The sequence below is a fragment of the Neovison vison genome, chromosome 2 (genome assembly GCF_020171115.1).
Source record: "Neovison vison isolate M4711 chromosome 2, ASM_NN_V1, whole genome shotgun sequence".
Taxonomy (NCBI): domain Eukaryota; kingdom Metazoa; phylum Chordata; class Mammalia; order Carnivora; family Mustelidae; genus Neogale; species Neogale vison.
The window spans coordinates 45,166,848-45,311,026 of NC_058092.1; positions in this window are offsets into that span (position 1 = coordinate 45,166,848).

The window sequence follows — 144,179 nt, forward strand, 5'->3', positions numbered from 1 at the left end:
ATTAAAATATAATTGCCTTTATCAAGAGAAAGAACAGACACGCATTAATACAAGGTTTTGCAAAGTCAAGGACAGCTAACACGTGAAATCTTGTAAGAACAAGGCTTAGAACTTCTTTTACTGGCATTTTCACATTTTCTTCTCTTCTGGGCATCTGAAGATAATATCCAACCCACTACCAAATTTTCTCTAGGATGCTGGCCAGATTTCTTGATGAAAAGCAGTTTCAGCTGTTGATAGAATGAAGATTGTTCTCCTCACAGGGCTCTAACCAGTATCCCAATCACCCCTATGAGCTTTAGATCCATGTACCTAAATACCTGCTAGATTGCTCCACTTTGGAGGTCAGTCCACAAGGTCTAAGCTCAGTTTGGTGCAAACAAAATCCTCAACACCTCTTCATCCCTAGAGCCCACCTCTCTGAAGAGGGGTTTGATGTTGTTACCCCTATGCATCCATATAAACCAGTTAGAAGTTCCTCTATCATTCTTGACTCTAACCTTCCCATGACATTCCAGACCAATTACTGTCTGTTCCTCTTTGACTTTCCAAAGATTTTGAGCCTAGTACACTCCACTGCCTGGATAGAAATGGATGTTGCTGAATCATTAGGTGACTCTTTAACCACTTTCCTGATTAACCACTCGCAGTAATACCCCTTCTCCAATTATTCATATTGCTATGGAGACGTACATGGAATGATGCTACTCATGATAAGTCTTTGAATTTGACACTCTAGGCAATACAAAACAATACAAAATACAAACACTGTAGAAGAGCATTTCAGAACCTCCAGTTATAAACCTTATCTAGTTTTTAAGTATGAGTGAGTAAAAGGATAGCAACCTTTTGTGAATGCCACAGAAAAGCCAAAGTTCCGAGAATTCTGCTCTTCTCATGTCACACGTTTAGCTCATGCTCAAATAACTAAAGCAGACACAGAAACTGAAGTCCCTTCTTTGACTTTTAGATTTTTAGCACTCCTTATTTTCTGCCCCAAGAAGAGCCAATTGTTGGACTACTACATGCTGGTAAGGGGTCCAGTTAGGGAAAGCTAGATTAGATCACTCTTTTTGGAGGTGACGGGATAGAGAAAATAGACACAGGAGTGTTCTTCCTAAAGGGAATAGAAACTTCTATTTCTCAATACCACTGTTGTCTGTGTGGTCTTAAGGCAGCCTGCAGGATGCCTACAGCACCTTGCCCAAGTAGATCTTTCTTACAGACTTTTCAGCAGGCTAAAGTGAGGGACATATGCACGTATCCTTGCTCTCAATCTCCCTTTCAGGATCCTGGGAACAACTGCTCGGACAAGACCTGCCATGCCTGCCTATGATTGTTGTTTCTCACATTTTTTTTCCCTCCTAAGAACAGGTCTGAACAACGCAGTTCTCCACCCAACACTTGATTTTTGTGGATACCGGCTGTGTGGAACTCTTTCTCTGCCTTTTCTCCTACGCTTTCCTAAACACCTTGTCTCCTCTGTGGAAACCCCACAAGCTCCAGTTCAAGGTCACCACCGCTGATCCCCACCCACACCCCCGCCCCTGACGCTGGAATTAATTTCTGCCTCCTTTGGCTTACGCTGCAATTGACATAATGCTCTAAGTTAGCCCTTTGTTTTTGTTTGTTTGGAGCACAGGGATCAGGGGTGTACAGGGAGAGAGAGAGGATCTTAAGCAGGCTTTACGCCCAGTGTGGAGCCCAACATGAGGCTTGACCTCGCCACCCTGAGATCATGACCTGAGCTGAAATCAAGAGTTGGAGGCTTGAAGGGAGGAGTCAAGATGGCGGAGAAGTAGCAGGCTGAGACTACCTCAGCTAGCAGGAGATCAGCTAGAGAGCTTATCTAAAGATTGCAAACACCTGCAAATCCATCGGCAGATGGAAGAGAAGAAGAACAGCAATTCTAGAAACAGAAAAACAACCACTTTCTGAAAGGTAGGACTGGCGGAGAAGTGAATCCAAAGCGACGGGAAGAGAGACCCCGGGGGGGAGGGGCCGGCTCCCGGCAAGCGGCGGAGCAACGGAGCACAAAATCAGGACTTTTAAAAGTCTGTTCCGCTGAGGGACATCGCTCCGGAGGCTAAACCGGGGCGAAGCCCACACGGGGTCGGCGTGACCTCAGGTCCCGCAGGGTCACAGAAGGATCGGGGGTGTCTGAGTGTCGCAGAGCTTGCGGTTATTGGAACGGGAAAGCCGGCTGCAGAGACAGAGCCAACAGTAAGCTCCCAGCTCGGAGTTGCCTTGAACCGGTCGCAAGCTTGGTGAGCTCGGACCGCGGCCGGAGGTTAGGCAGACGCGAGTTACCAGGAGCAGTTCGCTGAGGGCGCACAGGGGAGCGGGGCCCTGGGCTCTCGGCTCCTCCGGGCCGGAGACCAGGAGGCCGCCATTTGTATTCCCGTCCTCCGGAACTCAGGGAACAAAAGCTCCTGAAAGCAAAGCCGAGCAGATCACTCAGCCCCGGCCCCTGGTAAGGGCGGTGTAATTCCGCCTGGGGCAAAGACACTTGAGAATCACTACACCAGGCCCCTCCCCCAGAAGATCAACAAGAAATCCAGGCAAGACCAAGTTCACCTACCAAGGAGTGCAGTTTCAATACCAAGGAGAGAGCAGCAGAATTCCAGAGGAGGAGAAAACAAACCACGGAACTCATGGCTTTCTGCCGGTGATTTTTTAGTCTTGCAGTTAATTTATTTTTTTTTCTTTTTCATTTTTTTTCTCTTCTTCTGCTAAAATTTTTTATAATTTTACCCTTTTCTTTTTTAACGTTTTTTAACTAGATTATCTAATATATATATATTTTGCTTTTTTATAATTTTCTTTATTCATTTTCTTTTTTTTTAATTCTTTTTTTTTCTTTTTTTTTTCTTTCTTTTTGAACCTCTTTTTATCCCCAAATCAGAAGAGATCCTAATCTCTTCAATCTTTTTTCTTCTTAACTCTTTTTTAAATTCTTGATTGAATTTTTAATTCAATCTCTTTTTTTTAATTCTTTTTTTCTTTTTTTCTTTCTTTCTTTTTGAACCTCTTTTTATCCCCAAATCAGAAGAGATCCCAAACAGAAGAGATTGGGAGATCCCAATCAGAAGAGATTGGGAGATCCCAATCAAAGGAGATCCCAATCAGAGGAGATCCCTCACCCAATCGTGAGGGGCGAGAAATCCCCCCACATGATTTGGGATCTCTTCTGATTTGGTTAAAGCATATTTTCCTGGGATTGTTGCCACCCTTTTAGTATTTTACTTGCTCCCTCATATACTCTTAGCTGGACAAAATGACAAGGCGGAAAAATTCACAACAAAAAAAAGAACAAGAGGCAGTACCGAAGGCTAGGGACCTAATCAATACAGACATTGGTAATATGTCAGATCTAGAGTTCAAAATGACAATTCTCAAGGTTATAGCCGGGCTTGAAAAAGGCATGGAAGATATTAGAGAAACCCTCTCCAGAGATATAAAAGCCCTTTCTGGAGAAATAAAAGAACTAAAATCTAACCAAGTTGAAATCAAAAAGGCTATTAATGAACTTCAATCAAAAATGGAGGCTCTCACTGCTAGGATAAATGAGGCAGAAGAAAGAATTAGCGATATAGAAGACCAAATGACAGAGAATAAAGAAGCTGAGCAAAAGAGGGACAAACAGCTACTGGACCATGAGGGGAGAATTCGAGAGATAAGTGACACCATAAGACGAAACAACATTAGAATAATTGGGATTCCAGAAGAAGGAGAAAGAGAGAGGGGAGCAGAAGGTATACTGGAGAGAATTATTGGGGAGAATTTCCCCAATATGGCAAAGGGAACGAGCATCAAAATTCAGGAGGTTCAGAGAACGCCCCTCAAAATCAATAAGAACAGGCCCACACCCCGTCACCTAATAGTAAAACTTACAAGCCTTAGTGACAAAGAGAAAATCTTGAAAGCAGCCCGGGAAAAGAAGTCTGTAACATACAATGGTAAAAGTATTAGATTGGCAGCTGACTTATCCACAGAGACCTGGCAGGCCAGAAAGAGCTGGCATGACATTTTCAGAGCACTAAACGAGAAAAACATGCAGCCAAGAATACTATATCCAGCTAGGCTCTCATTGAAAATAGAAGGAGAGATTAAAAGCTTCCAGGACAAACAAAAACTGAAAGAATTTGCAAACACCAAACCAGCTCTACAGGAAATACTGAAAGGGGTCCTCTAAGCAAAGAGAGAGCCTACAAGTGGTAGATCAGAAAGGAACAGAGACAATATACAGTAACAGTCCCCTTACAGGCAATACAATGGCACTAAAATCATATCTCTCAATAGTTACCCTGAATGTTAATGGGCTAAATGCCCCAATCAAAAGACACAGGGTATCAGAATGGATAAAAAAACAAAACCCATCTATATGTTGCCTCCAAGAAACTCATTTTAAACCCAAAGACACCTCCAGACTTAAAGTGAGGGGGTGGAAAATAATTTACCATGCTAATGGACATCAGAAAAAAGCAGGAGTGGCAATCCTTATATCAGATCAATTAGATTTTAAGCCAAAGACTATAATAAGAGATGAGGAAGGACACTATATCATACTCAAAGGGTCTGTCCAACAAGAAGATCTAACAATTTTAAATATCTATGCTCCCAACGTGGGCGCAGCCAACTATATAAGCCAATTAATAACAAAATCAAAGAAACACATCAACAATAATACAATAATAGTAGGGGACTTTAACACTCCCCTCACTGAAATGGACAGATCATCCAAGCAAAAGATCAACAGGGAAATAAAGGCCTTAAATGATACACTGGATGAGATGGACATCACAGATATATTCAGAACATTTCATCCCAAAGCAACAGAATACACATTCTTCTCTAGTGCACATGGAACATTCTCCAGAATAGATCACATCCTCGGTCCTAAATCAGGACTCAACCGGTATCAAAAGATTGGGATCATTCCCTGCATATTTTCAGACCACAATGCTCTGAAGCTAGAACTCAACCACAAGAGGAAGTTTGGAAAGAACACAAATACATGGAGACTAAACAGCATCCTTCTAAAGAATGAATGGGTCAACCGGGAAATTAAAGAAGAATTGAAAAAAATCATGGAAACAAATGATAATGAAAATACAACGGTTCAAAATCTGTGGGACACAACAAAGGCAGTCCTGAGAGGAAAATATATAGCGGTACAAGCTTTTCTCAAGAAACAAGAAAGGTCTCAGGTACACAACCTAACCCTACACCTAAAGGAGCTGGAGAAAGAACAAGAAAGAAACCCTAAACCCAGCAGTAGAAGAGAAATCATAAAGATCAGAGCAGAAATCAATGAAATAGAAACCAAAAAAACAATAGAACAAATCAACCAAACTAGGAGCTGGTTCTTTGAAAGAATTAATAAAATTGATAAACCCCTGGCCAGACTTATCAAAAAGAAAAGAGAAAGGACCCAAATAAATAAAATCATGAATGAAAGAGGAGAGATCACAACTAACACCAAAGAAATACAAACTATTATAAGAACATACTATGAGCAACTCTACGCCAACAAATTTGACAATCTGGAAGAAATGGATGCATTCCTAGAAACATATAAACTACCAAAATTGAACCAGGAAGAAATAGAAAGCCTGAACAGACCCATAACCAGTAAGGAGATTGAAACAGTCATTAAAAATCTCCAAACAAACAAAAGCCCAGGGCCAGATGGCTTCCCGGGGGAATTCTACCAAACATTTAAAGAAGAACTAATTCCTATTCTCCTGAAACTGTTCCAAAAAATAGAAATGGAAGGAAAACTCCCAAACTCATTTTATGAGGCCAGCATCACCTTGATCCCCAAACCAGACAAGGATCCCATCAAAAAAGAGAGCTATAGACCAATATCCTTGATGAACACAGATGCGAAAATTCTCACCAAAATACTAGCCAATAGGATTCAACAGTACATTAAAAGGATTATTCACCACGACCAAGTGGGATTTATCCCAGGGCTGCAAGGTTGGTTCAACATCCGCAAATCAGTCAATGTGATACAACACATCAATAAAAGAAAGAACAAGAACCATATGATACTCTCAATAGATGCTGAAAAAGCATTTGACAAAGTACAGCATCCCTTCCTGATCAAAACCCTTCAAAGTGTAGGGATAGAGGGCACATACCTCAATATCATCAAAGCCATCTATGAAAAACCCACTGCAAATATCATTCTCAATGGAGAAAAACTGAAAGCTTTTCCACTAAGGTCAGGAACACGGCAGGGATGTCCATTATCACCACTGCTATTCAACATAGTACTAGAAGTCCTAGCCCCAGCAATCAGACAACAAAAGGAAATTAAAGGCATCCAAATCGGCAAAGAAGAAGTCAAATTATCACTCTTCGCGGATGATATGATACTCTATGTGGAAAACCCAAAAGACTCCACTCCAAAACTGCTAGAACTTATACAGGAATTCAGTAAAGTGTCAGGATATAAGATCAATGCACAGAAATCAGTTGCATTTCTCTACACCAACAACAAGACAGAAGAAAGAGAAATTAAGGAGTCAATCCCATTTACAATTGTACCCCAAACCATAAGATACCTAGGAATAAACCTAACCAAAGAGGCTAAGAATCTATACTCAGAAAACTATAAAGTACTCATGAAAGAAATTGAGGAAGACACAAAGAAATGGAAAAATGTTCCATGCTCCTGGATTGGAAGAATAAATATTGTGAAAATGTCTATGTTACCTAGAGCAATCTACACATTTAATGCAATTCCTATCAAAGTACCATCCATCTTCTTCAAAGAAATGGAACAAATAATTTTAAAATTTATATGGAACCAGAAAAGACCTCGAATAGCCAAAGGGATATTGAAAAACAAAGCCAAAGTTGGTGGCATCACAATTCCGGACTTCAAGCTTTATTACAAAGCTGTCATCATCAAGACAGCATGGTACTGGCACAAAAACAGACACATAGACCAATGGAATAGAATAGAGAGCCCAGAAATAGACCCTCAACTCTATGGTCAACTAATCTTCGACAAAGCAGGAAAGAATGTCCAATGGAAAAAAGACAGCCTCTTCAATAAATGGTGTTGGGAAAATTGGACAGCCACGTGCAGAAAAATGAAATTGGACCATTTCCTTACACCACACACAAAAATAGATTCAAAATGGATTAAGGACCTCAATGTGAGAAAGGAATCCATCAAAATCCTTGAGGAGAACACGGGCAGCAACCTCTTCGACCTCAGCCGCAGCAACATCTTCCTAGGAACATCGCCAAAGGCAAGGGAAGCAAGGGCAAAAATGAACTTTTGGGATTTCATCAAAATCAAAAGCTTTTGCACAGCAAAGGAAACAGTTAACAAAACCAAAAGACAACTGACAGAATGGGAGAAGATATTTGCAAACGACATATCAGATAAAGGACTAGTGTCCAAAATCTATAAAGAACTTAACAAACTCAACACCCAAAGAACAAATAATCCAATCAAGAAATGGGCAGAGGACATGAACAGACGTTTCTGCAAAGAAGACATCCAGATGGCCAACAGACACATGAAAAAGTGCTCCATATCACTCGGCATCAGGGAAATACAAATCAAAACCACAATGAGATATCACCTCACACCTGTCAGAATGGCTAAAATCAACAAGTCAGGAAATGACAGATGCTGGCGAGGATGCGGAGAAAGGGGAACCCTCCTACACTGTTGGTGGGAATGCAAGCTGGTGCAACCACTCTGGAAAACAGCATGGAGGTTCCTCAAAATGTTGAAAATAGAACTGCCCTATGACCCAGCAATTGCACTACTGGGAATTTACCCTAAAGATACAAACGTAGTGATCCAAAGCGGCACGTGCACCCGAATGTTTATAGCAGCAATGTCCACAATAGCCAAATTATGGAAAGAACCTAGATGTCCATCAACAGATGAATGGATCAAGAAGATGTGGTATATATACACAATGGAATACTATGCAGCCATCAAAAGAAACGAAATCTTGCCATTTGCGACAACATGGATGGAACTAGAGCGTATCATGCTTAGCGAAATAAGTCAAGCGGAGAAAGACAACTATCATATGATCTCCCTGATATGAGGGAGTGGTGATGCAACATGGGTTCTTAAGTGGGTAGGAGAAGAATTCATGAAACAAGATGGGATAGGGAGGGAGAGAAACCATAAGTGACTCTTAATCTCACGAAACAAACTGTGGGTTGCTGGGGGGAGGGGGGTTGGGAGAAGGGGGGTAGGGTTATGGACATTGGGGAGGGTATGTGCTTTTGGGTAAATTGGAAGGGGAGATGAACCATGAGAGACTATGGACTCTGAAAAACAATCTGAGGGGTTTGAAGTGGCGGGGGTGTGGGAGGTTGGGGTACCAGGTGGTGGGTATTATAGAGGGCACAGCTTGCATGGAGCACTGGGTGTGGTGAAAAAATAATGAATACTGTTTTTCTGAAAATAAATAAATTGGAAAACAAAAACAAAAAAAAACAAACAAACAAACAAAAAAAGAGTTGGAGGCTTAACTGACTGAGCCACTGAGGCACCCCAAGATTTATAATGGTAATTTTGGGGTATATTAAAATGCAGTCCAAGTATTTTTATGGGTACTATCATTTGCCCCCACTTTAAAAATATTTGATATATTTTTAGAAGATAAAATTCACCACATAGGTGGTCAATGATTAATTGTACCAAATTTAGATGTTTCAGGAGTGTAGATATTCTCAGTTATTTGGTTCCAGTACAGAATACATATTCATGCAATTAGAAATAGGAGCTTCAAATGATTTCTATTTGCAATAGCACATGGATAGAAAACTGACATTATTTAGCTAAATTTATAAATTTTTTCTTCTGCCTATGATTAGATGAGGTCATAAAAGTGGGGCTCCCATGATAAGAACAGTGAAACTAGAGGTCTCTCTCCCACCATACCCTCATATTCCCATTTGAGGACACATCAGGAAGGCAACATCTGTAAGCCAGAAAGCAGGTTCTTGAGAGGAACCAAATCTGCTAGCACCTTGCTCTTAGACTTCCCAGCCTCCAGAATTAGGAGAAATAAACACCTGTCATTTGTCACTCAGTCTGTAGTATTTGTTATAGCACCCGGAGCAGACTAAGACAGTGGCTATTCTAAGCCAGATGAGGAAACTGAGGGACCTATCACCCTAGAGTCAGAGCCAAAAACTGAGGCTACTTGACCTTCAATCCTCAGGTCCAGCATGCCAGGCTCCACCTTTCACTCAGCGGTACATTTGAAAGGCAGTTCTATCACCAGATTGTCTGGGACGAGGCAAACCTTATCTATGTGTAGCCATTTTCTGCTTCCACAATGTGGAAAATTTAAAACCCTTTCGGCAGACAGCCTGCCTGCACGCTCTCGGGAGACACAAAGATCCTGGCAAGTTCTGAGCTCCAAAATCACCCTTCTCTGATTACACTCCCCCAGGTTCCTCAGCGAGCAGGCCCCAGCATCTCCTCTTCTCTGAGCCAGTTCTGGGGTTGGGGCCTAATGCATCACAGGTGGGTCCTGGCTCCAAACGCATTCCAGATGGCCTCATACTGTAAGCTTCCCAGCAGCCCATTATATTTTGGCTATCCTGGGATCCTTAATGATGCTGAAGGACCATGAGTTCCAAGGATGGCAGAGACATATGCTCTGAAATCAGGACCTTTGAGAGACCTTCTAAATTGCAGCATCCCATAATAAATGCATTCACAGGGAGCAAGCATGTGTTGACCTTGGTTCTCAGAGGTCACTGTAAGGGGCCCCTGAACTTGATATTGTGAATGGTCGGTCTGCTTGGCTCACAGGACAAGCATAAAGGAATCATCTGTGCTCTTGCAGAAAATAACTATTGCCCCTGGGCTCTAGAGAGAGTAAGGATAGATCCTTCAACCCTAGTAATTGCTGCACTAGTTTTTCCTGGGGGGAAGGGGGGACATGCCAGGGCAATTGCAAGAGTGTAACATTCTGTTAATTGCATCTTTCTGTTACTAAACAGCCTTGCTCTATACAAAAGAATTTCAACTCCCTTTCTAGCTGGAAAGCTTCCCAAGGCAGATACTGGAAGTTGAGCAAATCAACTAGTCAAGGGGCTTTTAAACGTAAGATATGTTCTTACAAAGAAAAAAACAAAAAACAAAAAACACAAAACACGTTTAGAATCCACATTTTAGGGTCTTAAGATCTCAGCCAAAAAAATCTTCAGAGTCAAGGGCATGACATTTAAAGTCAGTCATTCTTGGGTTTAAATCTTAATCCCACCCCATCACTTTCCAGTTTAAAGCATCTGTTAGGGAAAACTTTCACTTGTCTTAGGGTCAATATCTGTGAAGTTATGATGATCCCAACATAAAAAGGTATTTGTTGGCTTTGTTTACTTCCTTGTTCATGTAGTTCACCCTCATTCATGCATTTGCTTATTCCCTGAGTACTTGGCTTTGTGCCAGGCACAGTGCTGGTCGATAACAAAAACCTAGTTCAGGAGACAAAATGGGCATTTAATTCAATGTGTACTTATTGAGCCCTCACTACTTGCCAGTGGCCTTGTTAGGCGAAGGGCAGAGAGGTGCATACCACCAGGTCGGTCCTCATGGGAGTCCAGGCTTAGGAGATCTTAAGCCATTCATACTACACTGTGGTTATTCTGTGTGTTCTTACATAGGGGAATAGGATTGGGTGGGCATAAACTAGCCCATTACCACTCTGTAAGGAGAGGACAGTCACCCTGGATGGCAGGATGAAGTTTACGCAGTGGCCATTCTAGGGGAAATCCACAGCCCTGAATGCATAAGTTTATTCCATAGACAAGTTCAAGTTTTCAAAAAAATATTATTTTTACTCAGATGCCAGTCACATGCTTATTACCAGAAATAGGAACTTTGAGTCCACCATGTTATACTCCTGAAAGATCACCAAATACTAAGTGTTGTTGAAAGGATCTTTGACCTCATCCACCAGGGGTAGAAACTGCTAGCTGCTTATCCCATTTTCCCTTCCGCCTGCTGAGAACACAGATTTCGTTCCAGCTAAGAGACTGCATTTTTTTGGCCTCTTTTTGGTTGAGGCAGGTGGTTGGTGATGAAGTGGTTTTGTTTTTAAGCTGGAGATTTAACATAGGTTAAGAAACAGGTTGTTTTGGTCTTTTGTTTTTTTAATGCAGCAGGGAGTCAAAAGGTTATCACTGTATAACCTTGGCTACAGACCTAAATCAATGTAATGTGATTCTACCATGAGCCAGCATCTGCAAAGTGTATGTGGGTAACAACTCTTTACGTGTATTGAATTTTCACCTCCAACCAAGCTGCTTCTTGTTTCCACCATTTACCCATCCGGGGCCACACAGTTCATAAGTTAACAGGATGGTCATTCCAAGTGCAGCTCTTTCTGCTACACAGTGGGACGTGCAAGTGTAAGAACAGAGGGGCTTGAGATGATACGTGCAAGGCACCTAGAGTGGTCTGAAAACAGAGTCGGCACTGAATCAGTTTTTAGTGTACTGTCACAGAGCACGTGTCTGCATCTCACCACCTGGTCTGGAGACTGGACCCTTGGTTGGGACCTGGTTTCCATACCCTTGATGAAATCTAGTCTGGCCTGGGAGCCAAGCGTATATTTTTTTCCCTGTTCAACTTTGCAGCTTCTACAACACATCCTCAGGATGTCTGGGCTGCTGGACAATGTAAAAATCATGATCAAACAGAGGTCCGAGGGTCAGCTACTTAGGCAAGACTCCAACAAGCCACAAATGTGTACGGTTCTCATACATACATACACGTCCGCACTAGAAAATTGTTCCCAACAGCAGCTAAAGGAAAGGCTACCAGTAGCTGGAGAAATTGGGGGTCAGTGTTGTGAGAACACATTGTTTGGCAGCTGCTAGATGCAGATTCTGCCTGACCACACGTCTGTGCATCATCCGCCTCCCAGTTTCCAAGCACTCAGTGTCATTTTTCGTACTGTTCCCCCAACCTGGCATGGCTGCCACCCAACTCCTCCACCTTCCAAGACTTGGGTAAGGCCAGAGAAGCTCTCCGAAAACTCCCATCTCTGAAAAATCGTAGACTCCTGGATAGAAGAGAGTCTATGCTTCAGTACTGTAATCCCCCACACACTCAAGTGAACTGTGTGTTTAGGGATTTTATTTTAATGGAATGAGAGGCTGGTATTAACATTATTTTGTAAGAAGGGCCACAATATGAAATTTCAGAACAAGTGAGCCTGAACACCTTTCAACCCCAGTACCCTACTGGTCTCTGTGCAATGTCCAATGATAAGTGATTGTTTTGAGTTATATTCAACTTGTTCCAAAAATGTGACTTGTTTATTAGTTTCTTATATCTGCATTACACATTACTCTAATACCTAGTGGCATAAAATAAATATTAATCATTTCTCACAGTTTGATGATCAGAAATTCGGAAATGGTCTGGCCAGGCAGTTTTGTCTCAGGGTTTCTCAGGAGGGTCAAGAAGAGGTCAGTGAAGGCTGCAGGATCTACTCTCAAGAAGACTCACACACAGGGTAAAAGCAACCATTCTGCTTTGCATGGGATGGACCGGTTTCCAAGGATGTAGACCTTCCAGGGCTACATTCAGGAAAGCCTCAGGAAAATGGGAAGAACTGGTTATTCTATTCATTCCCATGGCCATGGCCAGCAAGTTGGTGCTGGCTATCCATGGAAGGCTTCTGTTCCTTTACACCTGAGTGTCCACCATTCTGCTTGGGTAACCAAACAACATGGCAAACACTTTGTACCAAAATGTAGGTAATTCAAGAGACCCAGGTAGAAGCTTCAATGTCCTTATCATCTAGCATGGAAGTCACACACTGCCACTACCATCATAGTCTCCCAGTAATACAAGCTGGCTTCAGCTCTGGCATACTGTGAATGGAGACCATACAAAAGTATTGATATCGGGATGCAAAAATCATTAGGGGTCATTTTGGAGACTGCCTACTACAACTTGTTCAGAGGAGGGTCAGAGTGGAACAAGGACACTGGTAGAAGACTCTCGAAATAGACAAATCTGTAAGCATTAGTCCATCTCAGACTATAGCACTGGCAGAAATAACAAAGAAAAGTAAAGATATGTGATAGAGTAGTTGGGTGTATGATTAACAGGACCTTTTTATATGCTGAAGAATACATAGCCATCCCTTTGTAATCTTAGATCCAGGTGTTGAAATGGTTGATCACTGGGTTTTTGGAATAAACTACCCATTTAAGTTCACTAGTAAGCACCTATGGTGTGCCTAGTTATGGACTGGAAACTTGAACACATTAAGTCTCATTTGAGCTTATATTTCAGATTGTTTAGCAGTTATGGAAGTTGCCTAAAATCAATAGCTAGTGAGTATTGGAACTGGACCCAAACTCAGGGTTTTATTATTAGCAAGTCCATAATATTTATAAATTTTCCTAAACAACCAAATATCCTTTGGCATTTTTCAAGATATGGGCTTTTATTAGTTACCTAACCAGAAAAAATGAGGCTATTTTCATATCTAAATAAAGTATAATTCTTGCACCAGAATGTTAAAAATATAATTCTTTTCACACATTAAAAATGTTTTTTCTAACCTTATTTAAAAATTTAATACCACAAAGGTTGATCCATAGGCTTAATATATATGGTCTATGGTTTTATACCACAAACATATATGCTTTTACAGATGAGAAGCTGAGGCTCCAAGAGGCTGTATGAGCTCAGAGATACTTGAAAAAGCTCAGCCTGAGAACACTTTCTATTACGGAAACTGCCCTCCTCAGAATCAAGAGGGTTTCTGGGTCAGGGGGACAAAGGGCAGGAGGGAAAAGAGACAATTCGTTCTCCCAGCACAGGTAGGGGACAGAACTGAAGACCATGCTCTTCAGAATAGGTAGACTCCAGTTAAATAGCCTACTCTACCATTTACCAGCCCTGTGTTCTTGGAAAAATTATTTTAGCTCTTGGAGCCTCTGTTTCATCTTCAGTAAAATGGAGAATCCTCAAGTTGTGTAATGTTTAGATGAGTTAAGATGTTTAGAAAAATAGACTCCATGTCTACTCTAAGAATTCAAGTTCTTCCATTTGTCCCCTTGACCACCCCAAAACTATTTCCCCTTTGAGACAGTTTTGCCTCATTTCAGTGTTTCAGACACTCAATGTAAGACAGCTTTCCTCTTGGTCTGTGAGCCAGACCTCTGATTAAAATACCTGAGGGGGATTTATAGATGTACACTTTTCTAGAGCTCACTAGCCAGAGGTACTAGGTAGATCTCTCGAGCTTGGTGGTAAACATATGGCCCTTGGTCAGGAGCCCAGCTATATCAGAATCTTCACATGTTTTTGGATCACGAAATACATTTTTGGATACCATAATACACTTATTTCAAGTGTTGGATGTTATTGTGTTTTCCCTTATAAGTTAAAAAACTTGGAATGGATAACTATACATCCTAAAACTATGAAATCTTATACTAAATTACTTTTGTAGCATTTTTCAATTGACAAGGACTTTTCACATATGCTCTCTTGTTTTATCTTGAAAAACTGTGGGAAATAGGAAGAAGATGAGTTAGTTCCTTCTTACAGATGGGCTTGGGCCCAGAAAGGAAGGACTAGGTCTTGAAGAGTCAGAGGTAGGTGAGGAGGTACAGTGGGGATTCGGGATAACAGAGGAAATGTCACAGGTAGAGATTTATAAGATTATTTTGGAAAAGTTTGACAGAATAAAGGAATATTGGGCATAACTGCTGGTTGGGTGTGGGGCTGTGGGAAAATGTAGATAAGCTAACTGGAGAACAAATTTTATGATGATTTGTGGTGTGCTGTGAATGGGATCCTCACTCAGCAGTGCTTAGGAGACTACACTGAAGACTGAAATTAGCTTTTAAATTCTTCTTGGATATTAATCTGACTTTTTCTGATAATGGTATTATACTGAAGGGGATCACAAAATTTTTGCAACTATGTTCATCAGGGATATCGGCCTATAATTTTCTTCTAACATTTGGTATCAGGGAAATGTTGGCCATGTAAAGTAAGTTTGGAAGCGTACCATACCATATTTTTTTTTTTTTTGGAAGAGTTAGAGAAAGACTGATATTAATTGCCCTCTAAATGTTTGATGGAATTTACCAGGAAAGCAATCTGATCCTGGACTTTCCTTGGTTGGGAGATTCTTTTTTGTTACTGATTCAATCTCCTTACTGGTCTGTCCAGATTTTCTATTTCATCATGATTCAGGTCTTGGTAAATTATGTTTCAAGAAATTTACCCATCTCTGGTAGGTTACCTAACTTATTGGCATGTAACTGCTCATAGTTGTTTTTTTTTTTTAATGATCCTGAGTATTTGTGTTATTAATTCAAATGTTCCTTCTTCCATTTTTTATTCCAAGTCCATTAGTCCAGCTGAAGTTTTGTTAATTCTGTTTGTCTTTTCAAAAAACCAGCTCTAGTTTCATTCTACTGCTTTTTCCTGCCCATTTATTTTTGCTTTTATCTGTTATTTCCTTCAACTTCACTAACCATTTGGGAAATGTAATCAAACCCCTAAGAATATACCATCTCACACCTGATAGGATGGCTGGTATCAAAAAAGAAAAAAAAATAGACAAGTGTTGACAAGGATGTGAAAAAAATCTGAACCCTCATGCACTATTTGTGGGAATGTCAATATTGGAGCCATTATGGGAAACAGTATGGTGATTCCTCAACAATTAAGAATAATTGCCATTCAATCCAGCAATTCCACTTCTGGGTATAAATCCAAAAGAACAGCAATCAGTGTTTTGAATATGTATTTGTACACCCATGCTCACGAGAGCATTACTCTAAATAGCCCAAAAGTGAGAACAATGTCTATGAACAGACTGTGGTATATATATACAATGGAACATTACTCAGCCTTGAAAAGGAAAGAAATTCTGACACTGGTTACAACATGGATGAAATCTTGGCCATGCTGTGCTAATAAGTCAGTCACCCAGGAGTAACTACTATATGATTCCACTTATAGGAGATTCCTAGAGAAGTCAGCTTCAGATACAGAGGGTAGAATGGTGAAAGACCAGGTGTTGGAGAGAGAAAGGAATGGAGAATGGTATAACAGCTACAAAGTTCCAGCTTTGCAAGATGAAAAGAGTGAGTGATGGGAATGTATGTCTCTAATGCCACTGAACTATACACTTAAGAATGGGTAACACCACAAATTTTATGTGTATTTCACTATGATTTAAAATTTAAAGCTACTGGAAAGGAGGTTCAGGATATTTATTGGAGGAAAAAAATGTTTTGTATGTGGATGTATTCATCTTGCCCCAGTACATACAAGGCAGGAATTAGGGAGAATTTAATGAAAGGACTCTTCTAGAAGGAATCTGCAGGATTAAAAGGAACCACTGGCAATCATCCAGGTACTCTTCTTTTTTTTTTTTTAAGATTTTATTTATTTATTTGACAGAGAGAGATCACAAGTAGACAGAGAGGCAGGCAGAGAGAGAGAGAGAGAGGAGGAAGCAGGCTCCCTGCTGAGCAGAGAGCCCGATGTGGGACTCGATCCTGGGACCCCGAGATCATGACCTGAGCCGAAGACAGCGGCTTAACCCACTGAGCCACCCAGGTGCCCATCCAGGTACTCTTCTAAATCCATTTTCTACCCTGCATTCCAGGTTGACTGGGGTGAACCACATCTATGATCTCCTTTTTCCTTTGATTAATGCAAAATATCTGTGATCTTTTCACATTTTTGTGTTACCTTCCTGGCCTTTGTCATATTAACTTGTAAGAGTTCTTTATAAAAATAAGTAACCCAAAGAAATATGTTTCTAAGTGCAGAATTTCAGATAGGATAGACCAAAGCTGCTGTGGGAGGAGGTGAGTAGTTTTCTTACAAGAGCAGTGAAGGTACTCTCTACTGGGACACCCGAATGAGCCTCTCCATTCTCTATACCTTCCAATCCAGACTGATCTACTTGGAACAACACACACACATCTAACCTGTGAACATTCCAGTGACACTCATACTTGGAGACAACATGGAAGACAGTGGAAAGAGTACTTTTTCTCTTTAGCATCAGGATATTCTGGTTTCATTAGACATCTTCTAACTGGGCCACCTATGGCCAGTTCTTGTACTCCCCAGGAAGGTGGCTGACGATGCCTATACCTTGTGTAAGATGTGTACAACCATCTAGCAGAGCACCTTGTACATAGAAGAGATACAACAGAAGCTTGCTAAAGGTGGAAGAAGGGTGAGAGAGGTTATCTGAAGCATACTCATCCCTTGAGAACAACAAGAAAATAAATTATCTCACTTCCTCCAAAAGACTTAGCCAGAGGCTCTTGGACTTAGATGTAGGGGAAATAATTCAAAGCTGGCTCTCAATTTGGTTGAACATAATCTTTTTTTTTTTCCAATTTATTTATTTTCAGAAAAACAGTATTCATTATTTTTTCTCCACACCCAGTGCTCCATGCAAGCTGTGCCCTCTATAATACCCATCACCTGGTACCCCAACCTCCCACCCCCCCGCCACTTCTGTTTGAACATAATCTTACCAACTGCTACTCTTAGTAGGACCATACTAATTGTATTCTTCTGTGGATAGCATTTCTCAGTGCCTTTACTTTTAGACTTAATAGCTCATATGAACCTTGCATCTGCCTTCTCCCCTCTTCCCATGGCCACTGTACTCATTCAGGACCTTGTCTTCCTCCAGTCGACTACATTTGTAAGCTTCCTTATTTCCTTCTTGCCTCTAGCCCAGGTTGGCTGGATTTCCAATTCCTCCACAGCTTCCAGGAGGAATGGTGCCCTCCTGGTATGGGAGTCCCCAGTTTGCTACAAAAATCCACATCTGCTCAAACCCTGTATCCACCATCATCTGTTGGAGAATAGGATTTTGCCTCATTTCTAGCATCTAAATCTCTCAGAATACTGGTGGCAAGAGAGTTTGGGAAATGTAGTTACCAGACTTCCAGGCCCTGCGATAAAGGAGAAGGCAAAGCAGCAGGTATAAAACAAGATAAAACATAAACCAAAACCCCATACTTTTCAGTACATACTTCCCTTCTTAATGTTTGAGCCCCACTTCCTTTCAGCCTCTACCTGACTTGTCCCAATCTCACTGCATACCTGGTTCTTTCCTAGGATGCATCCAAGCTCATGCTCATACCCCCTAAAAGATCCTTTCTTCCTGCAGCTGGCCTAGCGAGCTCACCCTCACTCTTTCTTTAGGCGTTAGCGGACATTTCTCTTTTTGTGCAGAGACTGTCCTGAATGCCCATCCTGGCTGGGTGCTTCCTGCCCATGCATCCCCATCACCACACACTCATGTCCTATTTTATACTCATCTGTTTACTTGTCTGTACTCCGCAGAGGGGGAGCTGTATTTCAATTTGTGTCTGTAGCCCTTTTTTTTTTTCTGTGTTTAAAATGAACTTTTTTTTTAAATTTTATTGTGTTATGTTAGTCACCATACAATATATCATTACTTTTTGATGTAGTGTTCCAAGCTTCATTGTTCCAACCCATTTTATATAGTGCTCAGTTGTCTCTAGGAAAGACAACCTTTCAGCAAAAATTTACTGGGCACTTGCCACAAGCCAAGCATAATGGGACTTATTCAAAGAGCAAGTGGAAAAGATGCAAGACACCATGCTGCTAAGTCCTTTTTTATTAAAAAAATATACTCATGATCATTTGTATCACTGGTTATCTCTCCTTTTGCAATGAAAGAGTAGAACAGTCAACTCTGGGACCAGGTTTCTAGTTTCTACCCCACCCTGCTTCAGCATAACCTTCCCCCTTCTACTACCACCACCAACAAGATGGTTACCAGAGACATATGCATTCGTATAAGGTTTCTGTCCCCAGCCTCAGCAAGGCCAGTAAAGCACAGGACAGAGCTCCCCTAGGATGGCCAAGCTCTCAAGGATATTCCTGCCTCCCTGAGCCCAAGAGCATTGGGGTTTGTAACCCTGTCAGTGGTAATCAGCGCTGCTGGGACAAATGAAGTCTGCAGTCCATCACATATGCAGACAGATGCAGTCAGTGCAAATGGGACCATGGCTTAGAAACCAGGGAAGTCTCATTATGGAGACTTCCCCCACCCCCGTCATCAAATCCGTCAATAGCCCTGTGATTTCTCATTAGGAGAAAAATGTGAACATGCATAACATCTGATCTTTTCAGGTATAGATTGTATGTTTATACCTGATGTTTAAAACCCCAAGGCTTTGGTCTCAATACCCTGGACGAGAGCAAGAGACATTTATTCAGGTCTTCTCTACACATCAGTCTATTCCAGCTCATTTCCTTGCTCTGAAAAGTAAAAACGCTAACCTTTGGTCACACATTCCTTGGAAACCTGATAAAAGCTGGATGCTCAGAAAGTCTGTAAATGTCACTCATGTCTTAACGACATTAAAACTTTGACTTTTGGGTTCTCACTGTCCTTGTACAGTGAAATGAGTGGGGGCATTTTTTTCCTTCAACCTAGATGCAAACTCCAATAAGTTCATGGAGTTTCTGTTCACTCTTAAGATTCTTCCTATGGTGACATAGTTCTGCCTGTTTATTTCAGAAGCCAGAACACTTACACCAAGAAATTAACCCTAACTCCAAACTTGACTGAGAGTGAATTTTTCCATTTTCAGCTTTGGGCTGGTTTGGGTGGCAGTTCCTGTCCTGAGGGTTGGGGCCAAGAGAGGACGATGCAGGGATCATAAAGTTCTTACTAGAACTGGCCTTGCTCTCCTATTGGGGCAGATGTTTGGAGTGGACTTTTCTTGGGGCTCCTCCACAGGACCCTGGAGCTAAGTGGTGGGCATCATCTTTTTTTTTTCCAATTTATTTATTTTCAGAAAAACAGTATTCATTATTTTTTCACCACACCCAGTGCTCCATGCAAGCCGTGCCCTCTATAATACCCACCACCTGGTACCCCAACCTCCCACCCCCCCGCCACTTCAAACCCCTCAGACTGTTTTTCAGAGTCCATAGTCTCTCATGGTTCACCTCCCCTTCCAATTTACCCAAATTCCCTACTCCTCTCTAACGCCCCTTGTCCTCCATGCTATTGGTTATGCTCCACAAATAAGTGAAACCATATGATAATTGACTCTCTCTGCTTGACTTATTTCACTCAGCATAATCTCTTCCAGTCCCGTCCATGTTGCTACAAAAGTTGGGTATTCATCCTTTCTGATGGAGGCATAATACTCCATAGTGTATATGGACCACATCATCTTTGACTATACTTCTTATGGGGTGGACCAGGCACATTTTCTTAATGGCCAGCAGCTAAACCTCTCCCTCTGCTCTGGGTTTCAGATTCTTGCTCTTTAGTTCTCCAGACTTTGAACAGAAGCACTCTTGGGCATGTTTCAAAACACCTCCAGGCAGCTGTCTCTCTCACTTCTGGCCCCAGAAATACTCCTGTACTTCTAGTCCCAATAAATCTGGGGTGCAGACTGACCTTGAGGCACCCTTCCCTCCTGCTGCCAAGGCTGCTTTACTTTCTCAATTGTGCATCCTGCTTCAGTCTTGACCCCCACCTCCCCATACTCAGGAAATTCTTGTCAAATTATTCCAATGCTCCCAGGGAAGCCTCTTGATACTAGGCTGGAAGTAAAAAAATTAGCCTCCTCACCACCATCAATCCATTCTAGGATGGAGGTAGGTTCTCCAAGACAGTAAGAACTCTCCAAAAACCCTTCATTTACCTGTATCCTTGGGCTTTCTTGTGCCCATGGATCTAGCTAAGGATTCGGAAGTTCTAGAACTGGCTGTCTGAATTTCATTTCCTATCTGTTGAGAGTTTGAAATTACAAAGAATGTGAGACACAAACTATCATATTGATGATTCAATAAAAATAGAAGCAGCAAAATCCCCACATTCTAAATATGTACAAAACATTTTGCATATGGTTTTAGGGATTGGAGCCAATAAATGGAAGCCAAGGCTAACTTGAGTTGGATTCACTGATCCAATTTTTATTAAGCTCTGGCACAGGTTGGGCAACAACTAAAGTAGTAGGGATATAGGGATGGATACATACGGCCCTCTATCTTTTAAAATATGTAAGCCAGTTCTTAGAATGTTCTGTGAGAAATGCTAGAATGGTACAGTGTGGGTGAAGGGTCTGGTTAATGATGCAGGGGAGGTCTCCATAGAAACACTCAAAATGAGACCCAAGGTGGACCAAGTTGGGATGGAGATAATTGAGGGCATCTTAGGCAGAAGGAACATGTGCAAAGCTGAAGAATCAGGACAGCATGTAGAAAGTGGGGCTCGTTGAGGCACCTGGAAGATGTGATTAGGAGAGTTAGGTAGGTTTCTGGGGCCTTGACTGCCCTGCTCAGGGGATTCTTCACATTCTTCCAAGTTCTCCCATTTTGTGTGTTAGGGTAAATCTCATATCAGTGACATGAACAGGAAATCATCTGAGCCTCATGAGTAGTTTAGGCATGGGAGGACAACCTGGATGAAACTAGTGGTAGACAGAGAAAAGCTATACTTGGTAAAACTGAGGTGTAGCTCTGAAAGAAGATAGAAAATCTAATACAAATAATAGGACATACATAGCTAACATCTACTGCATCTAATAGTGAAAGGATGACACAGAAAAGGGAGCCAATGAAGGGAAGGCAGTAAACACTAAAGGATGAAGACTCGTCAGGCTTGGGGCATGTGGAGAGGTCTCTGGGACCAGTGCCTGTGGCTATAGACAAGGACATATGGGTTTGAGGGCTCCAGTCACTGACTGGCTGCAGCAAGTTGCTCTGGGCCAGTTTCCACCACAGCGCTCAATACCACAGAGGCCAGTTGTGAAACTCTTGTAAATCAGGGGTAAAAAGGCCCTCATTCCTCCAGTTCACCTTGATTCTAAGACAAGGGGCTGAAATTCACAATTCAGAAAGTGATTCCAATGTTAATTCTGTCTAATGATAGGTCAAAGTCATTGTCTAATGAACATTTCCAATGTCTTGATTCAATCCCAGGTTGGGATTGTCCAACTAGTTCCAAGGGTAGAAACTTCCTGCTTCTGGAGTAAGCCCTTTGCTCTATAGGTAGCTCTGACTACTATGCATTGTGCAATATTGGAAGTATCTGCTATTTATTTTTTACCACTCACAGCATAGTACTTGACTGAAGGAGCCCTGTCTATGCTTGTTTTTATGTACACAGAAATGAGGAACAGATAAACATCTGTAGCAGAGAATTTAAACAAAGTTTCAAGAGATATTTTTGATTACTCTTCACTTATTGGAGTTGTGGGAAGTGTTAAAATGCTTGGCTTTTTTCAGTATTTGAAGGAAGCCATGACCCAGTCACTCCATGAGGAAAACCAAGCAGTACAATACCTTCAGAATATAGAAAACAACCCAAGGTTGGGATCAGTTAAGAGGTGAGTGAACTTCAAGTATTATCTGGGAGGCAGAGGGAGTAGCTGAGGAGTTGAACCCAAAGCCAATTGCCAAGGGTCAGTGGTCTCAGATCATGTCCTAATCAGGAGGCATTAGGTCATAGTTCAAGGATGGAACTTACAACAGTTAGTGAGATTCTCATTGATATCTGTCACCTTGGCCTTTAGTGACCCTGAGTTCATAACGTGGATAGAAGGCAACTTAGGAATGTTAATTGTGAGGAATTTTAGAAAAGTTTTGCTGTGGACCACAAAACATATCTGACAAACTTCCTCAACCTCCAGAGTCACAGTACAACTACTGACTATCTTCCTTTGGTTTTCTCCAACCTGACTTGGCCCAAGCCATGGTCCTTGGCATGGACTGAGAGAAGGATACTGGTACATCAATGGTGGGTCTGAGCTGTCTATCCCTTAAACCTTGTTCTCCCTACACTGGCTCTTTATTGGACCATTTTCATTTTTGGATGGAGTTTTGCTGGGCCCATCTGATCTTAGGACCCAATTGGTCTTCCAGAGTCAGTTCACAACAGGCAGCTATAGGCACATGGTTACCTGATAACAGTATCCCCAATTCTACCAAGACCCAGTACATAAGAATTATTTTTAAAAATGATGCCCAAGTGGCATCTGGGTGCCTCAGTCAGTTAAGCAGATGCCTTTAGCTCAGGTCATGAACCTGGGGTCCTGGGATCAAGCCTCATGTCAGGCTCCCTGTTCAGTGGAGAGCCTGCCTTTCCTTCTCCTTCTATGTGCTGTTCTGCCTACTTATGATATATCACTGTCAAATAAATAAAATATTAAAAAAATAATGCCCAAGAGGTGAAGTTTCCAAGTTAGCTTATTTTCCAATAACCACTAAGAACTCTGATCAGCAAAAGATGAACAAGAAATAGTATGTCATATTTACCATTGGGTGAGGGTAAAGTACTTTGATGACAGAGTAAAGAAAAAAAAAAAAAGGCAGAAATACCAGACATCTATTCTATTTTCTCTACCAAAAAGAACAGTTTTAAAGTATTGGTTTTTTACCTAATTTTAGGTTATGCTATTATAAGATAAACTAAATATAAGTAAATCAATTTTTCTAGGTTCAGAAGAGCACAGCTTAAGAAAGATTTGATGTGGAAATGCTTTTAGTCACCATAGAGCAAAAGACCATAAGAAGCAGGAGATGAAAATATGCCCCAACTTTCCAGAATTCTTCCTTTTTTCTTCTTGAAACTATAAATCAAGAAGCTTATGAAATTAAGCCTCAAGAAATTCTAGAAGATATTACTAAAGGACCTGAGAAATAACGAAGACAGCGATAACTATGAGAAAGTATTATGTATAATATTTTACTATGTAAATTCCTTTTAAAAGAGATGTTCTGAGTTGGTATAATAAAGATGTATACCTATCTGATGAAGACACGTCCTTCCCTGGTTAAAAAAAAACAAAACAAAAAAAAACAAATAAAAAAACAAACAAAAAATAACAAGTTTGTGTTGTGATTTTCCTCGTGGGATCTGCCACAAATTCCACATGCATCTTTTTCCAGTACTGACATCTCCAACATCATAGGTCTCCCCTATGATAGGGCTGAGTGTAACACACTCAAATCTAGTCCTTTAAAAACAAACAAGCTCTGGGTGAGCGTGTTTGGAACTGAGAAGGTTAGCAAAGGTGACTTAGAATCCTTGTAGAAGTGAAGATGAGGAGAAAAGAAATCCTGTTCTTGTCCCAATCCTATAAAGAGAAACACCTATAAAGAGAAAATCCTCCCAGACTCATTTCTGCCTCACAGGGTATGGATTCATGAGGTCAAGCGTGTTTTGTGGTGAGTTATATGGTTGCTTCCCGAGGTGGTATGAAGCTGACCCACATGAAATCGCCAACACCCTACGCTCTTCTGCTCACAGTTTTTACTTTGATTCACCTTGCTACACAGCCTCTTGGTTACGGGTCCCCAGCCACACCAGCAGATCCAACACAGCGAAAGCTAAGAGACAGCCAAGGGAAGGATGATTTTTCTTGGCTATTGTTTAGGTCAGGAAATACGCTGGGTGCTTTTTACACTAAACAAACACCCAACTCCTACATACAACCGTCTCTCTCAATCGTTAAGCTTGGTGAAAGCTTTGAGCTCCCTTTTGTATAAACTGACTTTTAAGTGATTTGCTTCAAGTCACACACAGAGCCCCAAAGATGTATGGGTAGACTTTTGACCTGGTTCTTCTAGAAAAGAAGCTCGAGCCCAAAGTTTGTGTGAACATTTTGCTGAAGAGTAACATCCCAGGGAGACAGGAGACAGGGACTGTGAAAGCAATTGTGCAATCTGTGCTACCACAGCCTGAGAACATGCCCATTCCCTGCACTTCCGGCATTTTCAGAGTAGCTGCAGGAAGCTGCTGGGTCTCCAGATCCCGTCTTTCTGGAAGTAAGTATTTCTCCACCTCTCCCCATCTGCCACCAGTCAGGGATGGCCCCACAGAGCATCAGCTCTCTGCAGCTTTTAGGCAGATCAACTGCAGGTAATAGGAAGCTGATCCCATGTTTGCCCGGCACCGGGCAAAAGCCCTAGGGCAGAAGGTAACAGGATAGTGGCATGGGCTCCAGGCAGGCACTGCAGCAAGGCAAGCCCTCCAGGGACCGGAGGGTTGTGGAACAGCTGCTTCCCCTCCCAATGCTCTCTGCAAGGCCCTTTGGAGTAGCCGCAGAGGATTCAGAAACCAGAGCCCAAGATCACATGAGTCAAGTCAGTCTTCTCTGGGTCTACTCTTGTCGCAAGGCAAGATGAGGGGGCAGATCATGGCTAGGACACAGTTTCAAACCCCTCCAGTTCAGGTCCATGGACCTGCTTTCTCTCTTTACCTTTGAACTCTTCCTAAAATGCTTTAACTGAATAAGCACTGAAAGGAGGGGAAAATTGAAACACCAGAAACATTTTTTTTTTTTTTTTTTTTTTTAGGTTCTGAAGGTCAGGTGCCATTTCTTAACACCTACGTGTTTAGAGTACTTTGGAATTTTAAGAGCTGATTATTCTCATTGTAGAAACACTAGAGAAAGTCTGAGAACTATCTAGGTGTGTAAGGAAGACTAGAAGTCACTGATAACACCTAAAAGTAACCATCGGTATTATCGCATGTATGTAAGCACATAAGAAGTAAAGGTGGGCATTATCTAAATTCTAGATCAAAAAGGAACAAAATCTGCCTATAAGCAGTATTTTAGGTATATGTATTTTTCAGTAGCTTAGTGTGGCAAAGTATTTAAATCATAACATGCCACTTGAGCCATTTTTTTGTTTGTTTGTTTGTTTAAGAAGTATAATTCAGTGATGGTAATACTCCTCCCTCTTTCCTATGCCCACAGCTGTGGGACACACTGGTCGTGGCTCCTCGAGATGCCACGCCCATGGTGGGAGCACAAGGGCAACATCAGCAACCAGAGCCTGGGAAGAAGGAAGGGACCAAGGCTCAGAGATGCAGAAGGGCACCTGCTGAGGCGTGTAGAGAGGTTCAAGGATGTGCCAGTGATACAGAGAGCATCCGCTACCCTTCTGTGGGGTCCCCAAAGAATAAGGAAAGGATCTCTCCCACTTAAATCCCAGCCCATCATTAAGGCTCCGATTTAGAGCCCACCCTGGAAGGGTGGGTCTTCTAGGTCAAGATCCTCTTCCCCAGGGCTGAAACCTGCAGCGTTCAGAAGGGACAAGATCCCTTTGAGGCAGGCCTGCGTTCTTCAGTGAGGAGAGTCTGCATTATTCTACTAGGCAGCACCGGAGGCCTGTGGAAGTGCAGGCTGACCAGGGGAGGAAGCCAGAATGGGTAAGGGAGGGGAGAGAGGTTGGTCAGTTACAAGCTGGGGGCTACCTGTGCTCACTTGGCTGGGGCCTGTCCCACTCCCCCACCTGTCTGGACTCCAGCAGACGCTGTAGTGGGCCAAGCTAATGCAAGGAAACTGCACTGAGCAATCTTGCATCAGGGCAAAGGTGGCGACTGTGCAGGACTAGGTTCAAGGATGGGCTGTCTCAGGCACTTCTGGTGCTCTGGGCCCTGTCCTTCAGCCCTCCCATCCCCTTCCCCATCACTGCCACACCAGTCTCACACAGGCATAAGTTTTCAATACCTCCCGTCTCTCGCGTTTTGTCCCACATCTTCTCTGACCCCCCAGAATGTGAGGTCCATGGGAGCTCACTCAACACTTGTGCTCATGCCGCCCTTGATGTAGAGGAAGGCCACCGATTGGTAAGCCTTGGCCAACAAAGAATGGAGTTGGGAGGACATAGCCTCCCACCTCCTACCCATTCAGCGAAGGATTCTGAAGCACATTCCCTACAACTTTTCAGAGGGTCCTAGTGGGACAGATGTCCCACTTGCTTATAGGGTGAAAAGCTCCATAACATCTTGCACTGGCTTTCTCACCTTTCCTTCCTGTCTCACTCCTTCCATCCCTCTACTGCACTTTCCTGATATAAATTCCCCCAAGTTACACCCTTACAAACCCTTATCTTAGGCTATGCTTTCTAGGAGAACTCAAGGCTCAGATTGGCAGTTTATGTCTACCTCTATGTAAATATCATAAGCCTGTCTCCCTATCATTATCAAGTATATAAACATTTTAAAAGTTGTAAGGTAAGTCACTAGTGCCAACTCTCAGTTCCTGCTAGGGCTACACTGCACCTTAAGTGACCTTGGACAAGTTAAAAAAAATTTTTTTACGATTTTATTTATTTATCTGACAGGGAGAGATCACAAGTACGCAGAGAGGCAGGCAGAGAGAGAGGGAGAGCCAGATGTGGGGCTCGATCCCAGGACCCTGAGATCATGACCTGAGGCAAAGGCAGAGGCTTAACCCACTGAGCCACCCAGGTGCCCACAAGTTAAGTTTTTGTGTCGGTTTTCTATACATCAAACACTGAAAATAGCAATACCTTCATAGGGTTGATTCAAATTGTTTTGGACTTTGCCTGACTCAGAATAGCTAACACATTGTGTTATTTTTATCCTACTTGGCTAATTATAATTTTCCCACTGTTTCCACAGTTTTTCCACTGTTTTAACTCCCGGTGTGAATTATCAGCATGAACAAGGTGATGATAACAAGGCCCACTGTAAGAACAAGCTCTGTGAGCCATGCCTGCATCGCAGACCATTTCTTTAGGGAAGATTTCTAGAAGTAGGGTTTTGGGGTTCAAATAGCCACCACCTGTTGCTATGATAGAACTTACCGCACTGGCATCAATTGCCCCAAGATAGAAGTCCTTGAGTGGTAGGAGCCAAGGGTTTTTGATCCTTATTGAACTCCCAGCTCTTGACATTTGAGCCCACGTATGTGTCAGACCCAATGTTCAATAAACACAAACTATAGTATTGGTATACATTTCTGAAGTGTTTTCCAGAACAGGGGATACATCTTTAATTTTTGTTGTTGTTGTTGTTTAAGTTAGCTTATGGAGTATAAAGATCTAAAATTGATCAGGACATACAAGACAGACATGTGGTCAGAGTTGACAGAGCCGACGCTCAGAAAATATTACTATAATGTAAATGTACCCATCCACCCCCATGTTAAAAAAAAGTAAACATGTTTCATATTCCAACTGTGTCAATAACCAAGGGGTAGAAATGGATCCCTTAAGAAAATAAACATTTGGCCTTCATAATTAAAAGTCAATATTAGACAAAGACCCCAAATAAGCAAGGCAATTACCTGCCTCCTCTTAGCTCATGCCTTGATGGTTCCTCCCTGTAGACTACGGGAGGAACAGCTGCTTCGCCAAGGCTCACCTGGTTAGAATTTTTCATGGAGCGTGACTTCAAGAAAAAAAAAAAAAAAAAAAGCCCAGTCAAGCAAAACTGTGCAAATTAATTTGGGTTTACATTACCAAGTGCATATCCCAACTGGGTGTCTGCAAACTGGTTTAAGGGAAAATTGAAACATAAAATGCTATATAAACAGAAAAATAATTGACTACTTTGGAAGCAATAAAATTAGTACCTTCTGGAAAATTAAACTCAGTTACAAAGGAATACTAAGTGTAAGCACAACTGATGCAAATGACACAACATACACAGCTACTAATTTGGAGATGGTGGGATTTTAAAAATCTTGACCTATATGGATGTATAGGTCCGTATCTTTGTGCCTGTCGTGATATGTCCTAGAGGCATGGGGCTGAGGGTGTACACTTTTCCACCCAGATTATACAGTCACAGTTCAATGCAGGTTATAATGAAGTACAACATGAGCACAGATGCTGTGGCAATTTGCTTTGCTTGTCATCAGGGGGATGGTTAAGGAAACCTTTTCTTATATCTATTTCCAGGAATAATGAAGACACAGGAGGAGTCACCCTGCTCTTTAAGATATGAGAATAATTTCACTCGACCCCTGTCTCACAAGATAAAGTAACTCACTGCCCGATTAATCTCCTTGGAATTCTACGGTGGGAGTCTTCTGGGGAGGTTTGTGCTTCTCTTGGTTATAATGGCCATGACGAAGAGTTCCCAATTCTAATGAATTAGACCATTTTATCCATTACCTGGCCATCCGTATAGGGGGTTCCTTTTCTATGGGACATGGTCCTTTTACCCCCTGACCACCACTTATATACACTGTGCAGCACCAGACTTATTGAGTGGTTGGACGATAGAGGGGGTCTCACAGTAGAGCATCAACAACTCAAGTATTTAAATATTCTTATTCCTAAAGTGGCACAGCATAGGGAATATGGTCAGAGATGTTGTACTAGTATTGTATGGTGACAGAGGGAAGCTACCCTTGACAGAGTGTAACATCTAGAGAAGCTAAGTTCCTGCTGTATACCTAATGTAATCTTGTGTGTCAACTATACTCGGATTTGCAAAAAAAGTAAAGCCTTCATTTTTTAAAAAGAATTATTAGATGAAGTCATTTATTTACTTGGCCCCTAGGAGTGTGACTTATTTCTTACTCCCTTCGACTTGTGCTTCCCAATGCTGTTTATCTCAAACAAATCCTAAAAATAGGATTATTTTAATAACTAAGTTATACTATGTTAAATTTTTTTATTTCCCTTTAATGGATTTTGGGGGTCTATTATGGTAGTTTCTTAAAAAATGGGATGGGGTGCATAATTAGTGCTATAACAGGAAAAAAAAAACAACAGGGATGTTGGGGTCCAAAAGAACACTTGCCAAAACCTGGATCTTTTCTGAGTTGTGTAACAGGACAAATTAGCATCTGAGCCACTGTGTCCTCAAACTGAACAGGACCAACTCTCAGGTAGCTCACATGATATTGGAGGAGTTGGTGAAATGATTGATATATGGCGGACATCCATGGACAGACAGGATAAACCATGGAGAATTTAGGGAAAGATGGAAGGAATCTGGCAGGCTGTGGTCAATGAGTCTATAGACAAATGAGCTTTTGTATTTTTTGCTTCTTAGCATACCCATTCTTTTTCAGGCCAGGTTAGTTGTACCTTTTTTTTTTTTTTTTTTTTAAATAGGCTATTTCACATGAAAATCTGGTGATCAGCATTTAAAAGCTTGAAAAGTTTTAAAATATCTTGCCTCACTTGTGGAACATTAAGGAATAACACAGAGGACATTAGGAGAAGGAAAGGAAAAGTGAATTGGGGGAAATCAGAGGGGGAGACGAATCATGCGAGACTGTGGACTCAGAAACAAACGGAGTTTTGGAGGGGAGGGCAGTGGTGGGGTGGGGGAGCCTGGTGGTGGGTATTAAGGAGAGCACGGATTGCATGGAGCACTGGGTGTGGTGCATAAACAATGAATCTTGGAACACTGCAAAAAAAGAAGAAGGGAAAAAAAAAAAAATAGAATCAGGCCTGTCTTCTCCCAGGCCATGGCTGGTGGGAGCTATAATAATGGACTGCCCCATCATGGTGGGCTGGCATCATTTCTGCTAGCTGCTGGCCTCCATTGGCTTTGCCGTCTGCCATAGTCCTCTGACTTGTGATTCCAGGACCATGCTGCTGCAGACCAACACACAACAGCTGGTCTGACAAGGCTGCAGGCAGTCAATGAACATGTTAGGACAACAACAATGGAGACCGGGATCCTCCTGGAACATCTGCAACACTGTTTCTGGAATAACGGGACAATGGAGGACAAAAGGCAGCAAGAGGCAGGGATGGGATGGAGAAGAACACCCCAGGTTAGGGCCAAGCTCGGCAGTCCCACCACAGCTGTCCAGGCCCAGCTGACCTCCCCGTGTAGCTTTTACAGCAAGAGCTTCTGATTTCAGCTTCTAGGAGTCTGAGTTCCTTCTTGCCCTATTTCCTCTTATCTTATCAAAACACAATTTCAGCAGCTAGAGAATGCAGGTAGGTAGGGGCCCCTCTGCCTGCTGATTCCTTCCATATGTGGGTTATTTCATTTTCCAAGGGGCCCTGGGTTTGGGGAAAACTACTTATCCACTGTAATCACCTATGAGCTAGTATAAACTCAGGCTTTACTGCGATTTATTAGTCACTGACATGCCAAAAGGAAAAAAAAAAGTTTAAAGGAACCAAGAAAACAGCCATTTGAGATTTTAATCTGAAGTTCATTTGAGCATGTTTGGAGTTTTAAAAAAATTTAAAAAATAGCAGATCTATTTATATCAGCATCCATACAACATCCTACACAGACATTTTAAAGCCCACATGGCTTGTGTGAGCCCACATTTCCAAAACAGTTCCAGAATGGGTTTCTATGGCTCTCCCCTGGTCCCTGGGAATACTGGTGTTTGAAGTCCTCTCATAAGAAATCAAACCTCGCGTCTGTAGGAGTCTTGTTCTGTCAATTCCAGATTGTTCAAATGCTCTATTAGGGAGCAAGGTTAGTATGCCCTAGGGTGGGTGAAGGGCTTTTCCATCATCTGAAAAGCCATCCCCTTGGTGTTAAGTTTGTTCCTTTACAAGTCTCCAGACCCCTCCTTTTAAAGGTAGAGAATTTAGAGCCAGAGAAGAAATTCATCCAGCAAGCCACTGAGCCCTTATTCATCATGGCACAATGACTCATCAAGGGAGATCTCCTGTCCTCACAGAGCTTAAGGACTGGCAGAGGAGACAGATCTAGAACACAGAACTAGGACAAGGATAAGTACCGTAAAGAAGTGTAAGCATAGATGTGTTTCATCTGGGCCCCTGTGGTATTCCCAAGAGAAGTGCTAAGTAGAAGAGATCTCAAGGCTGAGTAGGCATTAACTAGGCAGACCGTGTCAAGTCAGGGGGTGGTGGATACACAGCCCAGAGCTCAAAGCCTTGGGAGATTCGGATTCTGGGCAGTGGAAGGAGTGCTCTGCACACTCTTAAGATCTTCATCTTCCACCCCAACGGAGCCCTCCAAACAAGCTTTAAGATGTTGCCACTCCTGCTCTTAATGGTTGTAAGCATTTTCGGACAGCACACCTCCTTGGCATCATAATTGCTCGATTACTTTCCTTCGCAAGCCCGGGGACCATTGCAGAATCTAGAGTTGCTGTGATTTCTGGTTTGTCTCCCTTATTTGCTTGCATGCTGATGGAAGTGTTAATAGACAGAAATCTTCCAAGCTACTTTCCCCATTTTCTAAACCTGTAAAAAGGAAAAAGGAGAAACTCCCTGACTAATTGGACTTTAAGTCAAAAATGTTTCCCTCTGAATTGGTTGTCAGGCGAAGTCAGTGACCAGTGAATGATGGGCAGATTGTTCCCACATTCAAGCCTCGCCTGCTCACGTTGCTGCATGGAATTAGAGTAAACGGAAAATGTCAACAGTCAGACCCGTGATGAGGGGCACCTGGATCTCTTGGCCCCATGCTGTGGTAATGACCATTGGATGGTTCATTAGTGAGAATGTTAACAAGATTAAGTAAATGTTTCTGCTGAATCAGCTCCAGTCAAAATTATATTGCTTTTGGCCACAGACATCACAAGACATGTAGAGCAAAGGGCAGTTATAATGTATTCTAATAATTATTGGAAACAGTCACATCAAAAAGTCATTCTAACCTTGTTTATATTAGATCCACAAAAAGAATTATTTCTTCATTGTATTCATGTGTGTAGTCACTTTAACTACAATGCTAAAGAAAAAGGACCTTAGCTGATTTTAGAAAAAAGTTAAAAAATGTGCATAAAAATGTACATGTCAGTGTTTTACAGTAGGTTTTCCTGAGATAGTGGATATTAGTTAAAATCACCTCAAGAACACTAGTCATGGTTTCAAATTCCCTGGATGGGATTAAAATGTGGTGCAAACCAAACAGAATTAAGAGGTCTAGTGGTCCAACTCTTTAATGCCACATTAAAAAAAGTGATTTTTCACATTTTTAGGCATAGCTCAAAAATGCAAAAGGGAAAGATCGTGTGACATATTGCCACATTTCTTAAGTTGTTCTTTTCCCATTTCTCTCACATGCAAAGCAGTTGTCCAGCAGTCTCCTTTCCCTTCCCAAACTTCCTGACTTCTAAACCTTCACTTGAGAGCCTGCCACTTTTGTAACTTACTACCTGGATATATCAATTTCTCTTCTGCTACAAAATGCCTGCCCTCTCCAATGTAAATTGTTATTTGGGTCAAGTATCTGCTCATAATTCTTTCCTTTACTAATTACCCTCATTCTGCAAAGTTAAGTGTCCAGGAGCCAAGGTGGTAAGACTGAATTTTTCTGGAAAGTGTACCTGTATGAGGGAGGAAGGGATGAATCTGTGACAGGGGAACAGTTGTACAAATATCCACAACCCCTCTGCTTTAGCCTTAGAGGTCCACTTCTTTCACTGTGTTGTAAATCCCTTTGGGGAAAGGAATAAACCTGAGGCCCATGGCCATTGGATTAAGCACTATACTAGGAGGTAGGTATACAAGCAAGGTTGTAGGAAAATGTTTTAAGATTTTATTGGTCAATGGAGTCTTTGCAAGTCATCAACTCCAATAATCATGGAGGCCCTAACACGTGGTTCTTGGAGATTCTGAGAGCAGAGAACCCATGCCCTTGTGCAGATTTCATTATGGCCCATTAAAACCTTACCTTTCTTCAGGGCAATGAATATTTAAGAGCCTCTGTTTAACCTCATGCAGAAGAGACAGGACTCCAAAGTCTGAACAGGGTTGTCTGAGACACACTGCTCTCCTACCTTATAAGGGCAGCTGAATTCCTACAGAACCATATACACAGTGCCTCCCTAGGAGGCCTCCCTTGGCTGGTGCTCTGAGCCTCCTGATCCTTCCCATCTCAGAACCTGTTAGATTCTCCCTGTATGTGAACCAGCTGCCCTAATGACATAAAACAATGCCAGCTCCTTATATGGCAAACTGGGTTTCCAAGAGTTCGCAAGAAGACTAACATATTCTATTCTTTTCACGCTTTCCCCACATTTATTCTATGAATATTTCTCGAGACCTGGGCTATGAAAATCATTGTGGCTGATGCCAGAAAAAACAGAAAATTATCAAACTTCTTGCAACTAGGGACAGCCTGATTGGGTGAGTGGGGTTAGTTAGAAGGTAGGAAATTTCACACTTTATTAGATATAAAAGGTGATAAACAGGAGTGCTGGGAGATACGGATGTCTAATGTTCTAGCATAGAGAGGGAGTCTGACTCAGTAGGCAGGGAAGAGGGTGGTCATTGTTGGAGGAGTCTTCATGAAGACACTCCAGAAATGATTTATGAAGGATTAACAGGAAATCCACCAAATCAAAAGTGAGCCAGTGTCCTCTAGAAAGCAGAGCCTGAGGAATGGATTAAAGTGTTGAGGATTTAAGGAATGCCACACCAAGGAAGGCAAGTGTGAGGAGAAAAGGAAGGGGGACAAGGAAAGATTGAAGAGAAGAGAAGTAATACATTATGTTGGCAGCTACTTTGTGATAAACTGAGGAGAGATAGCCTATACTGCTTGGCAAATGTGTTTATAACAGCATGGGGGACTTTTCCAGAGAGGCCCCAAGAAGAAATTGCACCAGAGAATACTTTATGGCAGAGATGATATTTTATCCCCCCAGCTATCTTCCATGTTCTGTTTCCCTTTAGTGAAAATCTGCCTTGCAAGAGTTGTATCTCCTTTTCAGTTGTTCCCTTTTCAGCTACTTGGGATAAAAGAGCCCATGCCCTGAGGTATGAGGTTTCATCCTTGAACAGAAGTGATTGAAGAGGCCCAGAACCCTAAGCATGCAACTGAGCAGCCTGGATTGGCAGACCTGATGGTCCCAGGACAAGTGACTGGTCAACATCCAGTGGGCCTCAGGGTTGTTGATCAAGACTTGGGAGAGTAACATGTAATAAGTCCAGGGGATTGGAGAAGGTTCATGTAATTTCAATCTGATACAACAGACCTGCTGTGACTTGACAGCAGAGAATGTCCTTAAGTACTTATAGATATTTTTTTCCATCCATTACCAAATGGGTCTTTTAAATACCTTCTCCCACCTCAGACTTTGTAATTAGGGCTTCCAGGCTTAGAGTAGCCCATGCACATGAAGCGCAGTCCCCTTGGCTTCAAGATCTGCCATATGCAGCCTAAAAGCAGGCCCGCAATTGGATTTTGGGGTGGAATGAATTGGGTATCAACACACAGGCTTACTGCAGAACTGCACTATGGGTTAGGGCCTCCCATGTCAGTACTTGATCTATTGACTATTTCCCCTCTCAGAGTCCATTTCAGAAGACTGGAGCAAAGTGAATCCACATAGACTTGGTATTTCAAGAGTTGCAAATAGCTCACTTTGACTAGCTCTAGAGTGATGGCCGCCAAGGGGACTGTGATTTTAATGAAGTGGCCCCAAATCGACTTTCTGAAGGAATGGTCCATATGTATGAGAAATGCTTCACCACATCTTTGGCACTGAGAGACAGCTAGGGATATCTGAGCACCATCCTGATGGGCCTAGTTCTAAGAAGAAATCGTAGGTCATAGCTGTGGACAGCCTGGGCGTGAAGGGATGTTTCCAGTGTGCTATTTCTAGCTTACTGTGACCCATCCAAGACATCGCAGATGATTGTCTTATGCTATCCTCCCTGACCAGCCAGGCCAGGAGGTGGAGGCTAAGAGGTGGTGAGACCCTGCAGGGAAGTACTGTGAGTCCCTGGGTATTAACCTACAGTCTGAGCAACCCAGAGGAAATGCTTCAGTACAAAGTAAAGAGGCCTTTAAAGTCTGATGCAGATTAAAGATCAGCTTTGCTTTCAACTAGGGGATCATAGGTAAACTTCCTCTCTCAAGATCTCCATTTCCTTACCTGGCAATCAATGTGTCAGATTCTTCTATATGCATAAAAGGAGAGCAGAGGATGAAACAATCTCTGCATTGTTTGAATTGAGGGGCCTTATCTTAACCTTAAGTTGGGTTTCCAAGGAGCAGATCTGGAGTGGCTTATGAAAATGAGGGCATGCTCAAGGGCAAAGCTGTATGGGAAGTGAGGGAAGGAGGACAGACGTTCAGAGATGTGATTTTTTTTTTCATTTCATTTTATTTCTTTTTAGTGTTCCAGAATTCATTGATTATGCATCACACCCAGTGCTCCATGCAATACGTGCCTTTCTTAATACCCACAACCAGGCTCACCCAATGCACCACCTCCTTCCCTCCAAAACCCTCAGTTTGTTTTCAGAGTCCACCATCTCTCATGGTTCGTCTAACCCTCCAATTTCCCCCAATTCATTTTTCCTCTCCTTCTCCCATTGTCCTCTGTGTTATTCCTTATGCTCCACAAGTAAGTGAAACCATATGATAATTGACTCTCTGCTTGACTTATTTCACTCAGCATAATCTCTTCCAGCCCATCCACACTGATACAAAAGTTGCGTATTCATCCTTTCTGATGGAGGCATAATACTCCATTGTATATATGGATCATATCTTCTTTGTCCATTCGCCCATTGAAGGGCATCTTGGTTCTTTCCACAGTTTGGAGACTGGCCATTGCTGCTATGAACATTGGGGTACAGATGGCCCTTCTTTCCACTACATCTGTATCTTTGGGGTAAATACCCAGTAGTGCAATTTCAGGGTCATAGGAAAGCTCTACTTTTAATTTCTTGAGGAATCTCCACACTGTTTACCAGAGTGGCTGTACCAACTTGCATTCCCACCAACAGTGTAAGAGGATTCCCCTTTCTCGACATCCTCTCTAACACTTGTTTATTTTCTTGTTGATTTTGGCCGTTCTAACTGGTGTAAGGTGGGATCTCAATGCAGAGATGTGATTTTTAACTGAAGTTGTAGCTCAGACTTCATTCTACAAGCAGCACAGGATTATGGATGTAGCAGAGTCATCCCATCTTGAGAAGCATCTCTACTTCCCCAATCTTGGTTCCTAGACCAACATGAAATATTTTACTAGTGAGTGTGGAGTCAAGGTAAATTCTGCATCCAGAAGGATAGTGCCCCCTGCTTGCAGGTGTCCTCTCCAGCCAGCACTTCAGCTATACCTTTGAGAGGTTGTTTAACTACTTTACAAGTCCAGCCCCTTCTTGACAAGGACATGTACACATGTCAATCTTGATCTTCATTCCTTGTGTGTCAAGGACTTAGTTCAGGTTTCCTAAGCACAGGGATTATTGTAGGGGTGACTGCTGAAGAAAGGTTTTCTGGAGAAAACTTGAGGTAAGCAGAGATGTGGATTCAGTTGAAGTCTATTTCAGCATGCCCCCTAAAGGGAGCTCTGGAAAATCAATGCACATAGAACTATCCAACCCTGAGGCAAGTGTATCCCAGCATCTGTCACTTGCTGGTCTTGGACCATCCCTGGGACAGCATTTTTTCAACTTTCTGGAGAAATGTCCATCTCTGTCAGCATCCCATATTCCCAACAGCTGTGAGTGATGTATGTGCTGACTTAGGAAAGAAGAGTTGAGTGAGACCCATGCAGTTGACTCCACTGTATCTTCTAACATTCCCACAAAGGACTGGAGGACCTTGAGAGGATCATCATAGTCACTAAGCATGAAGGCATCCCATCCCCCTTGTCCAATCTGGGAAATCTAGCCAGTTGTCCTGTTAGAACAGCTCTTCCAGGGCAACTTCAGTCCCTACTGTCGATGTATTTGTTAAATCCAGACTGTGGCAAAAACCATGCTATGCTTTGAGGATGTGGAAATAAGTCAGACAATCTTGCTGTGATGAACACCCTATTCCCAGCATTTTATGGACCACATTAACAAAGATTTTATATAGCAGTCGAAGTCCCAGAGTCTACTGTAGTCACAAAATCATTCATCAGGATGGCGTAGTAAATCTTCCAGCCACCAGATGTTTCCAGAGCCCTGCCTAGGATGTCTGCCTCTATCAGCTTCCCAATCTGAGTATTCTGGGTGATCTGACTTCTCTGTCAAGGCTGGTTCTATTGAAGTCAAAACAAGTAGTCATGATAGCTGCTTATATTTAGAGTCCCATAAAGCACGTTATAGACTTAAGATGATAAACAGTTTTCATCAACTGTGGAAACCATTATATAATGAAGTTTCTCAAAGTATGGTCCATGTCAAATACCTGAGGGTACTTTTTTAAAACAGACTTTTGGGACTTACTCTAGAATTATAGGGTCTATAGGGTCTTATATAGGGTCAAGAAATTGATTTTTGGCTCTCCTGAAGTTATGGGCACTGAAGTGTGAGACTCAAGTAATTCCTACCTCTCTTCATTGTGATGGATTAGGAGACAGCCTTTGGCTCCATAGAAACACTGTTAGTAGTAGGTACTAGGGTCAAAATCCACGCCCTTAACCTTTAGGGAAGGCTTTTCAACCTCACACCATTGACATTTTGGACCAGATAATTTTTTACTGAAGGCACTCCTCTGTTCATTGTGGGATATTTGGCATCAACTCACCAGATGCCAGTAATGTCCCTCCAAGTTGTGATGGCCAAAATTACCTCCAGCCATTGTCAATTGTTTTCTGGGGATCACAGTTGCCACCCCTACCATGGTTGAGAACCACTTCTTTTATTTCATAAGCAGTAATTATACCATGAGTTTTCCTATCAGATGGACTTGTGTTTGAATCCTGACTTCACTGCTTGACTTATTTCACTCAGCATAATCTCTTCCAGTCCCGTCCATGTTGCTACAAAAGTTGGGTATTCATCCTTTCTGATGGAGGCATAATACTCCATAGTGTATATGGACCACATCTTCCTTATCCATTCATCCGTTGAAGGGCATCTTGGTTCTTTCCATAGTTTGGCAACTGTGGCCATTGCTGCTATAAACATTGGGGTACAGATGGCCCTTCTTTTCACGACATCTGTGTCTTTGGGGTCCTGACTTCACAACTTATCAGTTATTGGATCTTAAGTGCCTTAAGTCAGAATCCTAACAAGCATATGAAATAGGTAGTTGGAACTGAAAGTCATAGTTTCAAGGGATAAGGTTGTACCTTCCATCATATTCAGATTCCTCCTCCCCACAGACCTTATCAAAGGAACATACCACCACTATGCTTCTTCAGGAAGACACTAGTGACTTGCCATACCAAAACTGCTTCAAGACAAGTCCTCTTAGTCCCACTCCCCACTTTAGGCTTTACTGTCCATAGGACCTTCAAATATTGGCATAGCATGGGAAGTAATAAAATTTCCTCTAAAATGGGAACAGAGTAAGGGACTGACCACCAAACAGAAGCAGTCCTCAACCAAGGATGGCTGAGAGAGTGGAAGTAAAAGCTTCAGTTGTGTTATCGCTCAGTGGGGAAATCCTGAGGGACGCATGCTACACCATTCTGAGATGAAGCTCCAGCCACTGTGGTAGCTAGCTTAATACATTCACTACGGACTGACTGCATTCCCTCTATCACTTCTCCATTCTTCTGCCTGGTACTCACTGCACCTCCCAAATAAACCACTTGTAGCACATCTTTGTCTTAGTCTGCATCTGGGGGTAACCAAGGCTCGAAAAAGTTAGCATTTATAAAGTATATGGTTCACCATCTTTCAGCTCACAGCAGTAGTCAAGTCAACCTCTCATGGGAGAAAAGTTATTGAACCAAGATGCTTTAAATCACTCTATTAACCTTGCTCCAAACTCAACCATAGGGCAAGAATCAGCAGCAGAGGGAAGAAACTATGTGCTTTGAACCCTTGGCATCACAAGTGCTCCTAACTATATATCAGTGTCTGTTCTTAGCGAGGAGGTAGTATATTAGGAAAGGCAGTTGAGCCTTGACAGTGTTGCTGTTTCTCCATCCCACAGAATTGGAGCATGCCCAGGAAGCTTCTGGAAGCTTTCCACCATCCACTGCCATTGCACAGCCTAGAAAGAACATGACAATCTCCCCCAAAATCAATATCCATGGGTTTTGTTAAATCTTCACCAACTGTTTTGTATTTTATCAGCCTAAACACAGAAAAGTCTTTTCAACAGATGGATTGCATCAGATTCTGTAAACATTGTAATTGTTTGGCAGGATTACTGCTTATGCTGAAAAATGTAATTTGCAAGGATACACACAGACAACACATATTCCCCCTGATACACACAGTAACACAGTTTGCTGTAAGTGAGACCCCATCATATTCCTTTTGTATGGTGCTAACACATCAAATCTAGAGTTAAACAGTGGTTATCTCCAACACCAGACTGCTGTTTCTGCCATTTTGATGTTTCATGGGAGCTTGAGCTGTGAAATAAAGCTCATCTTCCACGCTTTTCTTCCCAGCATGTTCAGAGACCCTGGAGGGCAGCCAAGTGATACAGCATTACAATGAAATCAGCCCTTTTCATTAGGTGTAGGCAGAGCAGGTCTCTTACTTTACAACAAGATAAGCATCCTGTAGTTGAGGCATTTAATTGTCATTGCTCCAGGACATTGACAAAGACGCAGGTCTTGTTTACAAAAGCGCTCTTCTCCTATGGTTGTTCTGGGAGGGAATCCGAGGGCTTGGGGAAGGAACCATCTTAACTTACATAATTTCACCAACCTCCTATTTTTATGGAGTATTTTATTGCTAAAAATCAAGGAGGGAAGAAATTGCAAGTAAACTGATCTCCGGCATGCCTCCAGGCACATAAACCCAGGTCCACGGAAAGTTCAAGGATGAAGAAAGAGCCGTACACACAAGACTTCATCAGGACAATTGTGGGTTTATCATGTTGACATCTGAAGGCTTCCTCTTGTGCCAGGCACTGGGGAAAGCAGATCACTCCTTAGGTGGAGACATGATATTTAAGTGAGAGAATTAAAGTTTGGGGCTTTCATAACTTGCTCAAGGTGATCACCTCATACCAGGATTCAAACTTGGTTTTGCCTAAGTTCCAGGCTCTGAACTTGTGCTGAGACTGGTTGTTCACACTTCTAAACCCAATTTTTTATAAGTCTCCTAGGAGATCCTTGCTGTTTTAAAAACTTATGGAGCCCAGTAGGAAGAAACTGGCTTTTTTTTTCTTTCCTGAATACTCAAAATTGAGCAAGCTCCTAAATGGTGGGGGATTGGGAGAAAAATAAAACAAAACAAAACAAACAAACAAAAACAGGTTGGTTAACAATGAAGTCATCTTAAAATATTTAAGTTCTCTCCTCTCCTAAATCTGAAATGGTTCACAGCCAAACTTTGTGGCAGAATTGGTTTTTTGGTTCATCCAAAGACAGAGGTGCAGGCATGACACACAATATTTCTTTGGTAGATTCTGATTACAGAAAAGCAGCCCAATTCTTATGTTCGAAGTCGGAAGAATACACTGAAAAGATAGAAAAGCACAAAGAAATTCAATCCAGAGTAATCACTGCTCACTTAAGACATTTTACTGAGTTGTAATGTACACAGAAAAGGACAGAAATTGTCATAGGTCATTTAAAACAACATAAAAAAAACTTTTTTTGTGGAACAGCATTGTAGGGGCCTACTTAGCCAGAGCAACTCCATCTCGGTTAAACAGCCATTTTGTTGTTTATGCAGTAAAACTTAAACTGACCCTGCCTCCCTGCCCCCAGAGGAACTTACTTAAAAGCAAGTCTGGGGGGGCGCCTGGGTGGCTCAGTGGGCGCCTGGGTGGCTGCCTTCGGCTCAGGTCATGGTCTCAGGATCCTGGGATCGTGTCCCGCATCGGGCTCTCTGCTCAGCAGGGAGCCTGCTTCCCTCTCTCTCTCTCTGCCTGCCATTCCATCTACTTGTGATTTCTCTCTGTCAAATAAATAAATAAAATCTTTAAAAAAAAAAAAAAAGCAAGTCTGGGAAACAAGTAAAATATGGTCGACCAGTCCCTGATAACAGAGCCCAACTACAGGGGTTAGGTCAGGTGGAGATAACAGAGCCCAAATACGAGGATGAGTCAGGCCAGGTGGAGACAATCTCATTGGCCAGGCTCAACCACATGGCCTTTGCTCTATAAAAGCTAGTCTGTGAAGCTGGGAGTTGTCGCTCTCTCCATAAGAGAGAGCCCTCTCCATAAGAGACCGCCCTGGCCGGTCGGTTTGATTTTAGGTGCTGGCGTGAAATAAAGCTTTGCTTGACCTTTGCTTTGTATCAGTCTCGCTCCTTTGATCATGGACCCCATCAAGCATCCTCCACCTAGTTCAAGAGATCTTATCAGCAGTCTAAAAGAGCTCCTCAGGTCCCCTTAGATCACTAGCCTCTATTCCCCACCTACTAACCAATGATCTTGATGTATAAACTGTTGTTGAGTCCTGACCAAGTTTAAATTTCGCATAGAGATATTTTTGTTCAACAGTTAATTCACGTTGACCAAGTGGCTAGGGTTCGGCAATTTTCACTGTCAGGTATTATTCCAGTAGGTTACCAGATTCAACAAACATTTAAAATACCTAGTTTGATCTGAATTTCAGATATACAACTTTTTGGTATGTCCCGTGTACTATTTGTGGTGGTTACACTTAGAAATATTGTTTACCTGAAAGCTTAAATGGGCATCCTGTATATTTTGTCTGGAAATCCTCATTTTAGGACATACAGAATTTATCTACTACTTTACTTCTGGATTGTTTCAGCTTTTGGCTATTGCATTTCTGCCACTGAGGGTACTCTTCACTAAGATTGTAAAGCAAACTATTTCTTCCTTTTTCAACATGTGACTACGTACTTGTGATAAAAATCAAATATAGTGATAGCATTCTGCGTGTTCTAAATATTAAATATTTTATAGGGTGTGAAGTGTCCCTTTGGGTGATTGCAATTAAGTTGTTGTAAAATTACAGTAACTTTGTTGTCTATTTAGATATCCAATTCATGGTTCTAGAGGACTGTGGTAGAGTTGAAGGAACACAAGGTAAGTAAACAAAAATGAAATTATAGTTGCAGAGAAAGCAAATAGAAGCATTTATTACTTGCCTCAGGCTTTTTTCTGGAGAGCATAAGCTAACACATCGTTGGAGGAATTATCCCAAGGAAGGAAGAATGGAAACAAAGAAGTGGAGGAAAAAGGAAGAAAAGCAGGTGGGGGATTACTGAGCTGGCATGGCTTCAAGAAAACTTTATAGCAGGTTGCTTAATCATGGGAGGGTCCTGAGGGAGGGATAGGGGTCCATGGAGTCTGAGAGAAGCACTGGAGAGAAATACAAATGATTTTTTTTTTTAGTGTTTCTTTTTTTCAGTCCAGTTAACATGTAGCATATTATTAGTTTCATGGGTAGAATTTAGTGATTCATTAGTTGCATATAACACCCAGTGTTCATCACAACAAATGCCCTCCTTAATGTCCATTACCCAGTTACCCCATCTCCCCTGCCATCTCCCCTCCAGCAACCGTGTTTCCTGTAGTTTAGGGTCGCTTATGGTTTGCCTCCCTGTTTTTATCTTATTTTGCTTTCCCTTCCCCATGTTCATTTTGTTTCTTAAATTCCACATGAGTGAAATCATATGGTATTTGTCTTTGACTTATTTCTCTTAGCATAATACACTCTAGTTCCATCCATAGCCTTATAAATGTCAAGATTCCATTTTTGATAGCTGAGTAATACTCCATTTTTTTTTCCTACACGACATCTTTAATTCATTCATCAGTCAATGAGTATCAAGTCTCTTTCCACATTTTGCCTATTGTGGACATTGCTGCTATAAACATTGGGGTGTGTGTGCTCCTCCAAATCACTTTGTATCCTTTAGATAAATACCTAATAGTGTGATTGCCATGTGATAGGCTAGTTTTATTTTTAACTTTGAGGAAACTCCATAGTGTTTTCTAGAATGGCTGCCCTAGTTTTCATTCCCATCAACTGTGTAGGAGGGGTCCCCTTTCCCTGCATCTTTGCCAACTTCTCTTTCCTTACTTGTTAATTTTGGTCATTCTAACCAGTGTGAGTGGGTAGATCATTGTAGAAGTGATTCATCTTTAAGTGTGCCTGTGGGGTGGTAACTCTCATACTTCCAAATCTTTTTTTTTTTTTTTTAAAGATTTTATTTATTTATTTGACAGACAGAGATCACAAGTAGGCAGAGAAGCAGGCAGATAGAGAGGAAGGGAAGCAGGCCCCCCGCTGAGCAGAGAGCCCGATGTGGGACTCGATCCCAGGACCCTGAGATCATGACCTGAGCCGAAGGCAGTGGCTTAACCCACTGAGCCACCCAGGCGCCCCATACTTCCAAATCTTGATATCTATCCTCCCTGTTATGACACTGGGGAAGGGACACTGGGTGGTTCAGTCAGTTAAGCAGCTGCCTTCAGCTCAGGTCATGATCCTGGGGTCTTGTCACCAGCCTGACATCAGGCCCCCTGCTCAGTGGAGATCCCACTTCTCCTCCCTTTGCTGCTCCCCTGTTTGTGCATGCCAATTCTGTAAAAAAAAAAAAAAAAAAAATCCTGAGAAAGTCACATGCTGTGTGGTCACCATCTAGTCAGACCTACAAGGTTGATAAAGACAAGCTGCCAGAAGGATACAGCAAACATGTGTCCACAACCTAAATTATACATTTTTGTCTATCTACCATTAATTCAAAACTTTTAATGCACTTCGACTTTTGGAACTCTACTTTGTCTCTGAGTACTTCATGTAAGTTATCAAAAGTTAGCTTCAGTTAAAATTTAGGTATAATGCAATACACTTGAAATACACAGGCCCTCAATTTTTCACCTGCATGTAACTCAGACTTCATTTGTATTTCCTTTGTGGCTAGTGATTTTGAGTCTTCATGTGCTCACTGATTCTTGCCATAGCTTTGTCAAGTTTCTATTACAATGTTTCGCTGAGTTTTTATTTGAGTCTTGAGTTTGAGAATTCTTTATTCTGGACATTTGTACTTTGTCAGGACTTTTTTTTTATGTCAGACATGCAATTTCTCCTAGCTTCTACCATACTTTGTTTTCTTAAAATTATCATTTTATCAAATATATCAAAATTAATTTTGATATATTGTGGGTTTTTTAAAAATAGTATTCCATTCTGTTGTCCTATTTAAAAGTAAACTACCCTCAAGTGCCTATATCCAAAAACAAAAACAGTATAGTCTTAAGTTCTAGGAGCTTTATAGTTGTAGTTAAGATTAGTTGTATAAATCCATCAGAACTTCTGCAAACTATGAGACAGGAGTGGAAGTTCATTTTTTCCTAAGTGGATGGCTAGCAATTCTAGCACCATTTGTCAAAGAGATTTTCTACTGTAGTGCCTTTGTCTAAAATCAAGTAATAATTAGGTGTGACTTTATTTCTGGAATCTTGATTCATTTTCATTGACTTCTTTGTTAATCCTTACTCCAGCATTACATTATCTTGATTACAGAACTTTGTAATAAGCATTGAACTCTGGGTCCTCCAAGTTTGTCCCTTTTCAAGATAGCATTGGATAGTTTAAGTCCTTCAAATCTTTATATAAATTTTAGAATAGTCTTAATATCTACAAGAAAACCCTTGTGGGATTGTGACTAGGATTTCACAGGATCTATAGGCTGGGGAAGAATTGAAAGCTTCAGAACACTGAGTCAGTTAATGAACTCAGTATAGATCTCATTTATGTCTTTCAAAATTTCTCAGGAGAGCACTTGCAGAACATCAGGACCTCTGAAAATCTACTCCTTTACAAAAGTAAGAATGCTAGCCAAAAAACCTCTCAAGAAATTGATTTTTTTACAAACTCTGACAATTAGTCAAAGGCTTACAACTATTTGTGGACATTATTAAAAAACAGAATTTGGTAACAGCAGCAAACCTAGTAATATTTTAACTTGTCTTATTCCAGTGCCCCTCTCCCCAGATCATGGTAGCCCTAAAAAGCAACAGCCTTACAATTATGATAGTTATGAAAAATAGAAGCCTAGCACTGGAGTGTCAAAAAGGGCTCGGTGCTGCCCTCAAAGCTCGAACTTCCAGAGAACAAGCTTTGTCTGGCCTGCCTCGCAATTCCCTGGAAGTCTTCAGAGACCTTGTCTTTATTTGACTGGACAGAATGCACTCTTTGCAAACTGCCTTTTCCCAGGGGGAGTTGGCCAAGTAATTATCCCCAGCAATCTTTCAAAATCACATGGACTGAGGTGGCAATAACGGTTGGTGTAAACAAAAAGCTGACCAACAAATATAAAAGGAAAAAAGCTAGGAAATGACAGATCCACCAGGGGATTGGAAAAGCTCCAGCATATTCCTGGGAATCTAGAAGGCCACACACATATAGAATGGTGCATGTTCCCAGAGTCAAGGCTTGCTCAGCAAGGATGTGAGAGGGTCGGAGAATCTCTTGCTCATTCAGCATCCCAAGGTTAGGCAAAGGGAAGTGTGAAAGCAATGGTGGAGCTATCAACTTCCTGCCAGAGCTTGAAGACAGGCCTCAAAGCACACACGCAGCCCCTCAGCACAGGATAGGGGGCCTGTCAATTTAGGGAATTTAAGGAAATCTGTTCCATCATTAGTTAACCACAAAGCTACTGACACAGACTTCAACAGCCACACATTTTAAAGTGATAGTTCTTCATGTATGCCAGAATTAAAAAAAAAAAAAAAAAAAGGTTGAACTTAAACTTGAATCTCGGACTGAACCCTCACATTCTCTCTCAGGCCATGTGGGATAGAGGCCAGGAATCTGTGTCATCTTGATGGACCAGGATTTTGACTACCTCCTCAATAGGACAAACTCTGCACCTCAGGAATACTGATAAGCTTATGAAAAGTATTTTTCCAAATAGAACCGTAAGTCTCCATTAGTGTTTCTTAACCTATGGAATGGGGCAGAAGAGCTGGGATAGAAGAGGGGCCTAATGAGAAGGAAGAGTCCGTTCCTATCTGCTATGAGTATATGGAGGGACCAGAAGATTCATGCTGAGATTAGTAGCAAAAAGGCAGAGGATAAAGAGGGGTCTTCAGCCCCAGATTTACATGGCAGTCTGGTAGGGGAAAATGTTAGAAATGGTAGGAATTACCAAAGAAGAACAAATACTTTCCTGCACTGAGCCACACTGTACACTTGCTCCTTACATGGCAATTAAAGGGGGTCCTGAGACAGTACTTCAGTGAGAACAAAGTGCCTCTTATAAGCATTGGTTTTCAGCATCAGGGACTTCTGTGCTCTAGCTGTTTTGCCCTCCATGTTTAACATCATTTCATACTATGTATTTCTGAAACAGTTGAAACATGGATGTTGTAAAAATGTTTTTAGCCTTTATTAGAAATGGCCATTTAAGGTTTATTTCTTAGTATGTGGCATAGCAAAAGTCATTGTTAATTAATCTTGAATTTTTAGTGCAGAAATTAATGTAGACACTTGAGATTAAGGGGTTTACTTTATCTTAGGACATAAAAAGGTGCACGTAAGAACACTGGGTGTGGTACATAAACAATGAATCTTGGAACACTGAAAAATGTTTTTTTTTTAAATTTATTTTATTTTATTTTATTTATTTTTTAAATTGTTATATATTCTTTTTTTATTAAATTGATTTATTTATTTTCAGAAAAAACTGTATTCATTATTTTTTCACCACACCCAGTGCTCCATGCAACCATGCTCTCTATAATACCCACCACCTGGTACCCCGACCTCCCACCCCCCCCACCACTTCAAAACCCTCAGATTGTTTTTCAGAGTCCATAGTCTCTCATGATTCACCTCCCCTTCCAATTTACCCCAACTCCCTTCTAACACCCCTTGTCCTCCATGATATTTGTTATGCTCCACAAATAAGTGAAGCCATATGATAATTGACTCTCTCTGCTTGACTTATTTCACTTAGCATAATCTCTTCCAGTCCCATCCATGTTGCTACAAAAGTTGGGTATTCATCCTTTCTGATGGAGGCATAATATTCCATAGTGTATATGGACCACATCTTCCTTATCCATTTGTCCGTTGCAGGGCATCTTGGTTCTTTCCATAGTTTGGCGACTGTGGCCATTGCTGCTATAAACATTGGGGTACAGATGGCCCTTCTTTTCACGACATCTGTATCTTTGGGGTAAATACCCAGGAGTGCAATGGCAGGGTCATAGGGAAGTTCTATTTTTAATTTCTTGAGGAATCTCCACACTGTTCTCCAAAGAGGCTGCACCAACCTGCATTCCCACCAACAGTGTAAGAGGGTTCCCCTTTCTCCACATCCTCTCCAACACATGTTGTTTCCTGTTTTGTTAATTTTGGCCAACCTAACTGGTGTAAGGTGATATCTCAATGTGGTTTTAATTTGAATCTCCCTGAGGGCTAGTGATGAAGAACATTTTTTCATGTGTCTGATAGACATTTGTATGTCTTGATTGGAGAAGTGTCTGTTCATATCTTCTGCCCATTTTTTGATATGTTTGCCTGTTTTGTGTGTGTTGAGTTTGAGGGGTTCATTATAGATCCTGGATATCAACCTTTTGTCTGTACTGTCATTTGCAAATATCTTCTCCCATTCCGTGGGTTGCCTCTTTGTTTTTTTGACTGTTTCCTTTGCTGTGCAGAAGCTTTTGATTTTGATGAAGTCCCAAAAGTTTATTTTCGCTTTAGTTTCCTTTGCCTTTGGAGACATATCTTGAAAGAAGTTGCTGTGGCTGATATCGAAGAGATTACTGCCTATGTTCTCCTCTAGGAGTCTGATGGATTCCTCTCTCACATTGAGGTCTTTTATCCATTTTGAGTTGATCTTTGTGTAGGGTGTAAGAGAATGGTCGAGTTTCATTCTTCTACATATAGCTGTCCAGTTTTCCCAGCACCATTTATTGAAGAGACTGTCTTTTTTCCACTGTATATTTTTTCCTGTTTTGTCAAAGATTAATTGACCATAGAGTTGAGGGTCCATATCTGGGATCTCTACTCTGTTCCACTGGTCTATGTGTCTGTTTTTATGCCAGTACCATGCTGTCTTGGTGATCACAGCTTTGAGTAAAGCTTGAAATCAGGTAACATGATGCCCCCAGCTTTATTTTTGTTTTTCAACATTTCCTTAGCGATTCGGGGTCTCTTCTGATTCCATACAAATATTTGGATTATTAGCTCCAGCTCTTTGAAGAATACCGGGGGAATTTTTATCAGAATGGCATTAAAAATATAGATTGCTCTAGGTGGTATAGACATTTTAACAATGTTTATTCTTCCAATCCAAGAGCATGGAATGGTCTTCCATCTTTTTGTGTCTTCTTCAATTTCTTTCATGAGTGTTCTGTACTTCCTCAAGTACAGATCCCTTACCTCTTTGGTTAGGTTTATTCCCAGGTATCTTATGGTTCTTGGTGCTATAGTAAATGGAATCGATTCTCTAATTTCCCTTTCTGTATTTTCATTGTTAGTGTATAAGAAAGCCACTGATTTCTGCACATTGACTTTGTATCCTGTATCCTGCCATGTTGCTGAATTGCTGTATGAGTTCTAGTAGTTTGGGGGTGAAAAAATGTTTTAAAGATTTACTTATTTGACAGAGAGAGATCACAGACAGAGAGGCAGGCAGAGATAGAGAGAGGGGAAGCAGACTCCCCACTGAGCAGAGAGCCTGATGCGGGGCTGATCCCAGGACCCTGGGATCATGACCTGAGCTGAAGGCAGAGGCTTAACCCACTGAGCCACCCAGGTGCCCCAAGAACACTGAAAAAAATAATTTTTTTAAAAATTTTTAAAAAGAACATAACACACCTATTGCAGATTAGTGTCTCAAGAAAACGGGCTGAGATGCACATTTACATGCAAAAAGGTTATTGGGGAGTGAGTGCTCTGTGGAGCAGTGCCCTTGGGGAGGGGAAGGAAGCAGGGCTGAGCCAAGGGGAAGTTGAGCTATGATATAGTCACAAGACCATTAGCCAATCCTACAGAGAACACTGGATTGGGGATGGCCTTTCAGAATCATCCTGAAGTGGAACAAAAGTCCTGGTACATTTGTCCCCATGCCAAAGAGTAACTGAACACAGGCCAGCTCTGGCACTAAGTGTGATCTTGGGCTGGCAGCTCTTCAGCCAGGGCAAGATGAAGGAAGATTCAGCTGAACACTATTAGCTGCCAGCATTTCCAAAAGCTGAGGGAATAAGGAGTGCTTAATCCTGAAGTGTGTGTAAGGACAAGGAGGGGGGCAGTGGGTCCCATTGCACTAGAGTCTTCTCTGGTGTTCAGTCCATGTACTACACTTGAGTGAACTTGCCTCCTGAGTTCTGGAAGAAGTTCTTACTGGGCTTCTTTCTCTAGGGGCAACAGAAGAGTTGGAATCAACTATAGTCCCTACAGCTACAGCCAGTCTCAAGGCCCTAAGCGGTATTTATTATTACCCTCCCATTAGAGGATTACTTGCCCTTGTCTAGCTCCTCTGCTGACCTTGTTATCTGCCCTCCTATATAGGGTAATAGTGCAGGCCAACACCCCGAAGGCAGAAATACATGACAGATGTCAGCCTCTGGTCACATGCCCTCCCCAGATCAGGGTTGCTTTATCTGTTTTACTATCAGTATAAGAAAATCCATAGGTGCCCAAGTGGCCAACTGAGTTCCATACATACTGTGCCTCCACTTTGTAACAGAGCAGTCCTACCACCTCCTAAATCATCAGGTCCAGGATGGTAACCTCTTGTCTGCTAATCTCTTTGCATGAGAGCATGGAAGTGACTAGGTGCTAGCCATAACTTGAACTCTCATGGGGCTCTTGCTGTATCCCTTAATGGAAACATTACCTTTCTAACAACCAGGCTTGGCAAAACTGAAGAGCTCAACGTTGCAAGAACTGGAATTACACATGACCAAATTTGGTCATCAGAAGTGATAAAGATGGGGCCATTTTGGCTTTTAGCTATTGGTTCCTGAGACCAGGTATTCTACCTGTTGGTGATAAAGCACCATGTAATGGTTGATTTTTGTCTGTACCATCGCAGAGCATATAATCCCTCCAGGATGATCTCTAAGCTGGGATCACAGCTCTACTTTTAGCAGGCTGTCCTATCACTTCACACCTGGTGCTCTTGATTGCAGTATAATATATGGCCAGTAGATCCCATGGTCCTGTGCTTATTGCTGTCCTACTTGGCTGAAAGTGGCTCTCCTGGTTCATGTGACATATAATATTCCCTACCACTGGATCAGTCACCTTCTTGGCCTTAGGGATAGTAGTACTGGCCAAGGCCTTTCAGGCAGAAAAGGCAAACCTATGCCAGTATTAGGTCTATTCTTGTCAAGATGAATTGCCAGATGACAGGCTGGTCTCCAGAAACAGTGCCACATTCTGAGATTTGAGATTTTTGTTGCTGGCATCTTATGTATTTGGCAGCAGGAATAACTAGTCCAGGTTTGGTGAATGGGAGTCAGTCCTTTGGGGACACATGGATAGTTTTCATCTCTGTAACCATGACTACTCCACTCATGCACTTACTGGGAAGCATGGAGATCACTATTAACAGAATGGTCCTGTCAGTTGACATAGACTGTTCTATAGCGTCTACTCCAGGGTAAAAGTTTCTGGTGGATCTTAACACAAAGGTTCTCCTGTGTTATGTCCATTCCCACGTGTACACCCACAGACCTCCTCACCCTCATCTTTCAACATTTTTGCTTCCAGCTTCCCCATTAGCTACCCAGGTCATTTGCCACAACTCATGATTCTATATTTAACTCTAAGTTACATCTTTCCCAAAGTGTGGATCTATGTATACCCCTCAAAGCTCTACTCACTTAGAAGGGTTTTTCTTCTCTCCAGTAGCTGAGTTTAGCAGTCCTTTGTAGCCACATATGGAATGACCCATATGGGATGACCCATCTGGGTCCAAATGCCATCTTTTTACTTCTGTTAGCTGATAACAAGAAATCCCCTATATGACTCTAGGCATGAGCTTAGGGAGAATTATCCCTGAAACATTTGTGAATGACATGATATGCTGGACCACAAAATTATAGCTTACTTGTGTTTGATCCTGGGTGTATAGCTTCCATTTTATGATGGGTTACTGCTGACCTGATTTAGGACTTCAGTTCAACAGCCCTCTGCTCTGAATAGACTGTTCTGGCCACACTGTCCTTTTGTGTCCCGGGATAAGGTGCTATTTGGTCTAATAGCATACTCTGCTCTTTTTCCAAAGCTATAAAGACAGAAGGCATGGCCTTGTTTTAACACCAGAGGTCTAGGTTGTGATTGTTAGAATGTGCTATTGGTTCTACATGTTTTTCTTCCATCACAGGTATCTTTAATACCTTAGGATATGCCAGGTCATATGGCTCAAGTAGCAGGGCCCTTCCCAACTCTGGGCACCACTCAAAGCTGGCAGCCTTCTGTGTAATCTGGCATATGAGTCAAAATGTCACTCCTAAGGGTAGCATATGCTGCCTCTAGAACCCGGCAAGGCGTTTCAGCCATGGATTGTGCTTCTTTCTTCATGGTAAGGGGTATCTTTTGAGGTCATGTTCTGGTGTGTCCCACTAGACTAAGAACTTCATTAAAATGACAGGCCCTTGAATCTTCATTGGTTAACTTTTACCCTCTGGTATGCCTCCAATGTATATACCAGTTCTTGTTTTCTGGGCAAATCAGTATGGTGTTCTGGAAGGTACTGGGTCCTTTAGATTTTGAGACAGAGAATGAATATAGCTTCAGGAAAACAAACATGTATAACCTTGTCCCAGGGCTGTGTACCTGAGACTGTATTATCCAGTTATAAAGCAAAATACTTCATCTACTGAATTGAATTTACAGTAATCTTTTCTCCAGGAACTTTATTCTGGAACTTGGCTTTTGAATGGTTCACACTGACGGTTTGAGGAAACCATGGTAAAATGATGCTAATTTTTCTTTCAATGTATGTTTAATTTTTAAAGTTGAATTTAGTTAACACATACTATATTATTAGTTTCTGGGGTAGAATTTAGTGACCCATCAGTTGCATCTAGTTCTCTATTATATCAAGGGCCCTCCTTCACCCAATTATCCCTTCCATCCACCCATCTCCCTTCCCGAAAGCCTCTATTTATTTCCTAGAATTAATCATCTCTTATGGTTTGCTTCCCTGTGTATTTTCATCTTATTTTTTGAAATGATGCTCTTATTTTTAGATGGTAGTACTTAAGTTTTCCATTTTTTTTCAAAGACATATTTAATACAGATCCTGACCAAAAGAAAATTTCTAAATCTTACCCTCTAATGGCCATAATCATAATGATAGTTCTTATTCTACCAGCTACGAAAACTGTGATGGGATTCAGCCAGTGACCAAGCATTTTCATTCCACTTATGCAGTCAGGTACTAGAAAATTGACCATTGAGTAGATCTGTGGATCCTGAGCTTGTGTCAGAACTGAATGACCTGGCCCAGTGTGTAACCTAACAGATGATTCTTCTTTGAATCTCCAGATAGCAATGTTGTCTTAGAATCTGTGCTTAGTAGTCACGAAAAGTTTGGGGAGAAATACCCAGTGTTGGTGATCCCAGTTATTACATTTAGGTTCCTTTGGTGAAATAAGAAATTACCACTAAGAATAATTGCCACGGTGTTCTAGGATCTTTCTTCCTGGGAAATTCAGTCTCTATTAGACCTCAGTTTCCAGGTCTAGAAACTTGGCAAAAGGTCAGAACTCTTATCACAGCTATTTTTATCATCATCATTCATGCCTGATTCCTTCTGTTTTCATAGATCAAGCTTTGCTATTATTGCCTGTCCAGGCATCTTGCCCCTAGGGACACCTTGATCTGGTAACCATTCTCCATTATGTCCTCCCTATTGATATGTCTCATTGTAATAATTGTCCCTACCTTTGTGTGATGGTTAAGCACTGCTGCTAGTTTCATGGTTTCTGGATTGTATCATCCACACTGCCTTTGAAAAGTCTAGATTTGTAATGTCATTTTGTTTTTACCCCTGGAGTACAGAGAACACCCACCAGTGAGTTTCTCAATTATGCTAGTTACTCCTCAATGGTACACTGCTTATTATTTGGTAAACAGAGTGACTACTGGGCCTTTCTGTGGGATAGTCATCTGGTGGGTTTTTCCATCCTGATAGTCCAACATCCCCCATTTTTTTAAAAATACTTTATGTCAGGACTAAGAACTTTAGGTACAGCAAGGAGTATTTTCTGTGATATGTTTAAAAATCAAAATCCTGGGATTGTGGGGATAGCAAGATCAAGAGGTGGCCTGGATTCAAGATCTTCAAGCTGATCTCACAAACTGTTGCCAGCTACTGAATTGAGATAATCACCAGTCAACTGCATTATTAAATTGGATAAGCTAACATCTATAGAATATTCTAGAAAAAATGGATGGTATTTTAATTCAGTTCCCTTGGACTTGTGAATTCTTAAAGTCTGACATCCATGGCTAGTCATAGAGGATGATCAACAGTGGCTAAGTGGCATTATGTCATGTCTTGATTCTAAGATCTGGTGCTTCTAGTCTTTGACTGGAATTAGTTACTGTGTTATTTCATTCCCTTAGTTTTGTTTCCTTTGCCTTTGGAGACATATCTTGAAAGAAGTTGCTGTGGCTGATATCGAAGATATTACTGCCTATGTTCTCCTCTAGGATTCTGATGGATTCCTGTCTCATGTTGAGGTCTTTCATCCATTTCGAGTTTATCTTTGTGTATGGTGTAAGAGAATGGTCGAGTTTCATTTTTCTACATATAGCTGTACAATTTCCCCAGCACCATTTATTGAAGAGACTGTCTTTTTTCCACTGTATATTTTTTCCTGCTTTGTCAAAGATTATTTGACCATAGAGTTGAGGGTCCATATCTGGGCTCTCTACTCTGTTCCACTGGTCTATATGTCTGTTTTTATGCCAGTACCATGCTGTCTTGGTGATCACAGCTTTGTAGTAAAGCTTGAAATCAGGTAACGTGATGCCCCCAGTTTTGTTTTTCTTTTTCAACATTTCCCTAGCAGTTTGGGGTCTCTTCTGATTCCATACAAATATTTGGATTATTAGCTCCAGCTCTTTGAAAAATACCGGTAGAAGGGGAGAAGTCAAGATGGCGGAGAAGTAGCAGGCTGAGACTACTTCAGCTAGCAGGAGATCAGCTAGAGAGCTTATCTAAAGATTGCAAACACCTGCAAATCCATCGGCAGATCGAAGAGAAGAACAGCAATTCTAGAAACAGAAAAACAACCACTTTCTGAAAGGTAGGACTGGCGGAGAAGAGAATCCAAAGCGATGGGAAGATAGACCCTGGGGGGAGGGGCTAGCTCCCAGCAAGCGGCGGAGCAATGGAGCACAAAATCAGGACTTTTTTTTTTTTCCAATTTATTTATTTTCAGAAAAACATTATTATTTTTTCACCACACCCAGTGCTCCATGCAAGCCGTGCCCTCTATAATACCCACCACCTGGTACCCCAACCTCCCACCCCCCCCGCCACTTCAAACCCCTCAGATTGTTTTTCAGAGTCCATAGTCTCTCATGGTTCACCTCCCCTTCCAATTTACCCAAATTCCCTTCTCCTCTCTAATGCCCCTTGTCCTCCATGCTATTTGTTATGCTCCACAAATAAGTGAAACCATATGATAATTGACTCTCTCTGCTTGACTTATTTCACTCAGCATAATCTCTTCCAGTCCCGTCCATGTTGCTACAAAAGTTGGGTATTCATCCTTTCTGATGGAGGCATAATACTCCATAGTGTATATGGACCACATCTTCCTTATCCATTCATCTGTTGAAGGGCATCTTGGTTCTTTCCATAGTTTCGCGACCATGGCCATTGCTGCTATAAACATTGGGGTACAGATGGCCCTTCTTTTCACAACATCTGTGTCTTTGGGGTAAATACCCAGGAGTGCAATGGCAGGGTCATAGGGAAGTTCTATTTTTAATTTCTTGAGGAATCTCCACACTGTTCTCCAAAGAGGCTGCACCAACCTGCATTCCCACCAACAGTGTAAGAGGGTTCCCCTTTCTCCACATCCTCTCCAACACATGTTGTTTCCTGTTTTGTTAATTTTGGCCAACCTAACTGGTGTAAGGTGATATCTCAATGTGGTTTTAATTTGAATCTCCCTGAGGGCTAATGATGATGAACATTTTTTCATGTGTCTGACAGCCAAAATCAGGACTTTTAAAAGTCTGTTCCGCTGAGAGACATCGCTCCAGAGGCTAAACTGGGGCAAAGCCCACGTGGGGTCGGCGTGGCCTCAGGTCTCGCGGGGTCACAGAGGGATCGGGGGTGTCTGAGTGTTGCAGAGCTTGCGGATATTGGAATGGAAAAGCCGGCTACAGAGACAGAGCCGACAGTAAGCTCACAGCTCGGTGTTGCCTTGAGCCAGTCGCAGGCTCGGTGAGCTCGGAGCGCGGCCGGAGGTTAGGCAGACGGGAGTTACTAGGAGCTGTTTGCTGAGGGCGCACTGGGGAGCAGGGCCCCGGGCTCTCGGCTCCTCCGGGCCGGAGACCAGGAGGCCGCCATTTGTATTCCCGTCCTTCGGAACTCTACGGAAAGTGCTCAGGGAACAAAAGCTCCTGAAAGCAAAGCCGAGTGGATCACTCATCCTGGCCCCTGGTAAGGGCGGTGCAATTCCGCCTGGGGCAAAGACACTTGAGAATCACTACAACAGGCCCCTCCCCCAGAAGATCAACAAGAAATCCAGGCAAGACCAAGTTCACCTACCAAGGAGTGCAGTTTCAATACCAAGGAGAGCAGCAGAATTCCAGAGGAGGAGAAAACAAACCACAGAACTCATGGCTTTCTCCCTGTGAATTTTTAGTCTTGCAGTTAATTTAATTTTTTTCTTTTTCATTTTTTTTCTCTTCTTCTGCTAAAATTTTTTTAACTTTTGCCCTTTTCTTTTTTAACGTTTTTAAACTAGTTTATCTATATCTATATCTATCTATATATATATATTCTTTTTTATACTTTTCTTTATTCGTTTTTTTTAATTCTTTTTTTTTCTTTCTTTATTTTTGAACCTCTTTTTATCCCCAAATCAGAAGAGATCCCAATCTCTTCAATCTCTTTTTTAAATTCTTGATTGAATTTTTAATTCAATCTCTTTTTTAAATTTTTTTTCTTTCTTTCTTTTAGAACAACTTTTTATCCCCAAATAAGAAGAGATCCCAATCAGAGGAGATCCCTCACCCAATCGTGAGGGGGGAGAAATCCCCCCTCATGATTTGGGATCTCTTCTGATTTGGTTAAAGCATATTTTCCTGGGATTGTTGCCACCCTTTTAGTATTTTACTTGCTCCTTCATATACTCTTAGCTGGACAAAATGACAAGGCGGAAAATTTCACAACAAAAAAAAGAACAAGAGGCAGTACCGAAGGCTAGGGACCTAATCAATACAGACATTGGTAATATGTCAGATCTAGAGTTCAAAATGACAATTCTCAAGGTTCTAGCCGGGCTTGAAAAAGGCATGGAAGATATTAGAGAAACCCTCTCCAGAGATATAAAAGCCCTTTCTGGAGAAATAAAAGAACTAAAATCTAACCAAGTTGAAATTTAAAAAGCTATTAATGAGGTGCAATAAAAAATGGAGGCTCTCACTGCTAGGATAAATGAGGCAGAAGAAAGAATTAGCGATATAGAAGACCAAATGACAGAGAATAAAGAAGCTGAGCAAAAGAGGGACAAACAGCTACTGGACCATGAGGGGAGAATTCGAGAGATAAGTGACACCATAAGATGAAACAACATTAGAATAATTGGGATTCCAGAAGAAGAAGAAGGAGAGAGGGGAGCAGAAGGTATACTGGAGAGAATTATTGGGTGAATTTCCCCAATATGGCAAAGGGAACGAGCATCAAAATTCAGGAGGTTCAGAGAATGCCCCTCAAAATCAATAAGAATAGGCCCACACCCCGTCACCTAATAGTAAAATTTACAAGCCTTAGTGACAAAGAGAAAATCCTGAAAGCAGCCTGGGAAAAGAAGTCTGTAACATACAATGGTAAAAGTATTAGATTGGCAGCTGACTTATCCACAGAGACCTGGCCAGAAAGAGCTGGCATGATATTTTCAGAGCACTAAACGAGAAAAACATGCAGCCGAGAATACTATATCCAGCTAGGCTATCATTGAAAATAGAAGGAGAGATTAAAAGCTTCCAGGACAAACAAAAACTGAAAGAATTTTCAAACACCAAACCAGCTCTACAGGAAATACTGAAAGGGGTCCTCTAAGCAAAGAGAGAGCCTACACGTGGTAGATCAGAAAGGAACAGAGACAATATACAGTAACAGTCACCTTACAGGCAATACAATGGCACTAAAATCATATCTCTCAATAGTTACCCTGAATGTTAATGGGCTAAATGCCCCAATCAAAAGACACAGGGTATCAGATGGATAAAAAAACAAAACCCATCTATATGTTGCCTCCAAGAAACTCATTTTAAACCCGAAGACACCTCTAGATTTAAAGTGAGGGGGTGGAAAATAATTTACCATGTTAATGGACATCAGAAAAAAGCAGGAGTGGCAATCCTTATATCAGATCAATTAGATTTTAAGCCAAAGACTATAATAAGAGATGAGGAAGGACACTATATCATACTCAAAGGGTCTGTCCAACAAGAATATCTAACAATTTTAAATATCTGTGCCCCCAACATGGGAGCAGCCAACTTTATAAACCAATTAATAACAAAATCAAAGAAACACATCAACAATAATACAATAATAGTAGGGGACTTTAACACTCCCCTCACTGAAATGGACAGATCATCCAAGCAAAAGATCAACAGGGAAATAAAGGCCTTAAATGATACACTGGATGAGATGGACATCACAGATATATTCAGAACATTTCATCCCAAAGCAACAGAATACACATTCTTCTCTAGTGCGCATGGAACATTCTCCAGAATAGATCACATCCTCGGTCCTAAATCAGGACTCAACCAGTATCAGAAGATTGGGATCATTCCCTGCATATTTTCAGACCACAATGCTCTGAAGCTAGAACTCAACCACAAGAGGAAGTTTGGAAAGAACCCAAATACATGGAGACTAAACAGCATCATTCTAAAGAATGAATGGGTCAACCGGGAAATTAAAGAAGAATTGAAAAAAATCATGGAAACAAAAGATAATGAAAATACAACAGTTCAAAATCTGTGGGACACAACAAAGGCAGTCCTGAGAGGAAAATATATAGCGGTACAAGCTTTTCTCAAGAAACAAGAAAGGTCTCAGGTATACAACCTAACCCTACACCTAAAGGAGCTGGAGAAAGAACAAGAAAGAAACCCTAAGCCCAGCAGGAGAAGAGAAATCATAAAGATCAGAGCAGAAATCAATGAAATAGAAACCAAAATACAATAGAACAAATCAACAAAACTAGGAGCTGGTTCTTTGAAAGAATTAATAAAATTGATAAACCCTTGGCCAGACTTATCAAAAAGAAAAGAGAAAGGACCCAAATAAATAAAATCATGAATGAAAGAGGAGAGATCACAACTAACACCAAAGAAATACAAACTATTATAAGAACATACTATGAGCAACTCTACGCCAACAAATTTGACAATCTGGAAGAAATGGATGCATTCCTAGAAACATATAAACTACCAAAATTGAACCAGGAAGAAATAGAAAGCCTGAACAGACCCATAACCAGTAAGGAGATTGAAACAGTCATTAAAAATATCCAAACAAACAAAAGCCCAGGGCCAGACGGCTTCCCGGGGGAATTCTACCAAACATTTAAAGAAGAACTAATTCCTATTCTCCTGAAACTGTTCCAAAAAATAGAAATGGAAGGAAAACTTCCAAACTCATTTTATGAGGCCAGCATCACCTTGATCCCAAAACCAGACAAGGATCTCATCAAAAAAGAGAGCTATAGACCAATATCCTTGATGAACACAGATGCAAAAATTCTCACCAAAATACTAGCCAATAGGATTCAACAGTACATTAAAAGGATTATTCACCACGACCAAGTGGGATTTATCCCAGGGCTGCAAGGTTGGTTCAACATCCACAAATCAGTCAATATGATACAACACATCAATAAAAGAAAGAACAAGAACCATATGATACTCTCAATAGATGCTGAAAAAGCATTTGACAAAGTACAGCATCCCTTCCTGATCAAAACTCTTCAAAGTGTAGGGATAGAGGGCACATACCTCAATATCATTAAAGCCATCTATGAAAAACCCACCGCAAATATCATTCTCAATGGAGAAAAACTGAAAGCTTTTCTGCTAAGGTCAGGAACACGGCAGGGATGTCCATTATCACCACTGCTATTCAACATAGTACTAGAAGTCCTAGCCTCAGCAATCAGACAACAAAAGGAAATCAAAGGCATCCAAATCAGCAAAGAAGAAGTCAAATTATCACTCTTTGCAGATGATATGATACTCTATGTGGAAAACCCAAAAGACTCCACTCCAAAACTGCTAGAACTTGTACAGGAATTCAGTAAAGTGTCAGGATATAAGATCAATGCACAGAAATCAGTTGCATTTCTCTACACCAACAACAAGACAGAAGAAAGAGAAATTAACGAGTCAATCCCATTTACAATTGCACCCCAAACCATAAGATACCTAGGAATAAACCTAACCAAAGAGGCTAAGAATCTATACTCAGGAAACTATAAAGTACTCATGAAAGAAATTGAGGAAGACACAAAGAAATGGAAAAACGTTCCATGCTCCTGGATTTTCAGACCACAATGCTCTGAAGCTAGAGCTTCAGAATAAATATTGTGAAAGATTGGAAGAATAAATATTGTGAAAATGTCTATGCTACCTAAAGCAATCTACAGATTTAATGCAATTCCTATCAAAGTACCATCCATCTTTTTCAAAGAAATGGAACAAATAATTTTAAAATTTATATGGAACCAGAAAAGACCTCGAATAGCCAAAGGGATATTGACAAAGAAAGCCAAAGTTGGTGGCATCACAATTCCATACTTCAAGCTCTATTACAAAGCTGTCATCATCAAGACAGCATGGTACTGGCACAAAAACAGACACATAGATCAATGGAACAGAATAGAGAGCCCAGAAATAGACCCTCAACTCTATGGTCAACTAATCTTTGACAAAGCAGGAAAGAATGTCCAATGGAAAAAAGACAGCCTCTTTAATAAATGGTGTTGGGAAAATTGGACAGCCACGTGCAGAAAAATGAAATTGGACCATTTCCTTACACCACACACAAAAATAGACTCAAAATGGATTAAGGACCTCAATGTGAGAAAGGAATCCATCAAAATCCTTGAGGAGAACACAGGCAGCAACCTCTTCGACCTCAGCTGCAGCAACATCTTCCTAGGAACATCGCCAAAGGCAAGGGAAGCAAAGGCAAAAATGAACTATTGGGATTTCATCAAGATCAAAAGCTTTTGCACAGCAAAGGAAACAGTTAACAAAACCAAAAGACAACTGACAGAATGGGAGAAGATATTTGCAAACGACATATCAGATAAAGGACTAGTGTCCAAAATCTATAAAGAACTTAACAAACTCAACACCCAAAGAACAAATAATCCAATCAAGAAATGGGCAGAGGACATGAACAGACATTTCTACAAAGAAGACATCCAGATGGCCAAAAGACACATGAAAAAGTGCTCCATATCACTCGGCATCAGGGAAATACAAATCAAAACCACAATGAGATATCACCTCACACCAGTCAGAATGGCTAAAATCAACAAGTCAGGAAATGACAGATGCTGGCGAGGATGCGGAGAAAGGGGAACCCTCCTACACTGTTGGTGGGAATGCAAGCTGGTGCAACCACTCTGGAAAACAGCATGGAGGTTCCTCAAAATGTTGAAAATAGAACTGCCCTATGACCCAGCAATTGCACTACTGGGAATTTACCCTAAAGATACAAACGTAGTGATCCAAAGGGGCACGTGCACCCGAATGTTTATAGCAGCAATGTCCACAATAGCCAAACTATGGAAAGAACCTAGATGTCCATCAACAGATGAATGGATCAAGAAGATGTGGTATATATACACAATGGAACACTATGCAGCCATCAAAAGAAATGAAATCTTGCCATTTGCGACAACATGGATGGAACTAGAGCGTATCATGCTTAGCAAAATAAGTCAAGTGGAGAAAGACAACTCTCATATGATATCCTTGATATGAGGAAGTGGTGATGCAACATGGGGGCTTAAGTGGGTAAGAGAAGAATCCATGAAACAAGATGGGATAGGGAGGGAGACAAACCATAAATGACTCTTAATCTCACGAAACAAACTGTGGGTTGCTGGGGGGAGGGGGTTTGGGAGAAGAGGGGTAGGGTTATGGACATTTGGGAGGGTATGTGCTTTTGGGTAAATTGGAAGGGGAGGTGAACCGTGGGAGACTATGGACTCTGAAAAACAATCTGCGGGGTTTGAAGTGGTGGGTGGGTGGGAAGTTGGGGTACCAGGTGGTGGGTATTATGGAGGGCACGGCTTGCATGGAGCACTGGGTGTGGTGAAAAAATAATGAATACGGTTTTTCTGAAAATAAATAAATTGGAAAAAAAAGAATATGAAAAAAAAAAGAGAAAAATACCGGTAGAATTTTGATCAGAATGGCATTAAAAGTATAGATTGCTCTAGGCAGTATAGACATTCCCTTAGTTTTGTGCTTTCTGAGAATTTTTAGAATAGATTATGCTCTGGAATAACATGGAGGACATTGAGAGAGAAATAGCTGGGATAAATCAGAGGGGCAGATGAACCATGAGACTGTTGACTGTGAGCAACAAACTGAGGGTTTTGAAGGGGAGGAGTGTGGGGGTTGGGTGAGCTTGGTGGTGGGTACTAAGGAGGGCGTATATTGCATGGAGCACTGGGTGTGGTGCATAAACAGTGAATCTTGGGACACTGAAAAAAATAAAAAATTACAAAAGAAAAGAATAGATTATGCTCTTAGTAAATGATATCTTCAGTTATGCAGTCATCAATACTATCTGATCACACTTTATCCATTTTTCATGGCTGAAGACCTAGGAATACTGGACTCTGTAGTAGCAGAAACATCAACAGAAGGTCCTATGAGGATGGTGATAACCTCCAACAGCCACATCTCCAAATTCCTTAGATTATACAAGGGATTATACTTTCCCTACCAGGTTGCTCACACTCAGTAATTAAGCATGACTGGCTACTAAACCTGGATCATTCTTGCTTAGTATGTGAATCCTTCTACAGCTTTTGCCCTGGAAATCCATGATGTCCTGGCTGAGACTTTCCTAGAGCTTCCTTTAATCCAATTCTCTTTCTACCCAGTCTTCCTCTCTCTTATGTATTACACCAGCATGAAACCTCATCAATTCCTGCTCATTCTTTTCATCCTCCTCAGGCATTGCTCTCAAACCTCTTAACCATTTGAGTCCATCTTGACATTCTTGTCAGAAGACCTGGACAGACAGTAATGGGAATAATCTAAGAGATTGGGAGATACGATGAGGTTTCAAGGTCTCCAATGGAGTGTGGGGTATGTAGAAAAATCTCAAGATCATAGTGGTTGCCCAGTTGCTGAGATTTTACTGCTTGTTATCTAGAGAAATCTCCTGCTAGGAGAGGTTGCTATTGGCATCTTGGTAATAAGATCACTGCCTGATGGGGGGCAATAAGAAATATCTAGGACAGCAAAGATGGCTAGCTGTTCCTAAGCTGAATATTCTATAGTTTGTTTGTTTGTTTGTTTTTTAAGTAACTGAAGGTTGTTACTAAGGGCCAGATTGTTACTAAATATAAGGGCATCTCTACTATCTTACAAAGATGCTCTTACCTTACAGTGGAAACACCTGAGTGGGTCCTTAATCATTCTAACCCTTCAAACCTCCCTGAGCCCAAAGGAACCAAGGAAGAATGTCTTTTCAAACATGTACCTCCCAAATTTGTTTCTCCACAGAAGTGTAGTAACTCCTGGTGTCATGTGGATGTACTGTTCAGATTTCCTTTCAAGAGAATCATGTGAAAACTAGATGGGGGGGGGCATCTTCTAGCTGCTGCCCCTCTAAACTGCAACAGAGTCCACACAGGCCACATTCTTGGGATGCTCAAAACTAGTGACCGAGCATGGCCTGGTTATAAGAATATGGACATTCCTGTCTGGTGCAAGACTGTTCTAGACAAACGATGAGAAAGTTTTGGCCAACCAATAGGATAACCCAGTCATAACTGTATTGTAGTCTAGGTCTTCTCCTACCCAATTCTTTTTCTCCTGCGATGCATATCTGACATCTGAAGCATTTCAAAGTCTCTTCCCACCATCCTTACATCCTTATTTCCCCCAAAGTAGTTCCACCTGGTGACTTTTATGGAGCACCTTAACTTATAATATCCTTCTAATCTTATGGATGCTAACTTAGACATAGGTCACCTAACAAAGTTAAAAAGTCATCTGGGGAGATATCGTTACTTGGTTTTCATGTAAAGCCCTGACTTTCTGACCCAGAAGCATTGTGGTCGATTCACATACTCACATTTCATTTCTCAGGGCTTCTGTGTCATTACATCTGAGCCTCACAGCAATGGAGGTGAAAAATAATTCAAAGGGCCCTACCAGCATGTCCTAAGCCATGGTTACTCTCAGAGAGGCTCAAAGACAAAGACATACTCAGGGGCACTTTTACCTACAAATGTTTTCACTCTGATTGAAGTCAGAAGAGCATAGGAAATAGGTCTGCCCACAAAGGGTGGACAAATTCAAGTGCTCCCAGTGTCATACTTCAAAGTTGATATGAATCCATAGATTATCAACCTTTTACCCTTGAGCAGCTTAATCTATCTAGAGTCTATGAAGATGAACCAATTCCTTTACTCAGGTCTGAGGACTTGGTAAGGAATTCGGAGAAAGATTAAAAATGTACTTTTAGAGCTACACAGTCATCTATAAATAGAAATGTGGGAAGCATGATTTCCTTACACAGGATTCCCTTGAATGCCACAAACCTATTTCAGAGATGAAATTGACCAATGGGTCCAGTAGTTGCTCTGAACTCCATCTCTACATCTGCACCAATAACATACATCCAAAGGGCTACTGCCCAGTGACAACGTGGCTGGGGCACTAAGGTCCAGTTTTTTGGGAGACAGGGGACCCTACCAAGACAGGATTATGGAATTGGATCCCTTGCCAAGTGCCTGGCAATGAAGTCCTCATTTTTGGTTCGTGGACAAAAGGTAGCCCACTCCCCACTGTTGAAATATTCATGGTTGCAAACAGAGGGTATATGAGAGGAGAGTACATTGACTGGTATTATATATCAGCCAAGAAATCTTGCAGAAATCTTATCTAGACTTCTAATCACTACCCAAAGTCCTGATGGCTTTTCTAGGGTTTGTCTCTCTAGCACACTACTTTGGTTCTGTTAAGATTCAATAATCAACCGTAGGACTCAGTGCTTCTAATCCATCTAGGATATACTACAGCTTTCCACAATCTCAATCCTCCTGTAGACTGAATTGGAATGGAGCTAGTACCTCTCCTTTCAGATTACAACTTTGCCACTAACAGGACAAGAAGATGGTTATTAAACTTGATTCCAGGACCAAGCCTCAGTCCAGTTTTTCCTTAAGGCCCTCTTTGGTAGTTCTATTTCTCAGAACCTTAGAGCTCCTGAGGTTTTAAAGTCATGAGGATAGGTCACCAAATAGGATAATCTATGGGTCTCTTTAGATCAAGCATTTATTATTAAATTATTCTAATTTCTAGGATTAAGATATGTATAGCATGTTATATGTAAGTTGTTTGGTACTTAGAGTATCAACATTTAAGCTTAAAGTACATGGTATTGTACTTTAGAGCTTTGGAAAGTTATTGAAAAAATACTGATGATTTCAGTTCTAATGAAACATTTTCAAAGTGGAACCTCAAGGCTAGGAATGTTCATTTCTCAGTAATTCTTTCTATAGACACAGAATTCAGAAGTTTGTGGATGTAAACTACTAAACTAGAAGAATCCTCTATGGATAATTTTTGCCCTATTAATGGCCTACCTGAGAATGTCTCAGAGCTATCTTGAAACTGAATCTCCTTTCTGCCCAAAACTTGCTTCCTCTCAGACCAGCATTGAACTCCATCTATTCCTGCTCACTCTTTTCATCCTTTACAGGAATTTCCCTCAATACATCCTCCATCTTAATGCTTGTACCTTAGAAGACTTAGATGGACACTGTAATGGGAGTGGTTCAAGAGAATAAGCAGTATGATGGGTTTGATAATCAATGAAAGGTAGTCAATGAAAATATCAGGCATACAGTGGCTGGTGCAATTACTAAATATTTCACTGCTGGGGACTTGAGAGAGTATCACCCTATGGGATAATGCTATTGGCAATGCAAGGATACAAGCATTAAACAGTACAGGTTAACATTATCTAGAGGGCTAGCAGAGATGGCTACTTGGTCCTAAATGGAGTCAATGTTCTGCAGAGGGATAGAGTACATGAGAATGGTTGACAAACAGGTAAAGGGTATATGGTGGAGGCATATCTGATAATTTACCAAAAAGGCCCTTATTTCCTTCATAAAAGCAGAAGACTGAGGTCAACTTAGAAATCGGTCTTGAAATATTGCATGCTCAGCTAAGGAGCTGGAATTGAGGTTAACATCAAGGCTCTGTCTGGAAAAACATGGGTTCCTGTAAAAACTGAAGATATCTGGGTGGGTCCTCAAGAAGTTTAGCAACTCATGCTTCCTTGAGCCCAAGAGACCAAAGAGGAATTACTTCTCAAGCATGTGCCTAACCTATTTATCCACCCAAGAGGTAATCCCTGGTGCCAGGGATTTGTGATGTTCAAATTTTCCTTCAAGAGAATCATCTGCAAGGAGGAGTTGGTAGAGACGTTCTCCAGTTGCTGCCTTTTCAAATCTGCTATAGCATTCACTGAGGCCACATTCTCCTAAGAATCCTCCCAGCCAATGACCGCACACTGGCTCAGAACTCCTTTAAGGCAATCATAGACAGCAGTGTGTACCTGAGAAAGTTTTTTTCAGCTAAGGGACATCCCCAAAGTTTGTTCATTAATTCTGCCTCTTCTTTCTGGTTTCTGGTGTCATACTTGCTATATACTCCAAAGTCTCTTCTGACCCATTCTCCCTTCTCCCCTTTATTCTTTACAGGTATGGCCAATACAGTCCCAGGTTAAGCATTCAAGAGTTGTCTTATTTCCTAGATAACATGTCCAGACTGTCTTTATTGCTATTAATACCTGAAGTGCTTCAACCATGGCTCTAAGGAGGCTCCAGGAAATCTCAGGAAATAAAGTCAGGCAAGGGTAGAACAAAGGTAGAAGTGCACTGTGTCAGGAGTTCAATAGTACACCCTTATGTTCTTGTTCTTTCCCCTCACACTACCTGTTCTTCCCTTACTTTATGCTATCTGCGTCTAAATCCCTGTCTCCTGTTCTACTTCTGAGAGAGAACCCAAAGTAAGGCATTCACAAATTGGAATACTTAATAGGATCATTGGTCCAGGTTGGGATTATATACATATAAGAGACTAGAAGTAGTCTATTTGGTCTAGTAAAATAGGAAGATTTACATTCTTCTACATGTATTTTCTGGCTGTAACAACAGAATCAGCCTGATATATTCCTGAAACATGAGAACCACTTTTCAAAGGCAGGTCTGAGCTATTGACAACAACTTTCAGACATTGTGCCCATCTGGGAAGTGTCATGGATGGGAACCTATAGCCTTTGAAGGCTTATCACATGGTGCGGAAACTTCACCCACCCGCCAATAGTTTAGATTTGAATGGAGCTGGAACACTTCTTCCTGTTATACAGATTACAACTTTACCACTAACAGGACAGAGCAAGGGACTATTGAACTTGAATCCAGGACCAATACAAGCCTCAGTCCAGGTCATTTTCCATAAAAACCACCCTCAATACTTCTCAGAACCATGAGAAGCTTCAGGCTTTAAAGACAAGGGACTAGGTCACCATGAGATAGAGTGACCTTTGTGTCCCTTTAGACCAAACACTTGATATTTCAGCAATTCCTAGGATTAAGATATATGTATCAGAATAGAGTATAATCTCTACCATAAGGTTTTTTTTTGTTGATAGCTTAGTCTGGTTAACTTTTTTAAATCTTAAAGTACATGGTATTTTCTAGTTTGTAAGCAGTATGGTTTAGAAATACTAGTTCTAGTTTTTATGGGATATTCAAAAAATGGGACCCTCAAGACAAAAAATTTTCTACTGTTCAACCACAAGGCTAAGAATGTTCAATAATCCTTCTACAGATGCCAAACACCTATTTTTCCTCTTGCACTTGAACATCTCTATTCGCTCACAGAAGGGTTTTTGTTTTATTTTTTTATAAACATATAATGTACTATTAGCCCCTGGGGTACAGGTCTGTGAATCGCCAGGTTTACACATTTCACAGCACTCACCATAGCACATACCCGCCCCAATGTCCATAACCCCCCCCCACCTTCTCCCTACCCGCCTCCTCCCCACCACCCTCAGTTTGTTTTGTGACATTAAGAGTCTCTTATGGTTTGTCTTCCTCCCAATCCCATCTTGTTTCATTTATTCCTTTCCTACCCCCCAAACACCCCACGTTGCCTCTCAACTTCCTCATATCAGGGAGATCATATGATAATTGTCTCTGACTTACTTCACTAAGCATAATACCCTCTAGTTCCATCCACAGTCACAAATGGCAAGATTTCATTTCTTTTGATGGCTGCATAGTATTCCATTGTGTATATATACCATATCTTCTTTATCCATTCACCTGTTAATGCACATCTAGGTTCTTTCCATAGTTTGGCTATTGTGGACATTGCTGCTATAAACATTCGGGTGCACATGCCCCTTCGGCTCACAGAAGGTTTTAAGTTCTAAGAGTGGGAATGTTAGGCTCTTCAAGATTTCTTACTGGGCCACAGATAATAAGAATGAAAAGAAGGTCTATAGAGGTGTGCAATTAGCTTATGTCTAGGTTGAACAAGGCTATGGCCCATTCACCCCTATGCTCTTTTGTCTTTTAGAATCATCAAAACAATGGGATATTTCTTCAACATTAGGGTTTATGTCTTGGATACCAGAATACAAACATGCTTGCACATTTTAGACAGGCCTTTCCCTATACTACGTGTGTTATTTTCCCAATATTCTGCCCAATAGTTTTCTTTTATAATTAAAGATAGAAATACTCCTATAAGTTAAAAATTGGCATAAATAGTGTATTCTGGAACACTAAGAAATTTAAAAAAAAAAAACTAAGAAATTGGCAAGTTAGTTATTAAACAGTCTTGTCAGTGTGGGTAATAGTTACCCTGATGGATACTACAATTTTTCACCAGTCACAATAGTAAAGGAAACTGACCTCATAACTATTATAACCACCATTCAGTCAGAAATGATTCATTCTGGTTTAGATGTAGACAAAATAGAAAAAAAAAAAAGATACAAGTATCGGAAGCCTGATGAGAAACTCCAACTGCATGGGAAGATTTCATATACCTCTCCCAGAATCTTAGCGCTCCCTGTCTCCTGTGACACACAGCTTCACAGTAGAAATAAGAACCCGGTTGCTTCCTGTGCCAACACGTGCATTCATAAGCTGTGCAGCAGGAGTCCCTGCTTTGGCCTGATTTGCATCACACTCTTCCAGGCAAGAACTGAAGTGGCTCTAACACTCAGGCCAGACCTAGAAGGCCCAGAGAAACAGGTCCTTCTATTTTGAGATGCCATGGAGCACTGTGTTGGGAGTTGTGAAGTCTGGCCACTTACTCTTACTCTTTCAGGTAGAAAGATTTCAAAATTTTTTCTGTGTTGCTGGCTGGTCATGTGGAAGAGGACAATTGAGCCCAATTGTATAGCATATTAACCAGTGAAATCAAGGAGAAAACATTTAAGGCTAGACAGCAATATGGAAACTTGAGATCTAGAAACTTCTGTCTCCCTAGGGAAACACCCTAGACTATAAGCAGAAAGAAGTCCACACTTTCCAAATGTGCTAGGCCTCAGGATAAGCTCATCTATACTGAGAACACCCTCCAGAAACCAAATCCTTGACATGGGTACAGATCTACATTGAACACAGCATAGGCTCCTTTAGTACTTTCTTCTGTCCAGAGTAGATGCAGATCTTCTACTTTTTTTTTTTAGTTTATTTTTTCGGTGTTCCAAGATTCATTGTTTATGTACCATACCCAGTGCTCCATCCAATATGTGCCCTGCTTAATTTTAGAGACATGAAAGAAACCCATTATTTGGTTTCTAAGCTTTGGCCATCATGGCAAGTTGCTCTAACAAGTTAAACAAAATTCGGAACCTGAGTGAGCCAATGGGAAAGGTACTAAGATACCAAATAAAGTCAAGGGGTAAGAGGCCAGGTAGTGTCTTGACCCTTCAGAAGCCTCTGAACAAATACATTACTGTAGAGTTGCAAAACGTTTGATGAAGGATGATGTATTTGCATCCTTTCCTCCGTGATTATACCTCAATAAGAAACTGGGAAAGTAGAAGAGCATTTGCTTAATAACCAGCTTTATAGGTAGAATCTGAAAAATAGCCTGAGGAGTCCATGGCTAATACAACCAATTAGTGGCTTGTTCCCTCTGGGAACCCACTTTAAGGTTGCTGGATTCCTCAAACAGAATTACAACAGACATTTGTTTTGTCCACTAAAGCACAAAATTAGATCGCTTGGGTCAGAAAGTGATTCCCAGTCATTTCAAACTTCCAAAAGTCTGGCTTTTTATTGGCTATATTGAAGACTGAACATCATGGGGACAAACCTCAGCCAATAGTACAGGAACTGATGGATAACTCCTCCCATCTCATCTTTTGAGAAGTTTAAGTGGCCTTGCTTGACACTCCGAACAGTGTCAGCAGACCCTGCTCAAGTCTCCCACTTTCAGCTAGCCACCTGCTCTCCCACATCTCCTTCATTGTGGGTCAGAGTCTTCAGTGAAGTCTTTCACTGGCAAGAAAGACTTCAGCCCTGACCAGCCCTTTAAAAGGTAGGCCTTTATACCCAGGCATGCCCGACTCTCCCTTTAGCCCATTCCATTTATAGTGTGACTAGTAACAGACTAGTGAACCAAGAAGGAGTTGCTTTTCAAAGATACACCTCACAAAATGTATTCTTTTTTTTAAAAATTTATTTTTTATTTATTTTCAGCATAACAGTATTTGTTATTTTTGCACCACACAGTGCTCCATTCAATCCATGCCCTCTATAATACCCACCACCTGGTACCCCAACATCCCACCACCCCCTGCCACTTCAAAATCCTCAGATTGTTTTTCAGAGTCCATAGTCTCTCATGGTTCCACCTCCCCTTCCAATTTTGCCCAACTCCCTTCTCCTCTCTAACTCCCCATGTCCTCCATACTATTTGTTATGCTCCACAAATAAGTTAAACCATATGATAATTGACTCTCTCAAAATGTATTCTTAGAATATTTGGTGCCATGGAGATGTGCCACTCAGATATCCCTTCAGTCATCTCATCTGCAAGGAGGGTAGTTGGTGGGGGAAGCCTCCAAGACCACCCCTTCAGATCTGCTGCCCTTTGGGAGGCCACACTCTTATCAGGCTATACCCAGCTAATAAGAGTAGGGCTTCCTTACAGGAGTTTGGCCCTTCCCGTCTTTTGTAGGACCCTTGTATAGCAGTTTTTATGCTGAGACTTCCCAATGGCTGGCCAGTACTTCAGAGTTACACTGCCATCTTAGTCTCCTCTTACCCAAACCCTTCTATTTTCATTGTTAGACCTGCATTGTATTCCAGCATCTCTTCCCACTCAATCCTGGTCTCCCTCGCCCCCACCATTATCCTTACAGGTATTTTCCCCCAAGAAGTTACATCTTGGTGCTTGCTTCTTAGGGGACCTTCACTGACATTAATCCCTCTAATCTTGTTATGTTAGCCTTGACGGAAGTTACCCACAAAGTTTAAAAGTCCTCTGGAAAGATAGGTTGTTACCTTGTTCTTTAGTCAATCCCAGACCACTTGACATGGAAACACTGTGGTCAAGTCACACTTTAACCACACTTCATTCTTTGGGGTTTCTGTGTATTGCCTTTAATCCTTACAGACACAGGAGCTGAAATTTGATTAAGGGCCATACCAGCATGTTCAAAGACTGTCGCTCTCAAATGGCCCCAAAGACAAGTTCAGAGGACTTTTTCCTACACATGCTTTCACTCAGTGCCAGAAGTGTTCTTTAAAAAGAAATATACACTGTTGGTGGGAATGCAGGTTGGTGCAGCCTCTTTGGAGAACAGTGTGGAGATTCCTCAAGAAATTAAAAATAGAACTTCCCTATGACCCTGCCATTGCACTCCTGGGTATTTACCCCAAAGACACAGATGTCGTGAAAAGAAGGGCCATCTGTACCCCAATGTTTATAGCAGCAATGGCCACGGTCGCCGAACTATGGAAAGAACCAAGATGCCCTTCAACGGATGAATGGATAAGTAAAATGTGGTCCATATACACTATGGAGTATTATGCCTCCATCAGAAAGGATGAATACCCAACTTTTGTAGCAACATGGACAGGACTGGAAGAGATTATGCTAAGTGAAATAAGTCAAGCAGAGAGAGTCAATTATCATATGGTTTCACTTATTTGTGGAGCATAACAAATAGCATGGAGGACATGGGGAGATAGAGAGAAGGGAGTTGGGGTAAATTGGAAGGGGAGGTGAATCATGAGAGACTATGGACTCTGAAAAACAATCTGAGGGTTTTGAAGTGGTGGGGGGGGTGGGAGGTTGGGGTAACAGGTGGTGGGTATTATAGAGGGCACGGATTGCATGGAGCACTGGGTGTGGTGGAAAAATAATGAATACTGTTATGCTGAAAATAAATAAATTTAATTAAAAAATAAAATAAAAAGAAAGATAGGAAATAGATCTTCCCATAGAAGGGAAAATAAATTCAAGGTGATCCCAGTGTGCTACTTAAGAGAAGCTGATACATAATCATAAATTAAGTTGTTCAAGGGTGAAAGGTCGGTGATTTGCACCTAGAGTCTACTATCCCTAACCAGCTCCCTTGCCTAGATCCAAGACTTTGGATAAATCAGGACTTGGTATTCACACAAAGGTCTTTACTATATATTTTCTTCTAATACTTAGAGTTGTGAGATCCATGGTCTGGGACTATAGGCTTTCAAGGAGGGAATGGTCTGAGGGTCCAACAGCTGCTCTTTGAAATCCTGTCCTACACTGTCACTGAGACCATACTCATAAGGGCTGATGCCCAGTAACAACATGGCCAAGGTTCTAAAGCAGATCTTTACCTGGGAGATAGGGGACCCTTTGGCAATTGAAGCACTTGCCAACAGCTGGGCTAAACCTTCTTTAAACTAGATGGCTGACCTGGATGCTTACAACCTTTCCTTAACTGGGGTCCTACATCACAAACTTATGGCTTGCTTATTCTTCCCAAGATTCCTCCATTTTTTACCTCCAGGCAAGCCTTTATTTAAAGTAATCTTTACATGCTCAATTGCATCTTGGCATCTGAATACTACAGAATCCAGTCTAACAATTTAATGTGAATAAAAACATATTCTGGTGTCCTATGGTTATATATTCAGTTTGTTGGGAAGACATGTTTCACTATTTCTAGTTCTTGAAGATTTTTAATTTTTTTTTAAAGATTTTATTTATTTATTTGACAGAGAGAAATCACAAGCAGACAGAGAGGCAGGCAGAGAGAGAGAGAGGGAAGCAGGCTCCCTGCTGAGCAGAGAGCCCGATGCGGGACTCGATCCCAGGACCCTGAGATCATGACCTGAGCCGAAGGCAGCGGCTTAACCCACTGAGCCACCCAGGCGCCCCTTGAAGATTTTTAATTTAAGCAAATGCCAGGTATTCCCCTCATACTTCTACATGCATTCCTATTACCTTTCAAAATCCTTTGGTCCTATTGTCAAGAGGTAGACTGTTTAGAGAAACATCTAAAATTAAGATATTTTAGGAGATGGAATTCCCAACTGTGGGCCACCAGACAGTGGTCTGTGTATCTTATGGAAATCAAGAGTGGATTTAGAGATCTGGGTTTACAGTCCCATGTTGTCTTGGTTGTGGGATAGAATCAGGAATACTTGGGATCAGAGTTTAAGTTCCTAGACATTACCTCTGTTCTCTTAAGAAAGACTTAAGGCAAATGTCCTTGTCACAATACTTGGTTCTGTACTGATTCAGGTTTACCAGCTGCTAATTTCCAATCAAAGTGATAGATATGGAACCTCCCAAACATTTTATATTTTAATGAAACCAGGAGCTTGTCAGCCCTTCTCATTTTAAAAAGAATGCAGAGTGACTTCAAAGCAAAGGCACACATTCAACGTTTTGAAATGTAATGATGATATTTACCAAATTCTAAGTACTCAAAATAGCTGTAGTTTAAGTTTGGTTGATTCTTTTAGTCAGTGTGTATGTATAAAGCAATAAGGACCTATGGTGTTTGAATCCATCAGAATACTAGAGGAGAACATAGGCAGTAACCTCTTCGATATCAGCCACAGCAACTTCTTTCAAGATATGTCTCCAAAGGCAAAGGAAACAAAAACAAAAATAAACTTTTGGGACTTCATCAAGATCAAAAGCTTCTGCACAGCAAAGGAAATAGTCAAGAAAACAAAGAGGTAACCCACGGATTGGGAGAAGATACTTTCAAATGACAGTACAGACAAAAGGTTGATATCCAGGATCTATAAAGAACTCCTCAAACTCAACACACACAAAACAGACAATCATATCAAAAAATGGGCAGAAGATATGAACAGACACTTCTCCAATGAAGACATACAAATGGCTATCAGACACATGAAAAACTGTTCATCATCACTAGCCATCAGGGAGATTAAAATTAAAACCACATTGAGATACCACCTTATACCAGTTAGAATGGCCAAAATTAACAAGACAGGAAACAACATGTGTTGGAGAGGATGTGGAGAAAGGGGAACCCTCTTACACAGTTGGTGGGAATGCAGGTTGGTGCAGCCACTTTGGAAAACAGTGTGGAGATTCCTCAAGAAATAAAAAATAGAGCTTCCCTATGATCCTGCAATTGCACTACTGGATATTTACCCCAAAGATACAGATGTAGTGAAAAGAAGGGCCATCTGTACCCCCAACATTCATAGCAGTAATGGCCATGGTCACCAAACTGTGGAAAGAACCAAGATGCCCTTCAATGGACAAATGGATAAGGAAGATGTGGCCATATACACTATGGATTATGCCTCCATCAGAAAGGACGAATACCCAACTTTTGTAGCAACATGGACGGGACTGGAAGAGATTATGCTGAGTGAAATAAGTCAAGCAGAGAGAGTCAATTATCATATGGTGTTTGAATTCATCTTGGAATTAGTGAGCATCTTCTGACAAGTAAATATAAAGGTCTTCTGTTAGACTAGTTTGTGAATTATTGAACAGTTCAAATGAAGGACATGTGAAATAAGATAGTGTTTGTGATCTTGTTTAGACAAGATTGCCCAGCTTGCTTTTGTGGTTTTGTCCAAGTTCCTTCAGCCAAAGCTCCACAGATGTTCCTGGATATCTCAGTATATAGACTCTAAAGATCAGGCAAGAGGAGAATAAAAGGAAAGGTGCATGGTTTTGGGAACTCAACATGTACCTCCACATAGGAGTGCCTTCCTTTCACAGTATCTACTTTTTCCCTTGCTTTGTACTACCAGCATTTAAATTCTGGTCTCTGGTTCTGCTCTGGGATAGAACCCAAAGTGAGGCAAATCAGAATATCAGCTGTGATCATTTGCTTTTATGGACTGGAATTATAAGCATAGGCTTGTAGTCTAGTCTGTGCCCAGTAGTATGAAATATATATATATACTTCCACTTGATTTTCTGCTTTCAGTAGCAGTATCAGGTTTGTCTATTCTGGAAACATGCAAACCACTGACACAAAGAACTCAGACCTGGCAAGAAGATCATCCTCAGCCATTGGGGCCATCTGGATTAAGCCATAGAATGAGAAGCTACAGGTTTTAAATGTTAGTACACAAGGAGACTACAAAGAAAACACAAAGCAAAAATCTACCCTGTGTTGTAGGTATATACTATATTCATTCAGGTTGGTATGAACTGCCAATTTCTTAATTGCCAGCTAAATTATAAAGACTCCTCTAATGCGATATTCCCATTTTAACCCCCTGCTTCTGCTTACTTGTAAATTTTTCTCCTCTCAACAAAGGTTTCACTATGCCCTGGTACAACCATTTCTTCCCTTGAAGGCCCTACTGTGTTACTGTGTGACACAGCGATCCTGTGCTGCAACATTCCTGTGCTGCAAAGGATCCCTTTGGGAAAGGGCTTTTGCTCCTGGGTGTGGTATAAACAGCCAGCCTCTTCATGAATCACTTCAGTTCCAGAGAACCACCTCATACCAAAGGTCATCTTTCTTCCCAGGTTGACCCACATCTGGTGATCAAGCCATGTAGGAAGATAAAATTCTGGTCATATAAGTCCAAGCAGGGCAGTCTGAGAGACCATGCCAACTCTACAACTTCCCTTGTTGGTGGTTAAGGCACTGCTGGAGTACATTGCACCCCAAGTTCTCCCTCTGTCTTCTGCTTCCCTTTACTCTTTTACAGATGGAGTCCAAGAGTATACACTAACTTCTTACATACTAAACATTTCAGTCTGCTTCCTATGGAATCCAAGGTGCTCTATGACTCAGAAGAAGGGTGGGGGAAGAAGTGGCTGACCATGAGGTCATCACTTCTGGCAGCTGAAAAACAAGTAGCTCCTGGCATTAGATGGTGTTCCAGTTGTTAACATTCACAACTGTAAGTTGGAGGATTGGAGAGTAAATTCACTGTTATTATGATTGCTTAGCTGATCCATAGGATCAGTATCCAAAGTCTCAATGGTTCCTCTACGGTTCTTGTCTCCCCAGCATAATATAACTTTGGTTTCAATTATCTTGCCCAGGACCTTGTGCTTCCAGTCCATCTAGGATATACTGCAGCCTGCCACAACCTCAATTTTCAAACATAATGGGTCTTAATGGACCCAGGGCATCTCCCATTATGCAGATTACAACTTCAATTGAAAGAATCAAGAAAAGGGACTAAGGAATTTCAGTCCAGATCCAAACACAACCTCAGTCCAGGTTTTATTCCTAAAGGGCCCCTTCAATGCTTCTATTTCTCAGAACTTTGGAGGCTTTAGGCTTCAAACCTATGGGGATAGATCACCAGATATCATCTTTGTGTTACTTTTTAGATAAATATTTTTAAAATTTTTAAAAAAGATTTTATTTATTTGACAGAGATCACAAGTAGGCAGAGAGGCAGATAGAGAGAGAGAGAGGAGGAAGCAGGTTCCCCGCTGAGCAGAGATCCCAATGCGGGGCTCGATCCCACGACCCTGGGATCATGACCTGAGCTGAAGGCAGAGGCTTTAACCCACTGAGCCACCCAGGTGCCCCTACATAAACCTTTATTAATAATTTTTAGTTTCTAGGATTAAAATATAGCCTGATTAACTTCTATGTAATAGACTATCTACAATGTTCTAGCTTAGAGTATGGTTAACCTTTTTAAAGCATAAAGTGAATGGTTTTGTTGATAACTATTTAGTACTTCTAAATGAAGTACTATGAAGTACCATGAAATATTCCAAAAATGGAACCTCAAGGGTAAGAAATTCTACTTGTGATAATTCTTTTAATAGTTGCCTTACATATATCCTTTCACTCTTACTTGCACTTAAATGTCAGCATATTCCTCACAGAATGTTTTAAGTTCTAAAGTAAGAATGACTAAGAAAATAGTGTTTAAAGTGTGCCAACAACCAAGCATTTTTTTCCCCATTTACGTAGTCAGGTACCATGGGAATGGCCATTGTGTTGGTCTGTGGACAGCAAGACTGGGTCAGGACTCTTATCTGGCCAAGCATATAACTTCTTTAAGAGAGACCATGATTACTCTATGGATCTCTTGATAATATTTTTGCAGAACCTGTGTCTCAGTCATGAAGTGTTTGGGGAAAGAAATACCAGCATTGGTGCCCCAAATTCATAGCATTGGGCCTTTTGAGAAAGAAATGGGAAATCAACCAACCATTTATACTTGCCATGGTGTTACAGGGGCCTCCTTCCAGAGGATTTTTTTTTTTTTAGTTCCTATTTCTAGGTCTGAAGAGAGGCTCACATCAGGCAACTTGGCAGATCATGACAGTCCTTTCTTCTGGTTGTATATTTTGAGCAATATCTATTAGCCTATCCATTCACCTATCTTGTCCTTAGGAATGCCTTGTTCTGGCTTTTTTCTTAACTGAGTCAGCCCTGCTGACCTTGTCTCAATTGTCCATCCTTTCTTGTGATGATTATGCAATGTCACCTAGTTCTTACTTTTCATGGTGATAATCTCACTTCTACTGCAAGGTATAGATTTGTAACGTCAGTCCTTAGGAGTCCGGGCATATAAAGAACAGCTGCCAAAGTTTCTCAAGGATTCTAGTTCCCTTTTGACAGTGAATTCCTTATTGCTTTGGCCAACTGTACACTGGGCATTTCTTGAATGGTCACCTAGGTTTTATAGCTCTGCACTCTAGCATCCCTATACCTGTTTTGTTCATTTTTCATTTTCCAAACAACCTAAAATTGGGTACTGAATGAAAGCTTTTCTGCTGATACTTTAGTCAGAAGTTTACCTCAGTATCTGTAAATTCCATTCTCCTGGAAGTATAAAGATGGAAAGATGTAATTTGGGTTCATGATATGTAAGCTGATGGTGGCTGACAGACCTGCTTCTGACATGTCTAGATAATATATTAAGACCAACTGCATTACTGCATTGGAAAACTACCTTTGCAAGAGTATTCCAGAAAGACAAGGATGCAAGATTCTTATTCCTTGAAGGTAGAGGTTATAGTTTCCTAGAGTAGAAAGTCTAATATCCATGCCTAGTTATGGAAGATGATCAGTAGTGGTTAACTGATACTGTGGTAGGTCTTGATTTTAGAATTCTAGTTCTTCTAGCCTGAGACTACTTGGTTGGACTGAGGTTCAATTCCCTTAAGGTACATGTTTTAGTGGTTTTTCTGAATGGAGTCTTCTTGGATTTGATCAGGCACTCAAGTGATTTAATTTATCCAATAACAAGTTGAGAATAGTGACTGTCTTAATTCATTTTTTGTGGCTGAAGTCCTAAGAATATATAACTGTAGTGGCAGAGTCTAAGATGGTATTCTAAGGATAGTTAAAGCCTTAGCAGCCACACCTCCAACTTTTCCAAGGCTTTAATACCAAGGCCATGCTCTCCCAGGCAGCTCACTGTCCATGATTAAGCAGGACTGGTTATTCAATATGGGCCTTTCATGCTTAGTACAAGAAACTTCTATGTGTAGTTCCCTAGAAATCTAGGATGTCCTGGCTGAGACTTTCACAGAGCTGTCTTGAAAATAGTCTCATGCTATACAGCCCTTCCCCCACTCTCAACACCCTTTTTCCACCCCTTTTCCCCAGGTGTCAGACCAGTATTGAACCCCATTCCTGTTCAGACTTCTTTTAATTCTTTGGAGGCATTTTTCCTCAAAGTATTTAAATGTCTAATTCCATCATGATGTTTGCTTTTTAGAATGAATAAACAGTAATGGAAGTGGTCCAAAAGATCAGGGAATATAATATTCAATGATTTTTAATGGAATATAGGTCAACACAGGAAGTCTCTGGCACACAGCAGTTGTCCAAGTTCTAAAGACTTCATGACATGTGGGGAAGTGTCCTTATAGAGAAGAATTCTAATAGCCATGTAAAGATTCTAGTATTAAAAATTATAGGGCAACAATATATGGACATTGGGGAGGGTATGTGCTTTTGGGTAAATTGGAAGGGGAGGTGAACCATGAGAGACTATGGACTCTGAAAAACAATCTGAGGGGTTTGAAGTGGCAGGGGGGTGGGAGGTTGGGGTACCAGGTGGTGGGTATTATAGAGGGCACGGCTTGCATGGAGCACTGGGTGTGGTGAAAAAATAATGAATAATGTTTTTCTGAAAATAAATAAATTGGAAAAAAAATTATAGGGCAACAATATCTAGGACTGTAGAGATCCCTAGCTGGTCCTAAGCACAGAAATAAGTTAATTTTTAAAAAATTCAGTATTATGGACACACAATCATGTAAAGGTTAAGTGTGAGTCAGATGGCATCTCTAGTAACTTATATAGATACCTCTATTTCCTACAAAAAAAGAGGGTGAGGAGCAAGCTTGGAATGGACATACTGTATATTCAACTAAAGCATGATCTATTACAGAAAGATCAGGGTTCTGTCTGGAAAACATGAGGCCCTGAAACACTGAATGGAGGAATTTGGGTGGGACCTCAGATTTATGCTCTTCATACTTCCCTAAAACCAAGGGAACCAGAGGGGAATTACCTCTCAAACATGCACCTCAGATTTTCTATGTTCAAGAAATAATCCCTGGTGCCATGGAGATATGCTGTTTCAAGAGAAACACATACAAAATCAGCTAGTGAGGACATCCTCCAGCTGCTGACTTTTCAAATCAGCTGCAGCATCCACTATGGCCACATTTCTTCCTGGAATGCTTCCAGCTAATGACAGCACAGCAGTTACAGGAACTTGAACACTTCTGTGTGATGCAAGATCCTTCTAGAACACTCTTTGGGTCTAGGCTCCCACAGATCACTGCAAGCTTCTCAGAAACAAACTAGTCTAAGTCCCCTCTTTCCCAATCCTTTGTTTCAGGTGTCAGACCTGTGTTCTACTCTAGACAGTCTCACTCTCCCCCTTTCTCATGTTTTAGCTATTTCTCCCCAACCCCAATCAGAAGATCTTGGTGCCTACTTTTTGGAAGACTTCAAACAATGCAGTCACTCTAATCTTAGGGATGATGACTTTCTAACTTTGTGGGTAACTTTGTGAAGGTTATCTGGGAGGATAAGCTTTTACTTGTTCTGTGGGTCAAGACCAAACAGCTGACCTCCATTCCTCAGAACTTCACATCAACACATCAGAACCTCATGAATATAGAAAGTGAAATTAAAGACTTATTCTCATGCCCAAAGACCCTGTGACTTTCAAACAGCCCCCTGAGATATTCAGGGGCTTTTTCTACAAATGCTTTAACTCAGTGATAGGAGTCAGAATAGTATGGAAATAGATCTGTCATGGAGATGACAAAGTGGGAAATTCCTGAAGTTGCCTTTGAATGGCCAAGCTAGAAGCTCCAGTATTGCTTCCTGAAAAGACTTGGCAAGAAGTCCTGAAAATTAGGGTTAACTTAAGATGAAAATGCAATCAATAGATGCCTACTTTGTGTGAGACACCGTAAGTCCTGGGTGACACGCAGTGAATGTAAAAAAAAAAAATCCCTGCCATCAGGTTAATTTAATGTAGACTAAACATAAGTATGCTCTCCAGCCCTTCAGAAAATTTCTCACACTATACTTAGAATAAAAGGGAGTCAGACATGCAGGTGTGCTAGTGTCTAACTTTAAATTGGGAGGTCAAATTTGAATTCTCTGAAGAGACTCTGTCCTGAGACTAAGAAGGAATAAGCAGGTAGTTCTTTAGAGGAGGTAGACATGAGTAGGGTTTTGCTGATGTCTTTCCAGCTAGAAAGCAGGACAACTCCAACTCTTCCCAGATAATGAGAGGTTGGAGTTGATCAATTTTTGTTCTGTGTGGAGCATGGTCACCATGGGTGTTTAGTCTTCTGTACAATATAGAAACTGTGGATATCCCAGGAGTTTGGAATAGTCCCTTTCTGAAACAAGTTTTCTAGTTTTCTGCTTTACTAGGCAAAATGAATGTTATCCATCCATCTGAACTATCCAGCTGTGCTGAGGCTGGTGCTAGAGGGAACAAGCTACCAGATGGTTCCACTGGCTTTTTACTCAATTAGATCTTTTCAGATTCCAGCTTGTAAGGCCAGCTAGCAAACACTTTTACTTCATCGTTTTATTAAGCATATTAAAAAACATGGGAAAGCACATTATTGACTCGAGTGTTTTTTCTTTTCTCTGGGTGACACTTCCGAGGACCTTTATCTGAGGCAGAACCTGGCCTTTCTTTTTCGCTTTAGCAGAGCTGATGTTCTTTGCAACATTTGTGAGGACACACTTCTATATGCAAGGTAGGGATTGTGAAACTAGACAATCCCATTCTTAATAATGTACAGGCTACTATCTGAGGGCCACAGTTTAGAGTTCTATGTCCTATAAATTAATTTTTGTTCATTTATCTGCACTTCAGTCTACCTGTTGAAAGGCCCAAGTTATCATGAACAGCTGCTGGGAAGGCATGTAAGAACCAATGGAAGAGAGGAATAACTGGTAATTATTTAAAGATTTAACAAGAGAAATGCTTTACCATGTCAACAAGCAATATATTACTGTAGAAAACTAGAACATCTTTTTCTTACCATTAACATTTTTTTTACATTTATTTTTTATTTTCAGCATAACAGTATTCATTATTTTTTCACCACACCCAGTGCTCCTTGCAATCTGTGCCCTTTATAATACCCACCACCTGGTACCCCGACCTCCCATCCACCCCCCACCCCCGCTCCTTCAAAACCCTCAGATTGTTTTTCAAAGTCCATAGTCTCTCATGGTTCACCTCCCCTTCCAATTTCCCCCAACTCCCTTATTAACATTTATTAAACTGGGTTCTGTTTGACTGAGATGTTGATATGGAATTCAACGTGCAAAGACTGTACTGGGGTAAATTCTTACATAAAGGAGGCGGGGGAGGAAAGCCAGGAAATGATGGGAGAGCCATCATTCTGTGATACCAATGTGACCCCAATACAGATGAATGGGAAGTTTGGAGGGGAACAACCAGATGACAGCACAACTTAAGATTTGATAAAGCTGTTTGAGTGCTTAAACAGCCAAAGGGTGGTGGAGGTCCCTTGTCTGAGGGAAACTTCTGCTTTAATACCCCAGCCATGTTGTCACTGGGGAGCTGTGTTGTCACTGGGGAGCTGTGTTTGGTAGGCGTGGCCTTGGTGCAAATATAGAGCTGAAATTAAAGATGTTTGGATTCAGTCCATTCTCTCCCTGAAGAAGATCTTTGTGGTCCAAGATCTTGGATCCTATAATTCCGTTACTGAAGATCAGAAGAAGGTTCACGAAACAAACCTTAAGATCTCTAAAAAGTCCTGATCATCAAAACATGGGACCTGGAAAATGAATTGGTTCATTGCTATAGACTCTAGATAAGGTATCTACTTTTTATCCTTGAACAGCTTAACCTATATATCTTTATCAGCCTCTCTCTTTTTAAATTTTTTTATTAACATGTAATGTATTATCAGCCCCAGGGGTATGGGTCTGTGAATAGCCAGGTTTACACACTTCACAGCACTCACCATAGCACATACCTTCCCCAAAGTCCATAACACAGCCACCCTCTCCCTCTTACCCTTCCCCCAACCCCCCTCAGTTTGTTTTGTGACATTAAGAGTCTCTTATGGTTTGTCTCCCTCCCGATCCCATCTTGTTTCATTTATTCTTTTCCTACCCCCCCAAACCCCTCATGTTGCCTCTCAACTTCCTCATATCAGGGAGATCACATGATAATTGTTTTTCTCTGATTGACTTATTTCGCTAAGCATTATCAGCCTCTTTTAAGTAGCATACTAACATCTGCCCTGTAGGCAGATCTATTTCCATACTATTCTGACTCCTATCACTGAGTTAAAGCATTTGTAGAAAAAGCGCCTGAATATCTCAGGGGGCTGTTTGAAAGTCACAGGGTCTTTGGGTTGTGCCAACTACCATTTTCATTCCAATTATGCAGTCTGGTAATTCCTACATTTTAGCTCCCCATCTCTGCTTTGATCTCTTTCATTTCACTGCCTAGAACCTTAACTGATGTCAGAAAGACACTTTTCTTTTGATGTCTTCAATTAGGAATAGATCAAGACCCATAAGTTTTCTTTTCCTGGGAAAGTAATGATACTAGACTAATAGTCTGGATTCATGATATACAAGAAACTCAGAAACTCTGCTGTCAGCCACCATGTCCAGATCAGTTATAAACAATTGAGCCATGTATTAAAAAAATGAATTCTGGAACACCAAAATATATATATATGTGTGTATACATGTGTATATATACGTATATATATACGTGTATATATACACATGTATACACACATGTATATACATGTATATACGTACATATACATGTATATATGTATATATACATGTATATACATATATATATAGTTTCTCAAGCAATGTTCCTGAGAGAAAAGAATGCAATGTTAACTCTATTCCTTGTGAATGGGCATTGTAAATTGCTAGAATAGGATGCCAGATATCCATGACTAGTTATTAGGGGATGATAAGCAGTGGTTAGGTAACATAGCAAGTTAGGATTTCAGAAGGATCCTTCTAGTATCTTTCACTGGGCCTACTTCATTACAGTGTGGCTTCATTCTCTTTGGATAAGAATGGTTTTCAGAATACAATTTCCCTATATCAGATCAGACACTCAGATGATGTTCTCTTGATTTATTCAATGACTAACAATTTGATCAGACTGCCCTGTTTTCATTTTCCACAACTAGTGGCAGATTTATCAGGAGACTATCCTAAGATTCTATGAGAATAGTGTCAACTTCCAGTTGCCGTGACTCCAGATTCCTTGAAGCACTTATACCAAGGCCACCCTCAAACCAGGTTATAGCCAATGATTAAGCAGGACTGGTTACTATTTCTGGTTTTTGCTGCTCTTAGAAGCCCATCTCTACATTTATACTGCATTTTTTTCCCCAGTGACAACATGGCTAGGTTACCAAGGTGGATCCTTTCCTGGTTGACAAGGGACCTTGTGGGTAGTTAAAGCACTCCAACCGCAAAGCCCAATGTTCCTTACACAGTGTGGCTATCTAAGTTGTTTCTACCCAAACTTTTTCCTTCACTGGTGTCTCACCTCCATCTGACTGATGGCTTTCACAGCCTTCATAGGCTTCCTTCTCATTTCCTTTCATGTAAGCATTTCCCTCAAAATCCTTAAACCTTTATTGCCATCTTGACACCTACTTGCAGAGCCTGGTGTAACTGATGTGGATATGAAGGTTAGATACTTGTTCTTACAGTATTTTCAGTTTGTTGTGAAGACTTGTGTTATCATGTCTAGTTCTTATATGTTGTTTTAAGCAGATCCCTGATATTTATCTCCTAAATTAAGCATTTTTACATGCTTTCCTCCACCATTGCAAGCTAATTTAGTCCTTGCAAAGGGTAAAATGAAGTATAAAGTTATCTTAAGAGGTGGAATTTCAAACTTCAGGCCCTAAGTCATAGTGGCTAGCACATTCTAGGACTTAAATCAAGGCTGAATACACAATCCCTACTGTGAGTACAGATGTTCTTTCAAGTGTTTGATCCAAATATTGTCAATTTCTATCCTAGTATAAATCCCTAGACATAACCTGTGATCTCTTTGCAAAGGAGCTTGAGTCAAGTGATGTGCTTGTCCTAATACCTGTTTCTTTTGTGACTCAGAGTTACTGCTGTTAATCCAAAGTCATTGATGGGTATTGAATCTTCTAGCCATCTTCTGTTTCACACAAAGTAGCTACAAGATTGCCAGCTCTACTCAAGAGAATGCAAAGTGATGTCAAAGCACACTTACCGTCTTGCATTCAAAATGTCTGCTTTTAAGTTTGGTTTATTCTCTCAGTTTTGCATAGACAAAAGTAATAGTAGGAACCCTGTGACTTGTCTAAAGATGCTCACTAATTCTAAGAGAATTCAAATGAGAGAATTTAAAGCCCATGTTTGAGACACTGGATTTGACACCCTCACTGATTTGAAAGTGGTTGAGAAGGATGAATAAACTGACCTGTGAAACAAGAAGATACTGATTGTGGTCTTATTTTCTAGGTAGGATTTCTTAGCATGGCTTTATAATTTTAAGTCTGAGGTATCTCAGCCCAAGGCTCCATGGAAGCTCTAGAAAATCTCAGGTAATGTGTTCTGAAATTCAGGCAAAGGGAGAACAGAAAGGTGATTGTGTCAGGACCTCAACATGTTTCTTTACAATAGGGTTCCTTTCCTACTAACCCAGCTCCTTTGCTTTAAACTATCAGCATATATACCCTTGTTCCCCTAGGAGAACTTAAATTAATGTATAACTTGGAATACTAGAATCATTTGTCATCGAGGAATAGGATTACAAGCAGGTTAGTAGATTCTATTCTGTCCAGTAACAATATGAAGATTGTCATTCTTTCACATGGGTTTTCAGAGGGCAAATGTGCAAACGATGGTATTCAATGACCCAGACCTGATCTTGAAAACAGTTCTCAGGCATTGGACTTCTCTGGGATGATCCTTGGGGCAGGAAGCTTTAGCTTCTAAACGGTTTATTAATTGCTCACATGGGCTCACCAGAAACACAAAGTGAAAGTCTCTCTATATTATATGTATATATGGTGTTGAGCCAGGTTAGAAGGATCTGCCAATTTTTAAATGCCAGCTAATTTATAAGAAGTCCCAAACATGGGATGCTACTTTTGACTGTTTTTATCTACTTTGTAGACCTCCCCCTTTGGACAGAGCTTTCACAACAACCTAATAGTGATGGCAAGAGGCCTTCAGTGGATGAAGACACACCTACTATGTGTTAAACACTGAAGCAGGATGTAGGATCCTTCCATGAAGGGTGTATTGCTCCCAGCTGTGGTAGAGACAATATTTATCCACCCCTTTAGCCTGCAGAGGGCCTAAGGTCATCTCTTCCCACACTGACCCCCCTCCAGTGACCAATTCATGTGGCAAAAGAGAAATCTGGTTCAATTAATCCACCCAGAACAAATCTGAAAGAGCATTCTAGCTCCAGAGCTTCCCTTGTGGGAGGCTGAGGCTGTTCTGGGGTCACATTGAGCCACAGATTCTCTATTCTTCCTAATTCCTTCTATTCTATTCCATAGGCATTGTTTCCCCAAAAGTATGCCTCCTTAATCAACATCTTGTATACAAAACCTCATCTCCAATCTGTATCTGGGGGGGGAATCCCAGGGTTCAAAACTGTTAGGATGAGTGGACAAGAAAGTCAAATGGGATTTTGGGAATGGATCACTTGCCAACTGGCTGAGATACTCATTAAAAGGTAGTTGAACAGGGCTCTTTGTACAAGATGGTGGTGTAGTTCCTACTATTATCCCAATTTACCAGTGAAATACATCAGGAAAACAGTGTACATTAACTGGTATTGCATATCAACCAAGCAGTCTTACAGGGGACTCTATTTAGATCTTCCCATCTCTATCTAAAGTTCTGATGGCTTTTCTTAATTTATTTTTTATTTTCAGCATAACAGTATCATTATTTTAAACATAATACTCTGGCTCCATTAATGGCCTTCCCTAGGATCCTGCACCTCAGTCAAGGATATACTGCAACCTGCCAGGATCTCAGACCTTCAACAGTCTGAATGTGAATGAAGTTAGTACACATCTGTTCATCCAGATTACTTTTCCAAGAGTATTTAGGACAAAGTAATGGGCTATGGAACTTAAGGCCAGGACTAATCGAGCCTTAATCCATGTCTTTTTCCTTAATCTAATTCTGATGCTTCTTTTTCTCAGAAAGTTAGAGAGTCTCAGTCAGAGAAATTCGGTTAGTTCCCCGAAGAGGATGATCTTCTTCTCCCTTTAGACAAGCAATTTATTGGAATCTTAATTGCCAGGATTAATAGGTCATATATTATTCTTTAGATCTCTAGAATATAGACAGTTGGATAGCTTAATATAGCCAACCTTATTCAGTCTTAAAGTACACGGTATTAAACGATTTTTAAAAGCTGTATAGAAGTACTAATTATGGTTTCTAGTGAAATATTCCCAATCAACCTCAAGGTCAAAAATATTCTATCTAAAAGAACTAGGGATAGAGCAATCCATCCAGTGACATTTTTCTTGTGCCATAAAGTATCACCAGGACCTACAATGGTTTTTAATCTATAGTTAAATACCCACAGATTGCATCCTCCTCTTGTACACAGGATTTGGAAATGAAGAAAAAGTACATTTAAAGAAAGTCCACAATGGGCTGAACATAAGAAATAGGGCCTCTTTCCTTATTCTATTGACTCATTCTTCTCAGAAGATAGAAGAGGTTCATGGGACTTCATGACCAACATGTGGTCTCTTTTGTTGTCACCATTCTCCCATTAGAATTATGGTTCAGTCCCAATCTCAAGTTTCTTTTGCAAAATACCAAGACTGTTTATAACCATACTTTATGGCCAAGGCTGATAAGGGGTCCTATCTAAGAGTCGTTAATTATTGTGGCGGGGGGGTGGGAGGTTGGGGTACCAGGTGGTGGGTATTATAGAGGGCATGGCTTGCATGGAGCACTGGGTGTGGTGAAAAAATAATGAATACTGTTTTTTTTGAAAATAAATAAATTGGGAAAAAAATTATTATTTTTTTATTATTTATTTATTAGACAGAGAGTGAGATCACAAGTAGGCAGAGAGTCAGAGAGAGAGGAGGAAGCAGGCTCCCTGTTGAGCAGAGAGCCCGATGTGGGGCTCGATCCCAGGACCCTGGGATCATGACTTGAGCCGAAGGCAGAGGCTTTAACCCACTGAGCCACCCAGGCGCCCCAGAGTCGTTAATTATTAACTAAGCTATGTTCTAGAAGAAAAGTTAGGTCAAATATATAATGGAGAGAAATTACAAGACAGCAGCTGGACAAAGTAGATTTGCTTAGAGTAAGACAGGAAAATAGCATTCACGGAAGTCAAATTCTTGCTGCTTATACCATGTAAGTTGACTACTAATGTCATTTCAGTGCAAGGGATTGGTGGTGGTCTGTACAAAGAGGCTGAAATCAACTCTTCCAATAGCTATACTTCAGAGATTAACTTTATTATCTATATGGTTATCTATATGGTTAAACATGCTCTCATACTCAGCATCCATGTCTTTATGTGAATTTGTAGGTGTATTAAGACTTCCTGTATCCTTTTTACCAAAACTAGAGGATGGATACCATGTCAATTTCAAATCAAACCTAACGTTCAGGCTTGGGACTGGTAGATTTTTGTGTGTGTGCCTCTTATGGCTAAAGTTACTTGGGCTCACATAACAGGCAATTCCTTGGGAATCTCTAACAAGCCCCCTGGGCACCACTTATCTCCTGGTATGCAGCTCAGTGACCATTCTCCTTTTATCACTGCACAAACTAAACCACTTGTACTGGTTAGTCACAATACCACAGGGCCAATTTTTGCTAATGTTGGTCAGCTGTGTGATGTAACAGAAGCCTCACTACCATGATGCATTAGCATGGGTTTTCTTTGGATGCCATTACTCTGGGGATGTAGGATTTGATCCATCTGTCCCACTGGAAGGATGCCAAGGGTGATTTTCCCCTGAACATCCTGAAGGACAGGAAATAACCTGGCCAATCTTCTCTATGGATGAGACCCTGATAGAGAGAGAGATGCACCACCCGGCTTCCCTCTCAAAAGACGACTTACTGCCCTACTCCATAGAGGAAGCTCAGACTGCCTTTAGCTCCCAGCTCCAAGGTATGACTCAGCTTCAGGGAGCTGTGCCCCCAGGTTCAACTCTTTGGAGAAGCAGCCTACAACCAATGACCGAGCAAGGACATAAATGCTTGACCCAGTGAGGGACAACTCAAGCAACTCACTATTCAGAGATCCCTCTCTCTGCCAGGTTGAGGGGGTCCTTGTTGGGACTAACTTTTACATTCAGCTTTGGAGGCCCTAGGGTTTATTCTAGTCTAGGCCAAGAAATCCTTCCGGGCTACTTTGCTTGATGTAACGTACTCAGCTCTAGACAAGCCAGCATTGGAATTCTCATGGAATCTTCCACTCTAGTTTATGGGGCAGTGATGGGAGATCTGAGTAGTCTATCTCTTTCTAGAAACAGAGGACACTCCCCACCCTGCAGGATCTGACCTTGTTCTGGCTGAAGCCATGCTATTCCCAGAAGCTTCTGTGCAATAATTGGGCAGTGTGGGAGAACCAGAGCATGGCCATTTCCCAAGATTCTTCTAGGAGCCATCTTTGTGCTGGAGCTCCTCATTGGGCTGGCTACAACTTCTCAGGAGGTGCACTGCAGTTTTGAGAAGTTCTTTTATTCAATTCTTCCCATTTTACTAACATTAAAGCCTATACAACAAAGTAAAAAGGTTCTCTCTGCTTAATTCTGCCTCTCTCTCCTTTATCTTCCTTAGGTATTAACCTCCCAAAACTTTTTGGACTTCCATTTTGAGTCTGACAACTTAAGTGAGCTTCAGATTCAGTTGACAGAAGTTTTCAAATCACTTCAAGTGTTTCTGTGAAGGTCCAGAGTGAGGATAATACCACTGAACTCTTAGACCTTAGTCGAGTCCTGAAAAATAGCTTAACACAACCATTATTTTCTTGGTTTTGAGGGGAAAAATTCATGAGGCAACACCAGATTTAAACTGATGTAAGTAAAAGGAAGTTCAAGGTGTGGCCCCAAGGAATCTATTAGGAGACAAGGTAAAGTAACCCAAGAACTACTAAAAGAATTCCCTCTGACAGAAGCTGCTATTTTATGAACATATCACCTTATTTTTGTCAGGATTTACTACAGTTATGTACAAGCTGAAAGTACTTGTTTCTTATATAGTCTAGATTGTTAGGGAAACTTACCAGTTACAGATTTTAACAGATCAAGGAGTCATGGAACTATAGGACCAAGTATGAGCTCTTAGTTGCTACTGGGCAACATTTAACTCCAAGTGCAACCCTCCCAGTGATCTATATGGTCCTAGAATAAGATACAAACACTACCGTTCTGAAAATGATGGCCTAGGGCTTTATTAGCTAATGGTGTCCTGTACTGAATAACAGGAGGGAAAAGAATCAAGACTTAAGTGCCCATACAAATAATCTAGGTTACAGATTACTCAAAAAAATGAACATTTAAGTTCGTACAGCAGAATTCAAATAGCAGCTTATATGTAACTAACACCAACTTTCATTAAGGTAACTGGTGCCAGAGGATTTTGTTTATTTTTTTTCAACTACAGATCTGCATCCAAAGACAGCCACCAACGTGATTTGAGTTCAAGATTCCCAACCAACCATTACTGCACATGCTCAACTGCATGGCTGGTATTAACATCAGTACTGCAGCAGAATTCCACCTTGAGTTCATTCTGCCTCGAACACATCTCCTTCCCTTGTTATTCCTCATTAGACAAGTTTGTTAAATGTGAGCCCATCAGGGAACTAGTAGACTTAAAATGGGAGCACTGAACTAAGTCACCCAACACATGGCACAAAGTCAACTTAATCAGTACCTTCCTAGAGGGCAGCTAAAGACCTCTGCTTGTTCCACTCTGGGTGGGGCTGTAGCTCGAGTCTTTTTGCTTCTCCTTTAAAATCCACTGCCTGGGGCACCTGGGTATCTCAGTTATTAAGCATCTGCCTTTGGCTCAGGTCATGATCCCAGGGTCCTGGGATTGAGTCCTGCATTGGGCTCCCGGCTCAGCAGGAAGACTGCTTCTTCGTCTCCTACTCCCCCTGCATGTGTTCCCGATCTCACTGTGTCTGTCAAATAAAATCTTAAAGAATAGGGATGCCTGGGTGGCTCAGTTGGTTAAGCAGCTGCCTTCGGCTCAGGTCATGATCCCAGTGTCCTGGGATCGAGTCCCACATCAGGCTCCTTGCTCAGCAGGGAGCCTGCTTCTCCCTCTGCCTCTGCCTGCCATTCTGTCTGCCTGTGCTCGCTCTCTCCCCACCTCTCTCTCTGATAAATAAATAAAATCTTAAAAAAAAAAAAGAATAAAATAAAATCCACTGTCTGCACCAGGAAATCAGGATGGTTTTTCAGGACATTACTCAAGAGCACCAGCAAATGGCAAAGATGGCAGGCTATAGTTACTTTGCTTGTCTTATCTTGTATCAGAACTTCTTGTCCTGTCCCGTGGGGAGAAGACTGGACCTGTGATAGCCTTGGCAAACTAGCCAGAATGGATGCCTGTTCATGGTTAATCAGCCCATACGAAGGAGAATTTGGGGACCATTCCTTGCAGCTGCTTTGGTTTCGGGGACTGTTTCCCCTACTGCAATGTAGGTTGCCGCAGTGCTCTTCATTGGAGCAAGGAACTGTCCCTCTTGGGGAGGAGACAGTGCATATAACCAGGAATTCCATTGCCCTTGCCATGTGGGCTATGTGCCATTTGTTCTTTCATCTAGACAGGTACCTCAAATTAACTTTTTACCCAGTCTGGCTTTGGTCTGTCAGGAGAGCAGCTCTTTTGTGGTTGTGTGATAATCATGGGAAATTCAGAGTGTAGTTCAGCTGACCACCCACTTGGGTACATTTTGAAGAAGTGTCTCAATTCCAGGTATTCCCCCCTAAGAAAATAGTTGTCTTTTATTGTAGCACAGCATGGCCTCCATATTCCTTGGAATCTGGTGAACAGTGGCCTTTAAAAGGCTCCCTTAATTATTGTGCAGTTAGAAAACCACTGCCGGAGACCTAGCAAAGAAGAGATCTCTTTTGTGAAACCATTTATCCTCCTCTACCAGATTAAAAAGGAGGTATCTAACCTGATGGTACATAGACCAGGAAAGGCTATTTCCATGGTACTACAAGGTGATGGGACAATTGAGAGTATACTGTAGGAGATTATAAACTCGGAGTCCTTTATATGCCTTCCACCCTGCCCATGCTCATGGATTTGCCAACTCTGCTGAAATGATTGAGCTTCTGGGAACTTCTAGTCTTCAGCATCTCAGTGGAAGCTCAAGGAAGCACCGAGGCCTGGAGCAGTCTCCCCTTGGAAGACCCAGCAAGGGACTCAGTTTGGCCAGGGAGCAATTCCAGCTGGAGCAAGGTCATTCCCATTGAGGCAGTTCCCCATCAGTCATATAAACCAGCATGAACAATTGGCCAGATATCTGAGGATTAGAGTCACTCTTCTACTTCTAATCTGTTCAAGTGGAGAAGCAATGACCCCTCCTACTAGGATGATCCTCTTAACTATGCTATTTACCTCCATATTTGCAACCCACTGACCTCAGGTATATAGTCAAGCCTTTAAACATATGCTTCTCACAGTTGATGAGAAATGGATTAGTTTTTAAAAAAGGCTGTGAAGAGTCATGAGGGCTCCATTTAGAGGATGCTGATGAAGTCCCAAGGCTGGTGTTGCCATTTCCTTTGTGGAACCAGACTGGGATCCTAATGACAGGAACAAGACTAGACTAGATTACTATGAAAGTACATTATGGTTGGTCTCAGAAAGGGGGTTCCTAAACAGCAGAGCCTTAATACAGGAATTCTAACAGAAACCTAATGAGGATCCCTCTGCATTCCTTCAGTATGTTTGAATAAGGGTAAGACAAGTATACAGACACTGACCCTGAGGCACTTGAGAATGTAATGATGGTTTATATGACCTTTATTGGATAGCATGTTCCTGACATTAAAATCATAAAAGTTAGGTGGAACATTAGGGATGAATGCATTGGAATTGGGGGATATAATATTCACGGAATACTATGGCAGAAAACACAGGAAAGATGCAAAGAGACTGTGGAAGACTTGGGCAGCTCTCACAAATCTGGGGTTCTTAGGAAAAACAATCAGGGAGGGCCCTTGGGTAAAAACCAATGTGCTTACCTCTAAGGAGGATACTGGAATAAATAGAAAGGCTGGTGGCGTGGGTCGGGGGTGGGGGCGAGAGGTGGGAGAAGAAAAAGCTTCAAGTAATGGAATAAGATACAGCCTCTGATAAGGAATAGAGGGGGCCCCAGGACTCCCATTGTTCCAGCTAAGCCAATAGTCCTTTCCTCTCAGGATCCCCAGGGAAAATGAACAGTGCGTAATCAATGGACCTCCTAGTCCACAGTGGAGCTACCTATTTAGTTAGTAAACCAAGTTCTAGTAGAAAAATCTTTGTAACAGGATTTATGGTGGGGGGGGGCGTAGGGAAGAACAACAAAAAGCCTTTCTGCAGCCAATGGAATGTAAATTGGGAGAACAAATTCTGACAGTTTTTATTCATGCCTGAGTATCCTACCCCTTGAGACTTGCTCTGTAAGTTGAACGCTCAAGTCACCCTTTCTGCAAAAAAAAGCAGTAGACACATTTAGTTGTAACTTGTCCATACATGCTTCTGACCATTATACCCAGGAGCTATGGCTGGTTGGCAATCTTGGGTTTGAAAAATCTTGTCTTCTGTCTTCTAGTAGAGAAGGCCCAACTGTTACTTGCTTTTGAATGCCAGGAACCAGAAGCTAAAACTGCCCACCAGTACTGTTGGACAGTTTAACCTCAGGGACGTAAGAATTCCCCTACTAGTTGGGGTGGGGGTGGAATTATTGTTCATAGACTTGAGGACCCTCCAGTTGATAGAGGGGGTCCTTTTGCAATATGCAGATGATCTATCGGTGCTTAGTTGTACTTATGCAAGCTGTTTTGAGAACACCATTCTCGTAGGAAGTCATTTGGCTGACTGGGTACAAAGTATGCTCCCACAAGGTACAGATTTGCTGAAGTAAATTACCTGGGCTGTTGCCCAACATTAGGTAAGCAAGCTTATTGAGCAAGACTTCCTGTGCTCAAAGCCCCTCGCCTCCCTCCCCAGATGCTAGTTGTGGGAGGTTCCTAAGCACAGCTGGATTCTGCCACGTTAGGATTCCATAAACTGATACTTTAGTCCTTGTATGAGGTATTAGAAGGATTAGATCCTGAGCCGCTGATTTGAACAAGAGTGCCAGAGAACCTCTCATACTATGAAAGTCCAATCAAATGCCACCATGGGGTTGTCTGATCTAAGGAAATTCCTCCATATGTGCATGAAAGACAGGGTTTGGGATTGGGAGTATTAAACTAAATGCTGGGGATTTTCCCCAAACTGTTGCCTTTTTTTCCCTCCCAAGACAGAGGGACTGACCCCCCACCCCCTGACCTCTGAAATCATAAAAGTTTGAACATACCATGTAACACTTAAGTCAAATATTGAGTAGTATACATGACTTTGTTTCCAAATGAGCATCACTCCATTTTTCATTTGAGACAAAACCTTCTTCATTTAACTATTACTGTAAAACAGTGAAAAGCCTGGATAACAAATGATGCTTGAGGTAGCTATAGCTTAGTCTCCATTAGGAATGGTACTAAAATTCTTATTTCTGAGAATACCCATAAAGGACCTCCTTCTGCAATTCACCTCATAACAAACAGAACACTGGACTAGTTCAAAGATCCTCACCCCCACTGCCACATGACTAGAGATCTTCCCAGGGGAATACCAGTTGGAAGTTTCTTTGGTTATGCCCTACTTAATGGGGATGACATCCCACCATGCAACATGTACTCCCAAACTTATCCTGTGCTATTAATTACCACTAATGAAACTCTGGCCAGTATACAAAACTCTCCACATCCTTTAACAATAGTATTAATGATATAATAGCCTTGGATTGAATAGTGGCAGAACAAGGTAACATTTGTGTGGTTGCTAATTCTTCATGCTGCTCAATATATTAATACCTCTGCCCAAGATGAAACAAGTATCAGTAGAATGAGGGAACAATTCCCTTGTCTTCACCAGACCCTAGAACATCACAGTTCCATAACTTGAGGGAGATGGGTTTGTTCTCCTGGATATTTTTGGGCAGTCTATATTATGATTTTAAATCCATTTTAGGGTTTAGTATTTGAAATAAGAGTTGGTGTGCCCCTGTTAAGTGGATGTGCATGGCTCAGGGATGTCTTAGAACTGCTGAGACAAGTGTCAATTTTTAAGTCTTCACCTAGGAGTACCAAGACTTATTTCCTAAAACAAGCCATTTCACTCTATGACCACCCTGACACTTCACTTCAGCAGGAAGCAGACTCCAGGCAATTGTGTTCCAAGAAGGATATGGAAGGAAACTGTAGACACTGGGGAACTATAACAAAGCTCCATCTTGCATTCATTCTGCCTTGAATACTCCCTGCCCCATTTTTCCATGTTAGACCTGCTTACACACTGTAAACTCATTGAGGAACTAGCTGATATGGATTTCAATGTAAGCATTGAACTAAGACCCAGAATACATTGCACAAAGTCAACTAATCAACACATGCCTAGATGTTAACTAAAGACCCCTGATTGCTCAAGCCTGAAGAGCATCTGTAGCAGTATCTTTTTGCTTCTTTTATCCCTCTTTAAAAACCCTTGCCTGCACCAAGAGTTCAGGAACTTTTCTCAGGGCATTAGTCTGCCATCTTCTCAGTTAGCTGGCACTCTTGAAGAGTCACTTTCCTTGCCTCAGCAACTTGCCTCTTGACATATTGGCCTATTGTGCAGCAAGCCCATTAGACCTGGATTTGTTAACATAAGGGGTACTGACAAACCCATGCTGATGTTGCAACACTGAAGCAACCTATGGCCCACCACATGCTAGTGTGTAGCATGATTCACATGGTGAGGACTTTTATCATATGAACACTTTTAAGTGTTCTGGAAAACAAAACTGTACTGTATGCTCTGGCAAACACAGGTATCTGTACAGTTTTGTACTGTACAGTTCTGTATGCTCTGGCAAACACAGGTATCCTGAAAAAAAAAAAAAAAAGAAAATCGAGCCATAGATGAAAAAGATGTCAGATACAAAGAGGGCAATCTTGGCAATAGTGAATAGAACCTATAGGAGAACCTTTACAATACTCAAGAGGGAGCCAAGTCTCCCCTCTTTTGCTGGATATGAAACTTCGGGTTAAGTATCAAGGTTAGAGGAGCACATAGTAAAATTTGAGCAGATGGCTCTTAGGATTCTTCCAAAGTAGTCCCAGAATAGGACAAGTTTCAGATAGAGTATATAGCCACTGAAGTTGGGAAGGCAGGTTTCAAGAATGGATAGGTGATTTTTAGGATTTGTATTCCATTCTATGTGACCACATTTAGGAGTCTAAACTTATGCTTGAAAAACACATTTGAGTTGGGAAAGACAGTGTCAGAAATTTATGTACCTGTGCAGGATATATTTTGTTTGCCCCTCTGTGTACTTTCTTTCCCATTAGGTCAACCTGTAACATTTCTCCTACAGGACTGCTAGACTGTGTGGTTTGGATCAAGGGCTAGTCTCACCAAGAAGTGGGAAGAGGGGAGTATCTGGACAATTATTCTCTTGGCATCTTTTAGTGAGATCCCTTTCTCACAAGGCAGCCAGCTCCTACCTCCAGGATTCTATATGCACTGCTCTCCTTTTGAGCCTTCAATGGTACATCATTTGTAGGTAAGTCTTTAGTTATTAGTTCTGGGTTATTGACTTCTTTGCAAGTTTGTCATTTCATATGGACCCCTCATTATATTTTGAGTATGCTATTTGATTTCATTCGGGTCCCTCACTAATACAGTGCCAGGCCTTGTAATGAATCCTATGGTACAGATACAACATAGTATTCAAGGGAAAGTGGCTATCTCTAAGCCTTAGTTTTATTTTTCTGTATAATTGGGAGGACTTCAAAGCATCCTTCAAGTCCCCATACTATGTGTTAGTGCAGTTATCAGTGATAGAAAAGTATTATTTGGAACAGGTTTGGATTATTTACTGGGTAAAAGATCATTTAAAAGATCCTGAGAATTCACGGCAAGAATCAGACAGTTTGTGTTCTGTATATAGAATTTTAATACTCAAACTGATAAAGGAGTTGTTTTGAAAGTAACTATGTCAATATCTTTTTACTTGCATAATCAGAGAATAGAGCACAATATTCCAATATTCTAATATTCCTTCTCAGGTAAAATAAACTTACACTGAGGTTTAGAACAATCATGTAATAGTTTGAAACAGAACTATCTGAGGGATGCTTAGCTATATTCCATGTTACTTTCAAGCACCTTCCTGTATCTTCCTTTACAAATGGGATCCATACTTTCTTGTCCGTAAGAATGTTAAGAGGTATAGTTTGAGTATGAAAGAGACTGAAGCATAGCATCAAGTTCTCAAATTTCTGTTTGCAATTTACCATGGATTCTTGAACTTTGGCTAGCTTATTGTAGTATTTAACTAGACCTTAGAATCAAGCAAATAGTACCATTTACCATTTACCTAGCTCAGACCCACACAAGTATCCAGAGTGCATCCGTTCTGGCAGTTCTCACTGGGAAACAATAAAGTCTTATAAGAAAAAAATGCAGATTTGCAAGCTTCAAAATCCTGGAAAGTGTGATCCTCCTTGATCTCCAAGCTAAAGAGCAGAGCTAAGGCCAAATCTATGACCTCCAAAAGAGGAGGACTGAAGGAGATTTCCAGGACATCACAGAAGCAGCCATTCCCAAAGGACAAGCAGAAGGTCTAGGTTATGGTTCAGCTTGGTGCACTACCAGGTCTGAAGCCCCTTCTTTGGATAAGGCATTATACTGGAAGACCATGATCAAGTAATTCAAGGATTTACTACTCACTTGGGCATATACAAAAGAGGGGCTCAGGGAGGGAGTACATCACCAGCAAGAAGGCTAAGGATAGTGAAGAGAAATAGTTTGGTTTGGGAATAGAATATATCCCATCCCCCACTGACAGAATTTGAATAATTTCTCACAGCTGGTCCTAGTTGGGAAGGCAAGAAAGGAACAAGATCAGAGGGGCAAGTGAGTTGCTTTGGTGTTTAGCTGAAACAGTCTTGTTTGACTTTTTCCAGCTCTTTGTGCTGAGTAATTCACCTTCACAGCAGAAGGTAAGATGAATGGAAAGATACAAGTTCAAGATCCTGGTGAAAGGGACCCATCTCCTAGGGCAATGACCAAGACAAGCAAGATGGAAGTGTCTAAGACCAGAAGATAAGGGACTTCTGGAGTGTAAGGGCAGGGTTCAGCACAGCCACCAACCTATTATTTAAATGGGGCGGGGGGAGGGGCATAGGGAAAACAATGACATTTACCAGGATCAGGATGAGCTGATCTCCCCAGTGCTCATGAGCAAGGGATTCTTGAGTGCAAGCACAGCCTCTTGCCAGGGAGGTCTTCAGAATAGGGAAGATCTAACTTTTCACTCCTTTTTCAGGAGTCTTTCCTCCTTCTCCAGGATTTTGGCTTATTCTTACCATGCTGACCACATAGCTCAGACTCCAGTTAAGAAAAAAGTAACCCAAGTTGTTCTGGGATGATTAGGTTCTCAGATTATTTTTTCAAAGACAAAGGAATCATAGCAAACCTATTAGGCTGCCTAGTGTCACAGGAAGGTATAGGCAATATTTGATTTACTATGGGATATCTTTTCTTGTTGAAAGACAAGTGAATAAGTCAGGATTTTAAAGCAGTCAGGTATAGAAAAATTACCACCTTTTTTAAATTATTATTTTAATTTTTTCAATTTATTTATTTTCAGAAAAACAGTATTTTTTCACCACACCCAGTGTTCCATGCAATTCGTGCCTTCTACAATACCCACCACCTGGTACCCCAACCTCCCACACCCCCGCCACTTCATACCCCTTAGATTGTTTTTCAGAGTCCATAGTCTCTCATGATTCACCTCCCTGTTATAGGATAAAAGCTTCCAGAGAGTGTTCAGGGAAAGGTACAGGGATTTTCAAGAGTGGAAGAGAAGTCAGTTCACCTCCACAGAGAGTTATTGAGGTCTACCTTTGAATGTTTTTCCTATTTAATAACTTAGGAAAGAATTATTGATAGTGTGGATTGCAAAGTTTAAGTCTGAAGGTTTATCTGAACTCACCTGCCTAGTAGAAGGTTAAGTGGCCCGTGGTAAGTTCCAGTAGCTTCTCCCTTGAGGGAGACAATTGGAACCTCAGAGGCAATTGGGTTTCTTGAGTGAAAGCTACTAGCTATACCATGGCTTTGGGCTGGTAAAGCAAATGATTAGAGGACTTGAGGTCAGAAGGACGTTTATTCCATATTCAAATGGGAGAATAGTCTGGTTTTTTTTTTTTTTTAAGATTTTATTTATTTATTTGACAGAGAGAGGTCACAAGTAGGCAGAGAGGCAGGCAGAGAGAGAGGAGGAAGCAGTCTCCCTGCTGAGCAGAGAGCCTGACGCGGGACTCGATCCCAGGACCCCGAGATCATGACCTGAGCCGAAGGCAGCGGCTCAACCCACTGAGCCACCCAGGCGCCCCGAGAATAGTCTGTTTTAAGTTTGTAGATTGAAGAGGTTATTCTGAACATGGGTTGCTCTTATTCCCACCCAGAAAAGAAAAGCTGGTAATACCTACACTTGGAGTCCAGGAAAGGTCTTGCTTAGAAACAGGAAGGCTTATCTGAGGCACAAGCACCACATGGAAGTGTACAGAGTGAATGGTTTTCAGTGGAGAACAGAAACCCAGGTAGTCCTGGAAGCTGCCCCTGCAAGATGAGAGAACACTAGGTTCCAGGCCTAGGGAGCTGGGGGAGGGGCAGGGTAGCAGCTAGGAAGCAATGATTTTAGGAACAAGGAGATATATAGAATTCATTATTAATGGGCATTAGGGAGGGAAATTTTAAGATGGGAAAATGAACAGCCTGATCAACTTTAAACCCAGGGGGCTTCTGTTGGCAGAGCAGACAGTGGAGTTACTAATACTTACATACTCTATAACTACTAAGAACTCTGAAAGCAGAAGTGGGGAAGTATTCCATAAAAATAGGTCAAGACTGAAAATGTTCTTCCTCCTAACTCCCAGGATGAATAGTCTAGTGCAACTTCACTTAGGATTTATAAATCACCCTATGATTGGGGCCTTCTGTATATAGCTTCAAGTTGTCCTTGGGCTCCAAGGAAGACATTCAGAGTACATAGCCTTCTAGAGTATCTTATAATCTTTCTCCAAACTGGGACTGAAATAAGAATGTCCCCAAAATGGTTTCCTAGCCAACTATGCTAGATTGCTTAGTTCATCACTACTGAGTGAAATAAGTCAAGCAGAGAAGGTTAATTATCATATGGTTTCACTCACTTGTGGAGCATAAGGAATAACATGGAGGACATTAGGAGAGGGAAAGGAAAAGTGAATCGGGGGAAACCAGAGTCAGGGACGAACCATGAGAGACTGAACTCTGAGAAACAAACAGGGTTTTGGAGGGGGGAGATGGAGGTTGGGTGAGCCTGGTGGTGGGTGTGAAAGAGGGCACATATTGCATGGAGCATTGGGTGTGGTGCATAAACAATGAATCTCGGAATACTGAAAAAATAATTTAAAAAGAAGTTCATCAAGTCCGAGTAAGTGCACAATCCAGACCTAATATTCAGCAATCCCTGGCCCACCATGCTTTTATTTTCTGCCTGTTAGCTGAGATGCTAAATGATCACTCTATAGCCAGTGTTAGGGATAGTAGGCATCCCTTGGGTGGGGTCTAAATTCACCTTCTCATCACTCTGTACAAATCCTCAGATGGCTCCCATAAAGGAGCTCAGTCACATCACCACCTATACCCTAGAATAGTACATACTTGTATTCTTGGCTCAGAATTTCTCCCTTGCATACAAGGAGTCCATTCAGATACTTTTAAAGTTCTCTTGCCTCCCAAAACACGAGCTTCTTATTCCAGACTCTCAGCTACTTATCACATCCATGTTTTCCAAACCTGTCCTCCTACCACCACCAGGTAAATGTTATAGGCCCCAATTCCAGGCCTCCAGGCCACATTTGCAAGGCAAAACCCTTCCCTGTGCTACAGCCACTCTTGGCCAGTAACATCTTAGAGATCTTCTTAGCAAGACATTCAAGATTGTTTTGTCCTCTAGGGCAGAGGTACCTGTTGGTGTCTATTTACCACTGATAGGCACTTAAGCTTTAGAAATCTTTCCAGCATCCATGAAATGTTTATTGGGTATGTATTTGTACCCAGTTATTTTAATTGAAACACAGGATGCACAGAACTTTTCATTAGCTATTCTCAAAATAGGAGTATCTCAAGTTCTTGCATAGGACTTAGATTAATAGCCTTTGTCAATCACAAATTCTGTGATCAAAGTAACTGGTACACCTTATGTTTTCAGTCTTCCTTCTGGAAAAGGTTGGGAAGGAAAAAATCATCCAGTAGGACTATAAAGACTTACACTGGAAGTGGTAAAATAAGGGATACAGATACGAACCATACAAGGTACTTTCCACTACAGGCTTGGTCTGCGTTACTGTTGATTCCAAACAGATTCTAGGGGGTTCTAGTGCCCACTTGGGATGAGCCCTGACCCACAGTCACAACAACTTCTTCCGCATTTATTCTATCTGGTGTTCATTTTTAATTAACAGTTTAATTTAGTTTAATTTCTTTAAAGATTTTATTTGTCAGAGAGTGAGCACAGGCAGACAGTAGCAGGCAGGGGGAGAAGCAGCCTCGCCGCTGAGCAAGGAGCCTGATGTGGGACTCGATCCCAGGATGCTGGATCATGACTTGAGCCAAAGGCAGCTGCTTAACCAACTGAGCCACCCAGGTGTCCCTATCTGCTGTTCTTCTATACAACACTCCAGAATTAGTCCTTTCCAGTGAAGACGTAGTAAAGAACTGCAAAGCTGGTTGAACCAGTTGCATAAGAATGGACTAAGAACTCTGCTGCATGATATTTCAACACAGAAGTCCAGCCCCATTCAGAGGTTTACCCAATGTGCATAATCAAGGAGGCATACTGGCAAGGTAAGATGTAGTTAGGGCTCAAGGAACACTCAAATCTCATTCAGCATCTACAGGAACAAGGATCTTTTCTAATCCTATAAAAAGTACAAAGTAAATGCAATTGCAGCATTTTGTCCTGTACATGGGACGTCCATGGAGTTTCTAGCAGGATAAAATAGGTATCTTTACCAGTCAAGGCTTAGGATCCACTAACTCAATACATTACATTAGGCTCACATCAGGGACTTAAGTGGTACCAGATTTTAGTAGGAAGAACTGCGGCAATACCACATGGGACACCATCAGATGTTCTGGATACTGAAGATTAAAAATGCTGATTGGTCTTGCAAATCCCTGACTCATAACATCAAGCCTGCGAAAGCCATCTGAAAGCCAGTCACCCCAACTAACTACTGAAGGAAAGGATTCTACTCAGAGTAACTCTTATCTGTAGCTCTTTAAGGGATGCAATTCAGTTTGAGAAGAATACCAATGGTTCTTAGACTACAGGGTTGATCACTTTTATTCTGGAGGTATGAGCCAATTCTAATTCTGCCCCCCACATAAAAGTTAGAGACTACCAAAAACTAGCATTTCAGACCACTCAGTGAGAACAACTGTCACATTAAGAAAAGCCACGTTTTAGCTTGAGCAGGAGCCTTGTGAATCTTGCTAGGGCAACTTTAGTATGTACTATTTACTTTAACAAATAATTGATGACTAAACAGAACCATTTCAGTAGCATCCTTAGAACACAGGAGAAACATGCAGATAAAACCCCAAGTGTTAGAACCATTCTAACTGTTAGAAAGCAGATAGAACCCCAAGTGTTCTATTACAAATAAACGGTGTGCTAATTTTGGTAAGATCTTTAATGTTAAAGACTTAGACACGTCAGTAGTCCCTTCCATTTATTCAAGAAATAAACTTACTTTGTAAATGCCAATATATAGTTATCATAAAGCCATGCTCCAAAAGCGTCTGCCAAAATCTTGCTTGGACACGATTTCTAACCCCATTCAGACCTAGCTTTAAGTATTGGATTAAAGATTCTTTCACGTGGTCTTGGGTGTTTTCTTACACCAACCAATTTTCTGACACCAGTTGGGTGTCCAATAATTCAATTGACATGGTCGACCTGAGGTTATGGTCAGATACCAGCTCAAGGACTGTCCCTCAAAATGACTTCTGATTCAGACAAGTAGAAAGGGCAACATGGACATCTGCCCTGGCTTGACTAAGTTTGGGGTACTTACATCATCTCCTTAGGTTCATTTTATTATAACAGTCCATGAAACTTGGGAAAATACTTATGTTTATGGGTTTACTCTAAGTAATACAACTCAACAGCCAAGTTGAAGAAATGTGTAGGGCAAATTTGGGGGGCGGGGAGAGGGACTGTTGGCCATTGGTACAGAGCTTTCATGATCCTTCAGGCACACCCACCCTTCTGGAACTTCTAAGCGCTCACCAACCCAGAAGCTCATCAGATCTCATGTTTAGGAGTTTTACAGTTTGATCCCAGCCCCCACACCTCCTTTTCCTGGAAGTCAGTGGATAGGGTTGAATCATCCTAGAGGAGAACATAGGCAGTAACCTCTTCAATATCAGCCACAGCAACTTCTTTCAAGATATGTCTCCAAAGGCAAAGGAAAGGGGTACCAGGTGGTGGGTATTATAGAGGGCACGGATTGCATAGAGCACTGGATGTGGTGAAAAAATAATGAATACTGTTTTTCTGAAAATAAATTGAAAAAATTTTTTAAAAAAATGAAAACGAACTTTTGGGACTTCATCAAGATCAAAAGCTTCTGCACAGCAAAGGAAACAGTCAAGTAAACAAAGAGGCAACCCATGGAATGGGAGAAAATATTAGGGAGATTCAAATTAAAGCCACATTGAGATACCACCTTACACCAGTTAGAATGGCCAAAAATAGCAAGGCAGGAAACCATGTGTGTTGGAGAGTATGTGGAGAAAGGGAACCCTCTTCTACTGTTGGTGGGAATGCAAGTTGGTGCAGCCACTTTGGAGAACAGTGTGCAGATTCCTCAAGAAATTAAAAATTGAGCTTCCCTATGACCCTGCCATTGCACTACTGGGTATTTACCCCAAAGATACAGATGGAGTGAAAAGAAGGGCCATCTGTACCCCAATGTTTATAGCAGCAATGGCCACGGTCGCCAAACTGTGGAAAGAACCAAGATGCCCTTCAATGGATGAATGGATAAGGAAGATGTGGTCCATATACACTATGGAGTATTATGCCTCCATAAGAAAGGATGAATACCCAACATTTGTAGCAACATGAACGGGACTGGAAGAGATTATGCTGAGTGAAATAAGTCAAGCAGAGAGAGTCACTTATCATATGGTTTCACTTATTTGTGGAGCATAACAAATAGCATGGAGGACATGGGGAGTTAGAAGGGATTTGGGGAAAATTGGAAGGGGAGGTGAGTCAGGAAAGACTATGGACTCTGAAAAACAATCAGATGGTTTTGAAGGGGCAGGGGGTGGGAGGTTGGGGAATCCAGGTGGAGGGTATTGGAGAGGGAACAGATTGCATGGAGCACTGGGTGTGGTGCAAAAATAATGAGTACTGTTACACTGAAAAAATAAAAAATTTAAAAAAAGAAACATCCAACCCTCTAATCATTTATTCATTCTGGGACAGCCCTATCCAGAGGTTATTTAAGGGGATGCCTCTATGTCACTTCATTAGCATTAACTCAGGGGATCAAAAGGGGATCAATAGGGTCTCCTTAGGAGAATAGAAGACACTCCTACCACTCAAATGAAATTCTAAGGATGTTTTGGACCTTTGTGCCAGGAACCAGGGACAAAGACCAAACACAGGTCTTACACTGCCCATAGTCAAAGTGGTTTCCTTCAAGTTTAAATACCATATACCACTTTGTTTTGTAGGTTTCTCTTACTGAAGCTCAGTATATTTGTCTAATTTTCTACCTTCTTTCAAAATCTAGTGCTGGCTGTTAAGTGGATTTTATATGTTGCATTTTAACCATAGAACAGAAAAACCCAAAGCTCTTTATACGCCCATTATGAAAGTTTAAGAACTCTAATACTAAAGATTGGTAAAAGCGCCTTTTTAAGAGGAACCAAGGTGAAAAGACCTTGTGCTGACTCAGACTTGTGCCATACTCTACTACCCACAGTATTTTTATTATTAAAGTCTAATATGCATTAAAAATAAAAACCCTGTGTTTTGAAGCACTTTCACTGAGAAAAAAGAAAATCTTTAGGAAGGGCTGTATGGATCCCTATGGGTTAAAGGAGGGCTGGAATGGCTTCCTAAGGGCCCGATAGGCTGACTTCAAAGAGAGGGAAGTAAAGACCCTAGTGTTTCTAGAGCAGAAGTTAGCTTTCTAGCCACTGATGAGAAACCGTTCCCTTCAAAGAATTTATACAAGGAAACACTATCAGAAACGTTAAAACCAAAGTGATGGAAGAAACCAGAGGAGGCATGAGGAAGAGAAGTATTTTTACAAACCTATAAAACAGGGAAAGGAGGAACCATGTACATATGCCAAACAGACTTTCCAAGACAATCAATGCCAAGAATTTGTACAAGATTAGATCATTACTATACATAGAGAACCTAGACTTGTATTGAAATAAGATTTTCTCCAACAGGAGGTATGGAGCTTGATCCATAAGAGGTCACAAAACAATAAGTTTCTTAGATTCTCATGTATCAGGAATTATATGGACAACTTGTTTGTTTTCACCTTAGCAGTAAGTCCCTAGTCCTGAGGCCAAGTCTATGGTCATCACATTTGCTCACTTGTTTTCATACACAAGGAGCTCACTGTTCAAAATCCAAAACCATGGAGTAGTACATTGGTTGCCCTTATCCACAGTTCCACCTTGCATGGTTTCAGTGACCTGTGACCACAGTGTAGAAAGACCATCTTCCTGATTGTCAAGTCCGTTGTGGATGTGCTATAGTATCTGTGTCCTTCACCTGTCACACATGTAGTTTTATCCTTTCCATCACAAGGGTGAGTATGGTGTAAGCACATTTTAAGAGATCACATTCATTTAATGGGTTATAGTTCTATTTTCTTATTATTGTGCTTAGTTTATTAAACCTTTTCCAAGGCATACCTAGAACAAAGTTCTATATAGGTTTTGCTACAATGTGGGGTTCAGAAGCCCCTGAGGACTTTGAACCTAGGACAGAGGGACTTAAAATTATGGGGCAGTTGACACGGAAACTTAAGGAACACGAACATTGGAAGAGTGTTTTCTCCCCAGAAGGTGGAGAAGATCTATTTTAAAGAATTACACTTTAGAATGAAGTAAAGTGGCTTTAAAATAATGAGGCAGCTGAATTTTTAAGAGCTTTGAGTAGAAAAGGAACAGGGTAAGTGGCATTTGTACAGATGGATGGAAGCTAGAGTAAGGTAGGAATCAACTGTAACAAGGATTTAAGCCCAAAAAATGTAGTTGAAAGCAGGGAGCAGGATGGAACATAGGTCCACAGCTTTTTCAGCCAAGGTATTAAGGCAGGCCCATGGGGAACAGCATTCAGATTACTCTTTGCTAATGAATTGATGTCTAATTACATTACAATTAGGTAATGAATAAGAAGTTGCAATCCCCACCCCTCAGGATAGTCAAGTAGTGCTTAAAGCCAATATATGCTGTTTGCCTATGTACCTGGTTCCCACTACAGAGTCCAGACTGATGGACAGAGACAGGAGTACAAATGGTAGACCATCATGGTGCTGTCTTGGGTCAGGCAACACCACTATCTGCCCTTCATTTCTTTATGATGCCCACCAAGATCTAGCTTTCCCAAGGCAGGGGGTTTCATCACCCTTACCCACTCTGCCAGATTCCCACACACAGTTGTCTCCTAGCAACTGGAATACTGTCAGGATACTCTGGCAAGTACCACTTTTACCTTTCTGTGGTCTGGAGGTCAGTTGTAAAGTCGAGTCTTCACAGAAAAAAAAATCTCCCCTGGTGGCAGAAATGCTAACCCAGATATGGACCCTCAACTCTATGGTCAAATAACCTTCAACAAAGCAGGAAAAAATACACAGTGGAAAAAAGACAGTCTATTCAATAAATGTGCTGGAAAAATTGAACAACTATATGTAGAAGAATGAAACTCGACCACTCTTACACCGTACACAAAGATAAACTCGAAATGGATAAGAGACCTCAACGTGAGACAGGAACCCATCAGAATCCTAAAGGAGAACATAGGCAGTAACCTCTTCCATATCAGCCACAGCAACTTCTTTCAAGATAGGTCTCCAAAGGCAAAGGAAATAAAAGTGAAAATGAACTTTTGGGACTTAAGATCAAAAGCTTCTGTGCAGCAAAGGAAATAGTCAACAAAACAAAGAGGCAACCCATGGAATGGGAGAAGATATTTGCAAATGACAGTACAAACAAAAGGCTGATATCCAGGATCTATAAAGAACTTCTCAGACTCAACACACACACAAAACAGATAATCATGTCAAAAGAAATGGGCAGAAGACATGAACAGATACTTCTCCAGTGAAGACCTACAAAAGGCTACCAGAAACATGAAAAAATGTCCATCACTAGGTGTCAGGGAGATTAAAATTAAAACCACATTGAGATACCACCTTAGACCAGTTAGAATGGCCAAAATTAGCAAGACAGAAAACAACGTGTGCTGAGAGGATGTGGAGAAAGGGGAACCCTCCTAGACTGTTGGTGGGAATGCAAGTTGGTGCAGCCACTTTGGAAAACAGTGTGGAGATTCCTCAAGAAATTAAAAAAAGAGCTTCCCTATGACTCTGCAATTGCACTACTGGGTATTTACCCCAAAGATACAGGTGTAGTGAAAAGGGCCATCTGTACCCCAATGTTTATAGCAGCAATGGCCACGGTCGCCAAACTGTGGAAAGAACCAAGATGCCCTTCAACAGACGAATGGATAAGGAAGATGTGGTCCATATACCTGACGGAGTATTATGCCTCCATCAGAAAGGATAAATACCCAACTTTTGTAGCAACATGGATGGGACTGGAAGAGATTATGTTGAGTGACAGAAGTCAAGCAGAGTCAGTTATCATATGGTTTTGTTCATTTGTGGAGCATGAATAACATGGGGGAGATGGGGAGATGGAGAGAAGGGAGTTGAGGGAAATTGGAGGGGGAGATGAACCATGAGAGACTATGGACTCTGAAAAACAATCAGGGTTTTGAAGAGGTGGGGGGTGGGATGGTTGGGGAACTTGGTGATGGTTATTATGGAGGGCATGTATTGCATGGAGCACTGGGTGTGGTGCATAAACAATGAATTCTGTTACACTGAAAAGTTAAATAAAAAAAAAATACTAAGCCATGTGCACTTGAGGTTGGGATCTAGTGGAAAGTAAACTTTTAAAAAGGAATCCTATGGAACAGTACCCACTTCCAGGGCCTTCTCACAGACCCTAGACTATTGCCCAAAGCTGCTTGGAGAGGGTCTTGGGGTAGGAGACCAAGTACACCTGGGAGAATACTGAAGCCTTCTAAGTATAGGCCATGCAGTCAAGCTGGAGCTAGGCATCCTTACATGGAGATTTAATCCAGATTTCTCTACAGGGTCCTAGGATCCTATGGAGTTCAATTAGAATACAACTTCTACAAATCATGATCTCCAATCCTACTGGAACCGTTTAATATTCTAACATGGCCACTGGCCCTGGGTTGAGGATGGAGGGAGGAAGTGGTTACTAACGAGGTCCATGATCAAAGGAGCAAGACTGATACAAAGCAAAGGTCAAGCAAAGCTTTATTTTCGAGCCAGCACCGAGAATCAAACCTACTGACCGACCCCCAGCTTCACAGACTAGATTTTAGAGAGCAAAGGCCACATGGTTGAGCCTGGTCAATGAGTTTGTCTCCACCTGGCCTGACTCATCCTTGCATTCTGGCTCTATTATCTCCACCTAACCTGACCTCCTTGTATTTGGGCTCTGTTATCAGGGACTGGTCAACCATATTTTACTGGTTTCCTGGACTTGCTTTTAAATAAGTTCCTCGGGGGGGAGGTAGGGTGGGAGCAGGGTCAGTTTAAGTTTTACTGCAGAAACAACAAAATGGCTATTCAACGGAGATGGAGTTGCTCTGGGTAAGTAGGCCCTTACAGTTACAAGGGATATGAATAATGAGTGGCTCCATTAGTCTGGCAAGATAGTAAAAAAAATTCCAGATTTAGACACTACAAGCAAGGTCAAGACTGTCGGCAAGAGTTTTCTTAGTAATAATTGGAGAGCTCATGTTCCAGTAGTGCTCCTCAGGCAGCAGGAGGGAGAAAACAATTGGATACTAATCCTGCAAGTAATCCCCATGTCAGTGGAACACAGACCAAACAGGACACGACTTAACACTTGGACAAGAATAGAGAAAAACCTTAATGGCTTTTGCATGGAAGAATGCAATCCCTAGTACAAGTTTGTGGGATAAGGGAGAGTATTTTACCCATTCAGTACAGATCCTAGGGATTTCAAATGGAGCCACTGTGAGAGGGTGGCCACTGGAAGCTTTCCTTATCTGACAGGAGAAGGAAACCATTCACAGATGCAGAGTCTTGAGAGACACAGGATAGTATGCAGATAGGTATCCCTGAAAGAAATCGACAGTGAAACTAAAGCAAGTTTTTCTTAGCTGAAGGAGGACTGAGGAGGGCAATCCAGGAAGGACTGACAATTACCTAAACATACCCTGGAAGTTATGCTAGGGTGTAAGTAGGAAGACCATTCAAACCCTTAGAGAGAAGGAGGTTTATAGTAAGATTGACTTGTTGGCATCTGGTGGTATCTAGGGAGATGTAAGGAAAGGGGTCCTACTCCTTAGGCTTTGCAGATCCCCTGGGATTTGAGCTGGCTGTTGCAGAGGGTACTGAACAGAGCCCCAAAACTCATGCCTTCTCCTACCAACAGTTATATTAGGTTTAGAAAGCGACTCCAGGCCCATTGCTGGGCCCTTCCAGAGCCTAAGACACCATGCAACTATCCAACCTGAGCTGTCCATCGAGCACTGGGCACCTGAAGATGCCAGCATCTGATGTGGGATACACATGACCGATCCCTTGGGAGAGAACACACCATCAGGCCCTGGGCAGGTGGTGAAACCTGGTCTTTTCTGGAAACAGATATTGAAAAAGTTATGCATGCACAGGGCTTATTACAGGGTAACACGCATGATGTAAGGGGAGGAAAACAGATTGGATAGGGAGGATTCTTAGACCTCCACTGGTAACAACCATGTGTCTCCATTTGGAAAGGTTGGCCATCCACTATTCCAAATACACTGAGGAATTACTGCATTGTATAGAAAGATGCAGGAAAGATGGTTAGCAACCCATGGAGCAGGTGCTGGCCCATAATGAAAGTCGTGGCCTGTAAGGGGAGAGGAGCTTCATGGTAAGCAACAGTGACCCTTGGAAAGTCGTTGTAACTTTAGGAAAGAGCAAGAAAGCCATAACTGCTGGAAAAAAACCCAGAGATCAGTGACTAAAGCAACAGAGGTTGAGATTCTAGTCCTAGTCTCTACCAGTCCTTCTACTCCTGCTGAACAGCTCTTGTGCCACAGAGCCAACCACCCCCCACCAAGCTGGGATCAAGTGGGAGCCCTATGTGATTATTTGTAGTTTCCTAGGCACACACAAACACCCCAGGTCTTCTGAGCTTCTGCCTCAAACTTCCTTCTTCTTCCACCCCCAGCTCCTAGAGTTTGGTCCATTCCCTCCCTCCAATTGCTCTAGAGGCCTGCTCCACTTTAGACCATAAGCCCTCTCCCACCCTCCATGAAAAACCCACCCAGACATGGCTCGTGACATAGGACCTCCTTCCATATTGACGCTGCTTACCCTTTCACACCTCCTGAACAGCAGAGGCTTCAACCTACAAGCCCTACTCCAGACCTTCCAGCTTTCCATTCTAATAGAGTGAACCAGCTTCACAACTCAAAGCCAGTTACTTCGTCTACAGCACCTTCAGGGCCCACAACAGTGTGGGAGGCAATTGGCACACAGCTTTGAATGTGAACATTTGTTCTGAGCTTTGATCCAGCTCATCCTCGAGAGGACACCCATGGGTTGAGATTTCCCAGACCAAGATTACCCACATTTGACTAGTACTGATGTAGACCTGGGTTTAAGTGAAACTCAACTTTCATCACAATACATTCTTTTCCCCTCAGAAAGCACAGTCTTGAGGTTAGTCCTTCCCATTCATGTGCTGATATTTTCTACATGTTCACATCTAAGAAAATTCATTTGTTATTTTTAAGTGTAAGTGGCTTATTGAGGTTTTTACACTTGTTTTTCTCCAGTTTTAGTTAGTAGTATAATATGTAGGTCATGGTACTGCCATCTCTAGTCCCTTAATAAGCTCTAATATTTTCTTCCATAAAGTGATTTTTGCCATTATTCTTGTCCCCTAGAGGTCCCTAATAGAAGCAAATGCAGGTATGATCTGGAGCATACCTAGAACACAGACCTCAGAATGTACCTACAAATACAGTTTTGGAGAAGATGCTGAGAAAAGATATAATGATTAACAGCCAGTGGGGGGAGAAAAAAAAATCTGACCTAGAAAGTCTACAGGTATTTCGTAAGTACAAGAACTTCACTGTTACACCAATGTTGTAGGGAGAGGTGATTTCTAGTTACTTAGGGAAACTGGAATTGGGAAGTTCAAGGTCCTATACAGGTGGACAAAGAACTGGTATAAGTGGTTCACCATACTCGGTCCTCAAAAATTGTTTAAGGACTCTTGATAGTTTTGACTACAATATTTGCTTCTTTTTCTTACTTTTTTTTTTTAAGGTTTTATTCACTCACTTGACAGACAGAGATCACAAGTAGGCAGAGAGGCAGGCAGAGAGAGAGAGAGAGGAGGAAGCAGGCTCCCCGCCAAGCAGGTAGCCCAATGCAGGACTCGATCCCAGGACCCCGAGATCATGACCTGAGCCGAAGGCAGCGGCTCAACCCACTGAGCCACCCAGGCGCCCCACTTTTAAAGGAATAAAAACTACCAAATGTTAATAAAGTTAGGACTACCAATAATATAACTCAAAGACCATCAAGAATGGTCTGACATTTAAGAACCAAGTAACTCCTTCAAGTAGATTATAGTTGTACCCAAATATCAACTCACAGGTACCCTGGTACTACACTGCGTTCAAGGAATGGCTCTCAGTGGGGCACGTATAGCCACTGAGAGTTATAGTTTCAGTTCCACACAGTCAGTCTGAATGTAGATGATCCTCCTCCTGACTTATCTTCAGAAGGTCAACAGTAGCCTTGTGTTCTATCACAATGCTAATGTCATTTACCATTTACCTCACTTATCACACAGGCAGTTTTGGCATTTCACATCACAAAGGTACATCTAGCACAGAAGATTGAGAAACTACATTCACAAATTTCCATTATGGTAGATTGCTCTATTTGTTCTATTTTGTTGATCTTACTGTACCTAGTTTATAAGTTAAGCTTTAAGCTTTATCAGGTATGTATACACAGAAAAAGCATAGGGTTCATTATGATCCTCCATTTCAAGCATCCAGAGGGTTTTGGAACCTATCCCCCCTCAATAAGGGAGATACTATACATGGCAGAGAATATACTTACACATGTCTACTTAAAGTGTTAGGACTCCAAGCTTTGGGTGATAGCTCATCTATGTTCTTAGCCTTATACTCCTGTTTAACACTCTCCAAGGGTAGCATTCACTCTTATCAATGGGGGAACTGAAGGAGTGAAGGTATTTTGCCATAATCACATGACTGGTAAGTGTCAAAGGACTTGAAACTTGAAACAGTTGAAGACTATGTTGTCCAGTAGAATTTTTTCAAAAAGATTGACAAATGCAACAGATTCTAATGCACCTTTAAAGAAAGTGCTTATTGGATTCTTAAACATTCTTTACTATCAAGGCTCTTCAAAATTCTGACCTGCCGATATTCTTACTCAAAGAGCCACCCTAAGTTGTAGGTACAAGTTACCTTCGTCATCTCCCAGCAGAGTGATGGGTTGTGCACACACTTAGATGCATTTTGATGTATGGCCACTATCTTCTCCATTATAGCCCCTCATGAGTCTGCATCCTCTTCTAGCAGTGTCCAAAGATCTTAATTCCCTATCCTCTACCACAGAACATTGCTGGTAAGACACAAACATACACTTACTGAAGTCAGTAAGCCAGCCGGTTTTGTAGGTGCTTTAACCTCATGGTCATACATAATTTTGGTAGGTTCTGGAAGTTTATGGATGTTCTAGTGGTATCTGAAGAAACATATTGGGGTTTTAGAGAGGGTGGGAGTGATTGGTTTTTCCAAATTTAAAAACTGTCTGATTTCTTGCTATCCAAGTGATAGCTACTGAGCATATTTTCAGGAGAAGACAGATATTTGAGAAGATGTGAGGTTAAGATACATTGTTTCTCAGGTACAACTCTGCTAGAAGAGGTGATGAACTTTACATGTACATAGCGACCCCAGGTGCTAAAAAATGCACACCAGTACAAATGCGTGGAGGTGGCCACAAATACCCCTAGTGGCATGATATTTCATGACATTCCTGAAGGTTTTGTTTTCACACCTTTACCAAAAGCCAAACTTGTCTAGAGAAAAATGAAATAGCTATTCACCAGTATTAATAGTGACATTCGAAGCTCAGATTTTCCAGTCAAAAACAAAACAACCTACATGGAAGTTAGGCACAAAGTTGGGCTGTTAACACTTAGATATCCAGCATTCTGGAGTTTCTGGAGTCCTGCCCATGGCCAGTATCGACAACCTCCAGTGATTGAGGCAACTAGAATGGCAACACTAAGTTTTCATAATGTCTGGGCATGGGAAGGGTGAACGTGACACTGACTCTTGGTAAATACAACACAGTGCCTTCCAACACTGAGCTGTTAATCTCTGTCCACACTTGAGGACACCGGATGCCAGAGTTGCAGTCAACAGACAGCAGGAGGAGGATCCTCACCATTGTGAAGGGGGTGGTTGCAGAATACATAGGAGTTCAGGAGTGCTTTCCTATCCCATAACTCACGAGCTTCCAGAAGCCAGTGTACCTTGGACATGTGAGTGTGGAGTAGTGAAGAGTGGCTTTGAAATCAGACTGCATATGGTTAAATTGAGGAATAGAAAGGAAGCAATTTGTTCTTCTCTTGATGAAACTTCTTCTAGAAGGTTCAGTTTCTACCACAAGGGTTTGTGAAGATTAACCCTAGAGTGCTTGGTGTAAAGAACAAGATTATTACCTGCTATTAAGTTTTGTCCTAGGCCAACTCTACCAAGTTAGGTAGCTCATAGTCACATGAAATATCCAAGGGACACGTGGGTAGCTCAGTCAGTTAAGCATCTACCTTCAGGTTGGGGGGGGGGACGGAGGGACCCTGCCTTCTCAGTGTCCTGGGACAGAGCCCCCCATTGTGTTTCCTGATCAGCAGAGAGTCTGCTTCCCTATTCTTCCTCTACACCCCCACTCAGGCTCAAGTCTTTATAAAAAAAAAAAAAAGGTATCCAATAACTTAGGGTACTCAAGAAGTTCCTTGAAAATTCCTTCTTAAAAATTAGGTATGTAGACCCCTTTCCAGAGTATAGAACTGCATTTGTGTGACTGGATAGGCATGGAGCAGTGAGCACACGCCTAGGGGTTTCCTCAGCTGTCCATTTCCTCACTTTGTCTTCCTAGAGCTCCATATTTTTGAAGAACACTTTTTTATGACTAGACAGTACTTCAGGTGTTTAAGATTCTTGGTAGTCATGAAGAAAAACCTGAACACTGGCATACCTTTTCCACTAAGTTTAAGATAAGCTCATCACCGATCAAAACCAAGTTAAATTTCCGAAGATAAAGGCATCTGTTTCAAATTTTCTTTTATGACTTGCAATATTTGACTGGTATTTCTATTGTGGTATAAGTGTTTGAGGAGAAATGTCCGTGGTCTTCTGCTTCCCAGAACTGTAAGAACACCAAATGGGATCACAGTCAGTCCTGGGGGTACAATTTGCATGTGAACAACTGATTAGTCAGCTGCTCTGTTCAGTTTTATGTGAACTGCATGTCAGACAATGCCTCATATCCTATTAGGGGCCTTCCATTTCCATTCGGGGAGTTTCAAGAATTTGGCATCCTGGAATAATCTGCTTTCTAAGCAGGAAAACAATGGGTAATATTTTCCATCCTTCTCCTTGATGAGCCAAAAACTCAAGGTGCAAACAGGATTAGACCTTTAAGAGGTTTTCCGTTGTACTTCACCTAACTCTTCCCTTCTCCAGCCCCTGGGGGAGAAGAATTTGAACCATAACGAAAGGAAACAAGGCTCTTGGCATTCAAGTCTCTCCAGCTTTTCAACCTTCAATGGATATCCACTGATTCCCAGTACTGTTTATCATCCATCTTCACGAATTCCCTAATTTTGGCTTGTAAGTAATATTCAAGACTAACTCAAATGACCGCCTCCGGGTGGCCTTCTCACCCATCTGAAAACCTCAGACCAATCTTCACTACTATGTAGTGTTGCCACTTACATAAACCTTAAATCCTTCTACCTTGTGTGAACATAAGTGACAGGCTTGGCTTTTTCTTGAGCACTTTAATTACCTCTTTCACTGCATATTTCCTCTGAAGCACCACAAGGCTCAAAGTTCTAGACTGTCCTATAATTCCCAGTTAAGAATGGAACTAGTAGCCACTGACAGGATTAGAGGAATATAGAAGTCAGGGTAGAAGTTCAACTACACAGTTTGCCCTCTATTGAAATCCGTGTTCTTCCTCCCCTTATGGGCATGACTGAGCAGAAAAATCATTTGGCTTCTCTTCAACTCTAAGAGCTTCCAGCACTTTAAAGCTTTCCTGGGGAATTCTAGCAGAGTGAAGACAAGTACCAGGAATCGACCATTTCTATGCTCCATTATCCAATATCCCTACATCAATTCTTGGGACCATGGAGCTGTGCCATGGATCTCTCCATGAGGAGAGCCTGCAGCAGAGCCATTGATGGTCTTCAGGCATCTACCCGGACTCACAAGGAGACCGAGACTCACTTTCTGCCCTCAGCCAGAGACCAGATAGTGTGGGCCACTGGAGCCAGCCCACTGCTGTCTGACAGGGCTGCTCAATTAGGCAAACTCGGCACCAGGACTCCACTGGGTCGCCTAGGTTTTTCTTGGAACTGAGCTTTAGTCAGGTTCTTCCCACCCAATCTGGCCTTCCCTTCTTTCATGGAAAGCAGAAGTAGTTCATCAGAAAGTTGTGAAGCCTTTCATTCCTGTTGCCACCATACTTGTTTCACAGATACTTCCTGAGAAGTCTCTAACCCTATCTTGACTCTTGCTTCTGAAGACCTGAACTGGTAAGGGAGGTGGGTATGGTAGGAGAAGTCAGAAGGGTTTGGGAACTCACTGCTAGGCCAGCAAGGATCACCCCACCCTGAGTGAAGTGTAGAAGGTAGGACATAAGGGGACAGCACAGTTGAGTAGTAGCTGTCATTTCCAGTAATGGGAAAGTCTGAGCCAGTGACCGTTTTTAGGTATTAAAATATTGTGAAGAGACAACAGAATTTTTTAAAAAAGGTTTGCATCGTAACTAAGGGATTAATATCTAAAATACATGAAAAAAGTCCATTCAAAATGGGCAAAGGACTGGTATACTTCTCTAAATATACAGTCGGCAAACACATAATGGTGCTTAATGTCACTCGTTAGGGAAATGCAAATTCAAAGCACAATGAGAAACCATGTCACCCTATTAGAATGGTCCAAATTTAATAGCAAGGATCTGGAAAAACTGAAACCTTTCCATATTGCTGGTAGGAATATAAAATGGCACAGCCACAATGATGAAAAGTTAGGGGATTCCTCAAAAAACGAGATGTAGGATTTGGCAGTTCTCTCCAAATATATCTGAAGGAACTGAAAGCAGGAATTTGGATACTTTTAAGTCACTGTTCACAGCAGTATTAATTGTCAGAAGGTAGAAACAACCCAGTGTTCATTTACAGAGGATGAAACAAAATGGGGTATATGCAGAATAGATTGAGTCAGAAAATGGAGTTGATACAACACAGAAGAACCTTAAGTGAAATAGGCTGAACATGAAGGGACACGCAGTGTATCATTCTACTTCTGAGGTACCAGGGAGTAGGCAAGTCAGCAGCGACAGAGGTTGGAGGGGACTGGAGCTGGTGAGAAGGGGAAATGGGCAATTATTGTTTAATGGTTAGCATATCCGACCTGGAGTAATGCAGTTTTTACAATAGTGGGGATGGTCACGATGTTCTAAACACAAAATAGCACTGAAGCTCATTTAAATGGTTAAAATGAGAAACTTTACCACAGTACACCTATCCCATACACCCTCCCCCTACCCCCAAAGACCTAGGGAGTAACAAGGGCAAAGATTGAAAGCCTTTGTCTACAGAAATACTTAAAGATTTGTATATTCAGGTCCTTAAAAGCATTGTCAAGTAAAAAAAAAAAAAAAATCCAACGGGATGAGTAATCCTTATTGGAGTTAGAAAAAAAAAAAAATGAGCTACCAATCAATGCCATGAGGATGAACCTCCAGCAGATAACCTACGAGAGGCTGGTGGGAGGTGGGGTGGGGCATGAACCAAAAACAAGATATGACATTCCCATGTTCCCATGTTTACAAGATGCCAAGAGGCAGATCTATATAGAAATTAGATTAATAGTTGCCTGGACAGGAGGTGGGAAGAGGGGACATGAAGGGCATTAGGAATATCTTTAGGGTGATAACTGCATGGTTCTAAGTTTACTAAGTTGGATTGCAGACTATAGAGGCGAATTTCATGGTCCCTTGGGAGCACAATAAATTGCCCTTAAAAAAATAAAAAGCTTTGTGTCAAAGGCTAAGTGTGTTCCTCTGGTGTCTGTCTTTGGGGCTCCCTAGAAACTTCAAGAGATGTGCAGTTCTTTCCATTGTGTTCCCAGTTATTACAGAAGAGACGCAGGGGTGTGGTGCTAGGGTGTGAGGAAAGTAAAGCAGTCCAGGATTCTATAGCCTTAGGTTTGTCTTTTGTGACCCCGTGCCTTTGAGCTGTGAGCTTTAGAAGAGCTCTCCAGCACCCTCTCTCCCTTGGGGGTGGGGGGGGAGGGAGAGGCTAGCATAGGGAGACTAGAAGATGAAAGGGGGCTGGAGTTTGGACTCCCTTTCCCCTTAGTTCACTAGGCTCCAGTAAAATAGTTTCTCCTTGCTCTTGAGGGCAGACCTTGTTCATAGAAGGCACTGATAGATTTCAGAAGTTACTTTTCCTTGGTCTGCTGAAAGCCCTAGAGTTTTTTTTTTTTTTTTTTTTTTTTTTTAAATCCTCTTCACCAGGAGATCCCCATATCACTAGACTCCCTGGAGTTTTAGAACTCAGCCTCGTCCACACTGAGCCTCCAGCAGCCAGTCAGTTGTTTCTACCCAGATATTGGTCCTGGGAAGGTTTCTGCAGAGTTTCTGTTCTGGTAAGTTCTCTATTTGCTGCTCTCCAACTTTGGAAGCCATTTGCCTGTCCCCCCAATTCCCTGATAGACCAAAGGAGAGCTGGTTTTCTTAGCCATATGCATGGGAGAAACCACCTCCAAGCCCTTACATGATAGATCCTAGACCATAAATCCCCACCACTCAGGACTTTATAGACCTCTTCATTCAGGAAGTGCAACTCATCCACAAGAGTCAGGATTGGTTAGAGGTTTAAAAAAAAAATTCATGGAGAGAGCAGGTTAGGGTCAGAGCTCCCAGTAAGGTAGCCAGTTTTTAACTCTTGGAACCAGAGGGACTGAGTTTATATTAAATTGCTGCTCCTCTTGAACACTGGGTAAACCCCCTCCCTACTTAGATTACCCTTTTCGGTTAGGAAGTATTTTCCCATGTATCTCAAGACACGAGGTTAAAGCAATGAGAACTATCACAGCTTAGTAGCACTGGCCATAGGTATGGCTTCAAGATGAACAAGACAATCACAGGACATTGGACAATGAGCTGCCAAATGCATTCTCTGTGCACGGCTAAGACTAGGGTAGAGCCCAAGTATGTCACTTCCAGCGGGCGACGGGAGAAGAATTAGGCAGAAACAAGTCAGCTGCAAGAGACTGGGAGCAGGGGACAACAGTCGAAAAGGACTGCTGCCACGAGCAACTCCAGTCTCACTTTTATTAGACAAACAATAGCCAACAGAAGGACCCACGAAGGTCCAATGTTAGTCACGTCTTGCAGGCAAGCAAGGAGGAGGATGAAGTTTATAGTTAACCAAGCACATTCAAAGGACTCGTCTAAACAACGGGCACTTCTGGGAAGAGAAAGAACAGAAAAGGGAAGCAGGCGGTTCTCGTTCCACCCTGAGCTGACTGGGAATTCCGGGGTGCTCGGCTTCCCTGAAGCAGGCGACGTTCCGCCCTGGGTGGGCCAGGCATTCCTGGCTGCCCGGCTTCTGTGAAGGGGCGGCTTCCGCCCTGAATGAGCCGGGCATCCCCAGCTGCCCAGCTTCACGGTCGTACATCGTCCTTCTCCCCAAAGACCTGTTGCCAGTATATGTATTTAAGGCCATATCTAAGTGCGCTTGGCAACTAGTAAAATCCTCCAGGGGTTCCAGTTTAAGTTAACAAGTTGTTCCGAGGGGCAGCAGCACAACATGGTCCATGTTCAGCCTTCTAGAGAAATGGTTTACAGAGACTGTCATAACCACATGATCTGACAGCTGTTGGTCTAATGGGAGGAGGAAGGAAAGGGTAGAAGATATTTGAGCTTGGACCTCAAATTTAGACACCTTTGAATTGAAGACCTCACCGTATTTGGGGTCAGCTGAAGCACTGCCTTACAGTTGAATTTCTTAGGGCTTCTTTCTGTTGAAATATCAATAAGCCATGGGAGAATGTTGGTGCTAGGTCTTCATGTTATCTTGTTTTGCTATAGCTGGTGAAGCACTAGATCTGGAGATGATCTTGTCCTTCAAACCTCAGTGGGCCTGCCACTCAACCATCAGCTGAATAGCAGCAAAGGTTGGAATTGGTGGCCCACATCAGCTCAGGAGGGAAGCTTGGGCAGGCATGCAGAAACAGGGGTGACCTGCCAGGGTTCTGGATTGTGGAAACATTTTCCCTGCTTTGTTTGAAACAGTTGCTAGGTGATTTGTGTTCCATGATGCAACAGTATCATCAGAGCCTTCTAGATCTCTGAAGCTGTGCCATACATAGTCCTTCTCCAGGCAGTAGTGTAACACAAGCTCTAAGGACTCCTTTTAAGTATTTGGTTTGGATAGACCCGATTCTGTGTTCGAAGTTCAAAGTCCCTAAACACCAATTCCCAGTGTCTGGTGAATAGCAAGAAGGCAAGGCATTTCTCATTGCAGAGCTCAGCTTAATGGATAGGATCAGATATAACAGATGTACCAGACACACGTGGTTGCTTCACCTACATTCGACCCAAGCCCCCAAGTGGTTCTCTCCTTTTACAGAAAGACCTCTTGATTCACCTTGAGTCCCATATACTTGGAGTTACACGGAGATCCAACTACAAAGCCCGTACCTCTACCTCTAGCCTTCAGGGGCCACTGGAGGACTGACGTAGTCACATGGGATGTGGATGCCAAAAACATGAGGCTACCAGGGAGAAGCATCAGAAAGCTTCACAACCCAAGCCAACAGACTGCCTCCAGTCGCAGGTAGGAGTTTATAGCCCCTTCAGGGTAATTGGACTAGCTTCTAGGCTGGAGCCAGCTATATACAATGAAAACAGGGTGGAGCCAGGATTCTAAAAACAGAGGAAAGCATTTTAGCACCAGGAGGTGAAGACTGTTTTAGCAGGAAGCTCACAGACCGGTTGCCAATACTCCAGTTTCAGGTAATAGAAGTCTTTCGCCTTCAAAGGCGAGGTCAAGCCATCCCATACTTCAGCCTGATTCTTCAAACCATATATACTTCCCACTTGATCTGTGCCCAGGTAATTTCTACCCGGCCTCCAAGACCCAATTGCAACTTTACGTCTGTGACTTGGCTTACCCAGAGCTTTTCTTCAGTCTTAGCGTAACCAAGAGCAAATGTATTTACACGGAGATCAAGATCACAGATGATCGGACATGCTCCTGGGAAGTGCTCTACTCAGCGCTGGGGGAGTTTGACCTCTGTACCCACACTACCGGATTAGAAGCTTCTCGGGGCAACTTTCTACAGTTTAACAATATTTAAAAGCTTTGAATATTTAGCTCTGTTACGAGTGTTCGACGCAAACACACTTTCCAAAAATCCTTGTCCGTTTTCTTTCCCCGCTCCACCAGCTACAGAGGCTTACTTGCTGTGCCTACAACCCAGATGTCCCTTATTTGCTACATAATCACCTCCATGCTATCATCTGTTCACCTTAAAAACCTTCCTACGGGTGATGAGAAAAGTGACTGGTTTCCACAGAGGTCTATAAACTTGTTATAAGTCTTCTAACACCTCAGGTCATGAGAATCGATTCAGTCCTTCTCAAGAATGGTTTTACCAGCTGCTCACCCTAACTCCGCTTGGCAGAAATAAATCACTGGAGTGGGAGATACTTTGGTCAGGAGCTCTGGAACCTGCAGTCTGCAAAGTAGGGAAATCAGCTTCCTTCTCAGCTTTCTGACACTAGCTAGCAGGACCACTGAAAGGCTTAACCTCCGAGTTATGCTCCTTTGTCTTGAGACTTCAGATTCCTGAACTACCATTTCTGAAACAGATTGAACAATGTTCCCCACAAGACTACAAGCCATGAATAGTTTCACTCTTTTAATTAGGTTTGTGCAATTGCCTGGGGTCACAGTTGAAGATGAATGCACTTCGAGGCCCTCTACAGAAAGAGGGGTTGGGAAGCAGCAGCACCCCTGTGAGTTGCAGGGGCGAGGGGGGTGCTCTTTACATATTCTAGTGGTTACCAACTGCTAGGAAGAGCCACGACTTTAGGAACTTGGTAATAGGAGGAATGAGCCGTAGCTTTTAGAATCAAAGGGAGAGGAGAGCCCCAAGGATATGTGAGTTGAAGAGTTCACTCTGAAGATCCGGGGCTAGTATGCGTGGAAGCCGCCTGTGCGTGTGCCCAGCAGGCACCTACCACCAAACGCTTGTGTCTGTTTCTGGATAGACCGGTCATTCTGTGGTTTCCACTTAGTCAAGAAAGCTGGTGTTGAACTGAAAAGACCTACAGTAAAGCCGAATTTGACCCCTTTCCTACTTTACAGGCTATCTGGATTTTACAGCTCAGTATCTTCATTGAATAAAGTCTAATGAAATTAATAACAGGCTCCCTGCTCAAAGGTGCTCAATGCTTCCCTTCCCCCTCCCTAAAGCAGTCGTCAAGTGTAGCTTATTCTGCTTCTCTCTACTGGCGGATACTTGGCCTTGGGCTCCTATTGCCTAAGAAAGGTTCCCAGTAGCTCGTTAGCATCAGCCTGGCATTTTATGTGACTAAGATTTCAGCACAGCTGAGCCCCTCAAGCAGGGTGGTTAGTCATGATTCAGCTGGAGCGCTTGCTTGCTCTGTATTTGGGAAACCCTAGCCCTGGGAACAGAATACCCCAGAAAGTCCTGCATGGCACCATGCCCATGCCACTACTTTGAGGGTCCTGTTATGAGAGAGTAGAGCTGTAGGAATATCCATGTTAAGTAGAAGCCACCTTCCCCTGCAAGGAGCAGCCAGGCCCTCCCACAAGTTTGTCCTAAGCTGGAGGCCAGCATAGCTGACATGTTTCTGTGTTCAGTTCTTAAGAGGTGAGCCCAACAGCCCAACCTCCCCTTCCCATTGCGGGAGCCTCAGCAATTGCCAGGGCGGCTCACTTAGGAAGGTCTCGGAAGCAGCGCAGCTTTTGCTGGAGGGCAGGGTGAACAGACAGCCCACCCATCTATAGGGGATGGGGAAGGAGTTCCTGCAGCCTTCCCCACCCCTGGTCGGGGATTAGCAAAATCTGAAAGGAAAAGGCAGCTCAACTGTGCAGCCCCCAATGCTTAAGGAACTGCCTCGTTCAGAACTAGAGCAGACAGAGGAAGTGAGAACATTCCACAGAGAGGACAAGGTAAGAAGAGAAACATCCTTCCAGGGCAATGGTCTTCTAATACTTGGAGGAAGGACTGAAGACCTTGTGGGGAAAAAAGGCAAAGAAAGCAGATGTCCTTTGCTCCCCTTTTTCCAGCTCCCACCTCTGCTCCAACCACCTTCTGACCATATCTTCGATCCTACAAAGAGGCTAGAAAGCCACACTGATCCAAAAAGCAACAAACAGCCCACCACTGCCAGCGTCAAAGCCGCTCCTCAGGGCTGTGGGTCTCAGCTTTTAAAGGCCAGCATGATTGGCACAAGCTCACTGGGAAACAGCACAGCAGGAGCAAGGGGAGAAACACCTGTCCTCCCAACCCTCCTCTAGGGCCATGCTTCAAGGCACCTGCTGGTGGGAGGAAGAAAAGGGAAAGGTGGGTGTAGTGCAGGGAGTAGCTTCATCTGATGGGTTCATTGTGCACAGCCATGCCTCCCCTGACCTCTGTTTTCACCTTGACCTGCAGTCTTCCTAGGCATTTGCCCTATAGAGTGTCTGGGAATGGGTGCTTCACAGAGTCTAGAGCTGAGGACCTGAGCAGTATTTTACCTAATGAATGCAAGAATTCTCCCATGGGTATGCCCCTTATAGAGAGAGATGCCAGATTTAACAAATAAAAGGACAGGACATGCAGTGACATTTGAATATCAGATAACCAACAAATAATTTTGTAGTACAAGTAGGCTGCATTTGAGTTGTGCTATCCTATTTAGGATAGCACAACTAAATGGGATGCATTGTCAAATTATTTGTCGCTTATCTGAAATTCAAATGTAACTGAGCATCCCATACTTAATCTGGCAGCCCTCCTCAGGGGGCTCCAGACCATCTAGAATATTCCCCCCTCTCACCGATTGCTGGTTAAGTTCTCTCCAATGATAATGAAGAAAACAAGAAGACCCATTGCTGCTATCTTATTGCACCTGAAACTTTGAACCACAAAACAGACTCAGGTCTGTCCTGCCCTGCAGAATTCCGCTCATGTTCAGGCTCTGGAAGGAAGTCCAAAGCCTGAAGATGTCCCCTGAGGAAGAATTCAGTGTTAAACTTCCTGTGTGACTTGGAAGAGAGTTAGTCTTCTCTATGGTTATTAATCCCCCAAAATGTGAATGATTCAAATGTGAATTCAATAATAATGGTACTCTTCACCAAGCCCGGCACTTCATTGACGTTATTTCTAATTCTTCCAACGATGCTGCTTGTTGGGCACGATGATCTTATGAACTCGGAGAAACCAAGGGCCCAGGGCTAAGAGTTTGGATTTAAACCCAGACCCATTCATTTATAAATCCTGAGATCTTGTTAGTGCCTCGTTCCACTTCTCTGGGTTTTCCAGGGTTGTTCGTTTATGTTTGTTGGATTGGTTGTTTATAACTAGGTAATACAGACACAAAATACAGAAGTGAAAAGGTTTAAAAAGGTGAAAAGCAAGACTCTCTTCCTTGCTTGTCTTCTATCCACCTAGTTCTCCTCCCTGGAGACAGTCAGCCAGTGAAGAGATTTCAGAGCCTGTCCATTTACTTTTCCACAAAGATGGATGTCTATACACATTTTTCTGCACTTTCTTCCCCTTTCCTCCACTTAATATGTGCTGGAAATCTTTCCATTCCAGCAAATGTAAAAGGGTCTCATTTTATTTAAAGATTCTTTTTTTTTTTAATTTTTTTTCCAATTTATTTATTTTCAGAAAAACAGTATTCATTATTTTTTCACCACACCCAGTGCTCCATGCAAGCCGTGCCCTCTATAATACCCACCACCTGGTACCCCAACCTCCCACCCCTCCCCCGCCACTTCAAACCCCTCAGACTGTTTTTCAGATTCTATTTATTTATTTGAGAGAGAGAGAGTGAGAGAGAGCATGAGAGGCGAGAAGGTCAGAGGGAGAAAGAAGCAGACTCCCCATGGAGCCGGGAGACCTATGCAGGACTCCATTCTGGGACTCCGGGGTCATGACCTGAGCCGAAGGCAGTTGCTTAATAAAGAGCCACCCAGGAGCTCAAAAGTGTCTTATTTTAATGGCTGCATATTATTCCCTGGTGTGGATGTACTCTAATTTTACCAGCGCTTTATAGAAGTAACCTTCTGCTGCTTTCCTATCATTTGCCCTTTTTACAAACAATGCTATGGTAAGTACCTTTCTACAAGCTTGTATTTGTGCTCTCCAGGAGACACACATATTTGGGAATGGAACCCTTTGATTAAAGGATATATACAGGGGCACCTAGGTGGCTCAGTGGGTTAAAGCCTCTGCCTTTGGCTCAGGTCGTGATCCCAGGGTCCTGGGATGGAGCCCCACACCAGGCTCTCTGCTAGGCAGGGAGCCTGCTTCCCTTCCTCTCACTGTCTCTTTCTGCTACTTGTGATCTCTCTGTCAAATAAAATCTTTAAAAAAAAAAATTCCCACATCTTAATAAAAAAAAGGATATATACATTATTAAACTTTTAGAGATGTTGCCAAATTGGAGTGGAGATGAGGATTTGAGCAATATGTCAGATTACCTGTTAGCCCCCAATATTCACCACCAAAGTTTGTGATCTCTGCCAGTTTGAGAGGTGGAAACAGAGTATCTCATTATGATTTTCATTTGCATTTATTTTATTATAAATGTGACTGTAAACCTTATCCTGTGGTTCAACCTTTTTCATTTTTCAGATATTTTATTTATTTATTTGACAGAGAGAGATTACAAGTAAGCAGAGAGGCAGACAGAGAGAGAGGAGGAAGCAGGCTCCCTGCCGAGCAGAGAGCCCGATGCGGGACTCGACCCCAGGACCCTGAGATCATGACCTGAGCCGAAGGCAGTGGCTTAACCCACTGAGCCACCCAGGAACCCCCACCTTTTTCATTTTTTTTTTCTTTCATTGTTTTGTGTCTTGTTTGTTTGTTTTTTGTTTTTTTTTAAATTGTTCAACAGAAATGAAGACAACACACATATCAATTCTTGTGATTAGTTGGTAAAATAATGCCAAGTTGTCACACCTCTTCTTAATTTGTCACATCATATTTAAAAAAAAAAATGCCTTCTCCTGCGATTAGAGTTTCAAATACTTAGACTGTCTTCCAACTTTTGTGCATAGCAATTTTTCTGATGCAGTGTTTGTTTTTTATGTACTTGGATTTATGGCCACAGAATTTGATGTCAAACTTAGACTTTTTCTGCTTCAAGGTTATAAAACAAATTCTCTAATGTGTTTTATCCTCTACTTCCATTTTTTAAAGTATTTAACTATTTTGACTGATCAGAAATATGTTTATCTGACATCTGCATCTCAAATGTTTTCTTCCAGGCCTGTCGTGTCCTATTGACTTCTAATGGTAGATTATTTTGCTGTTCCAGGTTATTTGCTCCCTCCTCTCTATAAGAGGATTTTATATCTTTTCCTATGGACCTGTAGTGCCTCCCATCTAGGGAAGGAGTCCACATCCCTCCCCACTGATGTGTACTTGGCAAATGGTCAGAAATGGTTTTGAAAACTGAGATCATGTTACAGGGTTTTTGTTTTGTTTTGTTTTGTTTTGTTTTTTACTTGAAGGAACATCATGGGTTTTTATCAGCTCTCTTGTTCTTTTCCCTCTGCCACAAGAATGGCCCATCCCAAATAAAAGCTATTCCTTCTGCCTAGGTCCAGCAGATCCACAGCCATCAAGAAGTAATGTGAACAGGGAATAAATGTTTACTGATCTAAACTACTGAGGCTTTAGTGTTGTTTGTTCCTCAGCAATGTTGACTAATTCACAGTTTCAGTTGTATCTATGTTTAACCCTTGTGTCGCGAAGTATAACATACATTCAGAAAAGGAAAAAACCACTTGTTCCCTGCTGTAAATTACCACTAAGTTAAACCCCACATTAGCACCACCACCCAGGTCAAGAAGTGAGATATTGCCAGCCCTCAAAAATGAGATTGTAGGGGTGCCTGGGTGACTCAGCCATTAAGCATTTGCTTTCGGCTCAGGTCATGATCCCAGGCTTCTGGAATGGAACCCCTCATGGGGCTCCCCGCTCAGGCCAGAAGCCTGCTTCTCCCTGCTGCTTGTGTTTCCTCGCCTCCCTGTGTCTCTCTCTGTCAAATAAATTCTTAAAAGAAAAGAAATGAGATTGTGGCCCCCCCTCAATGTCATATGTTGAAGTCCTAATCCCTGTACTTCACAATGTGACTGTGTTGGAAATGGGAGTCTTTATAGAGGTAACTAAGTTAAAATGAGGTCAGCTGGGTGGGCCCTAATCCGACACGCCTGATGTCCTTATAAGAAGCGGTAGTTAGGACAAAATCAGCCAAAGAAGAAAGACCAGGCAAAGATCTTCGGATATTACTGCCATCCACAAGCCAAAGAGAAAGCCCTCAGGAGAAACCAATACTGCTGACACCTTGATCTCAGAATTTTGGACACCAGAATTGTGACAAAATAAATTTCTGTTGTTTACACCACACAGTCTTTGGTGTTTTCTTGCAGTAGCCCTTGGAAACTAACACACCCATTACAGTAAGTTTCTTACTACCTGTTAGCAATAACCTCTACTTACTTCCATATTATTTCCGTCACTCTAGTGTGTTGTTTGTTTGCTTCATTTATTTTCATGGAAGTCTAATCATACAGTGCATTTGTGTATGTTTATGCACATGCATGGTTGCATGTGTTTGGCTTCTCGTGCTCAAGATTATGTTTGTGCGATTCACCAGTTTCTTTGCTATAAAAATATTCCACCATGTACTAACCTATTCTGCTGTTAATGCCGAACATCGTCCTTTCCATGGACTTTTGGGTTGTTTCCAATCTGGGACTACTGTAAATAATTCTGCTGTAAAATTCTTGAGCACATCTCTTGGTGCTTATTTGCACACATTTCTTATTTTTTTTTTAAAGATTTTATTTATTTGACAGAGAGAGACAGCAAGAGAGGGAGCACAAGCAGGGCGAGTTGGAGAGGGAGAAGCAGGCTTCCTGCTCAGGACTCGATCCCAAGACCCTGGAATCATGACCTGAGCCAAAGGCAGATGCTTAATGACTGGGCCACCCAGGCACCCCTGCACACATTTCTGTTGCATATATACTCAAGCAGAATTGTCTAATTTGGTAGACAATATCAAATACTTTCAAAATTGTTTTAACAATTTGTATTTCCACCAGAAATTTGGGAGAATCTCTGATGTGCCACAATCTTGTCAATAGTAGTTATTGTCACACTTGTTAGTTTTTTTTCATTCAAGAATATAAAATAGTTTCTCATTATGGTTTAATTTTGTATTTCTGTGATTGCAGATAGGATTAAGTACCGTGTCATGTATTATTAATTAATTTAATGTGTTCTAATTGGTCATTAGGATATCCTAATCTGCAAAGTCTTTTTTCAATGCTTTCTTGTTTCTATTGGATTGACAGTATTTTTCTTACTAATTTGTAGATGTTCTTTATTATGAAAGTTAGCCTTTTGTTGATTATTATGCTATAAATATATTCTCCCACTCAGAAAACATAAACTTATCCTTACCTTACATGCAAAAAACACTTGCAGATAGAAGTGGGGGTACTTACACCTAGTGGATATAAATAAAAAAGCAAAACAATACAACTCTTAGAAGATAATATGAAATAATATCTACTTTGAAGTAGAGAGACTCTTCTTAAGTAGGGCACAAAAAGATAGACTGATACATTTGATTGCAGCAATATTAAGATACTCTTCATCCAAAATCTCCATTTAGAGGTTGAAAAATCAAGCTCACAAAAAGGAGGTGATATTTTTAGAGGTGTTTAACTGAGTTAAACACCTTTTTTTTTTGTTGTCAGGAGTTAACGGATAATATTTAAAGTTGATTCATTGAGTAATAATAAAACAAACATTATTTAAAGATTAAAAAACAGAAGCATGGGGCGCCTGGGTGGCTCAGTGGGTTAAGCCGCTGCCTTCGGCTTGTCATGATCTCAGGGTCCTGGGATCGAGTCCCGCATGGGGCTCTCTGCTTAGCAGGGAGCCTGCTTCTCTCTCTCTCTCTCTCTCTCTCTCTGCCTACTTGTAGTCTCTGTCAAATAAATAAATAAAATCTTTAAAAAAACAAAACAAAACAAAACAGAAGCATGTAATAGGTCTGCTGTTTCTGGAAGTGGGGCTGGAAGTGAGGATGGGTGAGAAAGATAGGGAGAAAAGAACTCTTGGTTTTTATTATCATCCTTCTGTGATATTTGATTTGCTAATTATGTACATATATTACTTTGTTTTTTTAAAGGACACTCCATAAAATAAAAAGAAAAGAGATACAGCATTTCTTAAACTCTAACTGAAGGATCTCTAGAATGAAAAATAAAGACACTGCCCAGAAATATAAGCAATCCCCTAAAACTGCAACGACAAACTCAAAAATGCTTTCAGGGATTTTGTATTTTATAATACAAATCAGCAGAACTTTGTCTTCTTCCTCACAAAATATTTCCATGTTAATTTAATGCAAAACAGTCTTTCATTTAAAGTACTTCCATAGTTATTCAAGTCTTCAGGTAAATTTCGTGCTTGGGGAGTCCAACTTCAAGTAGCCTTGGGACACCAGGGTGGCCTCCTGGGGGTGTAAGTAACCCAGTTTGAGAAGGATATTTCCAACTTGTTAATGCTGCCATAATGGCTAAATATACTATAGCTTCCAGATGCATCTACTTCAGATGTTAGATAGGGAGCACAGCATAGTGTAATTGAAACAATATTCATTTTGCAATCTGAAGGTTTGAGTTCAGCCCATGACCTTGGGGCCAGCCACTCGAACCTCCTCAACTGTAAAACACGCCTGGTAAATGGTGATTTTGCCTACTAACCCCACAAAGTTGTTCTACAGCTTGCATGAGAAATTATTTTATAAACCACGTAACCATTCTCTTCCAGAGTATTGGCAGAAAACCCCTATGTCTACTATGAATGCCAACATTTTAAACATAATTTGGGTACCAGGGTACATATTAGGTCTTTATAGCTTCTCTGTGTCTCCTGCTTCAGGGAGTTTGCATCTGACTGGGAGTGAGTTCCATCTGATAGACATTTACAGCCTCTGCTCCCTGTCAGGCTACGTGCTAGGAACTATCAATACACAGTTGATCCTTGAACAACACGGGTGTGAACTGCATGGGTCCACTTGCACGTGGAATTTTTTTTTTTTCAATAAATACAACACAGTACTGTTAAGGTATTTTCTCTTATGATTTTCTTCATAACATTTTTCTCTTTTGTAATAATACAGTATATTATGTATGTAGCATACAAAATAGGTGTTAATCAACTGTTTGCTCTTGGTAAGGCTTCTCTAGTCTATGGTAAGCTAGTAGTAAATTTGAGGGGGATTAAAAGTTATCTTTGGATTTCTGACTGTGCAGGGGATCAGTACTCCAAACCCTCATATTGTTCAAGGGTCAACTATACAAAGAGGAATCCCTGTCCTCAAGTAATGTACATCTAGAAATCTGCATTATAGACGCAGGAGAAATGCCTTTCACACGAGCAGGCATGTAGCCCATTTTTCTGGTTGTGTTACCTTGGTGAAGTCATTTCTCTTTTGTGGCTTCAGTTTCCTTGTCTATGAAATGAATGTGCTGGGACTTTGCTTATATCTAGGATTTGTTGATTTCCAATATTCTACATTTACCAGGACTCTTTAATGTTTTTTTAAACAGTGTGCATCAATTATGACCTGAGTACTTTCTTCATACTCAGTATAGAAGTTGGGGTTCAACCAGGATGCTTTTAAAAGAAACTGGTTGTACTGGTTACCCTGAGAAGCCACGAGATTAGCAACAGCAGAAGAGTTGCTGTCCGCTGGAGGGAGGAATGTTTCCAGATCCTCATGGTCAGGGTCACCTAGGGGGAGATGGAATAACAGGCTTATCTCAGGGTAAGAGAGCAGACACATCTAGGACCAGAGACATGTTTCACCTGGATTTTTTTTCTCTCCTCTGCCTCTTATCTCTGACTTGTGCCCCCCAGTGTCCAACCCAGCCAGAAGTTTCTAACCAGGAGCCTGGGAAATGTGGGCTAAACCCCAGTGACACAAACCAAAGCAGGGAAAGGGTGAAGAACAGAGCCAAGTACAAACAGCACACAGAGTGGCTGCCCTTACCACCAGTTCAATGTTTGATAAATTGGAGAAGACCAAGCGTGTATCAACTAAGCAACAAAAGCTAGAATGATGGCAGTCCTATTGTTTTGTTCATATCTGTTATCTGAAATCCAGAAATTCTCTTCATTTTTCAAACAAGGAACCTGGTTCAGAGAGCTACCTTGCCCAAATTCACAGAGCAAGTGAAAGTGGAGGGAAATTCGAACTAAGAACCACCTGCCTCCAAAGGATGTAATCTTTCTTCTGTACACATGAGGTGTTACAGTCGTCAGTAAGTGGGGTGTTCAGTGAGCAGCAGGGTCTCTATTTAGTCCTCTGAGAAATGGGATTTGGAACAACTCCACATAGGAATTCCAATAGGAATCCTTTATCAGTAGAGGCTGGCATCAGATTTGCGTAGTAAATGTAGGGCTTTTGCGGGGGGGAGGGGTCTTGAAGGATATGCAGGACTCATGGAGAAAAAAATATGAGTACAATTCCTTTTGTTTTTCTCTCTCAGAGCAATCCCTTCTCTCTGCAGATTTGAACTCGGTTTTGAGCCATGAAACATGATATTGCTTACAGGGACCCTAATGAGCTCTCTCGGTCTGTGCTAAGGGCATGCAAAGCATTGGTCACATCACATGGCTCTGGGGTCTCAGGGCACCCCGAGAGTTCTGAGCCCACCTTCCATCCCTAGTGCCTTGTGCCCTAACTGAAGGGTACCTGAATGTTTGACATTAGTGCTCCTGAGTAACTAGATCTCTATTGGCCATACATCTGAGAACTCTCAAGAACACTGTTTATTCCTTGAGAAATCTGGAATGAATTAGGCTGAATAAATTGGCTCTCGACTTGGCTGTTTCAGATGGCAGCAAAGGAATACCATATGCTGCTCCCCCTTCCTTTTTTTTTTTTTTTTTTTCTTTTATGGAAGGGGAAATGAAAACACACCCATATCCACACAAAAATTAGATCTGGTCAAATCATGCTTCACTTCTCCAGCAAGTGGAAACCTTTGATCAGAATATTTGGGTGTCTCTGAAGAGAGGCAGGAGTGCTAGAAGTCTGGGGAAGCCATCGTGACTCAGGTCGGCAGCCTGGGCAGCATAAATCTCATGGAAATGCGTTGGCCACGGAGCCAGCCTGGAGCTGAGTTGCTGGGGCTACTGAGCAGTAAGCAAACACAACAAAGAATTTTCCGGCCCGAATCCTCTACTGATCATACCTTTCTCCTCATCGCCAACTGTTCATCCAAAGAAAGCCGCATGGAGACTTTGAAACATTATTCAGAAAAAAATTAAAAGGGAAAAAAAAAAGGAGACATAATCTGAGCATAGTCAAGCGTGATTATACCTGACACATGCATGATTTGAACTGCTCGGTCTCAGCTTCCAAACAGTGTGAACAATGATCGGTGACACTTCTGAGTACTGTGCGGGGTTCTTAGCTTATATTACCACACTTCTACATAACTATAGTTTCATAATCAAAGGACCATTATTGTGCTCATGTTTAGAGGGTAAAACTGAGCCTTACAGAGTTGAAGCCAATGTCCTGATCTAGCACATTTTGAAAGGAAAGGAGCCAGATTTCAAGCATCTCTTAATCATTATACCATCCTTCATGAGATGAGCATGGAGGGGTGCTGTCCAGATTCCCCTTCAAGAAAGGATTTGTTGCCTGGTGGCTAGGGGTGCTGTCAGCCCCTGGAACACTCATCTCAGCTGCACAGCACCACCCCACCTCACCTGAGAGCAAACCTTTCCCAGGGCAGCTGGGAATGACGAAGGGGCACGTGGTATCCCATGGTCAAACTGGCATCCTTTCCTGTCACCTGGTATGTAGGCAGAGCATTTTTCCCAGTCGTGAAGTGTGATGATTTTAGAATGTCAAGAATCCTATCAAGCATTTATGTGCAAGCGTGTGTGCACACACACACACACACACACACATATATATAATGGAATATTATTTAGCCTTGAAAAAGAAGGAATCCTGCCATTTGCAGGAACATGGATGGACCTTGCGGGCAGTATACTAAGTGAAATAAGCCAGCAGAGAAAGACAAATAAATACTGCATGGTATCATGTATATGGAAACTTAAAAAAAAAAAAAAAAAGCCAAACTCATAAAAACCAAGAGTAGAAAAGTGGTTGCCAGGGTTTGGGGATGGGGGGACAGAAATAGGTTGGTAAAATAGCATGCACTTTCAGCTATAAGATGAATGAATTCTGAGGATCTAATGTATAACATAGTAACTACAGTTACTAACACTGTATTATGTACTGAAATTTGCTAAAAGAGAACTTAAACATTCTCACTAAAAAGAAAATAAATGCATAAGGCAGTGGCTATGGTTATTAACTAGATGGGAGGAATCCTTTGATTATATAGGCATGCGTCAAATCATTGCAATGTACATTTTAAATATCTTACAATTTTATTTATTGAATTATGTTGAATTATGCCTCAACAAAGTTGAAAAATAACCTTCAAAAATTTAAAAAATAAATGTGAAAAAAATGCACAAATCTTTAAAAAAGCATATATGTAAAAACCAAGTACAGTTCAGATTGAAGACTGGTTCCAAATTTAAACTTGTGTAGTACTAAAATCAAATTGCTTTATGGCTATATTTCTACTTTAATATAAAGATGGCAATGAAAAATAATTTTTTTTCTGGGTGCTTGGGTGGCTCAGTGGGGTAAGCCTCTGCCTTCAGCTCAGGGTCCTGGGATCAAGTCTTGAATTGGGCTCTCTGCTCTGCTGGGAGCCTGCTTCCGCCCGCCCCCTCTGCCTGTCTCTCTGCCTATTTGTGATCTCTCTCTGTCAAATAAATAAAATCTTTAAATATATATGTTTTTTCTTTTTTAAATTATGTTCAATTAGCCAACCTGTAGTACATCATTGGTTTCTGATATACTGTTCACTGATTCATTAGTTGCATATAACGTCCAGTGCTCATCACAACACATGCCCTCCTTAATCCCCATCACCCGGTTACCCTGTCCCCCCACCCCCCTCCCTTCTGTAACCCTCCGTTTGTTTCCCAGAGTCCGGGGTCTCTCATGAAAAACTTTCTTTCTTAGTTGTCTTTTACCAGGTAGTCCTGAGTGTCACTGAGAAGGGGGGACTTGCCCAGGGTCACCTCCAGAAGATGGGACTTCATTACACTAACATTTGTCTATCATCTGTCTTCTCCACTTACCTTGAAGATCCCTTAGGTAAAGCCCTCATCTATCCTATTCACTTCTTCATCACCATGCCTTACACAGCATCTGGCAATATTAATTAATTTCTTTATTATTCAACAATTGCTGGACGAGTGAGCAAGAGATGCATGGATTAATATATTCCATTATGTCAAATTTAGATTCTTAGTCATTCACTGACTGGTGGATGTCTTCTTTCCTTCTCGGTAACACACGGATTTTTCCTCCTAAGCCCTGTGAAGTGGAAGAAACCCAGGAGGATGTAAACTTTCACTCAGAAAGCCACAAGAGGAAGGAATACGTTAGATGTGAGCAATTGGGCATCCTGCCACCTCAGGACTTCTTTAACATTTTAATGAGACAGACCTTTATCTGTTTCCTTTGCCCCGTCCACCTCCCTCCGGTATCGTATGTCCCTGTTGAGTCTCCTTCTCAATAGCACCTGATGCTGCCTTTCACATCTGGGCAGAAACAAAGAGTGACCTTTTCTAAGCTTCCTAGGTTCAACGTGCTGCCCATATAGTGAATTCTGTGAATTGCTTTCAGCCTCTAGAGGCACTGAGTCATTGTTTCCTTTCCGGGCAACTTCTAAATCATGAGCCTTGTCTTCTCAGAAAACTTACAGCTCTTCATCTTATCCTCTCATTTGATCTCCCAAATGATCCTATGAGGTAAGAGACCAGATGTCATGGATGGAAAGATCAGTGAACCAGGAAATCAGAAGACAAGGATTTTCATTTCTCCCCACTATTTATTAGTTGCGTGATCGTAGGGAATTCTCATGATACTCATAAAAAGAAATGGGTTTTATGAGACTCAACACTTGACAGACATTTAATCAGGGTCCTTTACGTGCTGGGTTCTAGATGCTGGAGGTACAGTGGGACACAAGACAGGTCATTTCTCTTTTCTTACAGAACTTTCATTCTAGTGGGTCATGGACAGATGAGACGCAGGAAACGGATATGAGAATTTGGGGGTATTAATAAAAGCTATTGAAACAATAAAGTGACATGTTGAACAGTGACCAGTGGAAGCTGTTTGTATTGGGAGGTCAGAGAAAGCCTCCACCCCACAAGAGGTGAAAAGTTTCCGGATCTGAAAGAAAGGAAGAGTTGGCAGGATGGAGATCTAGGTGAAGAGCTTTCCAGACAGAGGTAGCAGGTATCCAGAGCTGGTTACAGAAGTCCCAAGGGGATGCAAGCATGGCTGTCCCTGACAGTTCTTACCACAGGGGGTTCCCATTTTATAGATGATGTTCTGATGGCCAGAGCAGTGGAGTAACTTGCTCAAGAGTAAATGTTGAATTTTTGTGAGGGCGTGGATTCAGGCTCCTATCTTTCGGCTCTTAAAGAGAATATTCTTCACCATTTAAATTTTTAGACCAATTCAGACCCTCATGATCCCACGTCTGGATTATTTTAGTAGACTCCGAATGGGTCACTCAGCATCCACACCCATCTCCTCCTCTCATCCCCAACCCAACCTCACATCATCTTCACTGAAGATGGCTAGAATTATGTCTCCAATACACAAGTCTAAGCATGCCTCCCTTCGTCTTCCTTTAAACACCTTGTGCCAGCAGCCTCAGGATTAATTCCAAGCTCTCCAACTCATTATTTATTTATTTAAGATTTTATTTATTTATTTATTTGACAGACACCCCAAGTAGGCAGAGAGGCAGGCAGAGAGAGAGGAGGGAGCAGGCCCCCTGCGGAGCAGAGAGCCCGATGCGGGGTTCGATCCCAGGACTCTGGGATCATGACCTGAGCCGAAGGCAGAGACTTTAACCCACTGAGCCACCCAGGCTCTCCTCTAACTCATCATTTAATCTACAACAACTTCAACCTCATCTCCTGTCACCATCGTTCCTCACATTGTCCCTTTAGCCCCAGCAAACGAAATGCCATTTTGCACCACCCCAGCCTTCTTAAATATACTCTTCTCTTTCATTGGTAAATGCCAGTCATCTTACAAGTACTCACAGGAGCGACGTGTCCTGCTCAGAGTGCATCCCTCCTTTAGCTATGCCGGCATAGCACTTCTACTCTGTTCGAGTAGTTTATCTGTCTGTTTCAGTGCTTCATTTACCTGCCCCACTCGGTCACGAGACCCGAAAGGGCAGAAAACACACCATCTTTCTTTGTGTGTCCCCAGGGCTCATCTCTCCTTCACTTTTGATTTCTTTTTTGACCCATGGTTTATTTTAGAATTGCAGTGTTTGATTTCCAAATAGTTGGGGATTATGTTACTGATCATCTGATGCTATTGATGGCTAAATCGATTCCCTGAAGAGAAATACTCTGATTTTAATCCTGCACTAATTTATTTTTAAAGGAGAGTTCTGTAATCCACATGGTCCATCCTGTTGAATTTCAATGAACACTTGAAAAGAATGTATGTTGTGATATTGTCGGCTAGAGTGTTTTCTAAATGTAAATTAGATCAAACTGGTTTAAATCAAATTTGTATATCCTTACTCATTTCTCATCTACTGTTCTACCAATTATTGAGAAAGAAGTTTTGCAATGCTATCAGTTTTTGTTTATATATTTTGAAGTTTTATTTTATAATGCATATACATTTAGAGTTAAGTTTTCTTATAATTAACTTTATCACCATGAGTTATCCTTTTTTATTGCTACTAACATTTCTTGTTCTGAAGTCTTTTTCTGTTATTAATATAGCCACTCCAACTTTCTTATGCTTGGACTTTGCATGGTATATCCTTTTCTATCCTTTTATTCTCAGTCTATCTCTGTGTGTATTTTATTTTATTTTTTTAAAGATTTTATTTATTTATTTGTCAGACAGAGATCACAAGTAGGCAAAGAGGCAGGCAGAGAGGAGGAAGCAGGCTCCCCACCGAGCAGAGAGCCCAATGCAGGGCTCGGTCCCAGGACCCAGGAATCGCGACCCAAGCTAAAGGCAGAGGCCCCAACCCACTGAGCCACCCAGGTGCCCCAACTCTGTGTGTATTTTAAAAGTGGGTTTCATGCATCATACCTTCGGTGTAGTTTTTAAAAAGTCATAGCCGTCCATACCCAAGGCAACCTAGGATTTCTCCCGGGAGTTTTATAGTTCTGCATTTTACCTTTAGGTCTTGATAGATTTTAAGTTAATTTTTGTGAAAGGCATAAGGTCTGTGTCTAGAGAATGTTGGGATTTATTCTGTAATTGGCTAATGTTACTTTAGAGAAGCTTTATTTTTTCAGGTTTATTTTTGTTTTTTAACTTTGTAAGCATGGGTCTAAGTTATTCTTTTCCTTAGACTTGACTTTGTTCTCGAAGATTTGCCTCTTCTTGGCTATTAAGAAAATGCCAGGGGGATTTACTGCCCTTGTCTCTTCATTCTGGCTGTTTGGTACTTAAAGATAGCTGTATGTGAGCTCGGAGAATTTCTCAGTGTACACACTCCCAGTTGTCCTTTGCCTTTACTCACAGAAATTCATCCTACACACCAGTGGTTTCATACTGAGAATACAAAGAAAGGAGCCCTGGGTGGTTTTCTCTGCATCTCTGAAGGAGGGTTCCTTCTGCTTAGCTTTCTTCTCTCCGGGACTCTTTTGTGCAACTTGCAATTCTCTCTGTTGGATCAGTTCTTTCATAGCTGCTAAATAGAAAACATTTTTTTAAATTATTTTGTTCATTTTTCTGGTTGTTTGCTGTGAGAAAATAAGTCTGTTTCCAGTTACTCCATCGGAGCCAGAAGTAGATACTCAGAAATGCCAAGCTTCTGAATGTTAAACAATCTGGGTGAAAAATACTATCTCCCTGTAGCTTTATTTTGCATTCTCTGATTATTAATGAGATTTTTCTAAGTTTACGGGTCATTGGTGCTGCTTTTACTCATATCTCTGGCATATTTTAAAAATTGGGTTGTCTTTTTTTGTCATTTTATATTAATACTTTGAATATTCTGGGACTGATTCCTTACAAGTTATAGCATTGCATATATTGGCTCCCAATAGCTTCTTAATCTTCTTACTTTACAATGTATTTTGTTTATTTTGGTTTAAATGTTGATAACTATGTGAATTTCTGTTTTTCTTATTTAATAATTCTTTGGTTTCTTCAAAAGTTTTAGAGTTTAACTTCTCATATTTATGGCTTCAATCCACTTACAATAATTTCTGTGGGTGTATGGTGTAATGTAAGAAATAAATTTTTTTCCTGTAAATATGTACAATTACACCCATTCCATTTACTAGGATAATTCTTTTTACTCTATAGATCTACAGTACTACACTTGTCATATATTGGGTTTCCATATGTACATGGTTCTGTTTCTAAGCTCTGTATTCTTTTTTGGGTCTGACTCTTTATGTGAACTTGTGCTAATTCCACATGGTTTTAATACCAAAGCCTTTATATCTGGTAGAGTAGGACTCAGCACTTTGTTTTGTTCTTTCAAATTTTTTTCTTAGCTATTCTTGGTCCTTTAAGTTCAGGGAAAAGTACCATTAAGATTTGGTTTGAATTTTTAAATTAATTATGAAGAATTGGCATTTTTATTGTGCCTATCCAACTAGGATGATGATACTTCATTTATTTCATTTTTTACATCTTCTTTTTAAAAGATTTTATTTATTTATTTGACAGACAGAGATCACAAGTAGGCAGAGAGGCAGACACAGAGAGAGGGGGAGGCAGTCTCCCTGCTGAGCAGAGAGCCTAATGTGGGGCTCGATCCCAGGACCTTGGGATCCTGACCTGAGCCAAAGGCAGAGGCTTTAACCCACTGAGCCACCCAGGTGCCCCCACGTTTTACATTCTTTTATAGTTCTATATAATTTTCCTAATAAAGGGCATAGGTATCTTTTCATTACCTTTATTTCTATAAAGTTAAAGTTTTAGTTAAAGTTTTCTATAAAGTAGGGGCACCTGGGTGGCTCAGTGGGTTAAGCCTCTGCCTTTGGCTCAGGTCATGATCTCAGGGTCATGGGATTGAGCCCCTCATTGGGCTCTCTGCTCAGCGGGGAGCCTGCTTCCCTCTCTTTCTCTCTGCCTGCCTCTCTACCTACTTGTGATCTCTCTCTGTGTCAAATAAATAAAATCTCTAAAAAAGTTCTCTATAAAGTTAAATTTCTATAAAGTTGAAGTTTTAGTTACTATTTAAATGGGATATCATCTTTCTGTTACATTTTTCTGATAGTTACATGTGCATAGACATGTATTGGGGGGGTTTCTATGTATCTTGTATCTGCCCACTTTGCTTTATTATTTAATTAGATCTAATAAAGTGTCTATAGCCCTCTTGAGATTTTTTAAAGATAATTATATGGTCTACAAATAAGGACAGTCATCTCCCTTTCTTTATAATTTTTTTTCTTTTTATCTTTTAATCTCACTGTGTAAGACTCTTACTACATCACTGACTGGAAGCAGAAACAGTTCTATTGTTTCATCATCCAGCATGACCCTTGGTAAGTTTTGATAGATACTTTCATCAGATTAAGGAAGTGCCTTCCTAATCAAAGTATTAGGATTTCTTCTCATCTTGAATAAGTGATGAACACTTTAAAATGTTTATTCTAGGGGCGGCGCCGTGGCTTAGTTGGTTAAAGCGCCTGTCTAGTAAAATGTTTATTCTACACTTATTGAGATGGTTGTGTATTTTTGCTTATATCAGTGTAATATAATATATTGTAGATTTTCTGATGGTGAAAAGTGCCTGCTTCCTGAGTAGACATTACTTGCTCATAATATCTTTAAAAAAAATTAAAACCTCAGCTTGAATTCACACGTGACTATTTATTTAGAGTATTTGCATGTGGACCTGTTTTTATTTTATAGTAGGGAGGTCATTTTGATTGCAATCCATCTTTCTTTAATGGCTATTGGTTAATTTAGATTTCTATTTTTTCTTGAGTCAATTTTGGTCATTTATATTTTCCCTGAAATTTAGCCTTCTCAACTAGGCTTGCAAATGTACTCACACAAATTATTCTTTAAATCACTTCATTCTTTATGCTAAATTATGTTTGCCAGAGATAGTTGGGCATTTTTATAGTGGTTCTAGGACAGATTTGATTCATAAAGGTGGTATTAGACTCATAACCCTAGGAAACAAACTGAGGGTTGCTGGAGGGGAGGTGGATGGGGTGATGGGAGATGGCATTAAGGAGGGCACTTGATTTAATAAGAACAGGCTATTATATGAAACTGATGAATCACTAAATTCTACCTCTGAAATAATATACTACATATTAATTAACTGAACTTAAAAAAGTTTCTTTTTTTACTGTCTGACAGTTTATTTTTTTTAATATTTTATTTTTTCAGCATAACAATATTCATTATTTTTGCACCACACCCAGTGCTCCATGCAATCTGTGCCCTCTCCAATACCCACCACCTGGATCCCCCAACCTCTCACCCCCCACCCCTTCAAACCCTCAGATTGTTTTTCAGAAGATTTATAACCAAACTTCTCTCATGGTTCACCTCCCCTTCCAATTTCCCCCAACTCCCTTCTCCTCTCCATCTCCCCTTGTCCTCCATGCTATTTGTTATGCTCCACAAATAAGTGAAACCATATGATAATTTACTTTCTCTGCTTGACTTATTTCACTCAGCATAATCTCTTCCAGTCCTGTCCATGTTGCTACAAAAGTTGGGTATTCGTCCTTTCTGATGGAGGCATCATACTCCATGGTTTATATGGACCACATCTTCTTTATCCATTCATCCGTTGAAGGGCATCTTGGTTCTTTCCACAGTTTGGCGACCATTCCAGATTGAGATACCACCTATCACCAGTGAGAATGGCCAAAATTAGGAAGTCATGTGTTGGAGGGAATATGGAGAAAGGGGAACCCTCTTCCACTGTTGGTGGGAATGCAAGTTGGTGCAGCCACTTTGGAGAACAGTGTGGAGATTCCTCAAGAAATTAAAAATAGAGCTTCCCTATGACCCTGCCATTGCACTACTGGGTATTTACCCCAAAGATACAGATGTAGTGAAAAGAAGGGCCATCTGTACCCCCAATGTTTATAAAAATTTTTTTTAAAGTGATATTAGAAGGAATTTACCACCACCCTTTCCTCACAGCATGGCTGCTAAACCCAGTGACATCTTCACACAGATTATTGCTAAAATTTCCATCCAATGGAAGCATGGCCTCATGATCTAATAGTATAGAGGTATGCATTATTGTCTCCTTCTAACAGATAAAGAATCTGAGGCTCAAGGAGTTTAAGAGAGCTGCACACTATTTAAAAGATATTTAGTGAGGGCACGTGGGTGGCTCAGTTGGTTCAGTGTCTGACTTCAGCTCAGGTCATGATCCCAGGGTCCTGGGAGCAAGTCCTGCATTGGGCTCCCTACTCAGCGGAAAGCCTGCTTGTCCCTCTCCCATGCCCCCAGCTTGTGTTCCCTCTCTCGCTGTCTCTCTTTCTTCCAATTATATAAATAAATAAAATATTTTAAAAAAAGATATTCAGTGAGAAGTTTGGCTTTCTAAAAAGCCACAGTTCAGGCTCTTTGCATCACGGTGTCCTTTCTCGGTGTGCGGTCTGACATCCACATGCCGCAGACACCTCAGGCATTAGATTCAAAATTCTCATTCCCAAGCCCCGCTTCAGGTTTACTGAGGCAGCATCTCTGGGGCCTTGGGACCTGGCGATCAGTCCTGTAAACACTTTCCATAGATGATTTTGATCCGCTAAATTCGGAGAACCTCTGTACCCATAGTGGCTTTCTTATGAAGTCACTTGACCAAGTAGAATCCTTAACAAGTCATTTACAACTGAATTTCCATCCCTTGTGGCTGGCTTTCCTGGTTCAGGAAATTATAACCAAACTTCTCATGCACTTACCCCATTCAAAAGAAAAAAAAAAAAAATCATACTGCTGACTTCAGTGTAAATAGTCAAACAGGGCATGTCGGCAACTGGCAGAGAGCCCCGGATGCACACAGGGCACGAAAGGAGATGCACAAACATGGGGTCATGGAAATAGTAGCAAAGGAAGTGAAGCAAGAAAACAGATGTGAGAATGGGATGATCGCAGAGCCCTGTATTACAATGAGAAAGATTATACGCAAGTTCCAAGAAAAAGGTCTTTAAAAGTCTTTCTAGGTTCTTTATCAGCTAAGAGATTTTTCTCTTTTATCTGTGGCTTGGTTTTGGTCTCTCTTTTGCTTGTGTTTTCTTCCTGGGTTCTTGGCCACTCTTGCATGTGGATTTTCTGGAAAAGGATTAAAGAGTCATCTTCTCTTCTTCATTCTTTATCTTGATAGACAACTGCCACTCTCTGTGCTCCTTCTGTTAGTCCTGACTCACTATCTCCTTCCTCCACTTAGCAAAGAGATACTACGTGCCGGCCAGTGCGCTGAGTGCAGTAGCCCTTCCCCTTGGAGATGGAAAAATCTACTGGGGGAAACTTAGAAATAGGCACAATCAAAAGGTGAAAAAAGCGTCTCTCTGACTGAGAGCCTGACATCCTACAAAGCACTGGAGAGAAGAAGAGAGGCGAAGAATTTAGACTACAAGGCCACGTGGATAAGAATCACGTCTCTATCACATCTGTCATGAGATTGGATGAGTGGATATACATAAAGTACTCTGAGTAGTTCAAGGCCTGCAGTTCTTTATAAAGGTTAGTTGTTGCAGTTGTCATTCTTAGGCAAGGGCTCAAGGAGGGCCTCCTCCAAGCCTTCCCCAAAGAATCACATAAGCAATATCTCAGAGACAGGTGCATGAGGGAGTGTGAGGTCCAAGCAGTGACAAACAGGGCTGTGTGATCGCAGTGCACGGGAGCAGGGAGGGCTCATGGTATCATGCCTGCGTGTCCAGGAATGTGGCCTGGTGCTAAGAAGGCTCATGCTGGGGCACCATGATGTCAGGATGCTTGGCTGGGGACGGATGGGGCAGGGCCCCGAATGACATCTGGAGAGGTAGTGGCTCACAGCAGATTCATAGCACCCACCTAGAACAAGTGGCCTGGGTGTGGATCTCTGCTGTTCCGCTCACAGCTAAGTGGGCTTAGGCAGCTCCTTAGCTCTGAGCCTGGCTTCCCTTATCAGGAAAATGTAGAAACTCCTATTGCACCTCCCGCATTGGGCAGTGGCAAGTGAGTGCATTCACAGGGGACAGAAGTCTCTGTCTCTCACATAGAAGGCTGCATTTACATGTTCATCATCATTATTACAAATTGGACCCTGAGGACAGAGGCACAAAAAAGAAATCTACAGGGATATTGGAACAGGGGGTGGTCTGACCAGACCTTTTTCTCAGGAATTTTGTTCCCAAAATTAATGAAACCATAATAAACAAACTAACACACCAAACATAATAAGTGAACAAATAAAATGGTTCTTTTCCTAAAGTGGAAGAGGAAAAAAAAATATTACTGAGTCCTCCTAGAGGCCAGGAGTGTGTACTCCTGTCACAGAGTCTACTGAGTGTGGAATTTCAGGTCTGCATGTAGTCGCCTGAGGTGACACAGAGGTGCCACACCCGGAGCAGGAAAGGCGGCCATCCCACAGGCTCCAGCACACTCAGGGACGGGGTCAGTTCTGGGAAGCACACAGGAAGAGGTGGAGACTGCCCAGCTGTCTCAGAGGACAGCATCCTGGCTGGTGAGGAGATTGGAAGCTATTTCACCAGAGGGGCAGCCAGGGAACGGGACGGGATGCTGGCCTG